This window comes from Schistocerca nitens, chromosome 8, assembly GCF_023898315.1.
Source record: "Schistocerca nitens isolate TAMUIC-IGC-003100 chromosome 8, iqSchNite1.1, whole genome shotgun sequence".
NCBI classification, from domain to species: Eukaryota; Metazoa; Arthropoda; class Insecta; order Orthoptera; family Acrididae; genus Schistocerca; species Schistocerca nitens.
The window spans coordinates 244,582,793-244,711,635 of NC_064621.1; the positions used below are offsets into that span (position 1 = coordinate 244,582,793).

Consider the following 128,843-nt stretch of genomic DNA (forward strand, 5'->3'; position numbering starts at 1 on the left):
TCCACTGTTTTCTTTGGCTCCTCCTACTTTAATAAAGAGATCAATTTAAAAAGAACACGTTAAAATCAATGTTTCACTAAGCTACCTCCTACCAGACTAAAGTTCTATTATGTCCAGATGAACAATAAGCTTTCATGTGATTGCCCAAAAGCACTTAAGGGAAATATCGGAATGGTTCCCTTAAACGGGTTATGGCCAATATACTTCCACATGTTGGCCCAAACTAAAACTGGACTTCGTTTCTAATAACCGTCTCGCCGACGGTACATTATATCCTAATCTTTTCTCTTCTTCTTCTGTAATAGTCGCCACTATCGTTATCAGACGTGACAAGACAGGTTTGTCGGTGACAGTACAGTAGTCTTGTTTGCTGCCACCTCGAAGTCTTAGTGGAGCTTGGGTGCTGTAATGAGTGGTTCGATGGGGGTGAAATGAGAAGGTTTAACTCCCATTGTCAGCGCACAGCTTCTCATCCCAGCCTGCGCAAAAGGAGAGGCCAAATTGCGACAGGAGGGTCAGCACCAGTACTGCTTTACGCTCTTACATCACAACACAAGTAGGAAAAGTTTGGCAGTTTTATCAAAGATATTTGCGCATGGTATAGAGCTGCGTCGCACCACCTCTTCTTCCTCCTGCAGAATTCTGTTGATAACGTTTCTTCACCACTTCCAGGATTCGAACGAGGGCAATTCACAGCAAGGCTTCAGCTGCCCACCTCTTGGACGGCTTGATACGCGGCTGCTGTTCTCGCAGTGTCATGCTGGTGTGTGAACGCTCTGGGTATCAAATTTTCCACTGTAGATAAGAAGCTCTGTAAACAAGACCTATGACAAAGATGACAAGATGCTCAGATCAGTTTTCCATCGTCACTGTGATGAAGCGACTCTTATGCAACCACATAAGATAACGAGCACCTTTATTTGTACTCATCATCACATTTAAGAAAATGTTTGCCACTACAGATGAGTATCACAAGTGCCAGTATTACTACTACAGCGTTACATCTCATTATGCATGAGTCGCAGAACGTTTGCTACATGTTTTATGCGCCGAATTATTTGGCGCTATGATTACAGCATTGGAGACACAGGCCTACATGTTATTTGCAGAGTAAAGATGCCGCCTGATCACCCTTATCTGTGTTTTCTAAGGTTTCCCTATTCCATTTCAGTCGCATCTTATCCGAATGTTGGTGAGAATAGTAATTTTCGATACCGTTTGAGGATCTCCATACCATTTCGCATAGATACGTATTTTTTCATGGAGAAGGTTTCTATGTTATCCACTTCATTATAAATAGCCAATAGATACCACTGCAGCATATCAACTTCCATACCGTTCAATCGATCGTAAAAATCATATCGACTGTGGGAGTAGCAACCACCCACCCATCAAAGAGGTGGGGCGGGGGTCAAAAATTTGTGTAGCACAGGACCGCAGATACCCAGACTGTATTCATCCATTATTTTAGGATTAGCGCTCTTAGTGACTTGCAACAAACTTGGGACATTATTTCAAACCTTTACGAAATTTTTTCTCGCTGGTAAGCCCTACGAAATGATGAAAGAAAAAAGGTTTACCGTGCACTACATTTCCGCTGTTCATGCAGTGAAACTGTCCCATCAGGCATTACTTTTAAATTTATTAGTTATTTACTGCTAACTGTATTAGCGACTTATTTTGCCGAAAATATCCACTTATGCCGCTAACGTACTACAAAATTATGTCATTGTACGACACATAATTCAGGAGATCTGACGTCATGAACGTCGAGCTGCGTGAAAACTAGACAGCGAAATTCGCTAGAGATATATGTGAACTACTCTGAAGAGTCAAAGAAACTGGTACACCTCTGCCTTATAACGTGTAGGCACAAAGCGAGAACGCAGAAGTGTCGCAACACGACGTGGTATGGACTCGACTAATGTCTTGAGTAGTGCTGGATGGAAGTGACACCATGAATCCTGCAGGGCTGTCCATAAATCCCTAAGAGTACGAGGGGATGCACATCTCTTCTAAACAGTACGTTGGAAGGCATCCCAGATACGCTCAATAATGTTCATGTCTGGCGATTTTTGTGACTAGCGGAAGTGTTTAAACTCAGAAGAGTGTTCCTGGAGCTAGTCTGTGGCAATTCTGGACGTGTGGAGTGTCGCATTATCCTGCTGGAATTGCCCAAGTCCGTCGGAATGCTCAATGGTTCAAATGGCTCTGAGCACTATGGGACTTAACTTCTGAGGTCATAAGTTCCCTAGAAAGTAGAACTACTTAAACCCAACTAAGGACATCACACACATCCATGCCCGAGGCAGGATTCGAACCCGCGACCGTAGCGGTCGCGCGGTTCCATACTGTAGCGCCCAGAACCGCTCAGCCATCCCGGCCGGCCATATACAATGGACATGAATGGATGCAGATGATCAGACAGGATGCTTACGTACGTCTCACCTGTCAGAGTCGTATCTAGACGTATCAGGGTTCCCATATCACTCGAACTGCACACGCCCCACACAATTACAGAACTCCACCAGCTTGAATATAACCTGCTGACATGCAGGATCCTTGGATTCATGAGGTTGTCTCCATATCCGTGTACTGTGTATTGTGTATATTGAACTGGGCACCTAGAAACGAACGAGAAGCTTCGTCCCCGCCGCTCAGTGGTTCACAACCCCACAACAGGCTACAGCAGTACACTCACTCCACCGCCACCCCCCAGACCGAACCCAGAATTATTGTGCGGTTCGGCCCCCAGAGGACTGTCTCATACCAGACGAGTGTAACCCCAAATGTTTGTGTGCTAGAGTAATTATGCTCACGTGTGGAGACGTCTTTGCACAGCAATCGGCGACATAGTGTAACTGAGGCGGAATAAGGGGAACCAGCCTGTATTCGCCGAGGCAGATGGAAAACCGCCTTAAAATCCGTCCACAGGCTGGCCGGCACACCGGACCTCGACACTAATCCACCGGACGGATTCGTGCCGGGGACCGGCACGCCTTTCCGCTCGGGAAGCAGCGCGTTAGACCGCGCGGCTAGCCGGGCGGGCCTCTCCATACCCGTACACGTCCATGCTCTTGATACAGTTTGAAACGAGACTCGTCCGACCAGGCAACATGTTTCCAGTCATCAACAGTCCAATAATGGTGTTGATGGGCCCAGGCGAGGCGTAAAGCTCTGTGGCGTGCAGTCATCAAGAGTACACGAGTGGGCCTTCGGCTCCAAAAGCCCATATCGATGATGTTTCATTGAATGGTTCGCACGCTGACACTTTTTGACGGCCCAGCATTGAAATCTGCAGCAATTTGCGGAATGGTGGCACTTCTATCACGTTGAACGATTCTATTCAGTCGTCGTTGGTCCCGTTCTTGCAGGGTCTTTTACCGGCAGCAGTGATGTCGGAGATTTTATGTTTTACCGGATTCCTGATATTCACGATATACTCGAAAAAATTCCCCACTTCATTGCTACCTCGGAGACGCTGTGTCCCATCGCTCGTGCGTCGAATATAACACCACGTTCAAACTCACTTAAGTCTTGATAACCTGCCAATGTATAATCCTTTCATCATAAGAATAAACCTGATGTAAACATTGCACTATGTATTCTTCCGCGTTTGTTGGAACCTAATTGGATTTCAGATTCTTGTGCGACTGCAGCCAAGCTGTCTCGAGTACTGTCAAGTACGATAGTAAGTGTACATTTTGTGCTGTGCGTTACGCGCACATCGACTTAGCGATAATACGGGACAACAGCTTTACCTCAGCATTTAACTTGAGCAGCCCTGGCCGGTCAGCTGGTACAGCTCAAATGGTTCAAATGGCTCTGAGCACTATGGGACTTGACATCTGTGGTCATCAGTCCCCTAGAACTTAGAACTACTTACACCTAACTAACCTAAGGACATCACACACATCCATGCCCGAGGCAGGATTAGAACCTGCGACCGTAGCGGTCACGCGGTTCCAGACTGAAGCGCCTAGAACCGCACGGCTACAACGGCCGGCGCTGGTACAGCTAGTCTGCAGCGACGCGGCCAGCTGCAGCTCACAAGTAAAAGAGATGAGCAGAGGAGCAATACAGCTTCGAATGATTTTTTTAAGCAGAATGAAACAATGCACTGCAAATCTCTCACAATACGCTTCTTACACGACTAGACGAAATCCGCAACACGTTATCGTTTTTAGCTAACGTACTATTGTAATTAAAAACAAGAATGATGAAAATTCCTGTCTTAACCACAGGGTAATTTTTCTGCATACGCTGTGTGTAACGTAAGATAGTACTGAAGGATTTCACCGTATAGTTAAATACGGAAGCCATTAAAGTTATTACTTGTACAGTCAGTCGTCTGGTAATCTCTTAGCTCCTTCCCTATCCGAAACCGAGAAAACCATTTCAGTTCTGGAATTGTCACCTGCTACGTTGATAACGAGCCTGTCGACAACAGAATTCACGAAGCCAACCAAACGCATCATTTTCTCTTCTTTTATGACGAGCCGTTCTATACACCGCCAGCGTTCGGCAGTGACGTGTGAAAAAGCTGCGTGTGTTAGTTCTAGTACGTCTGACAGTTTAACAGTCTTGTTACTTCTAGGGCCAAATCCCGCAGCTTGGCTCCAGATCAGTTCTGTTGGGTTCATATTGTAATGGTACAAGAGCAAATGTAAAAATGCAGCATTTGTATGATGTGCTCGACGCTGTGAAAACGATTGTTTTTCGTGGTTCTACGATGCTTATCTATTTCTGTGGTATAAAACAATGTACATAGTCCAGATAAAGAAGATTTGGTTTTTAATTTTTGGCTTAAAAATTAAATTATGTTTCCGTAGTTTAAACAACATTTATGAACAGACTTTCATAAAACATCGGTAGTTAAGAATTTATATTTGAAATGGAAACAGGAATTTCGCGTCCGGTATCTAATTAGAAACAAGAAGACGTGCATTATTCATAAAAAAATGATGAGTTTTATAATTACGAGATGTAGGTATTTCAAATTGAACGAGAGAAAAATGATACTCTGGAGATTTGAACTAATGCACGAATATCCACATGTGTTTCATAGTCAATTACATTACCAACTGCGCTACACGTTCATTGTGCATTGGTTTACAACTGCAATACATAATCGCTGGGAAAACTTCAAAGCCGATTACACAGGCCAACGATGGAAACACTTTTTTGCTGAGAGTACCTTATTCTTATATTGTTTATGGTGGGAAATCCAAATATAATACTTAAAAAACTGTGTCACCCACCATTTCTTCATATTTTACAGTTAAATTTATTAAATTAAGCGATTTTTTAAAGAATTTAACAGCTTTTATCCAGTTAAAATTATTTAAAGAGGTGGTGTAATGAATGTACATGAGTTGGTAGCACTGCTGAAAAACATTTTCTGGTAAAAAAGGTCGATTCTATTTTTATGCTAACAGATGGTGTTTTGTTTAATGTCAGCCTAACCTCACTTTCCCGTTTCCTGTACATGGACTCAGTACAATGTCTAATCGTGGTTATAAATCTCTGCTGACAGTTTTTATAATATTTGTGATGTATTTGTGATTAAAAAACACCAAAGAAACATTACAAACTTTGTGAAAAAGTTTTATCTATCGTCCTTTGGATCTAAACTTGGTGATCAAAATAAATCTTGGGCCCTGCATAAGGTATGTTATGTGTGTGTTGAACATTTGAGAAAATGGTCCAAAAAGGAGAAAAAAAGCCTTTCGATCTGCTGTTACTATGATATGGGGGGAGCCAAGAAATCATTATGATGGTTGCTACTTTTGCAGTGTTGATATTGCTGGTCATAATTCGAAAAACAAGAAGGTAATAAGCTACCCTAGCCTTCTGTCCGCCATCCGACCAGTAGGGCATGGTGTAGATTTGCCGGTTCCTGAACCATCAGATGTTTTAAATTCTATTCCAAGAGAAGTATTTTCTGATGTACAAGCTGATTTAGATGAACCAGATGATGATGAATTGCATTGTAATACAGAAGGTCTAGAGCCCAAATTGTTTACTCAGACTAGGCTCAACGATTTGGTTAGGGATCTGGGCTTAACGAAAGACAAAGCTGAATTGCTTGGCTCTAGATTGAAAGAAAAGAACTTATAGGCAGTTGGAACCAGCGTATACTTGTATAGAAAGAGAGAGCAGCAATTTTCCATGTTTTTTCAACAAGAAGGTGACATTCCTGTACTGATGAATGAGTTTGCTGTTAATACAAAAAGGGAGACTGGAGGCCGTTTATTCATTCATTCAAAACTAATTTAATGGCTGCTTTATTACATAATGGTAACATGTATACATCTATACCTGTTGGACATTCTGTACTTATGAAAGAAAGCTATGACAACCTAGAAATAATGCTAAATAAAATAGGCTATTCTGCTCATGGTTGGATGATATGTGGCGATCCAAAAGTAACATGCATTCTCCTTGGTCAGCAAGCTAGGTTTACCAAATTTCTATGTTCCTTGGGTGAATGCTAGGGCTAGGGATCAACACTGGTGCAGAAAGAACTGGCCTGTGAGGGAGTCTTTAAAACCTTGTGAAAAGAACATTCTACGCAAAAACCTTGTAGATCCAAAAAACGTACTCCTACCACATCTACATGTAAAGTTAGGCCTAATGAAACAGTTTGTAAAGGCTTTCCTTAAAGATAGACCATATTTGAAGTATCTCTGCCAAAAGTTTCCATACCTTTCAGAAACTAAACTAAAAGGAGGCACGTTTGTCGGACCTGACATTAGAAAATTGATGTTTGATGTTAACTCTCAATTCACAATGACCTTAAATGAGAAAGAAACATGAGTATCATCAAGTAAGTTGTTACAAAGTTCTTAAGAACATGAAAAAGAAACAGAATATGTTTCTATTATAGCTACAATGTTAAATATGTTTAAAACTTAACGATGTTTAATGAGCCTGAAAGTTCACTTTTTGAACACTCACCTTCATTACTTCACATACAATATGGGAGATGTTAGTGAGGAGCAAGGAGAGCGTTTACGCCAGAACATTAAAGTGATGGAAAACCGCTACCAAGGCCGCTGGAAAACCAACATGATGGGGGACTACTGTTGGTCACTTCACCGAGAAGATCAGCAAGCGACTCATCGAAGAAAAGCTACACAAGAAGCTCCCAAGGAAAAAGAGAAAGAAAACACAAACCAATTCCAGATCAAAAGTGAAACCTCTATTAACACATATCATTGTTTTAAGTAGCTTACTGAAAAACAAACCATGCTTATGTTGTAAGAAAGCGTTTCATTAATTACCCCATTTACCGTATAGCACAGGATTTTTATACTGTATAATGAAAAGCATATTGCTTGGAAACTATGGGTTATACAAGAGAACTAAGGCTGGGTTTGGATTCAGCTCATAAAAATCTATAAAAATCAGCTATCAAACTAAAAAAAATTTAAAAAAAATTTTTCGTTGGCCTGTGTTATCTCCGTAAATTTATGAAAAACATTAAGAATAGTCTCTTACTCGGCACTTTTTAACCATGTTCCACGCGCGTGTTTCACTACGGAAAAGAAAGCAGCCCCAGCCATTTTCATACTGCATACTGCAATCAGAGCGCAACGCTGCAGAGGCTGTGACTGTAGACGATTTTTGAAATAAAAACTACATAGCTAAAGCGTGATTCAGAGAAACGTTGACGGCTGTTAATACATTTGAATATCTTGAAGTTTCATTTAACGTAACTTAGTAATAATATATTTAATACATAAGTAGGACCTACTTCCAAGAGCGTGACAACACCAATGTACGTGTGATGCGGCTTCGCGTCTGTGTTTGTTTACATCAGGTTTATTCTTACGATGAACGGATTATAGCAGCAGTAACCGACCTAACCAATGCGCCAGACACTTGTTGTCTTATACAGGCGTTGCCGACCGCAGCACAGTATTCTGCCTGTTTACATATCTCTATATTTGAATGAGCATGCCGATACCAGTTTCTTTGGTGCTTCAGTTTATATGTACAAACATGTGTGAAATATGTTAACCGTATGTGAAATATATGTGACATGTGCGTATGCGGGCCAATCCACGGGTAAAAAGCTTCTCCTTAACTCTTGGGTCGATGCCAGCCAAACTTGGTGCTGTATCTGGAAAGAAATACTGTAGGAATGAGAACCAACAATTTCCCACTGATATGGTGGTAACAAGGCGGAGAGAGAAAGGGGTAGGAGGAGGTGGACAGACAGAGAGAAGAAAGGAGGAGATGGACAGACATAGAGAAGAAAGGAGGAAATGGACACAGGGTGAGAAGAAGATGGACAGAGAGAGGGGGGACAGGAGATCTACTTAGAAAGGGAGGAAGAGATGGACAAAGGGGAAAGGAGCAGATGGAGAGAGGGGGAGGACCAGATGTACAGAGAGAGGAAAGAGGAAATGATAGACAGAGGGAGGAAGGAGGAGGGGATGGACAGAGAGATGGGAGAGAAGGATTTGGACAGATAAAGGAAAGGGGAGTTGGACTGAGAAAGCAGGAAGAGGAGACGGACAGAGAGATGAGAGGCAGGAGATGGACTAATAGAGGACTCGAATAAAAAATAAAACGCTTTCTGTCTGTCATCAATTCTTCATTTTGGATGTGTCTTCTCATTACTTATGTGTGTAGATTTTCTTAATTGACCGAGCATTATTTCTAGTTCAATAATACCTATCTCGCATCCAGGAGCTTTTGACACCTACTTCAGAGCAGTTTTTTACTTTTTTCTGTAGATTGAGCTTCTTTATTAATGTATTTTTGGGTCTTTTATCCAAATATACTTACTTAGATGAGTCTGTGGCCGACACATATTGAAACAGAGTTTTTCTGCTCCTTTCCATCCGTAACATTTCCATTGTGATTGTGAAGACAAAGTCAAATCACACATGTACTAGCAGAAGAGTTCTGTACTTTAGGCAGGGGTGAGGTCAGTAAGTTACTGAGTGCTTGTGTCCAGTCTCACTGCTGGAAACGCGGCTTCAAGTTGTCACAGAAGGACACTGGTGACAGTGCGAAGCAGCGAAATGAGAACTCTGCGGCAGTCAATCTAAGGTCGCTTGCGTTATCAGCTGCTCGAGATAAGATGATGGCTGCAGGAGAAGACCGCCCCTGGCGCTGCCGCCAGCAGTCCAGCATGGCCACGGCCGGGAGCGGCGAGGACCAGAGCCGGCTCGTGCTGAGAGGCCCGCCGCTGACGGAGGCGGAGGTGGCGGGGGCGGAGCTGCCCCTGGCGGCCTACCTCGTCCAGAAGCTGGCCGCCCACGGGGACCGCCTTCTGCAGGTCAGTGCACTGAACACTATACCCAGCATTTACAGTGTTCATGTTACAGCAAACTGCTAGGTGCTATAAGAAACCTTTAGGCCCATCCCAAGCCCTACTAAGGGGTGTGAGGTTGGTAGCTGCTACACTGGAGCGGACAAGTCTTCGCAAGGGCTAAAGCACCGGATTCATTTTGAAGAGGAGACTTTCCCATTCCAGTCCATGACATCTTTAAATGGTATTAGGTGAATGCTGCGATGTTTTCCATAAAAATCTACTTTCTTATTTCCTGGTACTGCTGACCTCGTGCTCTGTTACTAGCCTCGTGTGCAAAGTTTCCTTTTCTTCTTTCTTTTCTACCTCATTACGCCACTGACGAGCCTTTCTTCTTTCTGATTGCGTGAAGCTCAACCAGAGTAACTTTAAACCCAATGAGATTTTCTTCTTTGATATCGACATGATCAAACGGAGTTCAAAGTAAAATGCAACAAGTTTAAATCGTATACTTAATTTCCCCTGATTGAGGCACTTGATCACCATGGATACAGTTTCAGTCAGCTATTGGTTTCCACCGTTCCCTGCAAACTCCGCACATGCTCAGCCAATATTCTGAGAACTAGAAACTGTGGTACTGAACCTTAGGGCTCTAATTGGGAGGAAGTTTCTTTGCTCTAGGTCATTAGTTTGAGCGAGTATATGGAATTTATTCGTGGCAAATTAATTCATCTGAATAACTTCTCATACTGAAGACACAGTAACCTATTGATTACACCTGTTGAGAATTAGGTCCTCTGCAGTTTATCAGAGGTGTAAGAGCGAATGCCTCGATCATTTTTCAGAGTAATTCAAGGACAAGTCGATTTCGTGCTCCATCTATTATATCTTCACAGATAGGATACGGAACCCAAAACCTACTACTTTTTATTAGTTATACTCATAACAAACAATTTAATTGTTATTATTGTATAAGGTACAAATAATTAAAGCTAAAGTACACAATGTTTCAAGTTATTTTGAAAAGCTGATCTGGTGACGCTTCATTAATCCATTGTACATGTCATTTACACTGAAAACACCGCTACATAGATCTTGAATTTAATTTATTAAAATATTACCATTTAAAGCACGATGAGAAAAAATATTAAAACGAAAATATTGTTGTTTATTGCGGTACAGGAAATAATTCATTTGTGGCCAATTCTACAAGTCACTTTAATGTGAATTCACAGTTTTTGAAAACAGGCAACGCACCTATCTGTATCTTCTAAACAGAATATCTAGCTATCATAATTATACCCCTCACAGCTCCTTTAAGATTCACGTATGCAGGAAACCATATTTTTATTTCTTAATTCCTTTTATGTCAAAAAAAAATGGTGCAAATGGCTCTGAGCACTATGGGACTTAACTTCTAAGGTCATCAGTCCCCTAGAACTTAGAACTACTTAAACCTAACTAACCTAAGGACATCACACACATCCATGCCCGAGGCAGGATTCGAACCTGCGACCGTAGCGGTCACGCGGTTCCAGACTGTAGCGCCTAGAACCGCACGGTCACCCTGGCGACCCTTTTATGTCGTTTCATATACTTTAAATACCATTTTGATAGCAGGACTGATGCTTTCTCATACCAGGTTTTCCTTCAGTTCGTTTCTTTATTCTTCTTTGGGATACTTTGCTTGGGAAACCTCCAACGTTGAGGAATAAGTGAAGCTTACTTGGTATATCTTATCCTAATTTATGGAAATGCCCTATGTTTCTCTTCCATTTGCGATAAACTACATTCAAAAGCAGGTCAAAGAAAATTATTACGAAAATCCCTGTAGAAGCTGATCAGAAGCGTTTAATTAATAGTGAAAGGTGATTTAACAACTCAGGTTGAGGTTTGTTTACAGTATCTTGGTTGCTACCAAGTTCTCAAATTTCGTTGTTTGAATAAGCTACAGTTTGAGCGTGCCGTAAGAACTCATCTGGTAGTATGAAATCGTAATCAGTTAAACAGTGATTGGCAAAATACTGGGTTGTGACTGGGAGATATAAATATGTGTGTTGACTTAGAACCTGTCCGATTGTTCAAGGAGAGCTTTTTAGGGGAGGTGTATGATGACATCATAGAAAGTGGTGGGTCTTAGGAATGGGGCGTGACCTCCTCCTGACACAGTCTAAGGCATGGATGGAGTGCATACAGTGTGTTACAAAAAGGTACGGTCAAACTTTCAGGAAACATTCCTGACACACAAAGAAAGAAAATATGTTATGTGGACACGTGTCCGGAAACGCTTAATTTCCATGTTAGAGCTAATTTTAGTTTCGTCAGTACATTATTCCACCTACGCTCAATGGAGCACGTTATGATGATTTCATACGGGATACTCTACCTGTGCTGTTAGAACATGTGCCTTTACAAGTACGACACAACATGTGGTTCATGCACGATGGAGCTCCTGCACATTTCAGTCGAAGTGTTCGTACGCTTCTAAACAACTGATTCGGTGACCGATGGATTGGTAGAGGCGGACCAATTCCATGGCCTCCACGCTCTCCTGACCTCAACCCTCTTGACTTTCATTTATGGAGGCATTTGAAAGCTCTTGTCTACGCAACCCCGGTACCAAATGTAGAGACTCTTCGTGCTCGTATTGTGGACGGCTGTGATACAATACGCCATTCTCCAGGGCAGCATCAGCGCATCAGGGATTCCATGCGACGGAGGGTGGATGCATGTATCCTCGCTAACGGAGGACATTTTGAACATTTCCTGTAACAAAGTGTTTGAAGTCACGCTGGTACGTTCTATTGCTGTATGTTTCCATTCCATGATTAATGTGATTTGAAGAGAAGTAATAAAATGAGCTCTCACATGGAAAGTAAGCGTTTCCGGACACATGTCCACATAACATATTTTCTTTCTTTGTGTGTGAGGAATGTTTCCTGAAAGTTTGGCCGTACCTTTTTGTAACACCCTGTATATGGCCCAAAGTCGGGACTGCACTCCTGATCATCGAAAATAAATTTATGTGCTAAGAAGCCTTTATTGAAGGTAATTTTCATGGGTGTAGCCTGGTGGGGAAGTGAAATAAGGACGTTGAGGTTCAGACAAGAAGAGGGAAGATTTTTAACTATAGTAGAATACTGAAGATTAGATAGTAGCTAGATCGGATTAGTATTGAAGAGGTACCGAATCGGATTGTGGAGAAAAGAAATTCCCAGCACCACACGAATAACAGAAATGACTGGTTTTAAGCGGACATTCTGAAGCGTCAAGGAGTAGTTAATTTGGTAAAGGAGGAAAGTGTGGTGAGCAAAAAGTTTTTAGAGGGACCAAGCCTCCTGTTCGGCAAGGAAGTTCAAATAGACGAAGTTGTAGCAGTTACGCAGAGAGGAAGAGACTATCATGAAGCTGTGTTGGACTCAGATCAACCTTTTCCACTAGTAAACTCACAAAACTGATTGTCCCCTGCCATCTAATAACATTCAGGACATGTCTTGATCTGACGACTCATTTCGAAACTGAGTTACCCTCATTTAGACTCTTAAAACAGAGAGTCCTCTCTCCCTCTAGATCACACTAATATCTTTGAAATCAGAAATGCTAAACTATAAACACCTGCTTTCCTTGTTTCACCGGACTTGCAGCGCTACTGACTGCCTCAGCTTAGGTCCACGTCGCATTACTTTAATTCTCGAGGAGGCCCAAACGGCTTGTGGGGTTTATTCGTAATTCGTGTTTTTACACAACTCAGCAATGCATGTATGTATGGACTGCTTGTCGTTTGGCACAGTAACAAAGAGTTCATTGGTACTTCCCCCTCTTACTCTGATTACACTCATCTGCATAGTGTTATTTCCTGACGCGATCTTTTTGTTAGTATTATTTCCATTCTAATAGCCAGAGTAGCTTCCATTGAGTTTATTGTATACCCTGTGGTGTTCATAACAAGCCAATAATTTCGCACAAATCGCTTTCCGAAGCGAAATATACTTTGGAAAATCCACCTTCCGTTACTGATGACCGACTAGGGAACTCCGTTACTGATGAACGATTAAGGAAAGTGTTTATCCATAAAGTGGCCCAGAAACGTTCTCGCTTTCCGACCACCATAGCAACGAGTGGTACTAGTAATTGAGTTCGTTCTGCACAGTGGGCGTGACTTTTGCTGGACCTGAAGTATATAAAATCATCCCAGATAATTAGCCTATGAGGAAGACACTTCGCTTATGCAAGGAATTTATGCGTTTCAGTTACTATTTGTTGAAATGTCACTGACTTCATAGGATCCATTTAATTGTCTCTCAGAATTTTATGAATAATAATGTTGTCACGTTGTATTATTAAAATAACAAATATAGAGGATGTGAAAATGTTGGAGGTAATTAAGATTTCAAGTGCCGACATTTAATCGCATTTGAAAGGAGTAGACTATTTATCAGCACCTCGGCTCTTCCAAGTTGCTTTCCTTTTTTTTCCCTTCTTCTGCTTCTTTGCAGTAAACCATATAAACTATGCACTAAATTTTATACGAATTCATCACAAAATTAAACACTTTATCAAATACAAAGGATACATATAACGAAATAATAAGCAAACAGCTGCATAAATGAAATTTAACTTGAATAAAATGTTCTCGTGTTTCCAACCGCGTCAATTGCTTAAAACTACACGAGCTTTCGGCCAAGCACTCCTTGGCCATTGTCAAGTGGTATGACAATGGCCAAGGAGTGCTTGGGCGAAAGCTTGTGTAGTTTTAAGCAATTGACGCGGTTGGAAACCCGAGAACATTTTATTCAATGTTATCGCCGCGAGACTCTGCATTCATACGAAATTTAACTTGATCAGTTTCGGACACTTCTTGCCCTTCTTCAGAAGGTTATACCTACCGCGTCATTTGCGAGTGTCAACAAAGCTGTAAGATCTCATTGGTGACACTCGCAAACAATACGTTAAGTATAACTTTCTGAAGAAGGGCACTAAGTTCCCATAACCAGTAAGGAAATGAAATTTATTTTATGCAGCGGGTTGCTTATTATTTTGTTATATACGACTACAGTTTCTGAGGATGGATAGAATCCTAAATACAATATACCACCCTGCAAGGCAAAATAAATCATTTCACTTTAGTCAGAGGAACATACGCTCTGGTTCAACATCTTATAGCTGATGGAGAAATTGGAAACAGTCCTGGAAGGCGCAAGCATTGCTGTACAGGCACACTCCTTCCAGACTAGGAGAAACGGACGGGGCGCCTGGCACGAGAGAGTGGCTGTTTATCCTTTCCTCGTTTGATTCTTCAAGAATCTTTGAGAATGACTACATTGTCCATGGGCGCACTTCAGTTTATCCTATTAGCAGAGTCCACCTTACATGTCCTGATCGATTACATGTGCAATTTCGGAGCATTTAGTTTGAACTGATTGAAAAATTTCCTATGGAAAGGAAGATTAAGATGCAAAATGCCGTCGCTGACGAGGTCATTAGAGACTGCACAATTTGGAACTGGGTGAAGGCTACATATTTGACAAAGCCATCCCTGCATCTGTCTTAAGCGATTAAGGGAATGACGCAGGACGTAATGCGGATGATTTTTAAGGGCCTTTCAACTGCCATATTCCTGAATGTGAGAGTCCAATGTGTTTAGTACCACCTTGCTTGGTCCTCAATAGAAACTTAACATTACACCTGTTGGGTCTCCCAGACGATAATGCCTTGCAGCATTAGCTGTGTGTGCCCTGCTGTTGGTTGGTGACTGGGTTGGGCAACTGATGAGACTGTGTGTGTGTGTGTGTTGTGGTCCAGGTGGTGGTGGGCCAGGAGTCGCGGGCGGACTGGGTGCTGCGGCAGGCGGCGGCAGAGCTGTCGGCGCTGCAGAGGGCGGTGCCCAGCCTGCGGGAGGGCGACACCGTGGCCGTCTGCGTCGGCAGGTCGGCGCTCTTCGCCCCAGCCCTGCTGGCCACGATCTGCTCTGGAGCCGTCTGCGCCGTCGTCAACGCGGCACTGCCTCACGGTATGGGTCTCTCTAGCGCTGCCTCTCGCTTACCCCTCTCACCGACTCTGCTACACCATTCTCAGGCAAAAAATCACCCCCAAGAAAAGTCACATTCATGCCATGAGAGCCGGCCGCTGTCGACGAGCGGTTCTAGGCGCTTCAGTGCGGAACCACGCCGCTGCTGCGGCCGCAGGTTCGAATCCTGCCTCGGGCATGGATGTGTGTGATGTCCTTAGGTTATTTAGGTTTAAGTAGTTCTAAGTCTAGGGGACTGATGACCTCAGATGTTGAGTCCCATAGTGCTTAGAGCCATTTGAACCATGCCATGAGAAACCGCCTATAGTGTTAATAATGATTCTGTTTCTGTAAGGAATAGGGTGCACAAGTTTCTCGAGGTATATCTTCTGGTAAACCTTCCGGGATGTAAGGTCGTGGTCCATGAAAGTTTCATGGACCACGACCTTACATCCCGGAAGGTTTACCAGAAGATACGTCATCCGGTCGTGAAAGCCTTCATACTATTTCTCGAGGTATGCCATATCGACATGAAGCCACTTGTTGTTGATCACAGCCCATACAGCTTCCAAAATTGATGCGATTGTTGTTTACTGAGTTTCTCCGCTGTTCCCAATAGTCCCAGACAATTCTACTAGGTTAGATTCGGGTGATTTTGTGGGCCACTCGAAGTGCAAAAGACTGCTCACCAAACACGCATCGAATTCGTGCAGCCCCATGAACACGGACGCAAAGATCTCGGTTTACATGAGTGGTTCAAATGGCTCTGAGCACTATGGGACTTAACATCTATGGTTATCAGTCCCCTAGAACTTAGAACTACTTAAACCTAACTAACCTAAGGACGTCACAGAACACCCAATCATCACGATGCAGAGATAATCCCTGTCCCCGCCGGGAATCGAACCCGGGAACCCGGGCGTGGGAGGCGAGAACGCTACCGCACGACCACGAGCTGCGGACTGACATGAGTGTCCACAGCGTACTCGTCATGAAGATCTAGTATTAAGATCAATAACTGGTCACGATAATAAAGAAATAGACACCCTGGTTCAGGTTAACAGTAATCTGAGCGGGTCATGACAGGGAAAACACCCCAAAAACACCTTCCACACACCTTGGCTGGGCACCCGACGCCTTGCACCGTTTGACAAAGAGGCCAAACGACAACTCGTCGGTCAACTACAGCCCACTTTCTGTCTGCTTTGGGCCATTGAAGATGTAGCCTTATGTGGCTCTGTGAGCAACGGTCTTTTGTTGTGCCAACTCCAAATGTCCCCGCATGACTCTCGCTTCGAAATGGTTGAGATGGAACTGCATTAACTGATTTGAGAAGTTCCTGTCAGATGTGAAACAACTTGTCTTTGACAAGATGTGACACTCGTCTCCATTTCCTGTTGATTAGGATCTTTTTATGATCATTGCTTGTAGACATCTTGGTCAGCCAACGTTTATTCACCAGCAATCAGTCAACTTCATTTATGGTGTCATCATGGGCACATTCAAACAACACAACTCTATCGGCCCTTTTACCACGTCTCCACATCGACCTGTCTAACTGCACTGAATCCGTACAACGACTGGCACATACACACCACTTCACTGCCATGATCTCGTACGTAGCGGTAGAATGTCAGACGACCATTTAGTAAGACTTCTACTCCATCTGCAGCGCTCTGAAGGGACCAATGTGCTCTTTTAAGGGGGTGCCTAACAGCTGTTCTGGTGACCTAAACTACGAGGGTAATCCAAAAAGTAAGGTCTCTTATTTTTTTATAAGTACAGAACTCTGTTTGTGTGGCAGTTGGTCACACTGTTATGAAGAGTGCTTCACGCGCTGTGTGTGAACATGCGCACGCCGCGCTGAGGCGCTCAGTCTTGGCTTGGCAGCCGTTGAGAATGGAGCTCCCCTTGGATGTTACCGCCAAGTGCGAATTGCGCGCACTTATTCGGTTTTTGAACGCAAAGGGCACTGCGCTGATTGAAATCCATGACCAATTGACAGAAGTGTATGGTGAGTCGTGCATGGATGTCAAAAATGTTCGTAAGTGGTGTAGGGAGTTAGCAGCTGGTCGGACCGGAATTCACGACGAACAAAGGAGCGGGAGACCGTCAATTTCTGAGGAAACGGTGTTAAAGGTTGAGCAAAGCATGCGTGAAGATTGGCGGATCACCCTGGATGATCTCTGCACGTTGGTTCCTGAGGTTTCCCGAAGCACCGCTTACAGAATTTTAACAGAAAACTTGAACTACCGGAAGGTGTGCGAAAAACGGGTGTCACGCATGCTGACTGAGGATCACATACGGCAACGAGTTGATGCTTCCCACGCATTTCTTCACCGCCTTCCAGCCGAACACGACAACTTTCTGGACTCAATTGTTACGGGTGATGAAACCTGGGCATACCACTTTACACCTGAGACCAAGCAACAATCACGCCAGTGGTGGCATCCTTCTTCGCCAAAGCCGTGGAAATTCAAACAAACACAGTCTGCCGGTAAAGTCAAGACAACCGTTTTTTGGGATCGGAAAAGGGTATTGTTGGTCGACTTTATGCCCACTGGGAGCACAATTAACGCTGACATGTACTATGAGACTCTGAAAAAACTCAAACTGGCAATTCAGAACCGGAGAAGAGGAATGTTGAGCAAGGGCATACACATTCTCCACGACAACGCTCGCCCACACATCTCTCGGCAAACTCTTGCTCTCCTGCAACAGTTTCAATGAAACATAATCACCCACCCACCCTATTGTCCTGACTTAGCGCCCAGTGACTATCACATGTTCCCTAGGTTAAAAGAACATTTGACAGGAAAGCGATTCAGCTGCGACGACGAGGTGAAAGAAGAGGTTCATAACTTTCTGAACAGCATGGCAGCGAGTTGGTATGACATGGGCATACGAAAACTGCCACAGCGTCTACAAGAATGCATCGACAGAAATTGTGATTATGTCGAAAAATAGCTAAATGTTGAAGCTATAAACTGATGTAAACCATTGTAGAAATAAACAGGTCTATGTACGTATGAAAAAATAGGAGACCTTACTTTTAGGATTACCCTCGTAAGTCTTTTGTTTATTTTTTTATTATTTCCTTTCATGTAATTGATACAAATTATAAAAATGGATGTATATATATACAGGGTGAACATTATTAAAACCGACAACTGTAGGGACGGATTCCTGACTGGAAATGGAAGAAAAAAGGTCCCATGAGCATATGTCCAGAAATACAGTGCTGCCACGGTAGATCGCCCTGACGAATGAAAGAGTTCCTCTGACCATGTGCCGTGTGTTCATAGCGTTTTACATGCTGTTTGATGACGGAGTGTACTGTAAGCAGTAGAATGGTCCGGTGTTCATGTCGGGAACAAGCCGAGATGGTGTTTGTGTACGACCGAGCAATTGGAAACGATCTAGAGGCAGCACGTCATACACCAACCACATCACACAACATTCTTGGGCATCTGTGTGGTCATGGGTGCCTTCAGACAGACGAACGTGCAGGGAGGTGGCGGGCTGTGCATACACATATTTGGAGCAGCAGATAATATTGAAATGAAGCTCTTGGTAAGTGACCCACCAACATGCTGTATGTAAGTACGATTATGTCTATCCTGCATGACAGGTATGTGTGAACGCGTTGCATCCCATGGAGACCACTTCGAGCATCTGTTGCTATGTGGATACGATGCAGCTCTGTACTGTGTTCTGGGACGATTTGTTGTCGTTGCCCGAACACCGTCCATTTACAGATACATGTTCATAGGACCTTTTCTCCATCCATTTCTAGTCAGGTGTCTGTCACTGAAGTTTGTCGATTTTATAATGTTCACGTACGTACTTTCATGTACGTCTGTTTGAGTCCTCCCTCGGGCATGGGTGTGTGTAGGTTAGTTTAAGTAGTGTGTAAGTCTAGGAACCGATGACCTCTGCAGTCTGGTCCCTCAAGAACTCACACACATTTGAACATTTCGTACGTCTGTTCCACATTTCCTCCTAAACCACTGAATCAATTTCAACCAAACTTGGTACACACATTATTTATTGTCTGGAAAGAATCGCTGTGGTAGTAAGAACCAACAACCTATCGAGGGGGTGTGGGTGGGAGTGAAAAAGCAGTGTCGCCCACAACGCGAGAATACCCATACTTTAGACACCCAGTATTAGAGAATGAGGGCATTTAGAGACTTGCAACAAACTTTACAATAATTTCAAACCTTTACGAACCTTTTTATTGCTGACGGCACTCACAAAATAGTAAAAGGAGAAAGTTTATCACTTTCTACATTTTCGCTGTTCATCCACTAAAACTGCCAAATGAAGCATGACGTTTTAATTTATTAATTCTTTACCACCCACTGTATTAGTGACACATTTTCTCATATAGTATTCACATATACCACTGAATGTACCAGAAAAATTACTCCATTGTACGGCACTTAGTTCTGGAGATATGGCATCATAAACACTGAGATGGGTGAAAAACTGCCGCATTTTGCAACAGCTTTAAATTTATTACCTCTACTCGTAATACTTTTCGCGGACCGCTGAATGTACGTACAAAAATGTATCACTGTATGACACATAGTTCAGAAGATATGGCGTCAAATACTGAGATGCGAGAAAAAAACTGCAGCATCATTCATGACGTTTTAATTTATTACTTCTTCACTACTAACTCTATTCGCAACACATTTCGCAGATGGTATCCACATATGCAGATGAATGTACCAAGAAAAATATATACTTTTACGACACATACTTTAGAAAGTATGATCTCATGAACCCTGAGATGCATGATAAACTGCCGCATCATACAAGATGTTTTAGTTTATTACTTCTTTGATGCTAATTTTGCTCACAACACATTTCGCAGATAGCGGGCACAAATGCCACTAGATGTACCTGTTCAATTACATACACCCATACATCAGCACACGACGTCTTAAGCATTGAGTGGCGCGAAAATGAAACTGCAGGGAGAAATTCGCTAGACATAGAGGTGAAATATGTGTACAAAAACGCATAAAACATGTTAAATATATGTGAAATATATCTGTCATGTGCATATGGGAAACCACTGGAATGATTCTAATTAAACTTGGTACACATATTTGTTACAATCTTTTAAGGAACACTATAGGGGTAAGAACTACCAGCCTCGTATTGCAATGAGTGTGATAACGAGGAGAGAGAAGTAGGACGCGAATAGGAACATATAGAGAGTAGAAAGGAAGAGATAGCGTCAGACAGGACGAGGAGGAGATGGACAGAGACAGGAGAAGGGGAAGTGGACGGAGTGAGGGGGAGGAGGAGCTGGACAGAGAGACAAAACAGGATGAGATAGAGAGAGAGAGAGAGAGAGAGAGAGAGAGAGAGAGGAGGGGACAGATAGAGATGGGGGGAAAACAAAGGAAAGGGGAGGAGATAAGAGGGTGAGAGGAGACGAGGAGGCAGACAGGAAGAGGGCAAGCAGAAAACGGACAGAGAGAGGGGGAGGAGGAGATTGACAAAGAGAGGTGGAGAAGGAGAGAGAGAGGGTGGAGGAGGATACTGACCGAGGGGGGAAGGAGCAGATGGACAGAGGGGAGTAGGGGGAGGGGGAAGCAGATTGACAAAGAGAGGACGAGTAGATGGACGAGAGAGGGACAAGAGGAGATGGACAGAGAGGGGGTGGTGGAAATTGGCAGACAAACATCGAAAGAGGAAATGGAGTAATAGGCCAGGTACTCAGATAGTTTCTTATAATATGCTTGAGAATTTTTACACAAAATTGAAGATATCAAGAAAGTTGTCAAATTATGAGAATTAACAATACAAAAATGACATAATTAAGGGAGAGTCACTGTACGGGGAGAACATGAATAATAGCACAAATTGACAGGAAGTTCGTGTTAAAATTAAATGTGCACGGCAAAACAATTAAATCTAAGTGAAAACACAACTATCAAATATATTTAAACTTCTGTCAAAATGTAATATTTACTGACATACAAAGGCACAGATTAATGATAAAGTTATACGTACAACGTTTAACACGCAGCTTATGAGATGTCGATAATGACAAGAGTCCAACTAAATCCGTGTCGGGGGATGGGAGTTCAAATTCCTACTTGACTGGGGCGTTAAATTGTAATGTATAGTTAATGTAAGCTCGTGGTCTGAAGAGACCGGATTCAGTGAACTTGAACTATCTGACCTTTGATATCAATCCAGTTTATGTCTCTGGCTAACAGCCAATGTATAAAACTATGCAAAGGCTAGAAAATAGCGAATATTGTTGCAAGTGTAAAGGAAGATTGTAGTTGAAACTGCCTACATTACCTCAGTGGAATGACACCCTGGACAAGTAAAGGCTGTGACAGAACTGAGAACTGGAATCATGTCATTCCGACTTATGTAGGATATCTGTCACAACAAGTAATGCATCTCAATCTAACAATAAATTATCTCTGGGATTATAACTGAAAATATACCTACCCTCCAGTTTAGAAGACAATGTTGGCATACATGCTTAACTTGTAGTACTCGATCTGTTGTCTATATATTGAAGTGACATTGTGTAGTATAGTCACAGGTACTGAATATGTCTATTTTGATGTTCCAGTTCTGAACTTCATGTGCAGCTCATATGTAAAGTTCAACAAAAGTTGTGCATCGTCCCTTTATTTCAAAATTTGCGACAGAGAAAAAGAAACCGGCTTTGAAACCTGCGGATATATTCATTTTGCAAAACTTTCTGATCATCAAATAAAAAAATGTCGTGTGTCTAGGGCCTCCTGTCGGGTAAACCGCTCGCCGGGTGCAAGTCTTTCGATTTGACGCAACTTCGGCGACTTGCGCGTCGTTGGGGATGAAATAATCATGATTAGGACAACACAACACCCAGTTACTGAGAGGAGTATCGAACCCAGGTCTTTAGGATTGACATTCTATCGCTCTGACCACTCAGCTACCGGGTGCAGACAAATGAAAAAAGGAAAAAAAGAAACATTTGTTTAACGACAAAATCGTCTGTTTCCCCCGGGGTATTATTCACAGCACTCCTGAACAAGGCCAGTACGTGGTGTAACAACCCCTTACTCGGATGATGGCTTGAATCCGGTGTTGTATACCATCGATGAAATCATCAACCCAATCCTCGTCCAGATTGGCCCACTTTTTAGTGGTGTTACACAGAGTGCTTGGTCAGTGTCGACGTCCAAAAACAACTCCTTTCAATCGATCCCCCACGTCTTCGATTTGGTTTATGTCCGAGGAACAGGCAGGTCACTTGATTCTGGTGATCCTAGAATATTGAAGGAACGTGTTCACGAGATCAGCATGATAAGCACACGATTTTTCATGAATCAAGGTTAAACCGTTACCATAATACTGGCGATACGTTCCCACTTTTGGTTGCAGAATATCGTCCCTGTACCGGAGTGAGACTGCCCTCAACCATCACAAGAGCCGTTCTGTAGTCTCGTGTAATGCCACCCCAGAGCATCACTCCAGTACATCTTTGATATGTATGTGGCACTCTGTGTTGCAGGTGTTTGATAATGCAGGGTTGTCTCCAAACACTTTGTTTGCAACTATCGTGGTACGAACAGATCAGAGTTTCGTCCGTAAACAATACTCGAAGCCAATTACTGAGCGTCATTTCTGCATGATTTCTTACGCTTCGGTAACGCAAAACATGGTGTTGTGGTGTAACACATGGTGCTCGTCGTGAAGATTCGCATCATGCAATCGTCTTCTAACATTTGATACGGTACATGGCATCCTGTAGACTCTTCGAACGCCAAATTCAGTTCTGGCGCACTCAGCCCACGGTTTCTTTGACCCAAAAGTCGTAGATACTGCACAGTTTTAAGCAAGGCTGTCTCTAGCAGCCGTATATAAGCTTCAACGGAGAAATGCCACAGTAAACCGGTTGGAAATAGTTTTTAATACATTGACCTAGGTTTCGGCACTTCTATGGATGTCCTCGTCATAATGGAATTTTAACAACCGTAATGTTACTTGCCAGCATGCAGTAGTCAAAATAACGAGCAGACACGCTCAAGTTAAGAATTAAGAATTAAAAATGTTCCAGCGTTCGATACGTATAACTTGTAGTGAACATCAGACCGTTGTTAAAATTTCATTCTGAAGAAGACATTCGTAGAGGTATCGAAACCTAGGTCGATGTATTAAAAATTATTTGTAGTCGGTTGGCTGTTGTATTTCTCCACTGAAATCACAGATATCGATCATCCTGTGCACATGTCGAGCGTGGACAGGCTGTGTTAGTCTTCAGTAGTACCTGTCAATTGGAACCAATTCCATGTCCACACCATATCATTTGACCTTAGTGCCCACTTCGAGCAGCGTGAATGGTTGATAAGCCTCCTGCTTGTAACGCGATGATATGGACTGAATTGTTGGTCACGATTGTCCTTCATGGTATGACGGATATTCACTCAACTGTTCCACAGAAGTCTCAAGTGCGTCCCTACTGATGCTCTACTTCCAATTGAAATGCTGCAGTCCATTCGAGTGCGTCCTTCCATCCTTAGGTAGCGCTCGTGGTAACTGTATGCTTGTATGGATACATTGTCAGGGGTGACCTTCTGAACGACACAGGAACAGTCAGAATAGCAACACACCTGCGTGATATATCGGACTGATGCAAAACGTTCAGGAGCAATAATCAGCTATTATACTTTCTCAGCCGCGAGGGTTTAGCCGAGCGGTCTAAGGCGCTACAGTCATGGACTGTGCGGCTGGTCCCGGCGGAGGTTCGAGTCCTCCCTCGGGCATGGGTGTGTGTGTTGGTCCTTAGGATAATTTAGGTTAAGTAGTGTGTAAGCTTAGGGGCTGATGACCTTAGCAGTTAAGTCCCGTAAGATTTCACACACTTTCACACTTATACTTTCTCCTTATTCTGCAATGACTATCTGTGACTTTTCTGACTGACATATCTCAATTTTGTTTTTTAAGAAGCTGATTTTGTTACCGGTGTTAGGGCAGCATTTACCTCAGTCTTGTAGATCCTTGAAGCCATTTAAAATAACTACACAGATGAATAAAAAAAGCATTGCGGTTATCTTTTCACTACAGAGAGCCTGCGCCAAGCGCTACAGGAGCTGAGGCCAGTAGCGGTGCTATGCGAACCACAGGCCACCAAGTCCGTTTCCGACGCCAGGCCGACTGGCTGCCCCCTCCTGGTGTTGGGGACTGCCGAGGCAGTGCCTGATGCTCAACACCTGCTGATGAGCAGAGCCCAGGGGCTGCAAGGAAACAACACGGCTCCCGCCGTCGCACTCCTCACGTCTGGGACCACAGGACAGCCCAAGGTCATCCGGATACCTCGCCGCAACATGGCCCTAGCGATGCTCATACTTACGTAAGACGGATACCTGCATGTATTTAGCATTTTCATAATTGATAATATGTTAATAAACTTAGCGTAGAGAATTCTGAATATTGCAGTATTCAAATATATTAGGATTAGGTGAGGTATCGCATGTTACTTAAAAATAAACTTTTAATTTATTTTTGTAGCCTAAATATGCACTGAGGTGACAATAGTCAAGCGATACCTCCTAATATCGTGTCGGACCGCCTTTCGCACGGCACAGTGCAGCAACTCGACGTTGCATCGACTTCGCAAACCATTGGAAGACCCCCGCAGAAATATTGAGCCAAGCTGCCTCTACAGCCATCCATAACTGCGAAAGTGTTGCCGGTGCACGATTTTGTGCACGAACTGATCTCTCGATTGTGTCCCATATATGTTCGATGGGATTCGTGTCGCATTATCTGGATGGCCTAATCATTCGCTCGAATTACCCTGAATGTCCTTCAAAGCAATTGCGAACAATCGTGGCCTGGTGACATGGCGCATTGTCATCCATAAAAGTTCCATCGTTGTTTGGGAACATGAAGTACATGAATGGCACCAAATTGTCTCCAAGTAGCTTAACCGTTTCCCATCAATGATCGGTTCAATTGGACTAGAGGACCCATTCCATCCCACACAAAACACAGCCCATACCATTGTGGAGCTACCACTAGCTTGCACTCTGTCTTGTTGAAAACTTTGGTCCACGTCTTCAGGTGATCAACGCCACACTCGTGCCATCAGCTGTTATCAACTGAAATGGAGACTCATCTGACCAGGCCAAGGTTTTATAGTCATTTAGCGTCCATTCGATATGGTCACGAGCCTCGGAGAGGCGCTGCAGGCGATGTTGCGCTGTTAGAAAAGGAACTCGGGTTGGTCTTCTGTTGCCATAGCCCATTAAAGCCAAATTTCGCCGCACTGTCCATATTCTTAGGCGAGCGGTCTACGGCGCTGCAGTCATGGACTGTGCGGCTGGTCCCGGTGGAGGTTCGAGTCCTCCCTCGGGTATGGGTGTGTGTGTTTGTTCTTAGAATAATTTAGGTTAAGTAGTGTGTAAGCTTAGGGACTGATGACCTTAGCGGTTAAGATTTCACACACATTTGAACATTTGAACTGCCCATATTCGTCGTACGTCCCACGCTGATTTCCGCGGTTATTTTACGCAGCGTTGCTTGTCTGTTACCACTAACAGTTTTACACAACCGCCGCTGCACTGTGACACTGTGGTTCTCGGAATACTGAATTCCCTAACCATTTCCGAAATGGAAGGCCCCATGCGTCTAGTTCCAACTACCATTCCACGTTCAAAGTCTGTTGATTCCCGTTGTGCTGCCGTAATCACGTCGGAAACTTTCCACGTGAATCACCTGAGCACAAATGACAGCTCCGCAAATGCCCCGCCCTTTCTTGCCTTGTGTACACGATACTACCGCCATTCGTATCTGTGCATATCGCCATCCTTCGACTTCCGTGTGAGTCTAAAGATTTCGCTAAATTGTATCATAAAACATGGAAAACCGAACTTATAAACAAACTCTCTTCATTTATCTGGGCTGCAACCCGTATTGTACAATATTCATGAAATTTCATCACATTAGACAGGAAGTCTTTTAGGGATCTGCCACCATGTTTGGCACTAAGGAGTTACGCTTGTGTTGGTCGCCAAACATTTTCCTTTACTTTTCCTCCTCGTGGCTGGTTATGATATCACCAAAACTGTAACATGAAACAAAGTAGAGAAAACTTCATATCAAAGACGCAGAGAAGCTGAGTTAGACACCTTGCTTTGGTAGCCAGTATCTTGCATCGATGAACATTATTTTATAACATCAGTGCTCAAACTGGATCATGTCGTATAAATTGTAACGTGGTATGGAGATGGCTTCTGAACTATAAATATTTTCAGCTGTTGTGCTTTTCTTTTGTAATTGAATGTACCAGAATCTTAATATTTAGGGATGTCGATAAGAACTGCATCGTGACAACTGTCTCAGAATATATGCCATAAAGTTACTTATGTTTTCTCTTTGCGCCACACACCATTTCAGATAAAGAAGTGGTACCCTACTGAGCTGTTGTAATAAACTTTCCTGCCTCTTTCCCTATTTTATAAATCTTACGCTTCATCACTTACTGTCATGTCCGACCCCGGTAGCTGAGTGGTCAGCGTGACAGAATGTCAATCCTAAGGTCCCGGGTTTGATTCCCGGCTAGGTTTGAGATTTCCTCCGCTCAGGGACTGGGTGTTGTGTTGTCCTAACCATCATCATTTCATCCCTATCGACGTGCAAGTCGCCGAAGTGGCGTCAAATCGAAAGACTTGCACCCGGCGAACGGTCTACCCGAAGTAAGGCCCTAGTCACCCGACATTTACTTACTATCGTGCACGATGCTTCTTGATGGTTAGTTGAAACGTTATTTGTGTTATTTTTGAATGTGTGGTGTTGGAAGTTTGTTACTCAAGTTGTAAAGAATTTCCCTGGATGTAATTTACTTAAAATGTACCGCAATTGCCAAAATTGTAATGTAGATGCATTTACGGTTCCATACTACAAATTTTTCGACCGTCGCTCATTATCCCTCCTAGCTGATGTACAGTGTATGAGTTTTAAGATTACATGTACCTCAGCTACGTGTTGACATGTTACTGACATGTCTGTTGTGATTGGCATTTGGATAACATCTCTAGCGCATTCTAGTGACAAAGATGGTTTCCTTGTAACATGCTATTGGTCATGAGTCAGTTTGGGCACTGATGTTATGAAGAAGCGGTTACAAATGGCAAGATGCTGTGTGACGACGCATGACGTGTTAATTAGCTTCATTGTATCTTTCTATTGAACTTTTCTGTAGTTTTTCTTATGTTGCAATTTTGTACCACATATCTGTGGATGATGATACTGCAACGCGTCGTCAGAAGCGAAAAATAAAGGAAACGTTTTGGCGACCGATACAAGTGTAATTCACTATTCATGAAACTGTTGCAAGCTGTTAGTGAATGCTTCTTCTCAAACTTGTCAAAGTATTGTACTGCCCATTTTTGGATATCTATTGAAATCTGACACAACAGTTGTGCAAACAGTCGATGATGGAGTGATAATTGCTTGTCTTACTCTTAAACAGTAAGGGACACTAAGATGAAACGATCCAACGACGACGAGGACAGTACATATGGCCCATAAGCTTGCTTCAGGAAAGGATGGAGAAAAGAATCCATTGTGTGCTTTACAAAGGACTCAGCCTAGAATTTGTCTTAAGTGATTCAAGGAGACCAAACAAAATCTAAACCTGCATTAGGCAGGAATATGAAACCCAGTTCTCCTGAATACGTCTACAAATCAAGTTGATGCAACATGTCCCTATGCCGATCGTTTGCACAAAATATGAATCTCATAATACGTCTCAATGAAATCTGAAGACACTGTCCATTTTTTTTCTGTTCATCAATGTTTGTATATCACAAATTGGGATCAAATCTTACTGATACGCCCGCTAAACCCGCTGGGCAGAACAGGTAATTAGGATTGTCGAAAAGGCCAAATAGGTTGTGGTCAGTTCCACCTTCTAATTGTAATTTATTGTAATTTAATAATCTTTACAAACAAAGGGGCACTTAGCCGGACCTTTACCGAATGCAACTTTTTTACGGCTGAAGGCCTCCAAACAAGAAATCTTAACAAATCAACAAGATAAAAATCCAATTAAGATAGCAATCAAGTTGATGCAACATGTCCCTATGCCGATCGTTTGCACAAAATATGAATCTCATAATACGACTCAATGAAATCTGAAGACACTGTCCATTTTTTTCTGTTCATCAATGTTTGTATATCACAAATTGGGATCAAATCTTACTGATACGCCCGCTAAACCCGCTGGGCAGAACAGGTAATTAGGATTGTCGAAAAGGCCAAATAGGTTGTGGTCAGTTCCACCTTCTAATTGTAATTTATTGTAATTTAATAATCTTTACAAACAAAGGGGCACTTAGCCGGACCTTTACCGAATGCAACTTTTTTACGGCTGAAGGCCTCCAAACAAGAAATCTTAACAAATCAACAAGATAAAAATCCAATTAAGATAGCAATCAAGTTGATGCAACATGTCCCTATGCCGATCGTTTGCACAAAATATGAATCTCATAATACGACTCAATGAAATCTGAAGACACTGTCCATTTTTTTCTGTTCATCAATGTTTGTATATCACAAATTGGGATCAAATCTTACTGATACGCCCGCTAAACCCGCTGGGCAGAACAGGTAATTAGGATTGTCGAAAAGGCCAAATAGGTTGTGGTCAGTTCCACCTTCTAATTGTAATTTATTGTAATTTAATAATCTTTACAAACAAAGGGGCACTTAGCCGGACCTTTACCGAATGCAACTTTTTTACGGCTGAAGGCCTCCAAACAAGAAATCTTAACAAATCAACAAGATAAAAATCCAATTAAGATAGCAATAAAATAATTTAAAAAAACAGCAAACATATGTAATGTGCAATACAAACGGCTGAGGACAACAATTAAATTTCAAAATTTTAGAATATATTACCATAGACTCTAAAGGCAGAAGGTCAGAATATTTAACAACAAGAAATCTTAAAAATCAAAAAGATTAACATGCAATTAAAGAGGCAAATCAAATAAATTAAAAAAGCTATCATGGCTACGTGGAAAGCCCTAAGGCTAAGCTAATAGAACATACAAATGCAAGGTGCAATACCAATGGCTTAAGGCCACAATTAAGTTTCAAAATTTTAAAATATATTACAATAATCTTTTAAAGGTAGAAGGCCGCAATGTTTAAGCTTGAAAGATAAATTTAAAATTTAATTTTGCAAAATTTTTAAGAAAAATAAAAAATAGCCAGAAGCCTTAAATTTAAGGTAGCTGACAACAGACAATTAAACACCGTTGGCACTCCAGGGAGACCGGTCTGCCCTCGTTCGCTTAGGCGAGACAGGTGGTGAGCCCAACTACACTTGATCCGTCGGAGCCCAACCAAGGGACAGCCACGGACCGACCGACAAAACGACTTGCTTGACACCAACCGGTACGTGCGAACTTCACGTCCTGGCTCGGTGAGGCACGAAGGTCGTCGCGATCGGACAGCTCCCCACACGGTCCGAAACTGCGCAGGGACCGGCAGCGGACCCAGCCGACCGCGCCGCACGGAGATATCCTCCCTGGTCCGCAACAACAGATCGACTCCTCTCAGAATGCCGACAACAGCTCAGACAGTCATCAATGGAAATAACACTAACTACACACACAACCCGACAAACACTGCACGTGACTTGAACGACACCCAACAGTAATTAAACACACACGAAGACAAATTGGGAGTCGATACACACACACACACACACACACACACACACAGCCGACTCGTGAACGAACGGCGAGCCAAAACGCGTCTTCGGTTGGACGATCGACCGACGATCCACCAAGACCGTGGCCCGGCTCAAGTGATGCGTGGCGGCAATGGTCGGGCGAGCCATGTCGACGCAGACCTCACGGCTGCTCCAACCCGACTGCACTAGTGCCGTATTGCAACTTCCCGACTGTCAGGTCCGGACTGCGCTCCAGACACGTTCCAACTGACTGGCAGACCCGAACTGGCGATCCGAACTGCCATCCGACAGCCAACAACCGGGAAGTAATAGCAGTCGAGCCAAGATACTACGAGAGGGGATATATCGATACGCGCTGCTAGCGCCGGTCACGGTCACGCAAAGCAGCAACTCAGTGAGAGTAATAATTTAAATTAGCGTAGTGAGGTGGAAGTACGTTAAAAAAAACAGGGTGTAAAATACATGCTGGCGGGAACACGAGCCACGCACGGTTCACTTACCCTAACCATATTTTTCGACAAAATTACTCATTTTAATCGCAGTTACCCTCTAAGACAAAATAACGACGCACCATGAATGAATTAACTGAATGGGACGGCAATCGGTAGATGTGATGTGCATGTACAGACCAAAAAGTTATTACAATTTCCTAAAAATGGATGATTTATTCAAGAGATAGAGAGAGCTTCATAAGTTGTGCGGGTCAATAAGGCTTTGGCTCACCTCTGACCTTTATGCAGGCGGTTATTCTTCTTCGCATTGATTGATAGACTTGTTGGATGTCCTCCTGAGAGATATCGTGCCAAATCTGTGCAAATAGCGCATTATCTAGTCAATATTCCGATCTGGCGGGAGAGCCCTGCCGATGAAGCTCTAAACGTCCTCAAATGGGGAGATACATGGGGACTTTGCGGGCCAAGGTGGAGTTTTCCTCCAGAAAGACAAACTGTAAAATCTCTTGCCTTGTGTGGGATAGCATTATATTGCTGAGAAGTAAGCTCTGGATGACTTTCCGTGAAGGGCAACAAAATGTACGCTGTGCTGCAATGGTGTGGTGAATGACATCCAAAGGGGTCCTGCTAAGAAAAGAAATGTCACCCCAGACCATCACTCCTGGTTGTCGGGCCGTATGGCAGCGACAGTCAGGTTGGCATCCGAACGAAGTCTGGTGTGTCTCCACACCCGTCTACGCTGGCCATCAGGACTCATCACTGAAGACGTCTCCAGTCAATGGAATTCCAAGCAGAAGACGCCACGGACCTGTCGCCCTCCATACGTCCCGACAACCAGGAGTGTTGCTCTGGAGTGGCAGTTCATTCCATAACAGGACCCGTTTGTTTGTTAGCCGGGACACGCTTTTAGCACAGCGGTACTTCAACGGTATATTGTACGTTCCTTTTTTTTTGCCCTTCGTATCAAGCCATCCTGGGCTAACATTTCAGCAAGATAATTGTGAGTCCTCACACAGCGAGAGTTTCTGCTGTTTATCATCGTGCTTGCCGAAGCATACCTTGGCCAGCAAGGTCTTCCTGTCTCTCCCTAATCGAGGACGTTTGGGGCGTTGTGAGCAGGACAGTCCAGACATCTCGGGATTTCGTCGATCTAACGCTACAGTTGGACAGAATTTGGCACTATATCCCTTAGGAGGACATCCAAATTCTCTATAAATCGGTGCCAAATAACTGCTTACGTAAGGGCCAGAGGTAGACCAACGCGTCTTTGACATGCTCAATTTGTGAAGGTCTTTCTGTTGTTGAATAAAGCATCCAGTTTTTCTGAATTTGTAATCATGTTTTTTCTGTGCATATATATCACATCTACCGATTTCCATTCCATTCGGATAATTTCTTCGTGATGCGTCGCTTTTTTTCTTTTTTTCTTTTCTTTTTTGTAATAGAGTATTTTCGTTTTAATCTCGGAGATAATCACTAATTTTATCCCATTATCTGTCACGACTGCTTTACATTTGTTACGTTTGTTGGTGGTTGATATGAACGTTGTGAATCGTCATCATTTTGCTTTCCTCCGATAACACTTATAAAAATTACTTACCAATTCTTTTGTATCATAAAATCTGTCCCATACACGTACATAACATCACTTTCCTCAGCGCCGCTGTTTGTCCCAATTTGAGCAAAAAAATTCTGAAATGTTATGAGAGAGTGGAGGTCCTATGTTGGTTTCTGATAATCTGAATACATCCACCAATAAATAACAGACTGTCCGGAACTAATTCACAATATTGTCACTCAGACGTTCACCAACACAGGTGCAAATGTAGACCAGTACTACTTCACCGTGGAGTATGAAATCCTGAAAAGTGTCGTACAGTGTTAATAAAATCATTTGTAACTGGTTGCAGATGTCACTCTATTTTGGTACTCTCATTTATTATAAGCAAAGATGGACTACGCTAAAAACATCTGCTTTCAAATAAAATCTTTTGTGTTGCTTCATAACACAAATACAAGGATTTACTACGCTCACTGCACGTGGCTGTATTCAGTAAACAAAATGGCTTCATGTGTTCTATGGTATGCCTGGCCTCTTGGCATGACTCTCCATGTTCATATGCGTCCAGACATTTAAACTCTTCATCCAGTTTACGTATCAGGACATTAAATGAATTTTTCAGACACACCTTGTACTTTGTAATTCAGAACGTGAGAGAACCGTATGGCACTACTAAAGTGGTTTAGAACCGGGTAATGATCTCTGATACTATGTTGTAGGGTACGTTAAGCTAAGCATAATGCTCTTCCTGGTGCAAGGATCAGATAATCGGAGGTTGGTGAACCGTTTTATTAAAGTGCCTCTGTTCACTGTCAAGTGTATTTGTTATAATTTAATGAAAAAGCCTCACAATTGTGGTATTACCCTTAATCTTAATTTTTTCATTTACCTTAAGTCTGATCTGAACTACCATATGTTTTTAATAAATACCCGAAAATGCTGAAGTGGTCTTCCAAGAGAGGAAGTGGCGAAGCTGAATTTTATTTAGTGTTGTTATCTGCGCTTGTGAGGTGGTAAACAGAATGCAAATGTCGAATGGTATGAAATATTTACGTTTCTTATTTTCTGCTTTACAAAGTACTAGTTTTTTCAAAGAGAAGAAACCAAATTTTTTTACCGTAGAGCTTCCAAGCAGCTGAAGTAGATCAGATGATCTCATAGCAGTCGTCATCTATGCTTTCAGGCGCAGCGATGCCCCTTTAGGGAAAGACGACACCCTGCTGTTCACAACCGGGTTCTTCTGGTTAAGCGGAACTCTGTTCACGTTCTGGAGCCTGGACACCGGAATGAAGTGCATCGTGACGCCGGAATTCAACCCCCAGACTGTACTGGACTACATCGAGAGATCCAAGGTTAGACATAAACAGATGAAACAGTCCCAGGTTAAAATACGGTTACTGTCCTGTAATATGTAATAGGACAACAGCCAATGTTGCCTTTCAGTCATTCAATTAATCTAAATAAAATATTACTCGACCTTGTACCACTTTATATTTTAAGTCCTCCAACAGATTTAACAGTAGTCTTGTTATATTCAGACAGAATCCGTTTCTACAGGAAACGTCTACAGATTCACACTATGTAGCAAAACGGGAATATTTGAAACATGTTATCAAGGCTTGAACAAAACACATTACTTGAAAAAAAAGTGAAGTATCCTGAAGAGGAGGAGGAAACGAAATTAAACTTCACGGGTTGAGGTATGTGAAGTCAGTGATTACAAAACTGAATTAATAGCACTGCGTGGAGCAGGGGACGAAAAGTGCTAGGCCACAAAATATAAAATTCATTCACAGATTGGATTTGCTTCGCGGAGGTATAACCTTCAAACAAGTTCATGAAACGCACTCGACGTTGCGAATGTGAACAACCATCAGCTGTATAGTGGAACGACGACAACGAAGGTTTGTGCCGGACCGGGACTCGAACCGGCATTTCCCGGTTATCGCTAGCGGTCATCTTACCATATGGCTATCCGAGCACGATTCCCTGCCGAATTCAAACTTCCACATGTCGTCAACCATGTGTTTTCTCCTGCGGCCCTGATCTATATCGTTCATACCGATCGGTGCAAAAGGCTCGTCTCGGTAGTGACGTCATTTTCGGTTCTTTATCCGAATTTCCTATTCAGTAAGCTTCTGAGACCTGTTACTGAACGGTCCTGCCGCCGACAACTATACCGAGAGGTTTTGGATTTCGGTATGACCCTGTCGTTCAGTTAGCTGTGGTTTATTTACACCCATAATTTGTTATTTTAAACATATTGTGCGGTTTTGGGTTTGGATTTAGTGACTGTGTTACTAAAGAATCACGAAAGGATGCGTCAAGTTCGAAAGTGAGTTCGTAATGGACTATTTCCTTTGTTAGAAACATGGTTAGGCTAGGTTGTTACTGTGAATGATTATAACATAAAAAAAGTTTTCGGTCACTATTCTCTCAAAATACCTGTTATTTTTATGCAATTAAGAGTTTAAAGATCATTAACTATCGAGACATCGGCTCTGCTTACGTATATTATATGAGTGTTAGCTGAAATTACTAGCGACTTCGCGTGCTCTTTTCCGTAAATGGTTTACCTATTAATTATCGAAACGCGTTAAAACTTTTAAGTAACAGTACAAAGGAATTTTGTGAAGTCATGCATTTACGCCTTCCTCCCGCATCATTCGGCAACGAAGTCAGCCTGCGTCCCACCGAATGGAATTACATAACATAAACGTTGTAGTAGCGAAGAGACAAAATGAGTAATATATGAATGATTGAATATTAATACTGTAACTAGTTTAATTTTGGCCACGATACAGTTAAGATGTATGTTCTGCATTACTGAAAGTTTTCTAACGCGTGGTATTATAGTGTAATCTGTGATGACAAATAAACCAACTGGGAAGAAAAATAAGGCGACGAACGGCCGTGGCAAAGGGCAAATGGGAAAATATATTTCTTTCCTCTTCGTGTTTGCAACACATTCTGAGACTTCGTTACTCGTCAAAGTTAAACATTTTTCTGAATTATTCGCAGTAATTTACACGTAATAGCGCGCTTACTCAGGAACGAGTATCTCCGATTTCGCGACTTCCATGTGTTTAAGAAACGAAAGATTAAATTCTTGTGCGTGAAACAACTGACAATGACATTTATACTACTTCTTGTCACAAATAAATCACTATTTTTTTTCGGAATACTTAGCGGTTTCAGAGAGTGTGGTCAGACAGGAATCTAAGAGCACAACGTAAAGTACTGCGAATGGTACTAGTAAATCGTCTTTATACTCTAGCTTGTCACAGGTATTTATCTGCGATCGAATCCTTAACAAAAGTAGACAGAGATAAAAGGTTCCCGCCACAATATTTTCAGACTATATGACCATATATGAAACATTTTGATTCATCAGATGCGTGTTATAAACTACAACGAATCCTATAGCTGCAGTCGCCACACGCTCTCGAAAAGTCGATTTTTTTAAAATTTTGTTTTTTTTTTTAACGAAATCGTTGATGTATCATATAGGGAAGAAGTTACTTCATCATTTGGATCTCTAGGAGTGAGCTGCAACTAAATTCTATGCGTTTTCTTATTCTTTGACTCCCTCTTAAATAATTTGCCAGATTCGTGGAGATGTGTCCCGTCCATGCAACTAATTGAAGGCAGTTTATTCCCATTCGCATTTCGCTTCTTTTATTTATGAAGCATCATCATGAATAAAGGAAACGAAACGCATATGGCAATAAACAAACTGCCTTCAACTAGCTGCATAGACGGAACGTACCTCCATGAATTTTGAAGTAACTAAGGAACGATGGAAAACAGAAAAAAGTGACGAATTTTTCGGGTGTTCCTATAGGTGACTTTGTTCAGTGTGGTACTACACTCCATTCCTGACTCGTATGCTGCAACGTAAAATCCAAAACAAGACGTCGATGTAAATGAGAATAAAATGACATAATGTGACATTTATGATAGTTTCCAAAACACAGTCAATACTTTATTGTTATCATGCATTCATGGAAGCCCGTGCTCAGCGAAATTTGAACAGTATTACGTACTCTAACCACACTTTCCGGTTCTGTGAAGAATGGCGCTGCAGCGCGCATGCGCGGGTCTGAGGCAGATTGCTTTCCATTGGTTGGCGCGAGGACAACTGACAACAGCTTTTCAGTTCGCTAGGACCGTTCGGCATTGCTTTTGAAATGCTTACTGAATAATGTTGGGGCTCTGTTTCGAATTTTTTTGCCGATCTGTTCGGTACACGAGCGCACCGAACCGATCGGCAAAATGGCCGAAAGATACAGAGTAGGGCCCCTGTACTCGTAGATCCATGATGTATAATCCCATTAAGGGGAGAGGTTCATGCATAAGGGACATTTCATTGTAATTCAGAGCAACATAGGCACTGAAATATCGTATCTAAACAAGTTAATTAAATCTCAACAAATGAACTTCAAACAATTTAGAATCATTATTCAATATGAGCTTAAAGAACAGCAGCGAAGGTGTTATGATTGGGAGCTAGCTGTAAATGTAGAAAAATGTGAGTTAATGTGGATGAGTAGGCAACCAGCACACAACACAAACTTGTTTAATGGTATGGAAGTGTCCTGGCAGTAAGCATTTCGGGAGGTGCATGCATTTGATGGTAACAGTGTGCAGCAGGTCGTGCACGTGCAACACAAACGAGTTCGTGTTTCTTGAGTGTGCAGCGAGCTGCGAGCTATATTTTTTGAAGAAATTATCACAGCGTGTAAGAAACGCCAGTAATTTAGCACTCTAGTCACCCTCAGTATAAAAACAGGTCGACTGGAAGGAGATATTGAATGAAATAGCAATGAAGCTTAATACTGACGACATGTAAATAGTACTGTGTCATCCTGTTCTGACAAAATTAATTCAGAAATATGTCTCGCAAATTTCTTGCCACTGGTGAAGTAAGATGCAATCGTTTGACTTGCGTAATGCTGTTTTCGTTTAAAATAAAATTTTAAAAAGCAAAAAGTTGAACTTTTACTTACATCAAGATGCCCGCCCGGTTGGCCGTGCGGTCTAACGCACAGCTTTCCGGGCGGGAAGGAGCGCCTGGTCCCGGGCACGAATCCGTCCGGCGGATTTGTGTCGAGGTCCGGTGAACCGGCCAGTCTGTAGATGGTTTTTAGGCGGTTTTCCATCTGCCTCGGCGAATGCGGACTGGTTCCCCTTATTCCGCCTCATTTACACTATGTCGGCGATTGCTGCGCAAACAAGTTCTCCACGTACGCGTACACCACCATTACTCTACCACGCAAACATAGGGGTTACACTCGTCTGGTGTGAGACGTTCCCTGGGGGGCCCACCGGGGGCCGAACCACACAGTAACCCTGGGTTCGGTGTGGGGCGGTGGAGGGGTGAAGTGGACTGCGGTAGTCGTCGTGGGGTTGTGGACCACTGCGGCTGCGGCGGGGACGGAGCCTCTCCGTCGTTTTTAGGTCCCCGGTTAACATACAATACAATACAATACATCAAGATAACTGCAAGTTTTTCCTCTGGCGATATAGTAGAATTGAAATTGGTGCAGGATTTGTCTCAAGTGTGCATAGATCTTTCTCAAAACGTAAACAAATGTAGACATGGACATTCTAGTGCATTCATGGAACTTATCAGGAACTTATCGGAGACTTTCACACAATATAGTAAACTCTCGAAACGATTCTCTCTGTTTCATTAGAATACGTGAACCTTTCCTTACAGTGAAAAAAATCGATTTTCACAAATGTATTCTCTTCCTGTACAAAATCGGACAACAATGCATTCGACTATATTGTTTGCCTGCACGTATAAGAACTACCGCTCAACGTTGTTGTTGTGATTTTAAAGAACGATTTGGTAAAAAAATATTTGGTGCCCTCACAGTGTAGCGTGATAATAAAATATCGTTCCATTTACGACTATAATCAAAAAGTTTCTCCAATTTCTGTTGTGGTTTGGCAAAATAAGCAAAACTTAACATGACATCTAAATAAAGACCCTCTATGCGTTTTCAAAAAGTCGTCACTTGTGACACTACTGAAAAAAGAAAGCTTAAAAAGTCAGGTGAAAATAAATCTTGTGTTACAATTCCTTGGGAACTCTGTAACCCAGTGTACCATTAACGATGAACAGCTGGGACTGAAATTTACCAAAGGATTTTGTTTCTAGACTTCATTATTTCTGACATATGAAAAAGTACAGCGAACAGTGCATCATCTTTCCGTTCCTGTCCCTTTACAGTGTGAGAGTGTGAAACTTCTTACCAGAAATATCTTTTAAGTTATCAGTGATACTGATGTTGACGAATGGTTGGCAAAATTCTGCAAGTCGTGAATGTGTTCAACGAAGAGAGTTTTATTGGGTCAGTTCTATTTGGCAGCAAAAATGCAACACTGTCCTATTAGGAAAAACATATCTGAAGCCTCTTTACTGTGGATAACAAGGTTACAAAAGCGTGATATTCATTACTTTATGAACCGCTTGAGACTACTCATTAAGGTTAAAATAAGTTATAAATACGTGTAATATATCTTCAGCACATTAAAAGATGTATGGTGAAGAAGTTCACCACTCCCCTTTGAAGAGAGATAGAAACAAAACTGCGTTACACTATCTGCTGCTGTGAATTATTTTCGTATTTTTCAGATGGAGAACAGGGAGAAAATTCTTTCGGTAAATTTCCATTCCAGAGGCTTACTACTAAAAATATGATGGCTTACACGATTCTGCCAAAACTGCAACAGAACTGGCGATTTAATTTGACTGCATTTCTTACCATTTCTAATTTGAAGAAGCTTAATATACTCTGAATAACGGCTACATTTATCTTGTTGGCTGGTTTAATTGTGCTTCTTTTGCCAAAACGCAGTATAAATTCAGAAACTCACCTAGCAAAAGTCAGAATCTTGAAGCAGAGTGTCTTATTAAACGACCAAAAAGCGACCATAGAGGTCAATACCTTACAGGAAACCTCGTTGAGTTGGTTTTCTGGAACATAAGACAAAATATTTCACGTTTATTTTTAAACTAGCATATTCTCTTTTCGCTAGCTACCAGTGACTTTTTAAAAATTACGGCACTGGATTTTTTTTTAAAAAAAAAAGCTGTATATCCGGCTATATTGACATACATGTGGTCAGAAGTGACTGTGCTACATAAATTCCATTTTCTTGAGATTGGAGACTGATAGGGACCTCCTCACAAGTCTCACGGAAAATTCAATATCTTCGCTGAATTTCATTTGCAGCAACGTATGGTGTAATACGCACCAAATGCAAAATCACTGCGACACATACTTTTCATTGCAAACTTTTTCGAGTTTCACGCAGCTTCTTACTTAAATGCGAAAGTCACAATAATACTGCAGTGCTGTTAGCAGTGCTGCAATGGGTGACGTCACGGCATGTGTTTCTTGAAGTTCCAACACACTAAAGCTAACAGAGAAAAAATTCTACATAAAATTACAAACTTAACTAGGAAAGAATAACTAACCAAAACGATTAAGTGAAAATGGCCTGTAAATTTACGCACGCAGACTGACTAAATAAAATTTCGGACAGTAATGATATACCCACGAACTCGTAACTCTGTACTGTAAGAATGAAAATGTCTGACAAAGAAAAGAGATCTGAATTGAAATTTACCTGAAATGATACTGATAATAGTTTTGAAAAACAATGCTTAACTGTAAATGATCTTATTGTCCTGACTGAGATGTCAAATTGGCCCTAAATTTTTTTCGTAACTTAAACTTGTGGCTACCGAAACTCGGTACTGCTCAGAAGTGTTGAATATTAACATGCAGCACAGCAGCAAACCACCTAAAGAAAAGAAAAGCCTTGCCCATGTGTAAAGCAAGGAAAAGCAACTATCATAAGCACATCATGCTTAGTTCTGTGTTCCGCTGAGTGCAATTTTCAAGAGGAGACGGCGGAAGAAGTTGAACTTACTGAATGATGTAGTAGAGATTACTATTCAAAAACTATATTGTGAAACTCTCATCCCTTAACAATTACAACAATCTATACAAAGTTAGCTTCTTATAATATATAATTCTGTCGTGTAATTAGCTAATGAGATGGTAAAAGAGTAGTAAATCTACAACTATGAGTGCAAGCCAACTGAGCAGATAATTTGCTCCTTTAATCTCGTCTCAACAGTCAAAATAACTCACCCGAACCAATCATCAAAAACCCTGCTAAAACATGCCCTTTGCAACCTCATCGTAAATCATGCACAATCAAGCAATGCAGCGACAATTTTACCAGAATACCTTCACACTTCTGCTGCGTTTGCATCACTGTGGTCTGCTACTTACTTTCAGGCCGCTCAGCATCATGACCAACACCTGACTGTCTGACTTACTTCTCACTGAATGTTACGTTGGAAACCCCCCTCCTCCCCGTTATGCCAGAAATAATTTGCAAGGATGTTTCTTGCTAATAGCAAGGATTGTAGGACAAATTCCCACACAGAAATTCACAGAAAAGATACAAAAAATAAAATTTACGGCGAAATTCTGAACAAAGGTATAAGTAGATTGTCTTACTGTATACTATCTTCTTCATATAGCTGTGAAAATTGCTTCGACTTGTAAGAAAAAATTACGTTTCAAATACACAATGCAGTAGTAATAAAATTAGGCTTTTGATTACGTGAGTTATATAAATACTTTTCAAATACATAATACAGTAGTAATAAAATTACACTTTTGATTACGTGAGTTATATAAATACATAAGGTATGGCGTAACCAGTAAATATTTGAGTAATGCAAAAGACATAGCATAGTATGAAAGATATTCAGCAAGTGAAATTAAAGGAGACCACTCTGTTCAGGGAGGAAAGTAAAAGTGTAGCGCACAGTTATCACAACATTACACATCTAGATTCTGAGAGTTTACAATCAAGAATGAGAACTATATCAAGTGATGAAACAGTACACATGTAGGAACTAGAGGACCGAGTCAGGAAGGCAGTTACATGATATTTCCTCCACTGAAAAACCATGTAGCATCTTCTTCGAAACAGCAGTAACTGCCCCATACATAGAAGAAGTAACATTGGTGCAGGAAACACATCACGTATTTGTAATAGGTGTAGACTCAGCAAGACAGGTGGAATGTGTTCGTTAGCGACATCCCAGAAATCCATTAGTCGCAGTAGTGACGCATATGCTGATGGCTCGTTGTTCCACCATACCAGTATTTCAGTTTGTATTGCCTTGAATCTCCAGTTTCTCTTTGATGACAGCACAGGTCATCGTATTTGTATATTAAATGACACATCGCCCAATCCGTTGGTTCATTTGCAGTGGCGGCAACATTGTCGTCTTAGCATTGTTGTTCTTGTGGTCTTCAGTCCTGAGGCTGGTTTGATGCATCTCTCCATGCTACTCTATCCTGTGCAAGCTTCTTCATCTCCAAGTACCTGCTGCAAACTACATCCTTCTGAATCTGCTCAGTGTATTCATCTCTTGGTCTCCCTCTACGATTTTTACCCTCCACACTGCCCTCCAATACTAAATTGGTGATCTCTTGATGCCTCAGAACATGTCCTACCAACCGATCCCTTCTTCTAGTCAAGTTGTGCCACAAACTCCTCTTCTCCCCAATCCTATTCAATACCTCCTCATTAGTTATGTGATCTACCCATCTAATCTTCAGCATTCTTCTGTAGCACCACATTTCGAAAGCTTCGATTCTCTTCTTGTTCAAACTATTTATCGTCCATGTTTCACTTCCATACAAGGCTACACTCCATACAAATACTTTCAGAAACGACTTCCTGACACTTAAATCTATACTCAATATTAACAAATTCCTTTTCTTCAGAAACGCTTTCCTTGCCATTGCCAGTCTACATTTTATATCCTCTCTACTTCGACTATCATCAGTTATATTGCTCTCCAAATAGCAAAACGCCTTTACTACTTTAAGTGTCTCATTTCCTAATCTAATTCCCTCAGCATCGCCAGACTTAATTCGACTACATTCCATTATCCTTGTTTTGCTTTTGTTGATGTTCATCTTATATCCTCCTTTCAAGACACTGTCCATTCCGTTCAACTGCTCTTCCAAGTCCTTTGCTGTCTCTGACAGAATTACAATGTCATCGGCGAACCTCAAAATTTTTATTTCTTCTCCATGGATTTTAATACCTACTCCGAATTTTTCTTTTGTTTCTTTCACTGCTTGCTCAATATACAGATTGAATAACATCGGCCGGCCGAAGTGGCCGTGCGGTTAAAGGCGCTGCAGTCTGGAACCGCAAGACCGCTACGGTCGCAGGTTCGAATCCTGCCTCGGGCATGGATGTTTGTGCTGTCCTTAGGTTAGTTAGGTTTAACTAGTTCTAAGTTCTAGGGGACTAATAACCTCAGCAGTTGAGTCCCATAGTGCTCAGAGCCATTTGAACCATTTTGAATAACATCGGGTAGAGGCTACAACCCCGTCTCACTCCCTTCCAAACCACTGCTTCCCTTTCATGCCCCTCGACTCTTATAACTGCCGTCTGGTTTCTGTACAAATTGTAAATAGCCTTTCGTTCTCTGCCACCTTTAGAATTTGAAAGAGAGTATTCCAGTCAACTTTGTCAAAAGCTTTCTCTAAGTCTACAAATGCTAGAAATGTAGGTTTGCCTTTCCTTAATCTATTTTCTAAGATAAGTCGTAGGGTCAGTATTGCTTCACGTGTTCCAACATTTCTGCGGAATCCAAACTGATCCTCGCCGTGGTCTGCTTCTACCAGTTTTTACATTCGTCTGTAAAGAATTCGCATTAGTATTTTGCAGCTGTGACTTATTAAACTGATAGTTCGGTAATTTTCACATCTGTCAACACCTGCTTTCTTTGGGATTGGAATTATTATATTCTTCTTGAAGTCTGAGAGTATTTCGACGGTCTCTTACATCTTGCTCACCAGATGGTAGAGTTTTGTCAGGACTGGCTCTCCCAACGCTGTCAGTAGTTCTAATGGAATGTTGTCACTCCCGGGGCCTTGTTTCGACTCAGGTTTTTGAGTGCATATTAGCATATTGAGTGTCTATCTCTTCCAGAACAGTTGTGCGTGTGCTTTGGTGATAATGATTATCTCCCTGGCAAGTTGAGCAAAGCTAAAATGAAACATAACAGAACACACATTACAATTTATAGTTGAATAAGCCAATTAAGATGAAAGAAAATGTTTGGAAAATGAGAAATGATATGTACGATGACGTATGGAGTTCCTAACAAGACACAATTTTCTCGCACAAACTTAGTACAAATACAAAAGTTTATCACAATAATTAACGATAAGGTACTGATGTAAAACTGTACATGTAGTGTAATCATGACAGTAGAATTGAGCAAAAATGATATTCCTAACAGTTGTAAAAGGCAAATATTTCAATATTACAAAAAAGGGACAAAAGAAAATATGCATAGCAATAAATACCAAGATGTTACATGTTAATGATTAATGGCAAGAAAGAACGAAAAAGAAATATTATTTCTGTTCACACGTCTAAGATATTTCAGTATTTTACCCAGTTACACACAGGACACAAATCACTACTAATCCATTACAGACACATACAAGGACATGGAACAAATAAACTACAAACACATGTGGGGTCAGGGAACAACCATGGCTAAACTAAAGAATAAGTTACTGAATGCATTCAGAGTATTAGCTGCAAGAAAAATCCTGTTATATAGTTTTTAGTCACCAGTCAGAGAGAGAATTATAGTCCGTATTTTTAGAGATACTTTCAAAATGCTTCCGCACTGTTTCGTCATCTGACTGCACACTAAGCTGCAATGAATCATCAAAACCAGCATCGAATTTGTTTTTCCTCTTACAGGCAATCAAGTACTGTAGAAAACAATGTACAAGAAAGATTTGCTTTCAACTTAGTGCAATTATTTTGTACTAATTTCGCAAGGTTCTTATTGATGACTTCTTCAACACTCTTAATTTGGTACGTCGTATTAACGATAATACTTCACTTTTCAACTGCATCATTATGCTTTTTGGAACTGAAATGCGTTTTGGCTGATTCATAAAACGTTTTGAAATTGGTGAATGGAACTGTCATATACAGTCAAAAAAGTCCAAAAAAACTTAGAAAGTGTATCTTTAACTGCTGTACAGTAAACCGATCATGATGAACGACAGACAGTGCAATCACAGTGTTCTCTATGTGTGATGTTAGCCATTCATCAAATTAAAATTTTTCTATGAAATCAATAGAGTCCAATTCTTGTGGAAACTGTCACTCTATTTTTTTTCTTTCAGTGTAATATATGCCACCAGAAACACAGACCATGAGACTACTATCTTTTTGATCGCAGTACTAGAAGCCAGCTGAGGTACTAGCTTTGTCTTTAATTCTGTACCCAATCAGTATAATTACTGGGATTTTAACAGAGATATTTGAGTTTAACTCATCAATCTTTTGTGATATTTCATCGTAGGTGATACGGTTTCAGACACCCTCACTTTTATTTTCGTTTTTTTTTTCGTTTATGAGGTACAAAAACTTACGAATATCTGTAATTTGTTCACTTCCGTTCCCCACGCTTTTAAACCTCACAATACACTATGTTGCACAAAAAGCACATTCAAGCTCTACTGCTCACTTACAACTCATTGTTGACTACGAAAAAACTGAGAGATAACTTCATTCACAGGCTATAACACTTTCATGCCATACGAGTATCTAACAGCTGGTTTTCATGACAGCGCATTTTAGAGTTTCATGCTCAAATGTGGTGCTTATTTGCAGTAGAGACAACGAAATTCATTAAATGAAGGCTGCTGTACTGCATAACAACTACTCAACGACTACCACCCATTGTTAGACCGCACAGGTTGACAGTAGTTCCAATGACAACGATTTCTACTTACACTAGTAAGAATCAGCGGACACGTAGTAGAAACGAACACCTCTTCACAAATGAAGGAAATAACAACATGCTACTTTAAATTAGCGCCTCGCAGATGTTAACCATTATTTGAATTTCAAAGGAGTAAGCTTTTGTCGAATGTGTTTTGGCGTTCAACTCTTTTGTTACTCCAACAGCCATTTGAGGATTATGGAGATGCGCGCATCTAATGACCTATACTAGGAACTGGGAGGTTGACTTTTTTGTTCCCTAGGAAGGCAGATCTCTCATGGCTATTCTTCTTAATGCTATCGCGCACACAATAGACAAAAGTACCGTTACTCAGGCGGCAGGCAACTCCATTTCAATTCATTATAGCAAGTAGTAACGCCTGGAGTCCGTTGACATGTAATCTTTCTTTCCTTATGAGCTACACATTGTTCGTAAATACTATTATTCCAAATATTCTCTCTATAGAAATTTAAATTTAATTTTTTTTTTATTTTTCGCCGTATAGGTACCACACTTTAATTTTTCAAGGATGTTGTCGTTTTTAACATTTTACTTCATTCTTTCAATTTTCATGTTTAACGTCCATTTATGAGGCAACTATTCATTCTTTTCAAGTTGTTAAAACGAATAATCCACGTGTCTCTAGGAAAACCACAACAGTGTCATCAATAGAGTATTCTTACATGTTGAAAATAAATTGATGGTTCATCTGCTCAGTCTCATTATCACGTCACTTCCTGTTGTTAAGGAACACGTCCTGAAACAAAAGAATCGATATTTTGTACCGGTGTTGTAGCCCAGTCAGAGGACATCAAAGAAGGTCGTTTAGCGGAAAAATCGTGTAATCCCACGTTTTTGCACAATGATAGGAGGGACTGTCATGAAGAACATACTAAACATTCTGACCAGTGGGGTGTGAACGTTGGAGTGATAGTGGGGGAGGGGGTGCTTTAAAGGCCACTTTATTGGTTTTTCTCGACTCAACAACTGCACCTTCTAGTTAAAACGTTTCCCAGTACAGAATTAAACTACATTAAATATCCTACAAAAGAGGTCTGACTCATCTTTCTCAGTGACTAATAGTTTCGGTGTTGTAGGGGATACAAAAATCGCAGAGTATTAAGTATATTCATGAACGAAATTCACCAACAGCAGTGTAGTTGAGGTGTTATTTTATTTTGTTTTGGCTACCAGTTTCGGCGTTGAAAATGGTTCAAATGGCTCTGAGCACTATGGAACTTAACATATGAGGTCATCAGTCCACTAGAACTTAGAACTACTTAAACCTAACTAACCTAAGGACATCACACACATCCATGCTCAAGGCAGGATTCGAACCTGCGACCGTAGCAGTCGCGCGGTTCCGGACTGAAGCGCCTAGAACCGCTCGGCCACAGCAACCGGCTTTCGGCGTTCCTCTTTGCCATCTTCAGGCCCCGTATTCATCTCACAAAAATAAACGATATTGTCACACACTGCCATATATTCTTGGATGTCGTGAATTCCAAACCGTGCCCCAAGTGCTTCATCCGAAGATTTTCTCGATGATGATGGATCAACAGAGGCTGATATTAAAAATATTGTCCTAACGATATAAAATTAATGTTTAACTTTAAGTGAACTGGGTTAAACCTAACTTAAAATGTTTGTACTACATATAAGTGCAGAAGAGCCGTATTACGGGATAAATTGTGTTCCCGTGGTGTAACAAAGATGGAGGAGGAAGGTGTGTAGGGTAGAAACGCAAGGGAAGGTAGATCGCCGGATCGTATTCACTCACTTTTCTCCTTCATAGGTGCGCAGACCGAAGGTCAATTAGGTGATTCCACACCCTACCTACCCCACTACATGACAAGAAGCAACTTCAGGGTGTTTCACAAAGTTATACGGACCCTCCATAGAGTTCCTTGCGAATGGTGGCGAAGCAGTGCGCATTCGCGCCGGGCGGTCTTTACTTTGCTCGAAGTACTTTAGCGCTATATGGAAATCAGATATGAGTTACTAATAATAGTAAGGCAAGTAACGTATATGGACAGAATCTACGTAAATCTCTGCACACTGTTCTGCGCTGCTAGAGCTGAAATTGATTCTTACTCATCCAGTACGGCAGCTGTAGCGTTCTTCTGGGAAAGGTGACTTCCTCCAATACAAACGTTTCTCGCTTTTCAGTTTACAGACGTCCTTTACCTCCTCAGCATTTCCGGTCCAGTTGTCTTGTGTGAACAGACAAAATAACTTTACTGAGGACGTGTTTACATAGTGGCATCACTTTCAGCTTATGGGATGACTACTTATTTGCAGGTGTTAAGTGAGCTTTTATATGAGATACGTCCCTGCGTTTTCAATTTGTAAGTGTGATGTTGTCAGTGGCCTACGTAGTATTGGTAGGAAAGGGACTGGACTCCTAAATGTGGCACCTTACATCTGTCTGTCGTCGACAGTGCATCGTGGAGCGTGTGTAATTGTGTTTTAGTCACTTGGTGGTGAATTAATGAATGACCAAAACGATACTACACCTCTTCCAGTATTAACAGTATTACTGGTGGACTGCATAAATCTTTCCTATCGAAGAATTTTTGGCACTTGTAGAGTGGGCTGCGCTGTGTGGAGTCACTTACCACACACCCGCAGTTTATCTTCGCAGATGGGTGTGAATACTCCTTTTGTAATGGAACTCATCAAGTGTAAAGCAGCAATTTACTGTAATGTGTCGCTTGACTTAAGTTGAAATATGTGAAGTTCTGTAACGCGTAGGTGACCTACTTCTGCTGTAGAGGGAGAAAATTTAAGCCTCTGGGCCTCTTCAGATTTTGGGAGATCTGAGGATGGGATAATGCTTTTGGTATCGCTCGTCCTGTGAGAAGTATTTCAGACAGTTGGCTGATGTGATGTGTTTGATACCACACGGGTTGTGAAAAGTATTCCAGACAGTTGGCTGGAGTGATGCATTTGATAGGCCTCGGGCTGTGAAAGGTATTCCAGACAGATGCAGTGGAGGCAATGAAATCGATATCGTTGAACGCATATTTACAGCATGTTGCACTTGCAAAAGGCTGTTCAGAGTGGTGGACACTTGACACCTCCAGCTGTTGAGCTTTTTACATACTAAGTACTCATTCAGTAAAGTAAAAATAATTCCGCTATACAAACACGAGCTCAGTGAAGTCGTTTTGTGTATCACAGAAGTGAACTTGATAGTAAATGCTGAGGAGGTACAGTCAGTCTCCAAACTGAAAGGTGAGCAGCGTTCATGGTGGGGGACGCTGCCTCTCCCGCAAGAACGCCATAGGAGACGGTTAAGCGTCAGTTTCTCCTTTAGCAGGACAGAACAGCTTGCACAGATTTACGTAGATTCTGTGGGCATGCGTTTTTTGGTTATAGTGTTAGTAACTCTCACCTGCATTTTCTGGGAAACAAATGCTCCCGCCCACGTCTGCACACTCTCGCCAGTGACTGTCGAGGAACTGTGTGAAGGGTCCGTATGACTTTGTACTGGCCTCTTGTGAGGCAATGGGCTAGATAAGAGTGAGGAATCACCTGTTCGACCTTCAGTCTGCAGACTTATGAAGGAGGGAAGTAATCCGGCGATCTGCCTTCCCTCGCACTTCTACCCCATACCTCTCCTCTCTCTTCCGCTCCCAGAATACAGTCTACCCCTGATACCCTTCTCCTGTACTAAGATGTGGTATCCATATTTAATATTCGTTTTTAACCCAGTTCAATTAAAGATAAATACTAATTTTATGCCGTTAGAATAATATTTTTAACACCCTGAAACGCGGAAATTATTAGACCTAGAGAAAAACCAGTACCAACGTCTTTTTTTTTTTTTTACATGAAATGTAAAGTAGTTTAGTATGCCGACCAGCCAGGTGTTGTAGCAAGTGATCGCTGTCTCAATAACATACAGATGCGTCTTTGAATTCTGGCCCGTGTTTTGACTGGACAAAAGATGGGATCCTTCCTACACGTTGGTCGGGGGGCCTGAAGATTGCAAAATATATCCCGAAACTGATATCCAAATAAAATAACCATTTGGAAATCTAGACCACTGAAGGTATTTGATCTGACGTACTATACTGAACAGCCGAGGTACTGCAGCCATTTGTGAAATGATGGACATGCAGAGACGTAATGTACTTTAATTTTGTACTGGGAAATCTATTCACTATGAGCCGCGCTTTTAGAGTTATTCAAGAAAAACACAAAAAAAGTGACCTTGCAGTACCCCCAGCCCCCCACTCCAATGCTCACACCCAAACAGTCAAGATGTTTAGTACGTCTTTCAGGGCACTTCCTCCCAGCACAGTGCAAAAATATGCGATTACACGATTTTTCCCCTAATTTTCCTTCATGGAGTGGACTATTGCACCAAACATAATACCCGTTTGTGAAACATCGATATTCCTGTGCCAAGTTTTTAGATTCGATTTTGAAACTATAGAAAAATATTATAGTGCATGCAAATTCTGAAAGATTTTCTGACTGTAAGCACGTGTTGTCTGGCAACAGGCGTTCCCTAGGATCCGAGAACCACTACATGTTATGAGATGAAACGGTCGCACGGCATTAATTACCAGGAGACCCTCCCTGGGGTTGTTCATCAGCCTAATGAAAATTTTCCTACTTGACCCAGCGTCGGCGACTTACGCGTCGTTGAGTATTACATGAAACGTTTAGGACAGGGCCGGCCAAGACTCACGCTCCCCTGGCTACCTCGCTCTCGGTGAGCGTAGACGAGTCTGCTCAGCGCCCCGAACTGCCCCAACACTACAAACTAGGTAGTTGATGGTTGGAGGCTACATCTTTGTTACAGGTAGACTGCGAAAACCAGTTCATAGTTGTTGGCCACGATTAGAGTTAATCCTCTCAGCGTCAGTTAAGACAGGAGGTGGTGCACTGAAGCACCGAAACTGGTGGCCATATAATAAACAACATCATAAGGATGGCTGTAGGTGTTCCATTTTATTACATAAGCGAAGGGCCACAGTCCCTCAAATCTCCAGTCAAAAAGGATGGACATACAAAAACTTAAGCACAACTGTCCAAGATTAAAATTCCGTCTCAACCTAACAAGACGTAACCCATTATTTTCTTATCTCATAGCAGGAACAAGTAGGTAACCTGTAGCAAACGGTGGGACAACCAGCTGAAAGTACTTGAGTTGCCTTCGTCGTTAATTATTGGGGACAATAGCTGCCGGATAGGTGACCCGGAACCCAACACAGTATAAACATTTTCATCATATAATTTCGAGATGAGACTTGGTTTTTGAAATGTCGTTTATTGTAATAAATCTGAGTTTTCAAGAGTTAAAGATTGTCTCATCTCTAACAACATATTTCCTGATATTTGCAGGTTTTTTGCTATTATTTTATATCTAGATTAATTGCTATACAGGGCAGTTTCTCCACCAGTTTGTTGTAAAAATTTTCTGTAGTCAAGCGGAAAGAGGTTGGAGGACTTGCAAGAAAGTTACTTTATTTGGTCTACGTACCAATGAGGAGAAATGAAATTCAAGTTATTGGGACGCTTTTGAGCTTGGTGGTACATTCATTTGGGTCTGCTTTTTGTAATCAAGTCCGTCTCCTTAGTCTGAGTGGTCAGGGCGTCTACCATGCAGCAGGCCCGGCCTCGATTCCTAGCCGAGTCGGAGATCTTTTCTCCGCCCGGGAACTGGGTATTGTCCTCATCATCATTTCATCGTCATCGACACGCAGGTTACCCAATATGGCGTAAACTGAAAAGACTTGCACCTCGACGGCCAAACTTGCCATCAATACCGCAGGATCATTTCATGTAATTTGGCTGTAGTCAAGCAATGGTATCTCCCTAAAGTTTTTACCCTCTACCCGTCTCTTCCCTCCATTACTGAACGACTATCTGTTGGTGCCTCGCGATGTGTTCTATGAACTGACCCTCCTTTTGTGTAGCTATGCCATACATTTCATTACTGCGCAATCAATTGAGAGTATCTTCACTGGTTATCCTATCTACCCTTAGGGATGGTATACCGGGTGATCAAAAAGTCAGTATAAATTTGAAAACTTAATAAACCGCGGAATAATGTAGATAGAGAGGTAAAAATTGACACACATGCTTCGAATGACATGGGATTTTATTAGAGCAAAAAAACCGTTATAGGGCCTTTTTTCTTCGACGAAATGGGTGATTCCGGTTTTGTAACTGCTACCGTGACGGGTGAGAGGTACGCCGATATGTTACAGAATCGCATCATCCCCAACCTGGCTGATAAACGCCTGCTGGAACGTACGATGTTTATGCAGGATGGCGCTCCACCCCATATTGCTAGACGTGTGAAAGATCTCTTGATCGTGTGCTCAGCCGCCACTTTCATCATGCTTGGCCTCCCAGGTCCCCAGACCTCAGTCCATACGATTATTGGCTTTGGGGTTACCTGAAGTCGCAAGTGTATCGTGATCGACCGACATCTATAGGGATGCTGAAAGACAACATCCGACGCCAATGCCTCGCCATAACTCCGGATATGCTTTACAGTGCTGTTCACAACATTATTCCTCGACTACAGCTATTGTTGAGGAATGATGGTGGACATATTGAGCATTTCCTGTAAAGAACATGATCTTTGCTTTGTCTTACTTTGTTATGCTAATTCTTGCTATTCTGATCAGATGAAGCGCCATCTGTCGGATATTTTTTAACTTTTGTAGTTTTTTGGTTCTAATAAAACCCCATGTCATTCCAAGCACGTGTGTCAATTTTTACCTCTCTATCTACATTATTCTGTGATTTATTTAGTTTTCAAATTTATACTGACTTTTTCATCACCCGGTATGCCTTATAAATTCTTTGTTGTTGTATAAGACAGTTTGCAGTTTTTAATTTTCGTTTAATGTGTATCGTTAAGTTCCATAACTTTTATAATTACATATTTTACATGCTTTTTTATACCAAAAGTCTAATGAGTAATCTCGTAGTTTAAAGCTTCCGATGCCCATTTGAGGAAATGTGCTCATTTCTTAATTTGGCTACGCTTTGGCCACTAGTGTAGCGAGACGAGTCACAGGAAGGGCAAACGTGGCGTGTGTTTTTCCGCAGCCCACCGCCATCTTCATGCCGCCGAACCAGTGGGTGTCGCTGGCTCGCCATTCTCCGGAAGGCCGACTGCGGCCGGCAATGCAGCAGGTGCGTCTGTGCTTCACCGGAGGAGCCGCTCTCAACGCGGAGACGCACGCGTGGGTGGAGGCGTGTACGGGCCGGCCGCTGGTGCAGTGGTACGGCCAGACGGAGGCCTTACCGGTGTGCAACGTGCTCGCCAGCCCTCACCGGCCGCCACCTGGATCCGTGGGTCGCCTCCATGCCGGAGTGCAAGCCAAGGTACAGCACACAACTACACGCCAGTCAGTTGCGTGAGCCCTCTGGACATTGCTAAACATTACTTAGCTACATATTCCGTAGATCATTTCTATAACTGATACTAAAATGTAGGCTTTCACGGCCGGAAATGTCATGTCCATTATGACTATCCGGGCTGTTATGCCGCTAGCGAGCCAGCGGGTGTGTTGGACCTTCCATCGATCTACAGACCTCCTTGAAGATGTCTCCCGCAGACGGAGACGAAACGTTGGGAATTGAGACAAAATTCATCAACCGACCACGGCATAACAGCCCGGATAATCATAAGGGACATGACATTTCTACAACTGCTATCGAAAGGAAGTATACTTCCTTTGCAGCTGTACACTGAGGAGACAGAAGTCACGGTGTATCTCCTTATATCGTGACGAACCTCCTTATGACCGACAACTCGACGTGGCTTGGAATCAACAAGTCGTTGGAAGTACTGTGGTGTCACCGCCAGACACCACACTTGCTAGGTGGTAGCTTTTAAATCGGCCGCGGACCCGCGTGTCGCCACTGTCAGTGATAGCAGACCGAGCGCCACCACACGGCAGGTCTAGAGAGACGTCCTGGCACTCGCCCCAGTTGTACAGCCGACGTTGATAGCCATGGATCACTGACAATTACGCTCTCATTTGCCGAGACGATAGTTAGCATAGCCTTCAGCTTCGTCATTTGCTACGACCTAGCAAGGCGCCGTATTCATTTGATATTTATATTAATGCCTGTACAGTCAAGAGAGATGTTCTACAATTGTGGATTAAAGTTAAGTATTCAAGAAGCTCCGTACTTTATTTAGTAGACTCATTTCCTTTTAACTGTTCCAGACCTCACGCCAATCTGCGTGAGCTTAACGCGTGCCTTTCGGCTTCCTCTCGTTGTGACTTGGCTGTGTTGCATAGTCACAACAAGTACCCTGCAGAAATATTAAGCAATGCTACCTCTATAGCCGTCAAAATTGCGAAAGTGTTGCCGGTGCAGGATTTTGTGCACGAACTGACTGACCTCTTAAGTACGCCGCATAAATGTTCGATGGGATTCATGTCGGGTGATCTGGGCGGCCAGATCATTCGCTCGAATTGTCCAGAATGTTCTTCAAACCAATCGCGAACGAATGTGGCTCGGTGACAAGGCGAATCGTTGTCTGGGAACATGAAATCAATGAATGGTAGCAAATAGTCTACAAGTAGCCGAACATAAGCATTTCCAGTCGATGATAGATTCAGTTGGCTCACAGGAACTCAGTCCATTCCATGTAAACACAACCTACACCATTGATAAGCCACCACCAGCTTGAACAGTGCCTTGTTGACAACTTGAGTCAATGGCTTCGTGGGATCTGCGCCACCCTATCATCAGCTCTTACCAGCTGAAATTGGGACTAATCTGACGAGGCCACGGTTTTCCAGTCGTCTAGGGTCCAACCCACATAGCCATGAGACCAGGATAGGCGCTGCAGGCGATTTGTGCTGTTAGCACGGTCGTCTGCTGCCACAGCCCTTTAACGCCAGATTTCGCCTCACTGCCATAACGGATACGTTCGTTGTACGTCCCAGATGAATTCCTGCGGCTACTTCACGCAGTGCTGCTTGTCTGTTAGCACTGACAACTCTAGGCAAACGCCACTAAAAATGGTTCAAATGGCTCTGAGCACTATGGGACTCAACTGCTGAGGTCATTAGTCCCCTAGAACTTAGAACTAGTTAAACCTAACCTAAGGACATCACACACATCCATGCCCGAGGCAGGATTCGAACCTGCGACCGTAGCGGTCTCGCGGTTCCAGACTGCAGCGCCAGAACCGCGTTAAACGCCACTACTCTTAGCGTTAAGTGTAGGCCGTAGTGAGAGGTAATGCCTGAAAATCTGATATTCTCGTAACACTCTTGACGCTGCGGATCTCGGAATACTGAATGCCTAAACATTTCCAAAATGGAATATTCCATGCGTCTAGCTGTCATTACCATTCCGCGTTCAAAGTGTATTAATTCCCACCGAAAGCCTTTTCACACGAATCACTTAAGTACAAATGACAGCTCCGCGAATGCACTGCCCCCTTATACCTTGTGTACGCGATGCTATCGCCTTCTATATACACTCCTGGAAATTGAAATAAGAACACCGTGAATTCATTGTCCCAGGAAGGGGAAACTTTATTGACACATTCCTGGGGTCAGATACATCACATGATCACACTGACAGAACCACAGGCACATAGACACAGGCAACAGAGCATGCACAATGTCGGCACTAGTACAGTGTATATCCACCTTTCGCAGCAATGCAGGCTGCTATTCTCCCATGGAGACGATCGTAGAGATGCTGGATGTAGTTCTGTGGAACGGCTTGCCATGCCATTTCCACCTGGTGCCTCAGTTGGACCAGCGTTCGTGCTGGACGTGCAGACCGCGTGAGACGACGCTTCATCCAGTCCCAAACATGCTCAATGGGGGACAGATCCGGAGATCTTGCTGGCCAGGGTAGTTGACTTAAACCTTCTAGAGCACGTTGGGTGGCACGGGATACATGCGGACGTGCATTGTCCTGTTGGAACAGCAAGTTCCCTTGCCGGTCTAGGAATGGTAGAACGATGGGTTCGATGACGGTTTGGATGTACCGTGCACTATTCAGTGTCCCCTCGACGATCACCAGTGGTGTGCGGCCAGTGTAGGAGATCGCTCCCCACACCATGATGCCGGATGTTGGCCCTGTGTGCCTCGATCGTATGCAGTCCTGATTGTGGCGCTCACCTGCACGGCGCCAAACACGCATACGACCATCATTGGCACCAAGGCAGAAGCGACTCTCATCGCTGAAGACGACACGTCTCCATTCGTCCCTCCATTCACGCCTGTCGCGACACCACTGGAGGCGGGCTGCACGATGTTGGGGCGTGAGCGGAAGACGGCCTAACGGTGTGCGGGACCGTAGCCCAGCCTCATGGAGACGGTTGCGAATGGTCCTCGCCGATACCCCAGGAGCAACAGTGTCCCTAATTTGCTGGGAAGTGGCGGTGCGGTCCCCTACGGCACTGCGTAGGATCCTACGGTCTTGGCGTGCATCCGTGCGTCGCTGCGGTCCGGTCCCAGGTCGACGGGCACGTGCACCTTCCGCCGACCACTGGCGACAACATCGATGTACTGTGGAGACCTCACGCCCCACGTGTTGAGCAATTCGGTGGTACGTCCACCCGGACTCCCGCATGCCCACTATACGCCCTCGCTCAAAGTCCGTCAACTGCACATACGGTTCACGTCCACGCTGTCGCGGCATGCTACCAGTGTTAGAGACTGCGATGGAGCTCCGTATGCCACGGCAAACTGGCTGCCACTGACGGTGGCGGTGCACAAATGCTGCGCAGCTAGCGCCATTCGACGGCCAACACCGCGGTTCCTGGTGTGTCCGCTGTGCCGTGCGTGTGATCATTGCTTGTACAGCCCTCTCGCAGTGTCCGGAGCAAGTATGGTGGGTCTGACACACCGGTGTCAATGTGTTCTTTTTTCCATTTCCAGGAGTGTATGTCCGTATCACTATCCCATGACTTTTGTCACCTCCGTGTATGTGTCTGTATGTTGGCCACTTTTCACGAGATTAAGTAACACAGTAGCTTAAACTGAATAAACATGGAATGGAAAACATATTAATTAAGCCAACTTTACCATTGCTATCACTGGAAGAGTGTCAACAAAACCTTAGGCTAAAGTGGTCAGAATTGTACCAGTTGTATGTCAGTGGCGAGTTATTCTAGTGAGTAGGTGGAACACTATTTATTAACCAGGATGATCAGCGTGCCAAAGACGATATCTCTTTTGTAAAATGCTGCGAACGCCAAAACCCCATAATTTCCCGTCTCTTCCATCTAGCACTCAAGGATAGTCCTGCTTTTCTGCTCTAATATGTGCACACTGTAATTACTCAAGATTTATTTTAATAAATTGAGGTGGCCTGAGAAGTAAGAGTGATTATTCATAAATAAAAAGATCTAAATTGCAGAGACCCGTCGAATATGACTGAGAGATGCATTTTCCTCTTACAATCAGCAGTTTACATCAGCGATGGATTGACAATTACAGTTGTGTCAGGCATCTACTGTCTCAGACGAGAGCACGCGAAAGACAGCGGTATCAGGCGAACGTCTTCTCTTCAACGCCTTTAATGATGCTTCTGAAAATCATGGTTCAAAATGGTTCAAATGGCTCTGAGCACTATGGGACTCAACTGCTGAGGTCATTAGTCCCCTAGAACTGAGAACTAGTTAAACCTAACTAACCTAAGGACATCACAAACATCCATGCCCGAGGCAGGATTCGAACCTGCGACCGTAGCGGTCATGCGGTTCCAGACTGCAGCGCCTTTAACCGCACGGCCACTTCGGCCGGCGAAAATCATGTTAATAGTAAGCTTTAGCACGGTATACATTTATAGAAAGAGACTTGACATGCGTTATTCGTTTATAGAACGAAGTATGCTATTTCGACCACTTTGAAATTTAGATCAGGTACGAGTTTTAGAAGCAATATGTAATTTAAATAGTCTGCAATTTGTTGAACTGGTTGCAGAGGAAGGATCTGCAACGCAGAGAATACTAGAAACCAGTTATTCCCCGTTTATCAATCCATTTTTACGCGTTTCGGCTTTAGCAATCATCAGAATCCTGGTTCAAACGAAAACCAGATGATTATATAGTTACATAGTTGACTTGCAACGAACATGAGCAGTATGTAATTAACATGTTGGCCGGTCGGAGTGGCCGAGCGGTTCTAGGCACTACAGTCTGGAACCACGCGACCGCTACGGTCGCAGGTTCGAATCCTGCCTCGGGCATGGATGTGTGTGATGTACTCAGGTTAGTTAGGTTTAAGTAGTTCTAAGTTCTAGGGGACTGATGACCTCAGAAGTTAAGTCCCATAGTGCTCAGAGTGATTTTTTTAATTAACATGTTGAACACGGAGCCGATTTTACTGCACTTTCCGTTGAGGTGGTGGTCTCGCGTGCTAGGGACCATTTGACGTGTGTCGACTTGGTGAATAAACGAGCATGTAATGCTGCGCCTGCCGGAGCAGCAACCCATCCGACGGTCAGGCCGTGTTTGCCACCTACCGCGCAGGCGCTACCGAAGGAAAATTTTGTTCGCAACTGCCGTCGAGCTGAGTAAGTAAAAAGTGGTTCAAATTGTTTTAAGCACTATGGGACTTAACATCTGAGGTCATTAGTAGACTTAGAACTGCGTAAACCTAACTAACCTAAGGACATCACACACATCCATGCCCGAGGCAGGATTCGAACCTGCGACTGTAGCAGCCACGTGGTTCCGGACTGAAGCGCATAGAACCGCTCGACCACAACGGCCGGCGCTGAGTTAGTAAGCACAATGTATATACACTACTTGACGGTTGTTAAGTTTGTGTATAAATGGTTGTTATATGGTAAGAAATAGAGCTGCGCTCTACCGAAATTACAGTTCGGTAGTTTTGGTACAGTACATAAATGATGAACTAAATTTTAGAATTTGTAGGATTGGTACGGAAACGAACATAAATGAAAGTATGAAAGAGAAACTTGGAAGTCGACGCCTTCTGTTTGTCTTTCGTTTCTTTGTTTTGCACATAATTAGAACCGCACGTCGTTCAGTATTATTCCATTGTGTATTTTATATCCTTAAAAATATAAATTGAATTTTATAAGTAATAAAAATTAGTTGATCGCGTGACTTTGGCGCTTTTATGTAACCAAAACAATTACTTTTGATGCAAGTGGAGTTTACATGCACAAACATAAAATATCTGTACACTGTTGTTATTTTGTGCTCAATAGAACGTTCTTCATAATGATGAAATGCAATCGCTTCCTGTCATTACTGATAAATTTGAAGTTGTTTATGAATAACAGAAACGTGTTTTATTAAGGTCGGCGAAGTACTGAAATGACGTTTGTTACGTTTTGGTTTCGCGTTTTTTCTTTTTTTCTTTAAATATAGCGTTTTCTAGCCCTAAAGGATATATATATATATATATATATATATATATATATATATATATATATATTTACTACAACATCCCTCTGTTTCGCCTTACATACCAGCAGTTTTCCAGTAAAGCCAGATTTAAAAACTGACGGTTTCAATTTAGCTATAAATACTGTTTATTTCAAATATTACACACAGGAGGATAAATGCACAGAACAATAATGTTTCGTAGGTCACGCCGCCCTCACGCAGTTTCTAGACGCTTCGCCGTTCCCAGTTTCTGCGGGAAACTGGTAAGACATTGATCTCATACGCAGACAGTGCGATCGAAATGAAGTAACGTCCGACAGTTATGTAAGGTACCTAAGGTACAGGTAACGCGGTTACGATCCTAACTGACAAAGGCTCCTAGGAAAATTACAGTAGTCTACGCTCACTTACGATAGTCTACGGTAGCTTCCTATAGTTTTACAGATGTAGTAAGAAGGCGAGCGCCAAGAGACAATCAGTTAGAGAAAGCCACAGTTAATTAAAGAGTGGTTAGTTTCACAAAGCTTTGTTGCATATTGTACAAAAATGTCACGAGGAGAAGACAGTGATCCAAAAATGGCTCTGAGCACTATGGGACTTAACTTCTGAGGTCATCAGTCCCCTACAACTTAGAACTACTGAAACCTAACTAACCTAAGGACATCACACACATGCATGCCCGAGGCAGGATTCGAACCTGCGACCGTAGCGGTCGCACAGTTCCAGACTGTAGCGCCCAGAACCGCTCGACCACGCCGGCCGGCTGACAGTGATCCATCGAGTGCGTTATTTATACCATGTAAATGTCGCCGCGCAATGCGACTCCCATCACACGACAGTGATAATTCGTCTGACGCTTCACTAAGGATTTGACCCTCCAGGGAACCAGCCAAACACTGTGCGTTTTACGAGTGCGCACGATGCCAAGTTAGTGATGAAAATGACCAAACCGTAGTAAAGTCGAAGATTTTTGTGGACTCTTTGTCGCAGATTAAGTACTTGAACACGTCAGTGAACACACGCGTATTTATGCTACACAAACGACAAAGGTTTGCAAATGTTTCAATTAATGGGTGGCAACAAACAGGAATGAATTAAAGCGGTTTGTTTGGTGGACGGGATTGGTGAAACTTCCTTCCATACATCCATATTGCTTAATTCAAACATTCTCGCGAGAGGTAACGAGCAGCTATCGTTTAGAAATTCTGTTGAGAATCCTGCATCTCGCAGGCAATACAAAAGTTGACGCTTTCAGATCGCTCTCAAAGTTCATTCATCATCGACGAACTGAACAAAAATTTAAAAAAATATTATGAATCGAAGGGTATCTAATACCGTTCCGAGGACGAATTGTATTCAGGCAATATTTGAGACAAAAGAGCCGCAAGTACAACATTAATATGTTTAAACTGTACTACGATAAAGGATACTGCTACAGTTTTCGAATTCACACTGACAAATTATTTGAAAATAGCACAATTTTTTTTTGGTACCCTTCGACTAAATCGCAAAGGAATTCCCAAATAAACTGTAATGATGAAACTGAAGCGAGGGGAGTGGAACGCAAAACAGAATATTCAAGCAATTACGGTTCTAAGGTGGAAGGACGAAAGACACATTTCGGTTTTTTCCACCAAACATTCGAATGAAATAGAAACCTTGTCTACAAAAAGAGTTGTTCGTCGAAAACCAAAATTCGTTTCTGAATATAATAAAGGAAAAACTGCTATTGATCTGTCTGGTTACATGAGTCCATACAGGAATGAGTTGAGGATGATGAAATGGCGTCGAAAGTTAGCAATCGACCTTTTTTGAACGCCGCTGTTGTGAACGCGTTACATGCACGGTAAATGCCAATCACAATCTGTCGGAAACAATTGGCAGATGCACTCATAAAGCAGTCGCTTGAAGCAACTGCAGTCAGTGTCGATACAAGGAGAAGTATACATCAGTTGGTAACAAACGAAGTTAAGGCAGATAAAAGTGCGGAATATTGTTATAAATGTTACGAGACAAACACAAAAACATTCGTCCCCAATGCACCTAGAAAAATAATTGAAGAGGTTTTTCTCTTGTGCAATGCGCCGAAATCTAAGCCCCATATTTGTACTGAATGTTTTAATAAACTTCAATAAAATTACAACATTTGTTTTTAATCTTGACACTGCCGTCCCTATTCACTGATCTCGTCCAAACGAAGAGTCTATTGACAGTCCCACGGGACTGACGGCGTGCTTAACATGTAGAAATCACGAATTCTCTCAAGCCCAAAGCCATGCGCCGAAATCACTTACCCATCCTGCTGAGACAGCATAATGACTCGAGGATGCTGTTCCACCGTCGTTCTAAAGTTCTAAAGATCTTTACCGTTAGAAATGATACACACACAGTCAAAGGCACTTCCTAGTCTTACACAGTACTTGCGTGTACTGTCGCTACTCTTATGCATCGTATGGAAAGCGTCAGTACTCCGAAAGTACTAAATTAAATTCGGAATGAACATTTTCTGCGGCGCGTTCATTTACGTGTGCTGCCCATAAAGCGGTTCACTAGCGACTCACACTTTTGAGTGTGCCAACACATTAGCTGGCGCACTATCCACTGAACATACGCTTCCGTGCTCGTTAGTCACATTAGATGCAGTCACGTTTGCAAATGAATGAAGATCTACGAAACGTAACAGAGGAAACTAACTCATAAAGTGCTGTCCACCATTACCATACACATCCATGGGCTGATGTGGACTCTGACCATAATTTACTGTTTCCACATTGCAGGTTAAAAGAGATTAAATTGTAGGAAAGCAGGAATTTAAAGAGATAGGATATGGATAATCTGAATAAGCAGATATTATTTAGGGCTTCAAAGGAAGCATTAGGCTGCAAAAAGAGTACGGAAAGTAATAGAAGAAGAATGGATAACTTTGAGAGATGAAACGTGGAAGACAGCAGATGATTAAACTGGAATAAAGACAAGGCCCAGCAGAAATCCTTGGATAACGTACGAAATATTGACTCTAACTGACGGACGGAGAAAATACAAAAATTCTGCAAATGAGGCAGTCAGAAGAGAATACAGGCGTCTAAAAATACTCTCCTGTGCTTAGAAGTGCTTCTTCATTCGTCATTCTCTCACAACCATGTTTCAGAACTATCCAAGTATCTTTCGTAGTGGTACGATATCGTGCTAGATAGTTAGTAGCCAAAAAAAATTTCTGTGAAGTTGAGAAATTAAAGGACTGCTAAATTGGTAGATATAACTGAGAAAAATTTGCGTTCGAGAGAAGCATGAGAATAAAGGACCTACTACAAAAGTTTAAGGAAAACAAATCTAAACTTAATTACACTGTAGACCGGATTTTAGAAGGAAAAGGGGTTCTCTGTGTTACTGGTACTTGCCTACCGTTACAACCTAAATAGAGTTAAACCGAAGAGAAAGGTGATGAAACAAACTGGAGGAAGTAATATCAATATTGTCAAAGACATTTATATACTGCCGTAAATCTGTATAAAAGAAGACTATTTCAAGAGTTATGGTTTACTACACTGTTTAGACCGTTTACTGTGCTCAAAAGAAGCAGCTGTGAAGAATAATATGTTTATTTTAATGACTTATCAGCATGCGACATTAATGCTTGTATTTGCTCATCATAAGTATGAGGAGAAATCAAAATTGTCCTTTCGAAGTTCGTACAGTCCAGAATCGGTACGCCAATCAGGCAAAATCGCCGTGAGCATTGAGGCAACCGTCACAACGACACAGCCCGTTGAAGATACTCGTCTGGTGGAACACCGTGTCCTGCTGCGTGAAGAAGTCCGTAAGTACCTGCTCCACATCCTTGTCCGACAGCAATCGTCGACCATTCGAGGCCTCTTTTAAAGGACTGAATGCGCTATAGGCTGGGTGCACGAGTGTTGTCGTAACTTCGGCGATAAGACATTTGCGAAATGGGGCCGCAGGACACCCTGTCGCAGGTTTGCCCGACGTTTCACTTTAATTGTACATCGTAATTTCATCAGTGTTGTGCAATACCGTTCCCCACTGATGGAGACACCAGGTACTTTGAAATGGATGAGGCTGGTCTGCCACACCGACTAGCGTCTCGTATCGAATCGTGAAGTGTACGGAACTTGGAGCGATAAGCAGTGATTTTCAACAGACATGCTGCTCCATTAACATTCCTCATTCTCTGATAATGTCTGCCGTTGTTTGTCCTTCGACAGCCAAGAAAATAATAACAGCACGTTGGTCTTGTCTGGAGGCAGTAGGTAACAACGTCGCCATTGTTCACGTTTCCACGTTTACTGCACACACGTCGGAATGCCACACCAATCCCTTGTTTACATGTCGGTGATTATATGCCCACGTCCTAGTCGCACTACGTTGCGTATACGCGGTAGTAACATTATCTACCGGAAACTTTTTGATCGCCCTTTGTAATTTTCTAAACAGGGCGTTAATACTATAAATCCTTACTTCTTCACTCGTTGCCATTCTTTTGAATATGAGGCGCATTTCGTTTGCAACTTTTCTTTACCCGCCAATGCGTTAAGATTTCAAATTAAATTTGTCGCACATTCACTATCGTTGGATTGATTTTCTCACTTTGTTCCTACTAACAGAAGCTCAACGTAGCTGTCACAATAGTTACAGGGCAGCCGGAAGAGAAAATACTTCAGGCAACCTCTAGTTATACATGTTGCAGTGTACTGGATGTCCAAGTCATTTTCTACCCACAGAATAGCCTCTGCTGGCAATAAGATTGTAAAAGAGAATCTGGTTAACAGAATAACTTTAAAATTAACGTACTTGACTAAATTATCTTTGTAAAGAAAGTTTATTACATTTCCAAAGTCAGAAATTATCAAAAAAATTATTGGCTTTTAACAATATTGGCAACTGAAGTTTACAGTTCACTGATTATGTGGCTCTTAAGCAATTCAAGGCGACGAATTCAAAAAGAAATATTTTATTTTAAAATCAGAAATACGAATTTTTGTTCCAAAAACTATGTGAAAACCAAAACTGAAACTCAGTAAGGGATTTTCACACTTAAGGAAACACGAAATATTAGTAAAAATTGTTTGTGTACATCGTACGCCTCTGTACAGAGTTTTGGGCTGTTGTTAGTTCTAATTACAGTGGCAAATCTGCTTGAAATCGATGTTTTAAAATTTTCAATATGCACTCGGCACAAGTTCTACTTATGTTGAGTACTAGCGCCCCTGTCGAGTAAACTAATCCAGTGTAGATGTATTTAAAAAGTAAAGAACATTCCTTATGTTTAACAGCTATAATAATAATAAAGAGCCCACTGATGCTGCAACTGCAGTGAAACATGTCTGGGACAAAAAACAAAATTGTGTTTTGCTAAGGGCGGACCCCACTCAAAAACTTTTGTTATTGTTAAAGCAAACACAGACAAAATAGCTTCAACATCAAGAAGATAATCCAGTTGGTGTATAGTAAATCACTAGCTTTGCAGTGATGCAATGCACAAAAGATCACGTCAGTTCTCTGGACCTGTATAAGAAAAAGAAATTAAATCGCTAAATTTGGGCTCATAGACTGGAAACTGCACAATGTTTAGTAATAGTTTCCTTTAGACAACCAGGACAATAGTGGAATGTAGTACTGTGTGGTCTATATTTTCAATCAAGCTGTTTGATTAAAACCCGAAATTTTCCGTAATATAAATAGTTTGCTTTTTCTGTTTCGCTGGAGTCCTCATAGAAAAGATTTTTTTTATGGTCATCAGTTTTCTGACTGGTTTGATGCGGCCTGCCACGAATTTCTCTCCTGTGCTAACCTCTTCATCTCAGAGTAGCACTTGCAACCTGCGTCCTCAATTATTTGCTGGATGTATTCCAATCTCTATCTTCCTCTACATTTTTTGCTCTCTACAGCTCCCTCTAGTATCTTGGAAGTCATTCCCTCATGTCTTCACAATGTCCTATCTTCCTGTCTCTTCTCCTTATCAGTGTTTTCCAAATATTCCTTTCCTCTCTGATTCTGCACAGAACCTTCTCATTCCTTACCTCATCAGTTCACCTAATTTTCAACATTCATCTGTAGCACCACAACTCAAATGCTTCGATTCTCTTCTGTTTCGGTTTTCCCACAGTCCATGTTTCACTACCATACAATGCCATGCTCCAGACGTACATTCTCAGAAATTTCTTCCACAAATTAAAGCCGATATTTGATATTAGTGTAAGGTGGCGTAGTCTCCTGACCTTCATTTCTTACATATTCCGACCTCACCATCGTATTCTGTGTGTCAAGAAGTTTCATTCGAGCCCAAACTCGATAGGATAGAGTCAATTTTACATATTTCCATTTTAATCGATATGCAAATCTAATAAATAAATCGCAAGTGCGCACCGAGCTTAAAAAGTCGAGGCTGGCGAACACAAACATTCAAAACAGGATGGCCACAGGAGTTTTTGTTTGTCAGATGCAAGCAGCCCGCCGGAAAGTCCGAAGGAGGGTGAGTTAGCGCGCAACTGCGCCGGCTGGCCGACTGCCCAAGGACCAAAAAAGTTTTTGCCAGAGAAAAGGGATAATGACCCGCATGTTCACCTTAAAAGCAACACCTGTTGTATTGTTTTGACGGACCTAGTGCACAGTTTCAGAGTTATTCACAGGTGGACAGAAAAAGCCTAATACACATGCTATATATTTCTGGATTGGTCGGCTTAAACGGAGTGCCATTCTCCCGTTTGTGAGAGTAACGCTGACTCACTCAATGAGCCGGAGGAGTGAGGGAAAGACAGCGGATGATATACCTTTTCGCTTTTTGCATGGAGAGGAGTCGTTCCGGTGACACTCTTCAAGCGGGAACACGTAGCTGGAGCGAGTGCGCCTTGCTTGTACGCAGAGAGTGAGGAACAAAGTCTCCACTCAGTACTGCACTGAGAGAGCATCTCTGTCGTTAGTGAATCGAAGTGATACTCTATATTGAGTCGCTCGCAATTATGCGTTTGTTCTCTGTGTTGGCTGCACACTTAATGTGCGGTGTGAACACAGAGTATTAGTTAGCGCCTGCGAGCGAACATTGAGTATCATCACAGTGGACTGGTTATCTGACCGGTGTACCACACCAATAGTTAGACTAGGGGCAAATAGGAGTCCTTGACTTCATCAAGTTCGATTGGCGAAGGTCAATATACACTCCTGGAAATGGAAAAAAGAACACATTGACACCGGTGTGTCAGACCCACCATACTTGCTCCGGACACTGCGAGAGGGCTGTACAAGCAATGATCACACGCACGGCACAGCGGACACACCAGGAACCGCGGTGTTGGCCGTCGAATGGCGCTAGCTGCGCAGCATTTGTGCACCGCCGCCGTCAGTGTCAGCCAGTTTGCCGTGGCATACGGAGCTCCATCGCAGTCTTTAACACTGGTAGCATGCCGCGACAGCGTGGACGTGAACCGTATGTGCAGTTGACGGACTTTGAGCGAGGGCGTATAGTGGGCATGCGGGAGGCCGGGTGGACGTACCGCCGAATTGCTCAACACGTGGGGCGTGAGGTCTCCACAGTACATCGATGTTGTCGCCAGTGGTCGGCGGAAGGTGCACGTGCCCGTCGACCTGGGACCGGACCGCAGCGACGCACGAATGCACGCCAAGACCGTAGGATCCTACGCAGTGCCGTAGGGGACCGCACCGCCACTTCCCAGCAAATTAGGGACACTGTTGCTCCTGGGGTATCGGCGAGGACCATTCGCAACCGTCTCCATGAAGCTGGGCTACGGTCCCGCACACCGTTAGGCCGTCTTCCGCTCACGCCCCAACATCGTGCAGCCCGCCTCCAGTGGTGTCGCGACAGGCGTGAATGGAGGGACGAATGGAGACGTGTCGTCTTCAGCGATGAGAGTCGCTTCTGCCTTGGTGCCAATGATGGTCGTATGCGTGTTTGGCGCCGTGCAGGTGAGCGCCACAATCAGGACTGCATACGACCGAGGCACACAGGGCCAACACCCGGCATCATGGTGTGGGGAGCGATCTCCTACACTGGCCGTACACCACTGGTGATCGTCGAGGGGACACTGAATAGTGCACGGTACATCCAAACCGTCATCGAACCCATCGTTCTACCATTCCTAGACCGGCAAGGGAACTTGCTGTTCCAACAGGACAATGCACGTCCGCATGTATCCCGTGCCACCCAACGTGCTCTAGAAGGTGTAAGTCAACTACCCTGGCCAGCAAGATCTCCGGATCTGTCCCCCATTGAGCATGTTTGGGACTGGATGAAGCGTCGTCTCACGCGGTCTGCACGTCCAGAACGAACGCTGGTCCAACTGAGGCACCAGGTGGAAATGGCATGGCAAGCCGTTCCACAGGACTACATCCAGCATCTGTACGATCGTCTCCATGGGAGAATAGCAGCCTGCATTGCTGCGAAAGGTGGATATACACTGTACTAGTGCCGACATTGTGCATGCTCTGTTGCCTGTGTCTATGTGCCTGTGGTTCTGTCAGTGTGATCATGTGATGTATCTGACCCCAGGAATGTGTCAATAAAGTTTCCCCTTCCTGGGACAATGAATTCACGGTGTTCTTATTTCAATTTCCAGGAGTGTAGATAGAAAGAGATAGTTTTGTTATTTTTCAGCGGAGAACGACGCAGGCAGCAGTCGTCGCAGCTCACGGTGTTGTGCGCTACAGCATAGGCGAGCCCCATCTTTCCTCCATTAGAAATAACATACTTCATTCACATCACTCCATTACATTTCTCACGCGACAGCCTTGACCATATAAAAATTCAACCAGATAATTATTCAAGTTGAGTAGTGCAGCTCTCGGCCATTCTGCCGAGTAAGCAACATTCTTAAAGAAAAGGGATAAAAAAGCTTTCCCACACTTCGTATATAAGTTACACTAACTAGCAATACTCCAGTACCCAAGTATTGCACTAGTTATGTACGAAAATAGAATAATTTTCTGTCTTTCCTTACAGCAGACGACTCCAGAAGATACTTACTGCTGAAAGTTTTTCAAGCATTTCTTTTTGGTACGTTAGGAGCGTCTGTCTGACTTTTGTAGTAGTGTGGGGTGGAAATTGCCTCTTGCAGGAGCCAAAGGGTACTTGTCAGATCAATCCGTTGCGCAGCTCGTCAACATAACACCCACAGACTGACATTAGTAGACTTCTCTTGGCCAGGAATGCCCTTTTTGCCCTTGCTAGTTTGATTTTGATGTCCTTCTTGCTCCATACGTCATTGGTTATTTTACTCCCTAGGAAGTAAAATTACTTAACTTCATCTACTTCGTGACCATCAAGTCTGATGTTAAGTTTCTCGCTGTTTTCATTTCTACTACTTCTCGTTAACTTCGTCTTTCTTTGATTTACTCTCAAACCATACTGTGTACTCATTACACTGTTCATTCCGTTCAGCAGATCATTTAATTCTTCTTCACTTTCACTCAGGATAGCAATGTCATCAGCGAATCGTATCATTGATATCCTTTCACCTTGTATTTTAATTCCACTCCTGAACCTTTCTTTTATTTCCATCATTGCTTCCACGATGTACAGATTGAAGAGTAGGGGCGAAAGGCTACAGCCTTGTCTTACACCCTTCTTAATACGAGCACTTCGTTCTTGATCGTCCACTCTTATTATTCCCTCTTGGTTGTTGTACATATTGTATATGACCTGTCTCTCCCTATAGCTTACCCTACTTTTTTCAGAATCTCGAACAGCTTGCACCATTTTATATTGTCGAACGCTTTTTCCAGGTCGACAAATCCTATGAAAGTGTCTTGATTTTTCTTTAGCCTTGCTTCCATTATTAGCCGTAACGTCAGAATTGCCTTTCTCGTCCCTTTACTTTTCTTAAAGCCAAACTGATCGTCACCTAGCGCATGATCAATTTTCTTTTCCATTCTTCTGTATATTATTCTTGTAAGCAGCTTCGATGCATGAGCTGTTAAGCTGATTGTGCGATAATTCTCGCACTTGTCAGCTCTTACCGTCTTCGGAATTGTGTTGATGATGTTTTTCCGAAAGTCAGATGGTATGTCGCCAGACTCATACATTCTACACACCAACGTGAATAGTCGTTTTGTTGGCACTTACCCCAATGATTTTAGAAATTCTGATGGAATGTTGTTTATCCTTTCTGCCTTATTTGATCGTAAATCCTCCAAAGATCTTTTAAATTCTGATTCTAATACTGGCTCCCCTATCTCTTCTAAATCGACTCCTGTTTCTTCTTCTATCACATCAGACAAATCTTCCCCCTCATAGAGGCTTTCAATGTATTCTTCTCACCTATCCGCTCTCTCCTCTGAATTTAACAGTGGAATTCCCATTACACTCTTAATGTTATCACACTTGCTTTTAATGTCACTGAAGGTTGTTTTGACTTTCCTGTATGCTGAGTCTGTCCTTCCGACAATCATTTCTTTTTCGATATCTTGACATTTTTCCTGCAGCCATTTCGTCTTAGCTTCCCTGAACTTCCTATTTATTTCATTCCTCAGCGACTTTTATTTCTGTATTCCTGAGTTTCACGGAATATTTTTTTACTTCCTCCTTTCATCGATCAGTTGAAGCATTTCTTCTGTTACCCATGGTTTCTTCGCAGTTACCTTCTTTGTACATATGTGGCCGGCCGGAGTGGCCGTGCGGTTCTAGGCGCTACTGTCTGGTACCGGACGACCGCTACGGTCGCAGGTTCGAATCCTGCCTCGGGCATGGATGTGTGTGATGTCATTAGGTTAGTTAGGTTTAATTAGTTCTAAGTTCTAAGCGACTGATGACCTCAGAAGTTAAGTCGCATAGTGCTCAGAGCCATTTGAACCATTTGTACCTATGTTTTCCTTCCCAGCTTCTGTTATCGCCCTTTTTAGAGATGTCCATTCCTCTTCAACTGTACTGTGTACTGAGCTATTCCTTACTGCTGTATCTATAACTTTAGAGAACTTCAAGCGTATCTCGTCATTCCTTAGTACTTCAGTATCCCACTTCTTTGCATTTGATTCTTCCTGATTAATGTCTTAAACTTCAGCCTACTCTTCATCACTACTGTATTGTGATTTGAGTCTATGTCTGCTCCTAGGTACGCCTTACAATCCGGTATCTGATTCCGGAATCTCTGTCTAACCATGATGTAATCTAACTGAAATCTTCAAAAATGGTTCAAATGGCTCTGAGCACTATGGGACTCAACTGCTGTGGTCATAAGTCCCCTAGAACTTAGAACTACTTAAACCTAACTAACCTAAGGACAGCACACAACACCCAGCCATCACGAGGCGGAGAAAATCCCTGACCCCGCCGGGAATCGAACCCGGGAACCCGGGCGTGGGAAGCGAGAACGCTACCGCACGACCACGAGATGCGGGCAACTGAAATCTTCCCGTATCACCCGGCCTTCTCCAAGTATACCTGCTCCTCTTGTGATTCCTGAACAGAGTATTTGATATTACTAGCTGAAGTTTATTACAGAACTCAGTTAACCTTTCTCCTCTCTCATTCCTTCTCCCAAGCCCATATTCTCCTGCAACCATTTCTTTTACTCCTTCCCTTACAACTGCATTCCAGTCTGCCATGACTATTAGATTTTCATTTCCCTTTACATACTGTATTACCCTTTCAGTATCCTCATAAACTTTCTCTATCTCTTCATCTTCAACTTGCGACGTTGGCATGTATACCTGAAATATCGTTGTCGGTGTTGATTTGCTGTCGATTCTGATAAGAACAACCCTATCTCTGAACTGTTCACTGTAACAGACTCTCTGCCCTACCTTCCTATTCATAATGAATCCTACTCCCGTTTTTCTGCTGCTGTTGATGTTTCCCTATACTCATCTGACAACTTCATTTCGCTGACCCTACTATATCTACATCTACATCTACATTTTACTCCGCAAGCCACCCAACGGTGTGTGGCGGAGGGCACTTTACGTGCCACTGTCATTACCTCCCTTTCCTGTTCCAGTCGCGTATGGTTCGCGGGAAGAACGACTGTCTGAAAGCCTCCGTGCGCGCTCTAATCTCTCTAATTTTACATTCGTGATCTCCTCGGGAGGTATAAGTAGGGGGAAGCAATATATTCGATACCTCATCCAGAAACGCACCCTCTCGAAACCTGGCGAGCAAGCTACACCGCGATGCAGAGCGCCTCTCTTGCAGAGTCTGCCACTTGAGTGTATTAAACATCTCCGTAACGCTATCACGGTTACCAAATACCCCTGTGACGAAACGCGCCGCTCTTCTTTGGATCTTCTCTATCTCCTCCGTCAACCCGATCTGGTACGGATCCCACACTGATGAGCAATACTCAAGTATAGGTCGAACGAGTGTTTTGTAAGCCACCTCCTTTGTTGATGGGCTACATTTTCTAAGCACTCTCCCAATGAATCTCAACCTGGTACCCGCCTTACCAACAATTAATTTTATATGATCATTCCACTTCAAATCGTTCCGCACGCATATTCCCAGATATTTTACAGAAGTAACTGCTACCAGTGTTTGTTCCGCTATCATATAATCATACAATAAAGGATCCTTCTTTCTATGTATTCGCAATACATTACATTTGTCTATGTTAAGGGACAGTTGCCACTCCCTGCACCAAGTGCCTATCCGCTGCAGATCTTCCTGCATTTCGCTACAATTTTCTAACGCTGCAACTTCTCTGTATACTACAGCATCATCCGCGAAAAGCCGCATGGAACTTCCGTACTATCTACTAGGTCATTTATATATATTGTGAAAAGCAATGGTCCCATAACACTCCCCTGTGGCACGCCAGAGGTTACTTTAACGTCTGTAGACGTCTCTCCATTGATAACAACATGCTGTGTTCTGTTTGCTAAAAACTCTTCAATCCAGCCACACAGCTGGTCTGATATTCCGTAGGCTCTTACTTTGTTTATCAGGCGACAGTGCGGAACTGTATCGAACGCCTTCCGGAAGTCAAGAAAAATAGCATCTACCTGGGAGCCGATATCTAATATTTTCTGGGTCTCGTGAACAAATAAAGCGAGTTGGGTCTCACACGATCGCTGTTTACGGAATCCATGTTGATTCCTACAGAGTAGATTCTGGGTTTCCAAAAACGACATGATACTCGAGCAAAAAACATGTTCTAAAATTCTACAACAGATCGACGTCAGAGATATAGGTCTATAGTTTTGCGCATCTGCTCGACGACCCCTCTTGAAGACTGGGACTACCTGTGCTCTTTTCCAATCATTTGGAACCCTCCGTTCCTCTAGACTTGCGGTACACGGCTGTTAGAAGGGGGGCAAGTTCTTTCGCGTACTCTGTGTAGAAACGAATTGGTATCCCGTCAGGTCCAGTGGACTTTCCTCTGTTGAGTGATTCCAGTTGCTTTTCTATTCCTTGGACACTTATTTCGATGTCAGCCATTTTTTCGTTTGTGCGAGGATTTAGAGAAGGAACTGCAGTGCGGTCTTCCTCTGTGAAACAGCTTTGGAAAAAGGTGTTTAGTATTTCAGCTTTACGCGTGTCATCCTCTGTTTCAATGCCATCATCATCCCGGAGTGTCTGGATATGCTGTTTCGAGCCACTTACTGATTTAACGTAAGACCAGAACTTCCTAGGATTTTCTGTCAAGTCGGTACATAAAATTTTACTTTCGAATTCACTGAACGCTTCACGCATAGCCCTCCTTACGCTAACTTTGACATCGTTTAGCTTCTGTTTGTCTGAGAGGTTTTGGCTGCGTTTAAACTTGGAGTGAAGCTCTCTTTGCTTTCGCAGTAGTTTCCTAAATTTGTTGTTGTACCACGGTGGGTTTTTCCCGTCCCTCACAGTTTTACTCGGTACGTACCTGTCTAAAACGCATTTTACGATTGCCTTGAGCTTTTTCCATAAACACTCAACATTGTCAGTGTTGGAACAGAAATTTTCGTTTTGATCAGTTAGGTAGTCTGAAATCTGCCTTCTATTACTCTTGCTAAACAGATAAACCTTCCTCCCTTTTTTTGTATGCCTATTAACTTCCATATTCAGGGATGCTGAAACGGCCTTATGATCACTGATTCCCTGTTCTGCACATACAGAGTCGAAAAGTTCGGGTCTGTTTGTTATCAGTAGGTCCAAGATGTTATCTCCACGAGTCGGTTCTCTGTTTAATTGCTCGAGGTAATTTTCGGATAGTGCACTCAGTATAATGTCACTCGATGCTCTGTCCCTACCACCCGTCCTAAACATCTGAGTGTCCCAGTCTATATCTGGTAAATTGAAATCTCCACTTAAGACTATAACATGCTGAGAAAATTTATGTGAAATGTATTCCAAATTTTCTCTCAGTTGTTCTGCCACTAATACTGCTGAGTCGGGAGGTCGGTAAAAGGAGCCAATTATGAACCTAGATCGGTTGTTGAGTGTAACCTCCACCCATAATAATTCACAGGAACTATCCACATCTACTTCACTACAGGATAAACTACTACTAACAGCGACGAACACCCCACCACCGGTTGCATGCAATCTATCCTTTCTAAACACCGTCTGTACCTTTGTAAAAATTTCGGCAGAATTTATCTCTGGCTTCAGCCAGCTTTCTGTACCTATAACGATTTCAGCTTCGGTGCTTTCTATCAGCGCTTGAAGTTCCGGTACTTTACCAACGCAGCTTCGACAGTTGACAATTACAATACCGATTCCTGCTTGGTCCCCGCATGTCCTGACTTTGCCCCGCACCCGTTGAGGCTGTTGCCCTTTCTGTACTTGCCCAAGGCCATCTAACCTAAAAAACCGCCCAGCCCACGCCACACAACCCCTGCTACCCGTGTAGCCGCTTGTTGCGTGTAGTGGACTCCTGACCTATCCAGCGGAACCCGAAACCCCACCACCCTATGGCGCAAGTCGAGGAATCTGCAGCCCACATGGTCGCAGAACCGTCTCAGCCTCTGATTCAGACCCCCCACTCGGCTCTGTAACAAAGGTCCGCAGTCAGTCCTGTCGACGATGCTGCAGATGGTGAGCTCTGCTTTCATCCCGCTAGCGACACTGGCAGTCTTCACCAAATCAGATAGCCGCCGGAAGCCAGAGAGGATTTCCTCCGATCCATAGCGACACACATCATTGGTGCCGACATGAGCGACCACCTGCAGATGGGTGCACCCTGTACCCTTCATGGCATCCGGAAGGACCCTTTCCACATCTGGAATGACTCCCCCCGGTATGCACACGAAGTGCACATTGGTTTTCTTCCCCTCTCTTGCTGCCATTTCCCTAAGGGGCCCCATTACGCGCCTGACGTTGGAGCTCCCAACTACCAGTAAGCCCACCCTCTGCGACCGCCCGGATCTTGCAGACTGAGGGGCAACCTCTGGAACAGGACAAGCAGCCATGTCAGGCCGAAGATCAGTATCAGCCTGAGACAGAGCCTCAAGGATGGACAAGGATGGCTGGATCCACACTGGAGACGTGGGTCACTACGACACCGATGGAAACTTCTACGTCGTTGATTGAGCCTCTGCATTTCCCTTTTCAGTTTTTCTAGTTTCCCTACCACGCTCAAGCTTCTGACATTCCACGCCCCGACTCGTACAACGGTATCTTTCGTTGATTATTCAGTCTTTTTTCTCACGATCACCCCCCCCCCCCTTCTTAGCAGTCCTCCCCCAGAGATCCGTATGGGGGACTATTCCGAAATCTTTTGCCAATGAAGAACTCATCAGGACACTTCTTCAATTACAGCTGCGCGGTGCGATTCGAACCTGGGACCGAAAACGTTTTTATTATGAATCGAAGACGCTACCCTTAGACCACGGGTGCAAATCGGTGCAGAAGACATAACAAGGCAAATGTTTCAATGCATGATCGATACACCAAGATACTATCCTGCTGTATGCTTCCTGAATTACTAATAATTTCACACATTTTAAGTCTTAGAATGTAGGTATACACATGATTAAGAAGTAGAAGGGCGTAGCAATTACCGGACATCAGGGTGCTTCGGACACGTCATAAGGCATGATTCTCTCGAAAGTGGTAAGTATATTCCTCTCTACGATCATTGAATTAGTGCACTCAGCCAGTTTTGAGAAGGTCTTGCAGCTTGTTCAGTCAAGCATGGCAAGGTGAAAGTATCCATTTCGCAAACTGGCAGAGATCTGACAGTATAATCGTGGTGAGTGCCACGATAAACAGCCTGCTGCGTGGTACCAGGATATCTCTAACAAATTTTCTATGTCTTGGACTCAGAGTATTAATTTTTAAGGTAGATTCTGTGCGTGCGTAAGACTTGTAACTGACCGCTCTGTCTGCAGGTATTGGACTTGCAGACTGGAAAGTGTCTCGGTGCAGGAGTCGATGGAGAGCTGTGCTTCAAAGGACCGACTATCATAGACGAATTCGTGGACAAGGATGGCTGGATCCACACTGGAGACGTGGGTCACTACGACACCGATGGAAACTTCTACGTCGTTGACAGAATAAAGGAACTCGTCAAATATCGCGGTGTCCACGTGAGTTATCGGTGTTACGTCAATGTTCTTGGAAATAAAACTCTTCCCTATCCACTGCTATGCACATTACGTTTAGTCCTTATGAGTTACAACTGCACCATTTTACTATTGCTGTTGATAAAATTGGATTCCACTGCTAGTCTTTACTTCGGCGTAAAATCGATTTTATAAGAGACAAATAAACTTCATTCAAATACATCGAAAGCTGTAAAATTTTCATGATTTTGAGACAGTTTCTACTAGAAGACTTGTTATAGAATTGTTTTAGAATGCTTCTAAGATAATTTGTATGAATGAATATCTTTATGCATTGGTTCTAAATGTCAGTGCTTGCTACATTCTTAATGCCAACGTCATACAGTGTACTGGTTCTCTTCTAATGTCAATCTGTTTCTATGATCAAAGACGCAAGCAGGTCAACTGCGCCTACCTTGACATGTGACGACGGCGAGTGATGCTGCAGTCTCTGGTTCTGCTGTCCCTTCTGTATCCAACATGGCTGCTTCTACTTCCCAAATCCTACGAAAATCGCTGTTAAGATTATACATGGCTGATAAATGATTGATAATCGCAGAAATTTGCCTGATCTCTTTAATATAATTTATGGGAGGAATTTCATTTGGGCAGGAAAACAAATTCACAGAAACACTTTTTTCAAAGGAAGGAAGGAAGATAAGAATTTAACGGTCCCGTCGACTGCGCGAATATTAAATACGGATCACGACCTCTGATTACGAAAGGATGGGGAAACAAATCGGTCATGTTCTTTTCAAAATAAACATCCCGGAACTGACTGGAGTGATTTAGGGAAATCACGAAAATCTATATCTGGATGGCAGCACGGGGTTTTTAACCATAGACCTCCCGAATGCGAGTGACACACGTTTCACTCATATTTGAACTAATGGATGTTGTTTACTCATTGCGAATCAAAAGGAAGGAAGATTGCGTTTAACGTCCCGTCGACATAGAGGTCGTTAGAGACGGGGCACAAGCTCGGATTTTGCCCTTTCAAAGGAACGTTCCCGACCTTTACCTAGAGCGATTTTGGGAAATTAAGGAAAATAAAATCCTGGATAGCCGGACGCGGGTTTGAACCGTCCTCCTCCTAATGCTAGTGCGCTCTGCTAACCAATTTCATTACGAATTACACTAAATTCGACGTGTTACGCCCTTACAGTTTATCTTCTGCCAGATGTATTTTCTTTTAAAACACTGTATGTATAAGTGATCTTTCAAATAACATTTTCATTGTTTAATATCAACACACCAGATAGTAACGCTCTATGACAATTCATTTTAAATGTTACCTTCCAAACAAAGTAGACTGACATTAAATAATGTTCCACAGAGGTGACGAATTTTTAACGTCGTCCTTGGTATCTTTACGTATCTCTAGCTCAACAATCATCACCACATATAAGAAACACCATTAATCCTCTACCAGGCGACACGGTCCTTCAACTCTCTGCGTTCACTTCAAACCAACGTTCCCCATATAAATTATTATTAGTGTCCCTTACTGTAACATTTTGTGTCTCTCTCCTAAACTGAACCAGTAATCAGTCCAATAAACACTATTACAAGTTCCTCTACACACTACTGTCCTTCAGCTGTCTCATTCCCTGCTTTTTTTTAAAAAAATACTTACATTGATATTAATTTCTCTAGGTCTACAACTCAAATTTTAAAAACAAGTAAATGAAAATATTTACACATACGTTTAAAATTATCATATTTCAGATAACATAAACGTTTTTGAAATGAGATTCTTCAGTTTCCCATGGCCTGATTGAAGAGGTCACCGGTTCATAGTGGCACTGTGGATAACATACTATGGAAATGACTTGGCGTTTAATATCTGGTTTACTTGGGTAACTTTCATTGCCACGACTAGAAGTGTGGAATTAGAAATTTGTGGTAAGGCCTTATGGGAACAAACTGCTGACGTCATCGATCCATAAGCTTACACACTATTTAATCTAACTTGTGCTAAGGACGACACACACACCCATTCCCGAGGGAGGACTCGAACCTCCGACGGGGGGAGCCGCGCGGACCGTGACAAGGCGCCTTAGATCGCGCGGCCTCTCCGCGAGGCTAACGAGAAGTGTAGTCTGCTGATAGGTTTCAGTTGCCCTGAAACTCTAAGGCTTCCTTTGTGAGGAAAGTCGACAATTTTTCAAACGTAACTTCCACGCGTTTAATAACAGAGAACACTTATTTACGCAGGAGGTGGTCTGCTAATATTACAGTGTACCCGTACGTGGTCTCTTTGGGATTTGGAAGTTAATGAGGCCCAGCAGACTGCCCGAAGGCCTGAAGTGTTTCAAACTGATGTAGGCTCCATAGACGTTCCACTAGAAGATAGGGAAATACCGTTCAATCCAGACAGAGGCCTCCTTCCCTGGATAAAGCTTATTTAATTGAAGTGTGACAGCTTCCTGAGAAGTTGCCCGCTAACGGCTGTTCTGTTCCGACCCAACAGCCATCCGTCTCATCGGACTGCAGCACACCTTAAGAAGGAGGGGCTTCTTTTTTTTATATAGTTGTTTCCACCGTACTCGTCATCCAGGCAGTTTAGCCAGGATTCTCATTCCCTGTGCCACACGACGCTCTACTGTTGCAATGCACGGTGGTCATCTAAGCACAACCAGAGCTCCGTTTACAGAGGGTGGAAGCTATCACCAGAACCCAGCTCAAAAAACCCAGCTTTGCCAAACCTATACACAGCCAACGTAGGCTGCGCTGCCTCAGCTGCTCGCCTTTTGGCACGATATAAGAGGCATGTGCTGCTCATCTAGTGCCACGGGAGGGGCGAGCATTTTGCGACCTCCTCCTCCCCCTCCCCCGCTAACAACTCCTCCTTCTGACCGTACTGTTTCCTCGTTCTCAAACTGAACTTCGCAGAGCTTCTGTTGAACTGTACACTGTATGTATTTTGCGGCAGCATACAGATGCGTAACTGCTGACTGCTCCGGCAGGTGTCGCCATCTGAGATTGAGGCATGGCTGCTGGGACACCCGCAGGTGTCGGAGGCAGTGGTGTTGGGCATACCGCACGATGAAGACCAGGAGCACCCAGCTGCCTTTGTCGTCCTGACCCCGGGCGCCACCGTCACTCCTGACGAGCTCAAGCAACTGGTCAAAGGTGAGGACACATACAGCACTAAGCAGAAAAGTAATTGTATCACTGAATACATATAGAAGAAGAAAGTCTTAAACATAGCTGCGAAACAGCAACTGTGTAACTCAGAGCAGATTGAAAAATCAGCCAACCAGTTGTGAATAAAGGTTTATTATCTCTTGACCATAGTTTAGATATTTGTAAAAGTATCTTCTGAAGAAGTATTGGCCCTAAGATGATCTTTTGTAAACATAACACCTTCTACACGCTAAATTTATGTTATTTATTAATAGTCTTATAGAGGACCCGCCAGGGTAGCCGAGAGCGCACTTGTGCTGCTTCCTGGACTCGGGTAGGCGCGCCGGTCGTGGATCGAATCCGCCCCGCGGATTAACGACGAGGGTCGGTATGCTGGCCAGCGTGGATGTAGTTTTTAGGCGATTTTCCACATCCCACTAGGTGAATATCGGGCTGGTCCCCACGTTCTGCCCCAGTTACACGACTCACAGACATTTGAACACGATCGCACTATTTCATGGCTTCCACTAGACGCAGACAGCTGGGGTACACTACTTACATCGCGGAGGTTTCGGGACGGCGGCAGGAAGAGCATCTGGCCACCCTCTGCAACTAACACTGCCAAATCCGTAATAACAAGGGCGACCCAGCGCTGGCGCGGAACGAGGCCGAAAGAAAGAAAGAAAAAAAAGCCTTGTGGAGGAATTTTCAGACTTACTTTATTATAAAATACTGTTGTTCACCACAACCAAGTGCTAGTTCTAAGCGCATGTATTTAGCGCCCTCTGTAGCCCAAGTTTTCCTAGTCGCTTGAGTCTGTATATTTGTAGCAGTTGACCTTAGTCTCTGACATGTAAGTTACGCAAATATTTTATCTTGTGACGCCTATTGCGTTTACATGTTGACAAGAGCCTCTGCCTACGGGCATTTACTAATGAGTAGTGTTTCTGAAGTACGATATATGCCGGCCGCAGTGGCCGTGCGGTTCTAGGCGCTACAGTCTGCAGCCGGGCGACCGTTACCGTCGCAGGTTCGAATCCTGCCTCGGGCATGGATGTGTGTGATGTCCTTAGGTTAGTTAGGTTTAAGTAGTTCTAAGTTCTAGGCGACTGATGACCTCAGAAGTTAAGTCGCATAGTGCTCAGAGCCATTTGAACCATTTTTACGATATATGTAATCTGGCACTATCTAAAGCCATGGCTTGCAATAACTCCTGTTTCACCAATTTTGTTTATGACAAGAGACTTCGGCTTTATATAATCTATTGTGGCATCATGTGATCTAATAAGCGAGTACGCTTACTTCACAAATCTTTTTCTATTAATATATTATTACGTTTGTAAAAAAAAAATATTTTGGAACTGGTGTATACATTTTTAGGGCTAATATTTCTGAAGAAGATATTTTTACAAATATCGAAACCATGGTCAATAAATAAACCTTTATTTGCAACTGGTAGGCTGATTTTTCAGACTATTCTGAAGAAGAAAGTGCTGCATCCCAGCGTATCAGCAAATGTGTGTGTGTGTGTGTGTGTGTGTGTGTGTGTGTGTGTGTGTGGTGTTAGGCTAACTTACTCAAGCAATGTGTGAAAGAATAAGCTTTATGAAATACAAAAATAAATAATTTTGCAGTGGAATAAACACCAAACAATAATCAAAATATAGGCAGGCCCAAAAGTGCCCATCTTTGCACGGCTGTCGATCGATGGCATAAAATACCCTGCTGCTGTATGCAGTACATTGTAACTTGGCATGTTGTCTACAAGATAGGTAAAATGCTGCTGTTCAAGCCTGGCCGTCCTATGGTCATCTAGCCTTTGAGGCGGATTTCTGCGAAGAGTTATTGCAACTTTCTATTGGTTCTAAGGATTTTCAGTCGGTTTCCTGTCAGTATGGGTTGCAGCTGGTTTCACCGTTCTGGGTGAAGATATTGAGGAGTTTGGGTGCTGTACTCTTCTGCATTATCATCAGGGCTGTAGTAATTTATAGTGGGGTTCAAGTTCTGAACCGATACTACACAGTCCGATAAGCACCCTTGACAGTGAAGCTAGGCGTCGGATGTAATGCCAGTCCAAAAACTGACATACCTCCGTGGTGACCCTGCGTGACTGCGTACCTGAGACGTGCATTGATGCCTGCCCACCTCCACACTCTTTTATGATGGTCATCTGACGCTACACACATCCTGTACTTTTTGATGAAGACCACCCGATGCCACTGATTCAGATTTCATTCCAAACGTTCCCACTCCCTTACTTCTTGTGCACAATGGGACTGGGACGTTTGCACAGGGGCCAAACTGAACGTGTGCAGACGCTTGTGAATTATCTGGGCCGACAACAGCCTTCCCATTTGCACAATTATGTTTTATGCTTCTCAGGTTCGTTAAGAGCCAGTTGGTGCTCTTGGCAGAGAACGATCAATACGTGACAGGTCCTGACGTGTCTGACGATCGCGGTGGAGTGATGGAGTGACTTCTGTGTGTTCTGTGTGGTGTACTCCAGCTCACTGGGCAACTTCCAGTGCTGACAGCTCTTCTTGTCGCAAAGAAGCAACGCGTCTAAGCTTCAAAACACCGTTAGATGCATGAGGGAAGCCTGAACAAAGTACTAGAGACGGATTGTCCAGTAAATGATTAAGAAAATTATGCTATCTACTAAACCATACTGACAATGGAGGTCTACTTTCACCTCCAACACGCATGTGGATGTACTGGATTTCCTACTGTCGAAACAGTATTGTGAATGACGTTGCCGATCAACAAAACACAGACTATGACTAGTAACGGGCCTGTTCATTGTTGTATAAAATCCAAATATAGCAGAAGGAAATGTTTATGACAACACGCTGATAAGGTCACACTGTTTCACTACAGGAGATTGTATCAAGGGATAGGAGAAAACACTTTCACATCTTCATACAAATTCCGAACGCCAAATTGCAGTGCGTGTCAGACGTAACAGCGTATCAATATTAGCGAATTTCTGTCTTATTCCATTCCCGTCTTTAGCGAGGGAAAAATTTGTCAGAATGCTCCGTATACACTCGGTGTCAGCTCAGATTTCCAAATTACCAGATACGAACAGCTGTTGGTTCAAATGGCTCTGAGCACTATGGGACTCAACTGCTGTGGTCATAAGTCCCCTAGAACTTAGAACTACTTAAACCTAACTAACCTTAGGACAGCACACAACACCCAGCCATCACGAGGCAGAGAAAATCCCTGACCCCGTCGGGAATCGAACCCGGGAACCCGGGCGTGGGAAGCGAGAACGCTACCGCACGACCACGAGATGCGGGCGAACAGCTGTTGGTGATGTACACAATTTTACCTGAGAAACACTCTTTGTCAGTGGCATGTGTTAGCACGTGGTAGAAAATCCGCTCCGGCGTCCCCCTCAGTCAGGTCAAAATGGATTTCATCGCTCCAGTGAATGGAAGCAATGTGAAGAGATGAAGTAGCCGGGACAATAGTTTTGGAGAAGAATAAATCTTAACTTCTGTATTATTAGTACATATTCTCTGTTCATATTCTGAATTTTGGGACTTGCCCATACAGCTATCTTAACAGTGGGAAGTCAATTTTGACGATACGAACTTAAGGACAACACAACACCCAATCCATGAATGGCAAAATCTCCAACCCAGCCAGCAATCAAACCTGGGCTCCTTCACTTAGCAATCCAACGCTCTGACTGCACAACCGATGCGGACGTTCCCTGTTACATCACTGTTGAGCCAGTGGGCTAGTGGAAAGGTGCGTGACAGGACAACCGAGAAGTCGTGGGATCGAATCTCTGTCGAACTGGATTAATATTCAGTCTCCACGTACTGTAACCTTCACTTTTCAACTATGTAAATACTCGCCAGGAACGACACGTGTTTCGGATTCCATGCTAAATACGGAGGGGCCTCTTTTCCTGGTAGGCTTACTAGGGAAGTGGCGACCAAATGAAATACTTGCACCCGGTCTTGGGAAACATACTGTTCTTAAGGGATTATAAAATGAGCCATACGGTGTTGTTGTTGTGGCATTCAGTTCGAGGACTGGTCTGATGAAGCTCTCCATGCTTCTCTATCCCCTGAAAGCCTCCTCATCTTCGAAAAACCATTCCAACTTCAACCCTTCTGAATCTCCTTGTCTCCATCTACGATTTTTATTCCCCCCCCCCCACCTCCCCCATAATCCCATATTCCTCCAGTACTAAACTGGTGATCCCTTGATGTCTCAGAATATGTTCTATCAAATAATTCCTTCTTCAAGTCAGATTGTGCCACCAATTTCTTTGCTCCCCAAATATATTTAATACCTCTTCGTTAATTATATGCTCTACCCATCTAATCTTTAGCATTCTTCTGTTACGCCATAGTTCAAAGGCTTCTATTCTTTGATTATCAGTGTCAAAAACAGAAAAACATCGATGCGCTAGCAGACCGCATTTCCAGATGTAAGCGAGAAGTCAGCAGAAAGATCACTGGAAGTACAAATCATCCTATTCTTAACGAACTGTTTTTCGATCTAAAAAGCAAATCAAAATGTAAATAATTTAATTACAGACCAATGATGAAGCTTTACCTCAATAAAGCGAAAGGCGTCTGGTGAAAAAATCACGCGTTTTGTAGTGGCAACGACAGACCAAAAATACCCTCAAGAAGAACATAAGAGTTGCCGTTGTTCTGAGTAGTGTTTTGGGATATCACTCGTGGACTGTGTAGGTTTAATAGTTCATATGTGTAGCTTTATCTAAATAAATCTTTCTTCTATATGAGAACAATGTTGTACAATCACATTTAGCATTGTTGCACGTTTCCTCTCATAAAATGAACCATATTCTAGAACCAGTGTCTGGATACTTCAAATGGGTCTAAGGTCTAGAATGCTAGGAATCATTGTTTGTTGGGAACTCATAGATGCTGAATAAAATATGAAATCAAGTACAGTAATACGTCCCTCTAAGAGTATTGTCTTCGAGAGAGACACATATCAAGCCCGGCTAGGTTTTGACACGTAATTTTTCAGGTAACCATTTCGCCAACATTCGGATTTCTTCGAATTTATTGGGTAATGGCTCGTCGACAAACTTTGAACAACGATAATATACATACCACTTTTCGTCGAGGATTATTTCCTTCATCAGTTATTTGAGACAGGAGAGACTCGGGTTTGAGAAGTGGATCTTACTTGCTTATCTACCTCTTCCTTACAATATTTAAAGAACTGTTACTATTTGCTATTTATTACAACAATGAGTAGAAGTTGCTGCAAAAGAATTTTACTGCATTTCCTTGTCTAAACCCTTTAAAAAATAACAACACGGCTTTAACTAAAAATTTAATAGCGTTAATACTTTCTCTTGCAACAAATTTGATGAATGTTAATTTAACAATTTCTGATTTTAAAACTACTTTTTAAAATATTCGTATGTTTCGTGGGCAGATACTGCACGTGGCATGGTCCCAAAAATTGCCTTTCCCAGTTCCAAAAATGTAGAAAAAGAGTGATATAAAATTAATTCCAATAATCTGATTACTTACGTACACCGCTGGCGAGATAGAGAATCAGTTGATACCAAACACTGACCTATCAGCTGATTAACTCAAAAGTTTTTTAATTAAATTCTTGGATTTGACCATTAAAGTTAATATCCTCCGGCTATAAAGCCACACCGACTTCATGCCCTCAAGACAGACTATCGGACAGAGGGGAATAATGATTTTTCTGGTCACCGATTAGTTAAAGTCTGTTAAAATCCCTCAAGATGGTTGACTGCTTTCAAATGAGGACATAGAGTATATGACCAGAAAATTGATTCAAGAATATAAAAAATCAGGTCTAAATGTAAACATGAATAAAACAAAGTACATGGTAATTGGTGGAGTGAATGGAGACTTAATATTAGAAGAAGGGATGGGAACAATAACAGCTACTGAGGAATATAAATATTTAGGTGTGAAAATTACAAATGATGGGAAACAGGACAAAGAAATTAGATCAAGAATAAATTCTGGAAAGACGACAATCTCTTTATTGAATGGAATTCTCTGGGACAAACACATAACAACTGATAACAAAATAAGGATTTTTAAAACAATAGTTAGGAGCATTATTACATATGGTTCAGAAGTGTGGACAACAAAATGGCAACTGAAATCAAAATTATTAGCCACAGAAATGGATTTCTGGAGACGTTCAGCAAGAATATCAAGACGAGAAAGAATAAGAAATGAAGTAATCAGAGACAAGATGAAATGTAAAAATTCAATTATTGATTTCATCGAGCACAAACAACTTAAATGGTATGGACACATCAGACGAATGGAACAGGAAAGGCTACCAAAATGCATAATCGACTGGGTACCAATTGGAAGAAGAAAAAGGGGACGACCACCTGATACATGGATACAGGGAGTTCAGTCAGCAATGAGGAAGAACAACATTCCTGAAGATTTATGGACAAATAGAGAAGAGTGGAGAACAATAATTAGTGACTTACTGTAATCTAGAATAGGTGCTGGAAAAATGTACTCACATTGTAAATCCAGAATAATAATAATACGTTCATATATGAACCAGACGGCAAGCAGTCTCGCAGGGACACCATTTCATGGAGCGCTTCGGAGGTTTGGTGTTCAAACAGTCCTGACAGCGTAATCTTCAGACCCCAAGCCACGTCTAAGTCTGGACACAGGAAGCGTTCGCCTCACCACCTCCATTTTGTGTTGACATATGTTACCATTTCGCGTATCGCGGAGGTGTGCTGTGGAGTGATCCCATCTCTCTTCCTCAGTCGTACACAGTTGTTCGCAGATGAAAGATGTGTCGCTCTGTAGTTAGCAGTAACTCGGAAGTGGTCGCCATCTTAATCAAGACTGGAAAGTTTGAGAAGCAGTCTCGTCTAACATCCTACTGATGTCGAGTATCATGAGTTCCGATCAGAATGTATCAGCAACTCAGGCTGTTACTCAGGCACTGTTACGAGAAGCAGCACTCCTTCGTCTAGCACTGCAACTCCACCAGCAACAATGTCGTAAGTCACATTGAAGCGCCTCTCTTTATGCTTTTGCCCCTTAGCTCTCGTGGTTTGCTTTCACAGTGATCGAGCTAGACTGTCCATAATCATTTTCATGAGTGTGTCTAGTATATTTACTTGCCTACAACAAGTTGGAATCTCGCCATTATTCGTGATGATCCCGTCAGAACTTTTGTAACAAGGCTACCTGGTATTATCTCTTCTTTGGTAACGATATATTTTCGAATTAAAGTCTAAAAATAGCTCTTACTTACTATAGCTTTCTCCAGTCCACTTTCTATTTCTTCTATTCAAAATTTAGACAGCAAAATCTTCTGCCAATAGCAGAAGAATCGGACAGCTAACGCGATCCACTCATAGTAGACAGCAGGAGTGTGACAGTCTCTCTGCCTCACAGGAAAATGGTGCGAGGTCATTTATGAATCTTTAATCCCAGCCGTAGCAGACATGTGAATTGTTTCGTTCAATGTAACACCCAGTTATGTCCCAGAGATTAAACCCAAAATCTCTGGTTGCAACAAACTTATGGAATTTAACGTTTTCCATTTTTCTTCAAATTATTAACGTAAACTGCAAGTGTAAAACAAGACGTAAAATTTAACAGTTCCTGATTATTTTCAAAAATTTTAAGAACACAATAAACATCAAAATTAAGAGAAATTTCTTTATGAAACAGAGGATTTTCATAACCTCGTACACATACATAACATTAGTATTACATCAAGATCTTGTAACACAAACACATACTTAGTGAATTATACAGGTATAACTAACAAGGAATCCCTTGAGTGTTAGGTCGTAAATTCAGTCTTTAGTAAGGCTCATTCGAAGGAAAAATATTAGCTGCTAATGACGCACCATGTGTACCAGGAAGACGACAGAAAATGAGTGTCTGGGAGGTGTAGAGATGGACCTTCTATGGGATGTATGTACTACACTTCATAAAATGGACATCGTCGACATTCAAGAAATGTTCAAAATATGCTATTAATTTGCGCCGTGAACACCGAATGAACAATGCCGTATCACTATGATCGCAAAGGTTCCCACTATTAAGGTCGAGAGAGAACTCCTTGGGAGTTATAAACTGTGCATGACGTTCAGATACACTCCTGGAATTGCTCCGGACACTGCGAGAGGGCTGTACAAGCAATGATCACATGCACGGCACAGCGGACACACCAGGAACCGCGGTGTTGGCCGTCGAATGGCGCTAGCTGCGCAACATTTGTGCACCGCCGCCGTCAGTGTCAGCCAGTTTGCCGTGGCATACGGAGCTCCATCGCAGTCATTAACACTGGTAGCATGCCGCGACAGCGTGGACGTGAACCGTATGTGCAGTTGACGGACTTTGAGCGAGGGCGTATAGTGGGCATGCGGGAGGCCGGGTGGACGTACCGCCGAATTGCTCAACACGTGGGGCGTGAGGTCTCCACAGTACATCGATGTTGTCGCCAGTGGTCGGCGGAAGGTGCACGTGCCCGTCGACCTGGGACCGGACCGCAGCGACGCACGGATGCACGCCAAGACCGTAGGATCCTACGCAGTGCCGTAGGGGACCGCACCGCCACTTCCCAGCAAATTAGGGACACTGTTGCTCCTGGGGTATCGGCGAGGACCATTCGCAACCGTCTCCATGAAGCTGGGCTACGGTCCCGCACACCGTTAGGCCGTCTTCCGCTCACGCCCCAACATCGTGCAGCCCGCCTCCAGTGGTGTCGCGACAGGCGTGAATGGAGGGACGAATGGAGACGTGTCGTCTTCAGCGATGAGAGTCGCTTCTGCCTTGGTGCCAATGATAGTCGTATGCGTGTTTGGCGCCGTGCAGGTGAGCGCCACAATCAGGACTGCATACGACCGAGGCACACAGGGCCAACACCCGGCATCATGGTGTGGGGAGCGATCTCCTACACTGGCCGTACACCACTGGTGATCGTCGAGGGGACACTGAATAGTGCACGGTACATCCAAACCGTCATCGAACCCATCGTTCTACCATTCCTAGACCGGCAAGGGAACTTGCTGTTCCAACAGGACAATGCACGTCCGCATGTATCCCGTGCCACCCAACGTGCTCTAGAAGGTGTAAGTCAACTACCCTGGCCAGCAAGATCTCCGGATCCGTCCCCCATTGAGCATGTTTGGGACTGGATGAAGCGTCGTCTCACGCGGTCTGCACGTCCAGCACGAACGCTGGTCCAACTGAGGAGCCAGGTGGAAATGGCATGGCAAGCCGTTCCACAGGATTACATCCAGCATCTCTACGATCGTCTCCATGGGAGAATAGCAGCCTGCATTGCTGCGAAAGGTGGATATACACTGTACTAGTGCCGACATTGTGCATGCTCTGTTGCCTGTGTCTATGTGCCTGTGGTTCTGTCAGTGTGATCATGTGATGTATCTGACCCCAGGAATGTGTCAATAAAGTTTCCCCTTCCTGGGACAATGAATTCACGGTGTTCTTATTTCAATTTCCAGGAGTGTAGATATCGACTCTTAAAAAATGCATATAGAATCATATTGGTGTGACAGGGTGATGAGAACATGTATTGTGATGGCATGCAGCCGAATGCGCAACACTCTCTCGTGGAGCTTGTGAAACTGGCTATCCTCTAAAGCGTAGCTGCAGATAGGATGATAATATGTTTTATAGAAATGAAAAAGAAAACAAATATCCACAGGCAGAATTCTCCCAGTGGTTCCAGATGGTAAGATTTGCAATGTCACACGCTTTTCAGGAGGGATACTTCGTTCTTAAGGAGTTCGATTTTTATACGCAGACCAGGAGTCAAGCAAATGAAACTTATTGTGAGCAGTGCTCATACCGTAGTTGTACTTCTCTAACGACCATTTTCCACTTTTGCTTGCTATGACATAAATACTCCCTACTGCCCTCGCAAGATCACGCACTCGTAAGGTTCAAATGGTTCAAATGGCTCTGAGCACTATGGGACTCAACTGCTGTGGTCATCAGTCCCCTAGAACTTAGAACTACTTAAACCTAACTAACCTAAGGACATCACACACATCCATGCCCGAGGCAGGATTCGAACCTGCGACCGTAGCAGTCGCACGGTTCCGGACTGCCCGCCTAGAACCGCAAGACCACCGCGGCCGGCCACTCGTAAGGAACAATGTAGATTTAGAAGCACAACGAAAATTTTCTAGTTAATTACCTCAACGCTTGTGAGCGTAATTCATAGAAGATTGGTTAAAAATGATATTTTTGGTTGTGTGAGGCGTTTTGTTCTTCAAATGTCAGATAGGTACTGAAACACCTTGTACTAATTACTTTCTGAAGTTTTTAGAGCTGTAGAAATTTCAAAGAAAAGTATCATGCCCTTCCTATATCAAATTTTCTCTGTTACCTCAACTATCAGCAAATATGTTTCGGAAAGGACAAAGTAAGGGCTGCATACGCTACAGGCTTGTGATAGAACAAATTTCATGAGTTTTTTCCTTCTCCTTGTGTGTGTGTGTAACAAATTACGAATAAAATTCCGCTCATCCGAATCTTAATTAATGTTGGTGACAACACTGGTCGCACTAGTTGGTACGGTATCACCGACGGGTAGAATCGCCGACTGTGTCAGCAGATGTCACACTCGCAATGTAATACCTATTATTATCGTTCTTGTTATGCGGACCAAATATGCTGCATCATTATCACGCTCCTTACCAGAGTGTTTCAACCAACAGTGGAAACATTCATCACAGGCTACAACTTCCGTAGAGTACATTTACATCAGCTTCTAATCTATCTCCGTCGCTTTCTTTGGTAAAATGTAAAAAAGCGCGGTGTTCCTGTAATGCCCTGTTGCCTATAACCAGACTGTTTCCGCTCACTATGACTGACTGTCCCAACGTATTATCTGCACAGTTTCGTGTGTGCAAAGCCACTTCTAGGCGTCGTCCTTCGTGAACCAGCATGCATGCAATTTTATGACACGTTGTGATTTGGATATTAGTCCAGCCACCCAAAATTACATAGATTCACTTTTTACTGTCATAAAACTGATTTCTAATTTCTGTGTATGATACTGTGAGTTTTACCACTACCACTGTATAGTAGTAAGGCCAGTTAGCCCCATATAATGAGGAAGGAACATCTTGTGTGCTACAACACTGCAGTCTACCTAATCTAGGCTAACCCACAGCACCCATCGAAATAAAGACTCGGGTTATGTTCCGTTTCAGAGAGGGCATGCGGCAGCGAGGAGAAGCTTCTACATGGTGGCGTCTTCGTGATGGAGTCCATCCCTCGTGTGGCCACTGGGAAGGTTAGCAAGGGACAGTTACGGCGAGCTCTCCAGGAGAGAACAATGGGAAAGGTGTAGCCGCTCTCCCAGAAACAGCAGCCGCCGGCTCTCGGGATTGGCTACAGTCTGACGTCAGCAGCCTACACAGCAACTCACTTGGCATCCCATGTACATCCATGCCGCCTGGTGTAATATCACCTCCGTAATAAAGTGAACTAACCTTCCTCAATAACAACTGTTTCAAAATGAATTAAAAATAATCACGAGACAAGCAGTCAAGAAGAATAATTTCTCCAGTAGGGTAAATCGGTACAAAATGTTTAATAGTAATATATGCTGCTCATAACAATTAGGAGATCAATCGAAATGTCCTGATACGTCGTAGGAAGAATGATTTGTCTAGGATTACAATCTGTCAGACTGTGAAAGGTCTTGGTATTGTTTCATCTCTTAAAATCAATTTTAGATGCTCAGCATGTTTACATTGGCGAGAAGAACCGCGACTGAATGTTAACTTATTTTCTTTTACGTCATTGGTCTTTTGACAGGCTTGATGCTGTCGTTTGTGTTAATCTTTCTAATCTCCACGTGCACGCTACGTCGTCTACAATCTGATATGCATATTCAACCTGTGATGCATTCCAGCGATAAGGCAATTCTTCCTGGGGGCTGAAGAAGATGTCCCGCAATTCAGCCCCTTTTTAAGGTTATTTTTTTTTAAATTATTCAAATTGTGACTAAAGCGAAACAAGGAAAAATCTAATTTATCATTTTACGCATACCACTTACCTAGCCTGTTTCAAATGCTTTTGGAGGATTCATGACAAGAATGCTAATGCTGTCTGTATCTCACAATGCGGTGGGCTCATTGTACGAATAAGTTTGCTTCTCAGACGATAAAACGTGAGGCAGGGTTGCAAAGTATTGTGACATTTTGCAGAAGTTAGTTCAACAGATGACAAACGAAGTTCGAAAAAGAAGAAGAAGAGAAAAAAACAGCTTCTTGTAAACTTCCTGAAGGAAACTGAATAACGCGGACTAAGGTACATGTAAATGAGTTTCATCCTCCTCCTGCATGAAGGACATTTTTAATATTTTTATTTGACGTAGGAAGTCGATTCCACGTATAGCAAACTCCTGCTTGTTCCCAAAGAGCAAATTACATTCCAGAAGAAAGACACACCCTCAACACATATTCTGGATGTAATTGGATGTGCGTGAAAAAAAAAGAAAAGAAAAGAAGTGTCAGGAAGAAAGTTATCAGTAGAAACAGAAAATATTGTGTACTGTACTTTGCAGTCGGGAAGAAAATCAAAGGACGATAGGCTAGTAATTAATATCGTTGAGATTTCGGTTAACTTAAACTTGATTTTCAAAAAATACTGACAACGTAGTGTCGTAGTACGAGTCAAAAGCAACGTAAGTGCGTCGAACAAGATAATCGTTGTATGACTTGGAGGTGACTCAGACTCTGCTGAATGTGAATTAATGTGCAAGGCGGGAACAGCTACTAGTGATTATCATCGGTAGATGAAATCTGCAAATTTTGAGGAGTGGTAGAGTAGGACGTTTTTTTCCAAGTTAGCCGAACTCCGAGAACAGTGTGCTGTTGTAGTTACGGGAACACTTCATATCGCAGAAAAATCGTTAGGTGTAGAAATGTTTGGCTATTTGAGAAGATACAACATGACAACATGGAGAAACAATGCGAAAATGCATACCCTTCGCATAAATAGAACAGATCCAAGAAGGAGACGTATTACATTGCTATGCTGCTGGTTAGTTATGGGCATTCAGTTGTCATACTATCGCCGTACATGAGTCGTCTTAATGTGATCGAGTTATCGTGGAGACGAGTGAAAGACTGTGTAACATGTGAGGTCGGGACTTGACGTCACGGCGGTGGGGAAATACGGCCATTCGTAGTTCAGCAAACGTCGCTTCCTCGCGTGAGACGTGGGATTGGAGGTGATGGTGACCGGAATTTCACACCGAAACATCTCTAATTACAACAGTCCTTTATTCATTTTGGTGCGAGGGAGAATTGCAGCAGATCGGAGGCTATAGCCCTCACTGACGTAGATGCGTTGCTTGCCAATTTCAGCAACTGCCATGTCGGGAGACAGCACGGTGAGTACCGGCGTCAGCGATGCCGCCGGTAGCTGATGCTACCGCGTCCCGGTATCGATGTGTGACAGGTGCAGATTCTGGAGGCCTTACGTCTCCTGACTGCAGCGTACCACATCGGAAAGGACAGTGTTTAAGTTGTAGTACCCAGGGTGGCCGAAGTTGAAGGCATACACCGGAACTAGGCGGTGATCAGCAGTGATGAGAGTCCAAAAGACCTGGTGAACAGCGTTTCGGGTAGCCACTAGCCCAGAATCGAACAGTTGCTCCACTGGGAGGCGATGGTCAGCAGCAGATAATCACCCAGCAAGTTCCACGATCGTGTGAAGGCGCTAAGTTATCTGCATATGGTCACCAGCTCAGGTGGGTGCTTGTAGCTATTGGAGGTGAAATTCTTGGAAGGGGACTGAATACTTCTTCTGGCACTTCACTAGTCTTCGTCTCAAATTTAACAGCTGATGAAGACGGTGCCGTTCGAAAGCACGTAGGGGAACTCGGGGCGGAACGGGATACTTAAAGTTTAACAATTTGTATAAAATAAGGAATCACAAGAAACACTTCTTAAATTTATAAAAAAACACCTTGTAGTGTAACCTAATGTACCTTATTTTAAAATCACTTAAAACCATACATTTTGCATTTTTTACAAGTTTTCAAAGAAAGTCTTGCATATTTCCCGTTCCGCCCCACCCACGGGGCAGAATGGGATGAGGTTACTTTTGTTAAATTATTGCATAAACGTTGAATTTGAATTACGAATATCATACTAAACTATGAAAAAATGTTGTATAAAAGGCAATTCAGACAAAGGAATGTGTAATTTAAACAATTAAAAAGTCATTCTTAAAAATAATAAAATATTTTAATGTCATTCTAAAAAACGTACAATGCGTAATAACAACCAAACCACTAACTACTAGTCCTTTCGACAATAGTCACGAATCAGTATTTCCTCTTCATCTTCACTGTCTATGCCAGCACATGAATTGTGCGCCCACTTGAAACATCTCTGGCATGCGACCCAGCCCTCATTAGAAACGGAGTAGAAGTACCCACAGTAGAGACACTCAGCATCCTCTCTCTCTGATTCTCTCTTCTCCATTCTTTCTTTTATTTTTCTTAAGGTCTTTGATGTCCTCTGTTTTGGTTTTTTTGGGGGTACAGTTTGCTATTTTTGCCTTTAGTTGCATTGCACCTGACGTCTCTGTCCTGACATTGTTCATATTTGTGCACCCTCCTCCTTTCTGTAGGCCTACTTTACGTGCGACAGCATTCTGCTGTTCCTTCTTATAAGAAGAATCTGTTAATACGACGGTTTTTCCTTTTTGTCTTGTAGTCCGCCGAGTATTTTGACAGATTAGTGGGACTGGAATGACAGCCTCGGGCGATATCTGGAAAGCTGAGTTGTTCGTCGAACATAGCTGGTTGGGGGAGTGTGGCATCCATGAACATCCAGGCTGGGTTTGCTTTCTACTTGCATCAAAATATGATGGGGCAGAACGGGACACTATCCCATTCTGCCCCGTCCTGTTCCACCCCAAGAGCACTTTTGAGCAACTTTCATGGAGTGTAACAACTGACGTATTTAAACGCATTAACTAACTAAAGTATAACAAATGCCATGCACTTCAAGGGAATGTGTCAGTTTAGGGTATACAATTAACAATTAACAGCTTGAAATTCACCAAACGAGATCTCGCACTGCAAACTAAATCAGAATGGCTGCCCTAACTTCCCTTCGATTCACAGAAATAGTTACATGCCCATACAACAGGTTGCAGCACTGTCCAGTCTATAAAAGAGCAATTTCCCATTGTGCCCCGCTATCCCGTTCTGCCCCGAGTTCCCCTATACACCCCTATACTCTCGTGTACAGAGAGCGTCAGCCATCATCTGAGAACGTCTGAGAGCATCTGAGAGTGAGGGTCTAATCTGGACGAGAGAGGGGGTATTAATGAAAGCCTGATGGCCACAATTTCTTCAACAGCAGCACCCCACCCTGGGAGAGACGACAGGTTGGAGCGGCCGAATGTCGCCACTGACTGGCGATTTCATTCGTTCTGATGTTTATATTTGTTCACTCAGATCCAGCTATAGCTTAACCAGAGCTGTAATACTTCTCGTCTTTACCGTGCAGAGACGCTGGATAGCCCCTTACGTTTCACACGCTCCGTCGGCGTCCTGAATAAGAGCTCCTTCAGTCTAAATATGCCCTCTTGTGAAACAGAGTCTGGACTTCAGGCCGATGCACTCTTGACTCTGTTTGACGTCTTTTTATTGGGGGTCGCAGGAACAGTTCATTGCTAGACGAAGTCATAGTGCAACATTCGTGCCCTTTTGAAGAAATCCAAGCTCTGGGTTGTGACCTGTATAAATTTCTGGACAACAAATGACAAATGTACTATGTTACTAGAAAGATACAAGCTCCTCTTCCTATGGCTAACCTCGTGAATTTCTGTCGTATGCACACACAGACATAGCTCTGTAGAATCATTACAATAGTCCTTTCTGAGAAGGCTGCACTATCACAGGTGGCGACGAATCTGCGTCCTGCGGAAATAAATGCGTCTGTAGTGTTTCATTATCCACAACAGTCGAAACATAACGAACATCACCAGTAGTTTCCTGTGCAGCCTTCACAGTGCCTACAGTAAAATTAACATCTGCAGTTACACTCTTCACGACACAAGAATCAATGCCACATGTACTTCCCTGTAAATCTGACTAAGGCTCCACGGCCTATAAACAGCGCCCATTATCACCTGATGTGATACATACTGCTGCAGCTAATCCAGTCTCACCCATGTTACTATTCCCACACTCATTTACTTCAGCACAGCAGACACTCACTTCATCTGCCACTACAGCAAATTCACACTTCGAGTTATCACAAGACATTGGCACTGATAATTCTACATTAACTTCCACGAGTACTGTGCGCATCAATTAAACTTACACTATAACGTACTATTATATCAAGCACTATTTCATTTAATGGATTATTTCGTATATGTCTTCTTTATGCATTTATTTTGGAATTTTTGTACTACAGCCAGTCATTCATTAGTTGTATTTTATATCATGCAGTATCCCGCTATTGTAATTACTTCACGTACACCGTTCAGGTGTTTGTTTATTTCCATCTCTGCAGTTACGAGAGATGTTAACATAAAAGCTTGTTTTACCAATCAGCCACCAGATGGCGGTATTGTCTTGAAGTTGCCGTGGCGCACAAGTCACATGATGTTTCAGTTTTGTGTTGACTGTAGCAGAGGACACATGGCAGCCCCTAGTGGCTTGCACCTCTGTTGCATTTTATTTTAATTCTATCTGACGGTGTCACGTATGACCGCAGCTTTCGTATTTTTTGGTACGTTATGCTGTAACATTTAGTTTTAATTCTGTCCGAAGAAGGTGTCCCTTGTGACACCGAAACCTAGGTTACCAATTAATTGTGTTCGCGACTGAGGGCTGTGTTTTTGAAAATTTTGTATTACACTATCAACTTCATTCTCCCTACTTCCTGATTCTGTGCAAGTACTACGCCTATTTAATCTCTCACTCCCTCTGTAATGCCTAATGTTCTCTGTCGCCGGAGAAACAAACTGTCGTTTTTAATCCATTATTCGTCCCAGTCTTGTTGCAGTTTCTCATCTTGCTCTGGACTAACTCTGCCGCGCAAAGCTAAGATTTCTCCCTGGTCAGTCTTTATTCATTTAGATTTCGCACACTCGTAAGTAATTGAACTGTGCAAAGCTAAGTCGTTTTCCCGCTCAACTTTTACTTTTTGTGCTGTATTTGCAATATTTGCTCACAACGCAGCTACTTGGGCCGCGGAAATTCGCAGCGCAGGGTAGACCATTGTGGTATCGAACACGACATGGTTGACGTGTATCAATTACACAAAATCTGACAAACGACAAAAGAAGTAAATGGAATGACGACGATGGCACCTATACTCTTGTGACATAATATTCCTTCCTGAACGGCTACTCATGACTGTCACTTTAAAACAATCAGCCATACTCCTTGCCCACCACGAAACACATTGCCTATACGAAATGGCACGATCTAACACACTTTTTTTTTTACATTTACCAGCACGCTGTCTGAGTTTACTTTCCTCGTACTGTGCATAAAAATACAATTAAAAACCTACCAAAAATCTCATAGACTTACCATGACCCTAGCAGTCAAACGAAGTCACAAAATCTACTGCACTCACCACACTACCTGTTTACAATGCGAGCTGCAGCGGCCGATATAGAGGCGGCAGTGACTGCTTTCGAAAGTTGTCGTGTATTGCTGACACCAGCCTACTGGAGTGTAAGAAACCAATACCTCAACCACGTATATTCAACACATGCCAAACAGATGGACAAAGCTCTTAGTGACACCTGCAGAATCATAACAGGTTGACTGAAATCCACTCCAGTCGAAAGGCTTTAGCAGCTGGCAGGAAAAGCGCCACCTCCCGTTTCAACAGAAACAACTGCAAATGAGGAAAGAAAGAAAGTGGAGCAGGAGAAAACGCATCCTCTGTATGGGCACAAACCGCACCCGCAAAGACTGAAGTCAAAGAGTGGTTTCCTTGGATCGTCGACGGCATTTGGAACCACTGTTCAAAAAACTAAGTTGCAACTATGGAGGGCTAAAACCTACCTTCCCACTTGCTGGAAAGAAGTTTCAGAAACTCTACCTCCTGGATATGATGGGAAATGAATGATTCGGAAGTCGTTGAGTAGACTGAGATATGGAGTTGGCAAATGAAAGGTTAATTTGGCAAGACAGAGCTATACTGACAAGACGATATCCACTGTGGCTGTGGAGAAGACCAGACTGTTCATCATATGCTTCAATCTCAACTGTGTCCAGCCTCCTGTACAGAAGATGAACTTCATCAAGGAATAAATAATGCATCGGAAGTGGGCTGGTATTTGAGCGAAAGTAATATAGTCATATCTGTGTATAATATTTATGTTTCTGATATGAGAATAAAGAAATAAATCGCGGATGGCGGTTTTGGACGTTGCGTCGACCATTTTTGGCGCCAGACTATTGCTGTCGGGACGTGAGTCCAGGACGGCGGAGGAATCGTACGTTCGTAGGTCAGGAAAAGGAGCCACTTCCTCGCATGGACATGGGTCGTGGAGGTGGCGGCCACTAGAATCGCACGACGAACCTGTAGTGAAACATCCCTGATTAGTCCTTTATTCACTTTGGTACAGAGACGGTATTACAACAGGTGGTAGGCAATCTCCCACCCGTGATGTAGTTGTCTGCAGATACGCCGCCCATCAGTGTCACAAACTGCAGGTCCTGGAGACAGCGCACGTTAGGAGTGATGGCACTGGCGTCAATGAGGTCACCAAAGGCTGAAGGTACTGTACCCCAACATCGATGAATTGCAGGCACAGCCCCTGGCAACCTGATTGCCTCATGGTTGTAGTGCAACACAAGAGGGTAATGATGAAACTGTAGTACCTAGCACGGCCAAAGAAGATGACATATGCCTGCACAGGGAGATCAGCAATGTCGAGGGCCCATAGAAACTGGTGAACAACCACACTGTAGCCAGGCAGCCACTAACAAAGGCTCAATCATGCTCCGACCAGAGCCTCTGGATCGCTGGGTCTCAGGTTCGTTTCCAGGCCAGGTTGGGGATTTTCTCTGCCCAGAGGCTGGGTGTTTGTGTTGTCCTCATCGTTTCATCATAATCATCATTCGTGACAGTGGCTGGATAAGATTGTGTAAAAAAAAATTCTACTGCGTAAAAATTGGGACTTTGTACATGAGATGATGACCGCACAGTTGAGTGCCCACCAACCAAAATCATCATCATCATCATCATCATCCCCACCATGGAAATGGTCGCCAGCATAATATAATCACCTGGCAGGCGAACCACCAGTATGAAGCCGCCAAGTTGTCTGGATGTGGACAGCTGCTCAGATGGATGGCTGCAGCTACTCCAGTAGTCCAGTCTTGAAAGGTGACCGATTGCTTCATCTGGTACTGCAGTGGTCTTTGCTACAAAGTTAACAGTTAATGAAGACGGTTCCATTTGGTATCATATATACCCCGTGATGTGGTGATGTACAGAGAACATCGACGAGCATCTGAGAACATGGGGCCTTCGAGGGGTATTTATGAGTTCCTGCTGGCCAGTACTTTCGAACAACAGCACTCTCAATCCAGAAGAGACAACAGGCTTGGACAGCTAGGTATCACTTTTGCGAGTCGATGACTTCATTCATTCTGATGTTATTACCTAGTCCTTCTTCAGCTTCCTAAATGGAGCTGCAATAATTCCCAGCTTTCGTCTTTAGATGTGTCGGCTAGCTTCTTCCACTTCGTCAGCGCCCTGAATAGACGCTCTTTCGCTCAGAATACGGCTTCTTGTGAAACAGTTTCTGGACTATGGCTGCTGCTCATTTCCTTCGATGTGTCGTCGTTTTGTTGCACGTCGCGGGGACACTTCATTAGTTCCAGCGGAACAGTGGTGCAGCAGACCACGCAGTTCAATGAAAGGATAACACGCTGCTGAAACGCCAGATTCAAATTTAATCACAGATGTTTCCGTGTGCGGTGCAAACGATATACAGCCGAAATACTATAACAAGCGAAATTTATACAGCTGCACACCCGAAATTTAATGGAGAGTATACTGTAACATTTTCTATCCATAGCTGTATGTTTTATGTAAGTGTACTCTAGCTGTGTTGTGTAGGGTGAAGGACAATAAATTCAACAAAAAAAGAAAGATTTTAACGCCATAGATTTGGATTTGGAATCATGGGAAACATCTTATTAATAACTAACGCTGGACAAGATGACAGCGGAGAAAGTGGCAATAGTCAATTCAGGAACAGCACTGAAAGCGAATCCGTGTTTTTACTTCAGGTTACGCACCCACAGCAGCTGACGTGCTTATAAACTGACACGGAAAGGTATGGATTTGGTCACATACTTAAAGTCGTTTTCTGTTCTTCGAAAAATTAAATGACAGATAAACGTTACAAATATTTACATCAGAAGAGAAAGTGTAACGCGTAATAATCTCACACAAATATCTGAAACGCACCAATTACCTTGTGACACAGTGGTGGTGAAGGTAACAATAGAGTGGTCGACATGGATACCTTCTAAACCACGACATCACATCACTGTTCATGTGCCGACGTCCTTCTTCTTGATGAATGGTAACATGAGACGAAGGGCATAACATCACTGATTCCCTGCGACACAGATGAAAAGCAATGGTGGCCAACGTATTATGTGCAAAACTAATCAGATATTTTGGAGCCGCTCATAAATAACGGTAGACGAACTAGTGGACGGGTTAGTAAAAAGTGCAGGTAACATGCCATGGATTTAAGCTGTCACTAAGATAAATCAGCGCCATGAAAATAAGGGACTTTCAAGAGCTAGAACAATGGTAGAATGATTAAAATCGTGTGAGGTAAACGTTCAGGAAAAACATACACAGTTATTCTCGGAATACCATGGCGAACTTCATTCAAAGGAAACAGATGATGTTTAACATTTAAACAGAATGGAATTCAACTACGGTTCATTTCCTAGCCGCCTCCGTCGAAATGCGGTTCCTGGTATGTAAATGTGTTCGAACATTTACAGTAAATTTCAGACATTAGTTATTAATATGACAGCCTGAAAGAAGAATCGCGGAACTTGTGTGGAACCTGGACAGTGATTGGGAACAGCTATCGACTATCCACAAAAAGATACAGCAACGCATGGAATTTTAATCAAATTTATTTTTAAGCATCACAATAATACTGCGACCAGGTACAGACACACCCGGATATCTATGAGGTCTCTCGCCCACTGAGTTCTACTTCCCGCTCTCTGCCCCATCCGTCACGTATGCTGACTTAAAGAAGCCTCATGGGGTGCCCTTCTCCTCCTTTTGCTTTTCAGATCTCTTGATCTTCTCCCTTTGGGAAGCCCGCATTGAAGCGGTAGAAAAGAATGGTGCTGATATAACGGAACCATGTAAAAAAAGGAAAAAGGAAAAGAAAGGTGATGTTCCAGTGGTAGCGTCGTTGTCTGAGAACCAGAACGTCCTGGGTCCTAGATTCGGACGCAGACGCTGCTTAAATTCTTAATAAAAGTCATCGTTCGAGAAGCGGACACTGTTCCAGGCAACTCCAAAGAGGGTGGAGGAGCGGACAGAGTTTCACAGCACTCTGTTGCCCTTGGATTGGGAAACTTATCCTGAAAGGTCGAAGAATCAGCAGTGATCAGCGGCATAAGGATGCAGAAGGCACTGGAAACCACTGTATTAAAGGCACGCAATGTGTGTGCACAAGACAAGTGGCTTGTATTTGGAAAAATGTCTTGATTGGCAAAAGATTAAATATTATTATCACATTCGGATCTCCGCTAGAAGACCGAGTTTGGGGTCATAACTATGGGAAAAAGATCGTACAACCAACGAAAGGATGAAAAACTACGAGTCGGAGTGCGGAATGACATAAATTTGAACATGGTTTGCAAACTATGAAATCTGACAAGTATAATGCAAAAGGTCAGCCTAAATATAGTGAGGGTCAGACAAGTGAAGTGGAATAAAGATAGGAATTTCGGTCAGATAAATATAGAATAATATCAGCAGCAGAAGAACATGATATAGCGGCGGGAGGGTTAGTCTTGAGTGGTAAAGTGGGACAGAGAGTGAGTTACTGCGAACAGTTCAGTGACAGACAGTGCTCTTCAGATCTGACAGCAAATTAACGCCAACAAAAATAGTTCATGTACATGCCGATTCCTCAAGCATAAGATGAAGAGACAGAGAATTATTAGAATGTTGAAAGGGTTATCCAGTTTGTAAAAGAAGATGATAATTTATAAATCATGGGGAACTGGAATGTGGTAGTACAAGAAGGAATATCGGAAAGAGTTACTGCAGAATATGGGCTTAGTAATAGAAATGAGAAAGGATGGACGTCTCTAAAGAGGGCAATCACAAGAGAGACAAAAACAAATACAAGGAACATAGCTGCGAGGGAACCTAGCGTAACAGGAGAGATGCATCAACTGCTTTACAGAAGGAGGAAGTACAAAAACATTCAGAGAAATTGAGGAATACAGAAAGTCATCTATATTGAAATAAACAGGAAGTGCCAGGAAGCCAAGGCCAATTGAATGCAGGGAAAATGTGAAGAAATCGAAATAGAAATGGTCACCGGAAGGCCAGTTCAGCATATCAAAAAGTCAAAACACCTTTTGGGAAATTAACAGTAATGGCATCAACATTAAGTGTGTAATGACGATTCCACTGATAAGCGGAGAGGGCAGATAGGTGGAAAGAGTACGCTCAAGGCGTCTATGAGAGGAGGGTTTAACTGACGAGACTGAGGAAGAATGGGGAATCCATATGGAAGACATAGAGGCTCCAGGTCTAGAGTTATGTAGAGCTTTGGATGACTTGTGACCAAATAAGGCAGAAGGGCAGATAAGGTTCCATGGGAATACCTGGAACCACTAGGGGGATTGGCAACCAAGTAACTATTCAAGTAGGTGTGTAGAATCAAATTTGAATGAAGAGACGTTCTAGCAGACTTCTGGAAAAATAACATCCACACAATCCTTAAGATAGCAATTGCGTATAAATGCGAGGACATGCAGCTTTACTGTATGATTAAATGATGATGGCGTCCTCTTGGGTAAAATATTCCGGAGGTAAAATAGTCCCCCATTCGGATCTCCGGGCGGGGACTACTCAGGAGGACGTCGTTATCAGGAGAAAGAAAACTGGCGTTCTACGGATCGGAGCGTGGAATGTCAGATCCCTTAATCGGGCAGGTAGGTTAGAAAATTTAAAAAGGGAAATGGATAGGTTAAAGTTAGATATAGTGGGAATTAGTGAAGTTCGGTGGCAGGAGGAACAAGACTTTTGGTCAGGTGAATACAGGGTTATAAATACTAAATCAAATAGGGGTAATGCAGGAGTAGGTTTAATAATGAATAAAAAAATAGGAGTCCGGGTTAGCTACTACAAACAGCATAGTGAACGCATTATTGTGGCCAAGATAGACACGAAGCCCACGCCCACTACAGTAGTACAAGTTTATATGCCAACTAGCTCTGCATATGATGAAGAAATAGATGAAATATATGACGAGATAAAAGAAATTATTCAGGTAGTGAAGGGAGACGAAAATTTAATAGTCATGGGTACTGGAATTCGTCAGTAGGAAAAGGGAGAGAAGGAAACATATTAGGTGAATATGGATTGGGGGGAAGAAATGAAAGAGGAAGCCACCTTGTAGAATTTTGCACAGAGCATAGCTTAATCATAACTAACACTTGGTTCAAGAATCATAAAAGAAGGTTGTATACCTGGAAGAATCCTGGAGATACTAAAAGGTATCAGATAGATTGTATAATGGTAAGACAGAGATTTAGGAACCACGTTTTAAATTGTAAGACATTTCCAGGGGCAGATGTGGATTCTGACCACAATCTATTGGTTATGAACTGCAGATTGAAACTGAAGAAACTGCAAAAAGGTGGGAATTTAAGGAGATGGGACCTGCATAAACTGAAAGTACCAGAGCTTGTAGAGAGTTTCAAGGAGAGCGTAAGGGAACAATTGACAGGAATAGGGGAAAGAAATACAGTAGAAGAAGAATGGGTAGCTCTGAGGGATGAAGTAGTGAAGGCAGCAGACGATCAAGTAGGTAAAAAGACGAGGGCTAATAGAAATCCTTGGGTAACAGAAGAAATATTGAATTTAATTGATGAAAGGAGAATATATATAAAAATGCAGTAAATGAAGCAGGCAAAAAGGAATACAAACGTCTCAAAAATGAGATCGACAGGAAGTGCAAAATGGCTAACTAGGGATGGCTAGAGGACAAATGTAAGGATGTAGAGGCTTGTCTCACTAGGGGTAAGATAGATACTGCCTACAGGAAAATTAAAGAGACCTTTGGAGAGAAGAGGACCACTTGTATGAATATCAAGAGCTCAGATGGCAAACCAGTTCTAAGCAAAGAAGGGAAGGCAGAAAGGTGGAAGGAGTATATAGAGGGTTTATACAAGGGCAATGTACTTGAGGACAATATTATGGAAATGGAAGAGGATGTAGATGAAGACGAAATGGGAGATAAGATACTGCGTGAAGAGTTTGACAGAGCACTGAAAGACCTGAGTCGAAACAAGGCCCCGGGAGTAGACAACATTCCATTAGAACTACTGATGGCCTTGGGAGAGCCAGTCATGACAAAACTCTACCATCTGGTGAGCAAGATGTATGAGACAGGCGAAATACCCTCAGACTTCAAGAAGAATATAATAATTCCAATCCCAAAGAAAGCAGGTGTTGACAGATGTGAAAATTACCGAACTATCAGTTAGTCACAGCTGCAAAATACTAACGCGAATTCTTTACAGACGAATGGAAAAACTGGTAGAAGCGGACCTCGGGGAAGATCAGTTTGGATTCCGTAGAAATGTTGGAACACGTGAGGCAATACTAACCTTACGATTAAGAAAAGGCAAACCTACGTTTCTAGCATTTGTAGACTTAGAGAAAGCTTTTGACAATGTTAACTGGAATACTCTCTTTCAAATTCTGAAGGTGGAAGGGGTAAAATACAGGGGGCGAAAGGCTATTTACAATTTGTACAGAAAGCAGATGGCAGTTATAAGAGTCGAGGGGCATGAAAGGGAAGCAGTGGTTGGGAAGGGAGTAGGAGACAGGGTTGTAGTCTCTCCCCGATGTTATTCAATCTGTATATTGAGCAAGCAGTGAAGGAAACAAAAGAAAAATTCGGAGTAGGTATTAAAATCCATGGAGAAGAAATAAAAACTTTGAGGTTCACCAATGACATTGTAATTCTGTCAGAGACAGCAAAGGTATTGGAAGAGCAGTTGAACGGAATGGATAGTGTCTTGAAAGGAGGATATAAGATGAACATCAACAAAAGCAAAACGAGGATAATGGAATGTAGTCGAATTAAGTTGAGTGATGCTGAGGGAATTACATTAGGAAATGAGACACTTAAAGTAGTAAAGGAGTTTTGCTATTTAGGGAGTAAAATAACTGATGATGGTCGAAGTAGAGAGGATATAAAATGTAGACTGGCAATGGCAAGGAAATCGTTTCTGAAGAAGAGAAATTTGTTAACATCGAGTATAGATTTAAGTGTCAGGAAGTCGTTTCTGAAAGTATTTGTATGGAGTGTAGCCATGTATGGAAGTGAAACATGGACGATAACTAGTTTGGACAAGAAGAGAATAGAAGGTTTCGAAATGTGGTGCTACAGAAGAATGCTGAAGATAAGATGGGTAGATCACGTAACTAATGAGGAGGTATTGAATAGGATTGGGGAGAAGAGAAGTTTGTGGCACAACTTGACTAGAAGAAGGGATCGGTTGGTAGGACATGTTTTGAGGCATCAAGGAATCACAAATTTAGCATTGGAGGGCAGCGTGGAGGGTAAAAATCGTAGAGGGAGACCAAGAGATGAATACACTAAGCAGATTCAGAAGGATGTAGGTTGCAGTAAGTACTGCGAGATGAAGAAGCTTGCACAGGATAGAGTAGCATGGAGAGCTGCATCAAACCAGTCTCAGGACTGAAGACCACAACAACAACAACATCGTAAAATCATCTTGACGCTCATGCAACCAATTTGCTGACAAGAATAATATACAGAAGAATGAAAAAGAAAGCTATACTCTCTTAGATGATGATCAGTTTGGTTTTGGGAATGTAAGGGTAGTAGAGGAACAGTTCTGACACTATTTATGATCATGGAAGCACGATCTATGAAAAATCAAGACACATTCATAGGATTAGTCGACCTGGAAACAGCGTTCGACGATGTGTTCGAAATTATGAGAAAATTAGGAACAAGCTATAGCGAAAGATGGATAATAGGCAATATGTACACTTAACAGCAAAAAAAGTGGGCCATTGCTGAATGCCACCAATATATGTATAATAGCTGTGTCACAGGTCTTCTAAACGTCAAAACCCTGTGGGGTTCAGTCGTTTGACTATACAAAATGGTTACCACAAGAGACCACTGGAGAAAACTGCTCTTTATGACACTAAGTCCAGATGTATACTAATGCCACAATACAAAAAATATTAGAAAACACGTTATTAGAGATGAGACAAACCTTAACACTTTTAAGTTAAACTTTATTACAGTAAGTGACACTTTAGAAGTGATAAAGTGCAGTTCACGAGTGTGAAGCGCCATTAAGTAAAGTTGTGCTGATGGACTGGGAGTTGAACCCAGTACCTGTATGAATTGTTTAATAAGCACAATCAGATGTCATATATTATATATTTTCACGATATGAAGAGGTGCCGACTGTCACATTCCACTTCATTAGTAGTTATGATCACGCTATTTGTAGAGGTCTAGAGGAGTTGTGCATGGTGAGGAAACAACGAAATGATGACACAATATCGTCTCGGAGGGTTCAAATCCAGGGAAAATTTGAAAAGCCAAAATCCCAGTCAATTGCCAATATTTTCAAAATCTCATAGTCACTTAAAATAAGGAATAAAGGTCCTATGACCTTACATGACAACTGGTTCGTGAACTAAAATGACATTACTAGCGTAAGAAAGTTTACTAGGGACAGAGTATCTGTAAGCAGCGACTTCCTTCTCTGATAGCCAAAACTAATCCAACTTGTAACACCATAGCTCTAATGATCTACTGATTTATCTTGCTTTTATTTATTTAATGTTACTTCTGTAAATGTGTGTGATTGAATGGGTAACACATAACTGTATATTTCTTTATTTGTTAATATGTGCAAAAGTTCTGTGTTATCCAATGCGTTTGTTTGTTGTTATGTAAACTGCTGATCCTCACTTAGGAATCTTAGCAATTATTGCACCATAAGGTGTAGTGGTTCCCCACGGGAACAGTATTGCATCAGAATGCGCAAATTGTGTTTGGCCTTGCGGAAAAAGGTGGGACTGGTAGCCACCGGTCGGAGACGGACACGGAAGTAGACGAGGAAGGCAGTCGGAAAGCACACGGAGACGGAGACGGAAGCCGTCGGAGACGAGCCACCAGACGGACACGAGTTACGAGTCCGTGCTATTCCATGGGAAAGACGCATATTGTGCTGATTTCCAAGAGAGGATTTTCATGTTTCTCTCCAAGGGCTCGAATAGTTGGAAATATTCTGGAATTTGTCTCTATCATCGCCATCAAGAAATCGGCCTGCAATTCCACCTACCTGCATGCAGTTGCCACCACATTGCGCAATCATTGCTTCATAGTGACATTATGATGTACGGTGAAGGATCAGCTTAAAGGATGTGCTAATGTGCTGAAATATAAGGTAATTTATATCTGAATTTGTGTATCTACCTTGACTTTTCTCCTCATCATAACCTTTTAGGATCCTCACCGTTTGGACTATACTGATTACCGAGTGTCCTTACTGAAAGTACATTGGAGCCTAGAGTGATTTTGTTAATTAAAGCCTCTTGAACTGAAAAATAATTTTCCTAGTGAAAACTGCTTATTAACGTGTTGTTGCCAACTTCAAGTAAAAGTTCCTAAGACTGAGGCTTATAATGTTTCTTGCTTAGTAAATGATTACATTACTGCTTATTATTGCAAATCGCAGAAGGTGAGTCAGTGTCTTGTATATATGTTATTTTTGTGTCTCACTGCAGTAAAAGTGGAAAACTGCAATAGTAGGAAATTATATATTCAGGTTTACTCTTTCTCTCTCTCGTGTATTAGAAGTGCATATTAATAATAACGTTATAAAGACAAGTCACTTTGTGTAAAGTAATAGTGTGTTTTTAGTAGATGTTATAATTTTGCAAATTGCTTCTGCTGCTCTAATTGTTGGTTTCAACTTTATCATATGTATATGTATGTATCAGAGTTAATTGCACTCGCTTGTGGTCAAGTATAGGTTGTGTTTATCTGTTAAAATTATTAATTACTATTTTCTTCAACGGGAATGTTGATCATTCTTTTGCCTAGTTAGGCTGGCGGCCGTTTTACCATTATCAGTTTAACAGTGCAGGAAGGCAATTTCTTCGTTAGTCACTGTTTAATTAGTTACGCAATTCTGACTTTCATTTCCGATAAGCCACTTTCGTTAGGTACAACATGGTCAAACAACAAAATTCCTCTCAGAGGGTAACACTGTTCTGAGTGCGTTATACCATAATTACTATAACAAAATAATTTTGTTTTGTAAACTGACTCCTACTTTGGGGTTATGGTGTAATAGTAGCAGAGTGTAGTGTTATACGTGGCTTTTCTTTGACAGGATTACTTTTTCTGTTAGGACATAATAAGTAATATACCAAACTTGGTATTTGATTACGCAAGCTACGTAAACATTGCGCCACCACGCAGCCCAGTAGTGTTATATGTGGCGCCGCGTGACAGGACGTTGTTCAGTCTGCACCTACAGACGAAAAAAATTATAAGTAGTTAGCCTTTTACAAACATAGAGTGAACATAAAACGTCCAGCGGCACGAACCTGTGCATTATTTGAGAGACCGGATAGTGAAAGTTCAGTTTAAATCGAAAATAAAAGGTATCAGTACTGAACAGTAATTAAAATGGACAGGAAACTAGAAATGAATCTAGATACGCGAGATCAGAATGTAACCGAAAGCAGTTCAGGCAGCACACCAACAGATGCCACTACACGCGAGTTAAATTACGTACGTTCTCACGCAGACGTCAATAAACAGATCGAAGCTATGTGTGTCGCGCGTTCTAAGCAAGACAGTATGAGCGACGTTGTGGAAGACAGTGGCTATGCTAATGAATCGCGGGATATGTTTGAATCACCAAAAACTGAAAGGAAAGTAGATCTTGAACAGAAAAATGTAGCAGAACCTAAAAGTGAAAAGAATTCAGATATGTTAGAATTGTTAAAAATGTTGTCTGCACAAATTGCAGCACAGGGACAGCAAAATGCTGCGCAAAATGACAATATTAGTAAACAAATGCAAGAGCAAGGAAAGAATCTTAGTAAACAGATTGAGAAGGTTGATGTAAAAGTAGACATTGTGAGTAATGAAATTAAAAACCTTAAAAGCGAAATTACTGTCATCAATGGCAATATTGCCAATGTACAAGGACAAATCGATGACATTAACGAAAGATTTGACACTGAAGTAATTAAAATACAAGATCAAATAGAACCCTTAGTCATCACTAAAGTGGACGAAAAAGTATTCGGTATTAAATCCGAAATACAAACTGAATGTAACGTGGAATTTGCGCAGATTAAACAGTCTGTAACAGAAACAAGTAGAGAATTAACCAAACAGATTGTTACTTGCGAAAAGAAGTGTGAACATAACACTTCACAAATCCAAGGCAAAGTGCATGACTTGGAAATAAAAATACAAACAGGACCTACACATTTTACTGAAAAAATGCCTTTCAGTAAAATATTAGAGGGCGAGGAAAAATTCGACCCTGCAAAGAGATATATCGGTTGGCACCCTCTTGATTTTGTAAAGAATTGCGAAAGAAATTTTCCTGAATATTTGACTGACCAGGAAAAAATTAATGTTGTAATCAGTGCATTAACAGGAGAAGCAAAAAGGTGGGGGTTGAATCTGGATACAAACCAGATGTCTTTTGAAAGCTTTAAACAAAAATTTATTGACGAGTACTGCTCAGAACGAAAACAAGACCAGTTGTGGCGTGAGTTCCTAATGGCCAGGGTGTATGATACCAGGGGTAGACAAACTATGAAAGAGTTTTGCGAATCGTGGTACAGGAAACTGATACATTTGAAAGCAAGGACTGAAGCCGAGATCGTTTGGGTTCTTTGGCAGAAACTGCCTGAGGATTCTAAACGGTATGTTGGGAGTACCCACAGTAGTTTTTCTGTATTTCTGGAAAGGGTAGAAGATGAAGATCACTGGCGAAGAAATCGCGATTCCCGTCCACGTAATAACAACAATTATTCGCGAGAAAGTAATGACCAAGCTGAACGACACGAAAATGATAAATTTCGTGTAAATACGGTTCAAAGAGGTCGCGCGAGAGGTAGAGGAAATTATACGATGCGTGGCAGAGGGTACATGACGCGGAATTTCCAAACTAGAGACGAAATGGAAAACTGAAAACCGCGTGTGTTACGGGTCGGATTCACGCGGAAACCGGTTTTGGGCCCAAAGAAAAGATGTCAAATATTAGATTCGAGAAGGAAAGATGTAAACTACGGGGCAGGAAGTTTAAGGCCGCGCCTATAGCAGATGGGCGCGAAATGTTACGTAGTGGCATTCCCGGTACGCAGTTGCGTGACCGTTCGTCCTCGGGCCAGCGGTTGCCGGAGCAGCGTACATTGTATTTGGCAGCAGACACAAACAGCAGACGTCAGAACAAGATGGCTGCCGTAGAGAGAAACAGGAGAGGCGGGATCGGACACTTCCGATGGCCGGTTTCAGTAGTAGATGAGTGTAAAAATGAAAATAAAGTTAATATGTCATATAATAAGGATAACTTAGTATCGGAATCGTGCGAAAAGACTTTATTAAAGAACGAAAGGGAGGCAGAAAAGGCGAGTGAAAAGGGAAATATTGGCACTGTTATTGATGTGTGTGAGGTAAAAGACGTAGATATGAGGGAAGTTATGATGAATAAAGAGGCAAGGGAGGTAGAATATGCCACGCAAAAGACGTGTGCACAACGAAAAATACGTGAAAATGATGTAAAGGAGGACGTTAGTGAACATGACATTATAAGCAGTGCAGACGAAATTGTTGTTGATGGAAAGGTATTTTATGATTCTAATGCAGAAGGGTCTAGTAAATATTTCGCACAATTACCTGAGAATGATAATAAAGAGGAAAATGAAATGAAAGTTATCGAAATATATGACGATTATACTAAATATGAAGTTAAGGCTGAAATCGTTCAAAGTGATATAACAGAAGTGTCTGACTGTCCAAATGATGTGCATTATGTAGAAAATGAGTCGAAAAACGAAGTGGTTGAAACATCTAGTGATAATCTGCCTCACTGTTTAAAAGTTGCTTTCCTGCTAGAATCTGATAACGAAAATGAAATCAGTGATAGTTCAGATGATGAAGGGTATATGAATATAGATCAAAATGAATATACTAACTTTCTCTATTGTTCAAAAGTTGAGTACTTAAGTGAATCTGATGGTGAGGAAGGGAGTAGTGATGACTCCAGTGAAGATGAATTTTCAGGTGTAAATGAAAGTGAATATACTTTTACTGAAAGAGGGTATCAGAAAATTAGTGACATTTTTCCAAAGCAAGATATAGAAAGTAGAACTGGGCAGAAACCGAATGAATTATTCAATAATGTAACACAGGGGCATAATTTACAGGAAACCCCAGATGATACTATACTGGGGCAAGCCTTAATAAATGTTTTAACTGAGTGTGAATTACAGGAACAAAAAGGACCACCTGATAAAATAATAGCAGAGCAGGAGATGTTGTACCTTGCTAAAGACTTTGAAATTCCAAAACCCAAAAAGCCACCTGATATACAACTGAAATCAGTAGGTAATATTTCCTGGAAAGACATTATGGTTGAGCAGGATTTGTTATGGGAAGAACAGGAGGAAAAGGAACAGAGGATGATTAAACAAACTATAATACCTGTAAATGTTTGTAACACTGAACTGCAAGTACTTTTAGACACAGGATCCCAAATCAGTGCCATATCAGAATCATTCTTTGATCATATTTCATGTAAACCAGGGTTAGTAATAATGTCTGTTAGTGGAGTGAAAATTATAGGAGCTACTGGTAGGTCCAGCAAGCCTATTCAAAAACAAGTATTGATGGACTTTGAAATAGGAAGTCAAAACTTTGAACATGATTTTTTAGTGATTCCTGAATTAAGTGCTGAAATGATTCTAGGTATCGATTGGCTAGACAAGGAGAACGTAATTTTAGATTGCGGTAGTGGAACTGTTAAGATAAATAGGGAAACCAAAACAATAGAAATTAAATTTGAAGGTGACAACCAGGTCCAAGCTGTGAATGTAGAACCCATTTTGTTAAAAATAGAATCTGAAAATGATGGTTTATCCCAACTATATGAAATATACCATGTGAGAGGATTATTGCAGGATGATCAAAAAACTGACAGCTTTAGGGAAATTGTTGATGTTATCCAAGGAATATCATGTGAACAGAAAGGTGATTTATTTAATATCTTGAATAATAATAAGAAAGTTTTCTCTGATAAACCAGGTGTCGTAACTAACTTTGAATACCGTATGGATATCCTAGAACATGAACCATTCTTTGTCAGACCATATCCAATACCTATAGCTAAGAAAGAAGCAGTACAAGCTGAGATTGATAAAATGTTGGAATGGGGGGTAATAGAAAGAAGCAATAGCGAATACAATAGTCCACTTATAATAGTCAATAAAAAGGATGGAGGTGTAAGAGTAGTTGTTGATGCACGAACTTTGAATAAAATTGTCAGGAAAGAAGTAGACAGGCCTGAAAATTTAGATGATTTATTACAAAAGTTCCATAATGTAAAATATCTAACCAGTTTAGACCTTACTGCTGGATATTGGCAGATCCCATTACACAAAGATTCTAGGAAATATACAGCTTTTTTGTTTGCAGGAAAATGTTACCAATACAAAGTTGTACCATTTGGTTTGAATACTTCTGTTTCTGTTTTCATTAGGGCTTTGGATTCTGTATTAGGAAAAGAACTTTGTGCCAGATTGACTGTATATGTAGATGACCTATTGATTGCTACTGATAACTGGGAGGAGCATTGTGACCTGTTAAACAAAACCCTTATTGCTCTTCAAGCAAGGGGCATGACTTTAAAGTTTAAAAAGTGTGAATTTGTGAGACAAGAAATTAAGTTTTTAGGGCACATAGTAACCACATCTGGGATTACCAAGGACCCAGAAAAGCTCAATGCTATTGAAAAGTGTCCTCCTCCAAAGAATAAGAAACAGTTGAAAGCGTTTTTAGGTCTTTGTGGGTTTTACCGCAAATTTGCGAAGGGGCAAGCTTTCAACAGCCCACATTTGAATAGCTTGTTGAAGAAAAATAGTGTATATATTTGGACATCTGAATGTCAGAAAGATTTTGAAAATTTGAAAACTGAGTTGGTAAGGGAAAACATTTTATATCACCCAGTTTTAAGTGAGCCATTCCACATCATTACAGACAGTAGTGCTTATGGTATTGGTGTTGAATTATTTCAGGAAAACACAGAAACTGGGGAAACAGAACATAAGACTATTGCTTTTGCTAGTAGGACTTTAACTAAATATGAGAAAAACTATACTATTTCAGAGAAAGAGGCCTTAGCAATCATTTGGGGATTAAAGAAATTTAGGATTTATTTATGGGGGCATAAAACCATAATTCATACAGACCACAAGGCATTAACTTTTTTAAAAAACTGTCGACTGTTTACCGGCAGGTTGAGTCGATGGGCCCTGTACTTACAACAGTTTGATTATGAGATATTATACATTAAAGGTAGTCACAATTATGTAGCTGATGCTCTATCACGATTGCCTGAGGGTATGAACAACTTACCAAGGGAATGTAATGAAGATGGCAAATTTTATATAAGATATATTAAGGAGGTTCCAGGTAGAAAAAGAATTGAGCAAATTTGTAAAAGTATGAGGTTCCACCAGAATGAAGATGAAATTTGGAAATCAGTGAAAGTTAATTTTAGTAACCCTAATTTCCCACAAATAAATAAATTTTACAAGATATTTAATGGAGTTTTGTACAGGAGAAAGAATACCAGTACAGAAGAATGGAAAGTGTGTTGGCCTAGGCAATTTGAGACTGAAGTGATTGATTATTTTCATCTTGCCTTAGGGCATTGTGGTCCCAAGAAGTGTATTGAAAAGTTGACTGATGTGGTTATAATTAATGTAGGTGCTACTAAGAAAATTACTGAGAGAATAAGATCTTGTGATGTATGTCAGAGGGCAAAAGTGACAAATAAAGTAAATCAAGGTTTCATGCAGAATACAGTACCAGAGGACACATTAGAATTGCTGTCAGTGGATTTGTATGGTCCTTTACCTAAAACGTCAGGTAATTGGTCTTACATTGTTGTAGTGTTGGAAGTTTTCTCCAAATTTGTTAAATTATATCCAATTAGGAAAGCCACTGCTAAAGCAGTCTTTGGCAAAATGATTGAGTATTTTAACACCATTGGTAAACCTAAAGCTGTTTTGTCTGATAATGGACCACAGTTTATTTCAAAAATCTGGAAGGAAGGCATGAAGCAACATGATGTTCAAGTTAAATATATTTCAGCTTACCACCCGGCTAGTAACCCTGTCGAAAGGTATATGCGTGAATTAGGAAGGTTAGGTAGAACCTACTGTCACCATAACCATAAGGCTTGGGGCAGATTTGTAAATGACTTTGAAAAGACCATGAACACCTTATACCATGAAACCACCGGTTTTACCCCTGAAGAAATTCTGTTGGACCGTAAAAGTAAAAGTATTATTGAAGAGATCTTGCAATTCCCACCTATTGTAGGAATTAACCTGCATGATAAAAAAGAGTTAGTTAAGAAAAGAATGAAAGATAAAGCGACCGCTAGATCTAAAAGGCATGATCATAATCTCAAAACAACTAAATTTAAGCTTGGAGATTATGTTTTAGTGAAGACACATGAAAAATCTAGCGAAATTAATAATGAAATTTCTAAATTCAAATACGTTTACAATGGGCCTTTTGAAGTGCAAGGAACTCCACATGCAAATGCTTATTTTCTTGTGTACCCTAGGTCAAGGAAGCCTTTAGGAGTTAGAAATATAGTCGACCTGAAATTGTACGTACACAGAAACCAATGATGAATAAAATGTAGTAAGCCTCAGGGGACATGCATTCTTTGCATTGTCAGGTGCCTGACGAGCACCAGGGACCCGAGTTGTTGCCAGCACTACTTCCGTTTCTTTTCGTGCTGCCAATCTTCCTCTTCATCATTCAGAACTTTTACTATCTTCTTTCCTTCTTCTCTATCAGAGTAAAATGAAAAGTGTAGAAATACTGTAAGATACTGTGTATTGGTTGTGCACAAGTATATTGGGCACACTAGGAAATGACCAATATGAATGTAAGTATTGTGGATATTGTAAAAGGAAAAATGTAATAGGAATGTAAAAGGAAAAATATGGATGAGAAATGGTAAGAATACTGAAAACAAGGTAAATAAATGCCACAATATGACTAAATGCAAATGTTTTGAAAAATGTTCTGTGTCAAAATTGAGGAGAGAAACCTGATTAATTTGTGTAAAGCAGATATGAGATATATGTGTTTAGTGCCAAAAAGAGTAGGCAGAAGTCACTTACAGAAGGACGTAAAGTTACTGTTCTGATCTTGACATATTTGATAACCTAAATGTGTAATTATACTGAGTACTGACTTTGGAAGAAATATTGATGAGTAAGAAAGAGGGGAGAAAAACTATAAATCAGGGACTTAAATAACCCCTGAACATTGTCATTATGCCAAAAATGTCATTTAAAATTTTCTTGACCAATGTATATATTTTCTGAAGTTGTCATTTGAAAAGAAATGGTTTTGTTGCCAGTGTCTAATAACTGTTTCAAAGTTGCAGGTATCATGTTTTATACCATTAATGCAATTTGTACCAAAAGTGTGACAGAATGATGAAAAACATGAAGATGATGATAATGAACTGCTCAAAAATATGTTGTTGGGCAATGAAACAAGATAAATGAATAAAAATGCTGTGGTCCTGCAATTAAGGACTACCAAATATGCTGTGTTGAGCAGTAGCCAAAGGACTTGCCATTGTGGGGCAAGGAGCTGATACGTGGGCATGAACTGCCAAACCTAAAGTGTGTTTTTGTGCCTAAATGTTTATAAAGACTGCCAAAACAATAATGGGCAGAATGTGTATAACTTGGACTGCTAGTGCTGAGGCAAGCAGTGAAGTAAGTTAGGTTTTTTGCTCAATGAGCTATGAACTGACTATTCTTTCTGCAGTCAGTGAGAACTTATTATAAAATAAAAATGGATTATAATTCAAGTGGACGTAGATGTTTGTTTTGGACTGCCTTGTTTTAAAATTACAGCAGTGATGATTAAAGATAGGATCTGAATAGGTTAATGTGTTTATGTGCAACAAACATTTTGGACTGCTATTAATGAAGAGCAGCTTTAAAGTTAACTATTTTGAGAAAACCTTGAAAAAGTACTATAATCATTAACATGCTTGTGTGTTTGAATATTTACATTCCTTTAAAAATATTGAATGATAAATTTCTGCTTTGTTAGGTTAAAATGTTCTGTGCTATTGTATGTGTGTTTATTTTCTTTGAAAGCTATACCTATTCTACTAATGTATAGATTATTTTGTGTACTGTTTGTCTTTTATTTAAACTATATGTGTGTGAAATGAACATGCTTAAAGGTATCCTGTGTAATGATGAAAATTAATTTCCTTAAACCAGTCTGTGGATGAAAATTAGTGTAAATGTCTCAATTTTTCTTAATGTATATGCTGTATGTCTGTAATATGTATTTTTTTTTCCCAACTGAAGTTGGATGATATAATTTCTTTTCTGTAGCCACCACCACTTAGGTGTTATGGATGTTTCCTTGAAGTGTCCCTTACAGGAAACTTCAACGAAACATGGGGCATGTGTAACACCATAGCTCTAATGATCTACTGATTTATCTTGCTTTTATTTATTTAATGTTACTTCTGTAAATGTGTGTGATTGAATGGGTAACACATAACTGTATATTTCTTTATTTGTTAATATGTGCAAAAGTTCTGTGTTATCCAATGCGTTTGTTTGTTGTTATGTAAACTGCTGATCCTCACTTAGGAATCTTAGCAATTATTGCACCATAAGGTGTAGTGGTTCCCCACGGGAACAGTATTGCATCAGAATGCGCAAATTGTGTTTGGCCTTGCGGAAAAAGGTGGGACTGGTAGCCACCGGTCGGAGACGGACACGGAAGTAGACGAGGAAGGCAGTCGGAAAGCACACGGAGACGGAGACGGAAGCCGTCGGAGACGAGCCACCAGACGGACACGAGTTACGAGTCCGTGCTATTCCATGGGAAAGACGCATATTGTGCTGATTTCCAAGAGAGGATTTTCATGTTTCTCTCCAAGGGCTCGAATAGTTGGAAATATTCTGGAATTTGTCTCTATCATCGCCATCAAGAAATCGGCCTGCAATTCCACCTACCTGCATGCAGTTGCCACCACATTGCGCAATCATTGCTTCATAGTGACATTATGATGTACGGTGAAGGATCAGCTTGAAGGATGTGCTAATGTGCTGAAATATAAGGTAATTTATATCTGAATTTGTGTATCTACCTTGACTTTTCTCCTCATCATAACCTTTTAGGATCCTCACCGTTTGGACTATACTGATTACCGAGTGTCCTTACTGAAAGTACATTGGAGCCTAGAGTGATTTTGTTAATTAAAGCCTCTTGAACTGAAAAATAATTTTCCTAGTGAAAACTGCTTATTAACGTGTTGTTGCCAACTTCAAGTAAAAGTTCCTAAGACTGAGGCTTATAATGTTTCTTGCTTAGTAAATGATTACATTACTGCTTATTATTGCAAATCGCAGAAGGTGAGTCAGTGTCTTGTATATATGTTATTTTTGTGTCTCACTGCAGTAAAAGTGGAAAACTGCAATAGTAGGAAATTATATATTCAGGTTTACTCTTTCTCTCTCTCGTGTATTAGAAGTGCATATTAATAATAACGTTATAAAGACAAGTCACTTTGTGTAAAGTAATAGTGTGTTTTTAGTAGATGTTATAATTTTGCAAATTGCTTCTGCTGCTCTAATTGTTGGTTTCAACTTTATCATATGTATATGTATGTATCAGAGTTAATTGCACTCGCTTGTGGTCAAGTATAGGTTGTGTTTATCTGTTAAAATTATTAATTACTATTTTCTTCAACGGGAATGTTGATCATTCTTTTGCCTAGTTAGGCTGGCGGCCGTTTTACCATTATCAGTTTAACAGTGCAGGAAGGCAATTTCTTCGTTAGTCACTGTTTAATTAGTTACGCAATTCTGACTTTCATTTCCGATAAGCCACTTTCGTTAGGTACAACATGGTCAAACAACAAAATTCCTCTCAGAGGGTAACACTGTTCTGAGTGCGTTATACCATAATTACTATAACAAAATAATTTTGTTTTGTAAACTGACTCCTACTTTGGGGTTATGGTGTAATAGTAGCAGAGTGTAGTGTTATACGTGGCTTTTCTTTGACAGGATTACTTTTTCTGTTAGGACATAATAAGTAATATACCAAACTTGGTATTTGATTACGCAAGCTACGTAAACATTGCGCCACCACGCAGCCCAGTAGTGTTATAAACTCTGTACCAGTCAGTACCGAATGGTGATGTTTAATGTGTTTGGAACAGCAGCACTATCCGGCGTTCTTTACTTGACGTTACTGGAGGTGAAAATGGTATATTTGTGGCTGTTCAAAACTGGTACCCCAAGTGGGAATCGAAGCCACACTTATCCATTACAAACTAGCCTCAGTCCAACCAACCACCGAATTTCACATGTATTAGCACCATGCTTTTGTCATAATGGTGTACGCAGAAAACGGTACAAGAAGTGTTGAATTTCACTTGAACTGTTATTGTGAATAATCTACTCATTGTTTTGTAGTCAACGTCATGCAGAGCGAACGCAAAGTTGTGGTATCAAACCCATTCTTTCCCTTTCTTTTTTAAGCCGTATTCACTCTGTCTATGGAGAGGGTAGAAACAGTATCCTCCAATGTATAACCAACCAGTAATAGGAAAATCTTGCCGACATATGTCGTGGGTATCTGTCTTCAATTTCAGCGCCAGCCAGGGGCTGCTTGTTACAGACTCGCGTCCACCCATATGATTACGCTGCATCGGTCATAGAGCCGATAGTGGCCAACAGACTTTCCTGCGCTCGAATTAGCAAGTATAACATTATATAACTTTGTGTATGATATAATGTTATGTTACGGCATACTTCACGCTGATTTAGTAGGGCAACTTGCTACAAGCACGTTAAACTATTGTCTTATTTTGTTCAAGATTGTAATATAGTTCGTGCCATGTAACTTGAATATTTCTCATTTTTGACATAATGAGGAGTGTTGTTTTGTGCCTTAGAAAACTGAGTCTAAAACAGGATATAGTCTATCATATGTGACACTGTATTCAGTTTGTGTTTAATAAAGGGGTGAAAGCAGTGGAGACATTTCGGGATACCTGTGCTCCGTATGGAGTGACTGTATCGAGAATGTCATGTTGTATTGTTTCATGCACGATCTTTTTGATATAAATTAATCACTACATTCAAAGAGACAAACAGGTGTTGATGAAGGACGTATCTGCGATTTACTACTGTGGTCAATGACAGTGTGTCTGATAATTAGCAAGTGTGACAACCAATTAACCTTCGTGCACACTTGCCTTGGATAGTCATATTGAGGTTAAATGGAAGGAGGATTATGGTACAATGTCTCGTTGAAAATGAGATTAGACACGTAGTAGAATCTCGAACTGTGATTTATCTTGGCATTTGCCGTAATAGATTTAAGGAGATTACCATAAACCTAAATAAGTGTGATCTGACGGTGATTTGAAATATCAAATGGTAACTTGATAAAGAGAAAATAGTGGGTAAGCCATAAATAACATTATTTCGAACAATGGCCTGTATAATCCACAAAATAATATATATATATATATATATATATATATATATATATATATATATATATATATGTGTGGTATTTTGTGTTACGAACTGCTTCAGAGGGATGTGTCCTTTGCAGCTGACATTTGTTGCCAACAAATGAAAATGAGATGCCTCGCAGTCGCAGAATAGCAGATGTGACCTGCAAGACAACACCAGTGACCTTAGTTGACAAACACACCTACTACTCGTACTCTAATTTGGAACTCGCATTTGTTTACCTTTCTCGCCCCTTATCGATCAAGCACTGAGGAAGTTAGTTTTTGTTTCCTTTCCTTGTTTTTATTTGTTTTGTTCTGGTGACTGCACTTGAAATATGGCTTAACTCAGAATCAGCAAGTCGATACATGCGTGTGTTAGAAAATCTACCTGTACAATCATCAGACGGTTTTCGATAACAAGGTGGAATACATTGTTGACAATTTCTCTGATATTTGTATCTATTTGGCGGATAACCTAACGGATATCGTTATTGATATGCACTACACTAATACAACTGGCGTCTCATTGTAATACGATACAACGAATGGCTATCTTAAGTAAACGTGAAGTCGTTTGTTATACTCAAGTAGTTTTACCGGACTACAACGTAAACACGACAAATGTGGCTGTGAGAGTTGTTGCTGAATGAAACACAGTTAACAGAGTATTCAGTAATACGATTGCATTAACAGATTTGTGTATTTTCGGTAACAGTTCTGCAGTATTTTATGTTTCTTACTTCTAGATCTACTGCTTGCTGAATGCAACGAGACGCCTTATGATGACAAAATTTCTGAAGATGTCATTCTGTGTTCAATACAGCTGTTAGTATCTCTGTCGCAGAGGAGGTAAGGAACTAAGAGCTACTGCCTCTTACTCTTTACAGTGCGTCGGCATTTTCACGGAGCAAGCGACCAACAGCAGCATTCATCGCTTCCTCATTGTCCTTGTGATGGCTGATGCAGGTAATTCGCAATGTAGAGAACGAGATTAGTTGTAGTTACTGTGTGAAAGTAATATCCCCTGCCTGTAAATATACATTTGATAACTCGATGTCAAGTGGAATTCATTCAGAATCTTTGATTGGTATGCCATGAATATATCAAGTGCATCTTGCAACATGACTCTCTGTCATTCCAGGAAGTAAAAATAATATCGCAGCGTCACCCGATATGTTCAATTTTGTTTCATGACCCTATCATAGTTGTACCAGGAAGATTATGTTTCTACAGGCAATGTCCTTCTTGAGTGGGTTAACAATTTATGGGTGTATTTTGTTCGTCAAGGACGAAGCGGCTTAATTACTTTTCCCACGATGTTATGAGGAGTACTCTAGTATTTTTGGTGAAGGAGAAGCTTAGAAAGTTGCACAGACTACCGAAGCACATACGAAAGAAAATAAACTTAATTCACAGAGTTACAGATCCATTTCATTGACAATGACATGTAGCAGGTGAAAAAATACTTTGTTCCAACGCTATGATATACCCCGAGACATACTACATATTGACATCAAACCCGGATGGATACGGAAAGTATGACTTTAGTGAGACACATCAGGCACTTTTTTCACATAACGTACTGCGTATAGGTGCTCTCAAATTGATTCCGTGCTTATAGAGTTCCAAAAAGGCTTTTGATATCATTCCTCATAAGCGGGAACCAACCACATTGCTTTCCTATGGACTACCGCCTCAGTTGCACAACTGGATTCGTGATTTCCTGTCTAAAAGGTCTGAATTCGCAGTAGCTGACGGGATGTCACCTTGTGAAACAGAAGTGATGAGTGTCATTCCGCAAGTAAAGTTGTGCAGTACATTCTATATGAACTATTTAGCAGACAATCAGAACATTTCTCATAGATTTGTGGCGGGTAATGCTGCCATTCCGTTAAAGTTCGCTTACATAATTAATCAGTCACATTTAAAGATTGTCGATTCAACTAAATATTTAAGACCTACGATCACGAACAACTTAAATTGGAATCGTCATATGGAAACACAAGGACTGCGTTTTATTGATAGAATACGTAGATGGTGCTCCAAATCAATTAAAGTGGCCGCCTGCAATACATTTATCCTTCGTCTTCACGAGTATTCCTACGTAGTATGGGATTCCTATGAGACAGAGCTGACGGAAGACATCAAAAAAGTTCAAAGAAGGGCATCCCGTTTTGTATTATAACGATATAGGGGAGATTGTGTCACGGATATGGTAAACGAGTTAAGATCGAAGTCATTGTAACGTAAGCGTTTTATATTGCGGTGACGTATTTTGACTAAATTGCAATCGCCAACCTCCTCTGCAGAATGCCAGTGTATTTTGTTTACCCCGACACGTAGGAGACATGACCGTTCTGATAAGGTACATCAGTGCTTACACGGTAAGGTTTTGTTGTTCATTATTTCCATGCGCTTCTTGAGAGAGGAGCGGTAGAGAAATAATGTGACAGTGATTAAAAGAACCCCCTGCCAAGCACTTAATTGTGAATTGCAGGGTATTCACGTACATGTGGGTGCAAATGTCATGGGAGGGAAAGCGGGAAGGAGGGAGGTATCTAGGAATGGATAGGAGTGCAGAAGTGATAAATAAAAGGGTGAAAAGGTTACAAAGTCTTTCTTACTGAGACGTATGCCACAGTTCATTTTATCTTAGGACGGAGAGGAAAGAAAGGAACGATTTCAGAACGAAGACTGGCGTATAGGTACGGGGGTATAAAAGAATATGGTTTCATAGGTTTTGAGAGAAATCATAGAGGACAGTAAAGAAAGCACAAATTAAACAAGAACGTTTAGTTTCAATGGAAACCAAAAGATTTTTTTGTAACATTTTGGGAGAATGGAGTAGAAGTGCAACTGAAGCGTTGACGTAACAGAGGCGAGAGAGAGTAAGAGAGAGAATGGAGGAGAGATTAACAACGAATAAATGTAAGAAGAAATCTTCCGTATAATTTTTGGTGGGTGGAGGGTTTATTAGTTGATGGACGGGAAGAGAGAGATAAATTTGGAATAACACAAAATACTTTTAAAGTATCCATCTAAATTGATTTGTAAGTATCTAGACAGGGAATAAGTAAAATAAAAATAGAATATTTAAGAAACTGTATATTCAAAAGAAACTCACTTCAATTAAAAGGCTACTCAAAGGAGAACTAATTCAAATTGTATTTTATCTGTTGCCAAATGATCTTCCCCTGGCTCTAATTGAGGAAAAAATGAAGAGACAGAAGTCAAACAAGACGTTTCAAGGACTGTACAGCATTTGTACTGATGGAAGCGTCAGATTTTCCAATACGTGGGCGTACTGCTCGCTGTCGAGAGTTTCATTGTCCTGTGAAGAATTCCTGTTCCTCTCCTAGAAAATCCATCTCCAGCAGGAAACAGGACTTCTGGTCGTAGTTACACATTCGTATCGAGCGGCCCGTACATAACACTTGGAGCATCGTTACTGCTGGAAAACACCTTCTTGTCAATGAAAATTACGTTTCCCCACGACACACTGAGGTGGAGCTCCGCAAATATCAGCCGGTAAAACAGATTGCCTTTGCTGAACTTCTCTTTGATGGTGGATCGTTGTGCTTGCAGTCCAGTTTCCCTCAGCCTTTGTCGAATCGTATTACTGGAGCGAGGGAACTGCTTCGCGTTCAGAAATGGATTATCTCTGCTCTTAGACACTCCGGGTGAGCTTACTCTCTTGCTGCCTGAGCCAGGAGCTCTGTTCGTAGTGCTTCCACCATTTCATTGCAATGGGATGTGGCACGTCATACCTGCCACTTTCTCTGATGGACCAATTACCTTCTTCACTAAGAGCTACGACTCTATCTCGAGTTCTCTCCCAGTGATCCATTGCAGCAGACGGCCTGATGTGTATTTCTGCTTGCTCTTACACTGATGGCAGGAGAGAAAGTAAACATATTTACATCAAAAGGAAGGGGCAGAGGCAGAACCACGCACTGCTGCCTTGCTAGCCTGTCCCTGGTGGGGGGGTTGTTGTCCCGACACCGCCGATCGTTCGCTTCGATCTCGCCTCGACACCAAGCTGTAGCCGGCCGGCCAGCCCATCAAAAAATGGTTCAAATGGCTCTGAGCACTATGGGACTTAACTGCTGTGGTCATCAGTCCCCTAGAACTTAGAACTACTTAAACCTAACTAACCTAAGGACATCACACATATCCATGATCGAGGCAGGATTCGAACCTGCGACCGTGGCGGTCGCGCGGCTCCAGACTGTAGCGCCTAGAACCGCTTGGCCACTCTGGCCGGCCGGCCAGCCCATCAGCCGCGGTTAGCGCAGGCCCAGGTCGCAAAGCCACGCTCACCTCTTGCAGGATCAAACGTTTCCTCTATCCTATCTACGTCTGTAGTATGAAATAACGCTCGAGCTATTTTGCTATAACATGAGTAGGTACATCTACTTTTGACATTCATTCAAATATTTAACGAAACCTGAGTTAAAGAATGCACTCGTGATAAACGTAGCTACCGCGAAAAATTTCAACTAGCTAGCAATCTCGCAATGCAGGAAGCCATTCTTTCTTATAAGCGTTCTGGTTTAGATCTCGCCTTAAGAAAATATGTGTTCTACAAAGATAACTAAGCGCATCTGAAAAGTAAACAGTTTTGGTGTGCAACGTCGTCATATAATTGTGTATACGTGTATATCATTCACACTTTGAGCATTTATAAATTGTACTCAGTGTCTCTGAAACAACAAGTGCTGCACGATCGAAACTGCGTTCTGCTGAGGCACTTCATTTACATCGCAGTGCTACACGATTACTCTTTAATTCACAGTTAAGTGTTTTGTAAAGGGTTCACAGAATCACTTCAATTTCTCGACTGTTCCACTCACGTACGAAGCTCGAGAGGAACGAACACCGAAATCTTTAAATGCAAGTTCCAATTTCTTTTATGTTATTGCAATTGTAATATCATACGTTGTACGGCGGTGCCAATAGAAACGGTTTTCATTCGGAGGAGAAAGGTGATGGTTGAAATGTCGTGGAAATAACGTGGGTACTAAAAAAGCGTTTGTTTTAATATTGGGTCTCCAACTCACTCCCTGATCTCTTCTTCCCTCCAACCTCAAGAGACAAAACAGAAAAACTTATGCGACACTCTCTCCCCTAATTCGCAGTACTACAAAATTAGCTACCTTTTTACAGTATTTTTGATGTCCATTGCCAATCCCGTCAAGTAATGATAGCACAGTGCTTAGCAACGTTTCAGCAGAGGTCGAACAACCTTAGTGCTGGAAATCTCCTTAGTTGACTTCTTGGATCTTCTAAGGGTTGTGTCAATAACCCAACATTTCTTCAGTTAAAACCGCCGTGCTGAGAGGCCGTGGTCGATGTATAAAATTTCCACCTAACTTTTCGTCTCCATCTGCGGGAGACATCTTCAGAGGTCGTCCGGCTACTGCCACTGAGGCTCCAGATATTCTCGCATTAATAGAGCGCATAGAGGGCACCACCATTCGTAACGTGATGCCGGCAGTATGCCTATCTTCGGAAGGCGTCATCATTCTCGATTAAGAGTAATCGATTGTCATTCTGCTGGCGCAATGTCGACATCCATATTTTGTCCAACTTTAAAACTTCCTCTTTTCTATCAAAATTATTATGTTGTTTGTGAATCTCTATTGCTTCTCTATACAGGCGCGCGTGATAATGGGGTGTTCGTGCTAGAAGGCTTGCTCATTAAATTTAATTTCGTGGTTCCCATCTCGAAAAACATGCTCAGCTACGGCCGATTTTTCGATGTAACCTAAGCGACAGTTTCTTTTATGTTCGGCTAAGCGGGTCTTTACACTTCTTTTCTTTGTTCCAATATACACTTGTCCACAACTGCATAGAATTTTGTATGCCCCAGGTGTTTCTAGAGGGTGTGGGGCGTCTTTTGCAGTTCTTAAATATTCCTTAATCTTCTTGGTGGGTGTGAAGATTGTTTCGATCCAAAGCGGTCCGTGACTTTATTAATGAACGGTAGGAAAACTTTTCCAGTAGGTGACCGTTGTTGCTCTGGACTTCTGGCTTCGTTTCTTCTTTGATGGAGGGCTCGATCAATTTCCTTGCTGGTATATCCGTTTTTCATGAAGGCAGACCGTAAGTGTTTTAGTTCATCTTGCAAAAAGCCGGCTCGCAGATTTTGTTGGCTCTGTTCACCAAGGTTTTCATTACACCTCTTTTTTGCCTAGGATGATGGTTTGATTCCTTGTGGAGGTATCGATCCGTGTGAGTGTTCTTTCTATATACCTTGTGGCCCAGCGTCCCATCCACCCGTTTAATTACCGACACATCCAGAAAATGGAGTTGATCGTTGCGCTCTTTCTCCGTCGTGAACTGCTTCTTCGGGTTAATACTGTTCAGATCTAGCAAGAAGACATCCAGCTCTTCTTCACCATGAGTCCACACTACAAATGTTTCATCAACATAGCGGTACTTTTTACTGGCTGTCTGCAGCGCTCGCTGTTCGAAGATCTCCATAAATAAATTGGCAACAGCTGGGCTGAGAGGGCTTCCCATCGCCACCCCGTCGATCTGTTCGTAAAACTCGTTGCTGTACTGGAAATAAGTTGTCGTCAATGTTTAAATAAAGCTACTATGTCAGTCGGAAAAATATCAGCTATATATGAAATAGCTTCGTTTACAGGTACCATGGTAAACAATGACACTACATCAAAGCTCACAACAATATCACATGGGCTGACGTTAATCTCCCTCTGTTTTTCAATAAAATGCCTACATTGTATGATTAAACACACCATTTGTTTCACCTTCGCCGCAACATGGGATGTTTCCCTGTTACATTGTTTATATTTGTAACGCCTCGGACTTTCGTTAGATCTACATCTCTCAAATCTGTTTTACTTTTCGATTTCTCGATGCTTGAGGAAATCTTAGTAATCATGTCCACAACACCACAAATTTTATTGTTTAGGATCTATTGTCACGTTCTACACTGTGAAGATATATTTTCAACATCATTTTACACTGATTCGGCTCTTCTGTGGAGTTTACTATACGGATGCGTTACATGCCACAAACCGAAGAGAAATGTTCTGATTATCTGATAAATAATTTACATACATTAGAAACAGCAGGTCTATATCATTTTAATTGCGGAATCACAATCATTACTTCTGCTTCACTAGGTAACGTCCCGTCAGTTACTACGAACTGTGACCTTTTAGATAGGCACTCATGAATCCAGTCGCACAACTAAGATGATAGTTCATAGGAAAGAAATATGGTTGGAAGCCGATTATGAGGAATGATATCAACTCTGTATATACCGAATCAATCTGAGAGCCCCTGTATGTAGTACGACGTGCGAATAATGGGCCGGCTGTGTCTGACAAAATTGATGCTTTTCTTATCCATGCTGGTTTGGTGTCAATAGGTAGTATACTTCGGGATGTTTCATAACGTTAGAAGAAAGTATTTGTTCAAACGTCCTGCAACGCTTTGATATCAATGATGGATCTGTAACTCAGTGGATTAACTTTATTTTCTTTCGTATTTATAGCGGTAGTCTGTGTAACTTTCCATTCTTCTCCCTCGCCATAAATAATCTTGACGTCGTAGAAAAAGTAAACATCAGATGATGAGGTGAAGTTGAAAAATATGTAGGGTTATTGACACAACCTTTATAAGACCCATGATGTCTACTGCGCAATTAAGCCGCTTCATCGTTGATACGTAAGGTGCACTCCTAAATTGTTAGCCCACTCGGGAAAGACATTGCCTGCAGAAACATAATCTTCCTGCTATGACTGTGATAGAGCCATGAAAACATAGTGGAATATGTCTTGTGACGTTGTGACGGCCGAAATTACAGATAATTATGTTACAAGATTCGCTTTATATATTCATGGTATACCAATCAAATATTTTGAATGAGTTCCAGAACTCCAGAATTCCACTCAAAAATACGTGTGCAGACAGGGGAGATCACTTTCACGCAGTAACTACAACTAATCTCGTGGTCTGATGAAGATGCTTGAGTCTGACCAAACAATTCACGTTCAGTTAAGATAGCCATTCGTGGTATGGTATTGTGGTGAGACACCAGTTGCGTTAGCGTTGTGCAGATTACCGTTATCTACAACCGGCTGATGATATGCAGGTAGTTGTTCGATCCCAAGCATTTAGTCACTTGCTGATTCTAAGTTAAGCCACATTTAAAGCGAAGTCACCAAAACAAAACAAACAGAAACTAACTTCCTTCGTGGTTGAACGATAATGGGTGAATGAGGTAAACATATGCGAGAGTCAGATTAGAAGACGAGTGGTAGGTGTGTTTACCAACAAAGTACTTTGTTGTCTTCCAGGTCACATTAGTTATTCTGCAATTGCAAGGCACCTCATTTGTTTGCAACGATTGTCAACTGCAAAAGACACATCCCTTGAAGCAGTTCGTAACACAAAACACCTTTGTGGCACTAGATATATATCAATAACAATACATTTTGCCGGCCGGTGTGGACGAGCGGTTCTAGGCGCTCCAGTCTGGAACCGCGCGACCGCTACGGTCGCGGGTTCGAATCCTGCCTTGGGCATGGATGTGCGTGACGTCCTTAGGTTAGTTAGGTTTAAGTAGTTGTAAGTTCTAGGGGACTGATGACCTCAGATGTTAAGTCCCATAGTGCTCACAGCCATTTGAACCAATACATCTTGTGGATGTATGTAGGCCATTGTTTGAGATAATGTTTGTTATGGCTTACCTACCATTTTGCCCTTATGATGTTACCATATAGTACTTCAATTCCCCGTTAGGACACAATGATTTAGATTTATGGTGACCTCTTTAAATCTATTACAGCAAGGCCAGGATCAATCCTTTGAAAGGGCACAGACGTCTTTCTTCTCCATCCTTCCCAATTCGAGATTCTACTACATGTCTAATCTCGTTTTCAACGAGACATTGTACCACAATCCTCCATTTTAACGTCAAAATGAGTATCGAAGGAAAGTTTGAACGAAGGATAATTGGTTGCGACACCTGCCAATTATCAGATACACTGTCATTGCCCATAATGGTAAATCACCGAAACTTCCTTCATCAACGCCTGTTTGTCTTCTTGAATGTAGTGATCAATGTATCTCAAAACGATCGTACTTGAAACAATACAACTTGACTTTCTCGATAACAGTCACTGCATACTGGGCACAGGTATCTCGAATTGTCTCCATTGCTTTCACCCCTTTATTAAACACAAACAGAACATAGTGTCACAAATGTTAGACATTACTGTGTTTTAGACTCCGTTTTCTAATGCACAAAACGAAGCTCCTCATAACGTCACAAATGAGAATAATTCAAGTTGGCGGGGAACGAGCAATATAACAATCTTGAACAAAACAAGACAATATTTAAACGTGTTCGTAGTAAGCTGCCATCCTAAATCAACACGAAGTATGCTGTAACATAACATTATATCATACACAACGTTACATAAAGTTATACTTGCTAATTCGAGCGCACAAAAGTCTGTTGGACATCATAGGCTCTATGCCCAATTCAGCACAATCATAAGGGCGGATGCCAGTCTGTAACCAGCAGCCCGTGGCTGATGGCGCTGAAATTGGTCTTACCAATACAGATACCCACGAACCCTTTCACAAATATATATCGGCAAGATTTTTTTATTGCTGGTTGGTTATAAAATGAAGGAAACTGTTCCTGACCTTGCGTCAGACTGATGCTCTTAGCAGACAGACTGAATATGGCTTAAAAAAGAAAGGGAAGGGATGGGTTTGATACCACAACTTTGCGTTCGCACTGCATGACGTTGACTACAAAACAATGAATAGGTTATTCACAAAAACAGTTCAAGTGGAATTCAACACTTCATCTGCCGTTTGCGGTGCACTCCATTATGACAAAAACATGATGCTAATACATGTGAAATTCGGTGGCTGGCAGGACTGAGGCTAGCTTGTAATGGCTAAGTGTGGTTTCGATTCGCACTTGGGGTACCAGTTTTAAAGAGCCACAAATATACCCTTTTCACCTCCAGTAACGCCAAGTGAAGAACGCAGGACAGTGCTGTAGTTCCAAACCAACATGAAACATGACCATTCGCTACTGACTGGAACAGAGTTGGATTAGTTTTGGCTAGCACAGAAGGAAGTCTCTGCTTGCAGATACTTTTTCTCTAGTAAACTTTCTTACACTAGTAATTTCATTGTAGTTCACGAACCAGTTGTCATGTAAGGTCATATGATCTTTATTCCTTATTTTAAGTGACTTTGAGATTTTGAAAATATTGTCAATTGTTGGGGACTTGAGCTACGATTCCTATTTTTCTATGAATTTGAACCCTTCGAGACGATACTGTCCCATAATTTCGTTGTTTCCTCACGATGATAAATTCCTCTAGGGCTCTACAAACGGCGTGATCCTAACCACTAATTAAGTGGAATTTGATAGTCGACACCTCTTCATGTGAGTTTAACAAACATGATATGCAGGGTGCTGTAATTCCAGGCAGCACAGAGATGTTTGTTGCGTTACCTCTGGTCAAACATGCGCACATCTCGCTACTGGTGAAGAATCAATCAATATTTCGTATCTTTTCTTAGCTATAAGACAATTGCGGAAGGTGTTTTGTTCCATTGCCTGCCAGACAAAAATCGTTTGTATCGTCATTTCAGCTTTAGATTTCACGCTATTAATGATCGTTTTTAATACGTGACATCTGATCGTGCTTTGTAAAGAATTCACATACGTACTGGGTTCTATTCCCTGTACGCCACCACAACTTTTCTTCGGCG

General features: G+C 42.1%; 1 protein-coding gene across 1 annotated transcript; it reads left to right on the forward strand.

The window, feature by feature from the left end:
• The first annotated feature begins 9,097 nt into the window (after window positions 1-9,097).
• Window positions 9,098-89,457, forward strand: LOC126199503 (uncharacterized). Its single transcript, XM_049936426.1, has 8 exons — window positions 9,098-9,295; window positions 15,071-15,278; window positions 24,369-24,654; window positions 33,206-33,374; window positions 51,983-52,261; window positions 74,553-74,750; window positions 77,735-77,900; window positions 89,125-89,457. The coding sequence occupies exons 1-8, from the start codon at window positions 9,098-9,100 to the stop codon at window positions 89,262-89,264; spliced, it is 1,644 nt and encodes a 547-aa protein (XP_049792383.1). The 3' UTR covers window positions 89,265-89,457.
• The last annotated feature ends 39,386 nt before the right edge of the window (window positions 89,458-128,843 follow it).

Bases quoted from the DNA above. Each gene is read 5' to 3' on its own strand.
- LOC126199503 (XM_049936426.1), top strand. From the start codon at position 9,098: ATGATGGCTGCAGGAGAAGACCGCCCCTGGCGCTGCCGCCAGCAGTCC. The intron at 9,296-15,070 runs GTCAGTGCACTG...GTTGTGGTCCAG, and splicing joins ACGGGGACCGCCTTCTGCAG to GTGGTGGTGGGCCAGGAGTC. The intron at 77,901-89,124 runs GTGAGGACACAT...GTTCCGTTTCAG, and splicing joins GCTCAAGCAACTGGTCAAAG to AGAGGGCATGCGGCAGCGAG.